General features: G+C 39.5%; 1 protein-coding gene across 3 annotated transcripts; it reads left to right on the forward strand.

Annotated features, from left to right (window-relative positions):
• Positions 1 to 11522: 11522 nt before the first annotated feature.
• On the forward strand, positions 11523 to 95926 carry CNOT6 (CCR4-NOT transcription complex subunit 6). Of its 3 annotated transcripts, none has more exons than XM_025293982.3 (12): positions 11523 to 11943; positions 32281 to 32394; positions 69559 to 69745; positions 71651 to 71736; positions 83356 to 83460; positions 83542 to 83610; positions 84863 to 85020; positions 85805 to 85959; positions 86680 to 86834; positions 87726 to 87956; positions 89708 to 89910; positions 91890 to 95926. In XM_025293982.3, the coding sequence occupies exons 2-12, from the start codon at positions 32283 to 32285 to the stop codon at positions 92100 to 92102; spliced, it is 1674 nt and encodes a 557-aa protein (XP_025149767.1). In that variant the 5' UTR covers positions 11523 to 11943; positions 32281 to 32282; the 3' UTR covers positions 92103 to 95926. The 3 variants fall into 3 exon arrangements, with proteins under 3 accessions (XP_025149767.1, XP_006080811.1, XP_044804450.1); XM_006080749.4 differs by having other exon boundaries at positions 83356 to 83445; XM_044948515.2 differs by lacking the exon at positions 32281 to 32394.
• Positions 95927 to 144179: the final 48253 nt, after the last annotated feature.

Consider the following 144179-nt stretch of genomic DNA (forward strand, 5'->3'; position numbering starts at 1 on the left):
AAAATGAAATAAGAAACAAAAACAGCCCCAATAAATACATATTTTTGTAGCCCGCCAAGTTCCTCTGTCCTAGGGATTTTCCAGGCAAGAATACTGGAGCAGGTTACCATTTCCTACTCCAGGGGATCTTCCTGACCCAGGGATCAAACCTGAGTCTCTTGTGTCTCCTGCATTGGCAGGTGGGTTCTTTACCACTAGCACCACCTGGGAAGAGAGGTAAAGAAACCCACAAAACAAAAATGCAGAGAAGAGAGGGGAAAACTTTCTGTTTTGGAGTACTTCCATGGTGGTCCAGTGGCTAAGACTCTGCACTCCCGATGCAGGGGGCCCAGGTTCGTTCCCTGGCCAGGGAACTAAATCCCACATACCACAACTAAGACATGGCACAGCCACATAAATAAATATATTAAAAAGTTTGGAAGCTAGAAAGCAGATATTGACACATAACTGACTTAGACCCCAGATAATCCACACAATAAGCCAATGAGGAAAGCTGAGAAACTCAGTTAAAACCTTGGATTAAACCCCTGAACCACAAACTGAACCACGTGATCCACCACCAGCCACAGAGCAGTGAAGTCCCTGGCTACCACAGCTCTCACTCCACAAACAGTGCACGGGTGATGGTGGTATCTGCCTGCAGCAGCAGCCAAGTCTCGGAGTGTCCCAGATCACACACTATAATCAGGGACTAGCAGGCCCTGCAATGGCACCAGCAGGAAAAAAGCTATGCCTCCCTGACCTTCACCAGTGGCCAAAGGAGACCCAGCCCCAGTATCTTCTGCTGTAGACATCAGTTCAGTTCAGTTTAGTCACTCAGTCGTGTCCAACTCTTTGCAACCCCATGAATTGCAGCACGCCAGGCCTCCCTGTCCATCACCAACTCCCGGAGTTCACTCAATCTCACGTCCATCAAGTCAGTGATGCCATCCATCCATCTCATCCTCTGCCGTCCCCTTTTCCTCCTGCCTCCAATCCCTCCCAGCATCAGAGTCTTTTCCAATGAGTCAGCTCCTCGCATGAGGTGGCCAAAGTACTGGAGTTTCAGCTTTAGCATCATTCCTTCCAAAGAACACCTTGATCTGATCTCCTTTAGAATGGACTGGTTGGATCTCCTTGGACTGTGAAGAAAGCTGAGTGCCGAAGAATTGATGCTTTTGAGCTGTGGTGTTGGAGAAGACTCTTGAGAGTCCCTTGACCCTTGGGACTCTCAAGAGTCTTCTCCAACACCACAGTTCAAAAGCATCAATCCTTCAGTGCTCAGCTTTCTTCACAGTCCAACTCTCACATCCATACATGACCACTGGAAAAACCATAGCCTTGACTAGACGGGCCTTTGTTGGCAAAATAATGTCTCTACATTTCAATATGCTATCTAGGTTGGTCATAACTTTCCTTCCAAGGAGTAAACATCTTTTAATTTCATGGCTGCAATCACCATCTGCAGTGATTTTGGAGCCCAGAAAAATAAAGTCTGACACTCTTTCCGCTGTTTCCCCATCTATTTGCCACATGAAGTGATGGGACCAGATGCCATGATCTTCATTTTCTGAATGTTGAGCTTTAAGCCAACTTTTTCACTCTCCTCTTTCACTTTCATCAAGGGGCTTTTTAGTTCCTCTTCACTTTCTGCCATAAGGGTGGTGTCATCTGCATATCTGAGGTTATTGATATTTCTCCCGGCAATCTTGATTCCAGCTTGTGTTTCTTCCAGTCCAGCATTTCTCATGGTGTACTCTGCATCTAAGTTAAATAATCAGGGTGACAGTATACAGCCTTGACGTACTCCTTTTCCTATTTGTAACCAGTCTGTTGTTCCATGTCCAGTTCTAACTGTTGCTTTCTGACCTGCATATAGGTTTCTCAAGAGGCAGGTCAGGTGGTCTGGTATTCCCATCTCTTTCAGAATTTTCCACAGTTTATTGTGATCCACACAGTCAAAGGCTTAGGCATAGTCAATAAATCAGAAATAGATGTTTTTCTGGAACTCTCTTGCTTTTTTGATGATCCAGCAGATGTTGGCAATTTGATCTCTGTAGACATCAAGCAGCAGGAAACGCAAGAAGTACATCCTGCCCCAACAAATGGCACCAGTCAGCATTGAGCAGGAGCTGATCAATACTAGAAGGACAAAGCTGACCACAATGCATGACAAGGACACAGAAAACTAAACTGTCTTTGGAACTGAATCTACAAAAGTAGATAGAAACCACTGACTAACGTGGTGACTGCCTGATAACATTGAAGATTAAGTGGGACTGAGAGTGCCCTCAGAAAATAATAAAAATGGAAGAGTACCATAGAAAATCACTTGTCATACAAAGATGCAGGAAGACCACTATCCAAATGAGAAAAGATAGTCAAGTGAGGCCAATATGGAGATGAATCAGATGTTGGAATTATCTGACAATGATTTGAAAGCAGCTGGCATAAAAACCCAGATGGTCAATACTGAAATCAGATTGATTATATTCTTTGCAGTTGAATATGAAGATCTATACAGTCAGCAAAAACAAGACTAGAGTAGACTGTGGCTCAGATCATGAACTCCTTATTGCCAAATTCAGACTTCAGTTGAAGAAAGTAGGGAAAACCACTAGGCCATTCAGGTATGACCTAAACCAAATCCCTTATGATTATACAATAGAAGTGACAAATAGATTCAAGGGATTAGATATAATAGAATGCCTGAAGAACTACGGACAGAGATTTGTAACACTGTACAGGAGGCAGTGAACAAAACCATCCCCAAGAAGAAGAAATACAACAAGGAAAAATGGTTGTCTGAGGAGGCCTTACAAATAGCTGAGAAAAGAAGAGAAGCAAAAAGCAAAGAAAAGGAAAGATATATCCATCTGAATGCAGAGTTCCAAAGAATAGCAAGGAGCGATAAGAAAGCCTTCCTCAGTGATTAGTGCAAAGAAATAGAGGAAAACAATAGAATGGGAAAGACCAGAGATCTCTTCCGGAGAAGGCAATGGAAACCCACTCCAGTAGTCTTGCCTGGAAAATCCCATGGACAGAGGAGCCTGGTAGGCTGCAGTACATGGGGTCACTAAGAGTTGGACACAACTGAGTGACTTCACTTTCACTTTTCCCTTTCATGCATTGGAGAAGGAAATGGCAACCCATTCCAGTGTTCTTGCCTGGAGAATCCCAGGAATGGGGGAGCCTGGTGGGCTGCAGTCTATGGGGCCGCACAGAGTAGGAAATGACTGAAGCGACTTAGTAGCAGCAGCAGCAGCAGCAGCAGCAGCAGCAGCAGAGATCTCTTCAAGAAAATCAGAGATACCAAGGGAGTATTTCATGCAAAGATGGGCACAATAAAGGACGGAAATGGTATGGACCTAACAGAAGCAGAAGATATTAAGAAAAGGTGGCAAGAATACACAGAAAAACTACACACTAAAGATCTTAATGATCCAGTTAACCATGATGGTTATGATGGATAACCATGATCACTCATCTAGAGCCAGACATCCTGGAGTGTCAAATGGGCCTTAGGAAGCATCACAATGAACAAAGCTAGTGCATGTGATGCAATTCCAGTTGAGCAATTTCAAATCCTAAAAGATGATCCTGTGAAAGTGCTGCACTCAATATGCCAGCAAATTTGGAAAACTCAGCAGTGGCCACAGAACTGGAAAAGACAGTTTGCATTCCAATCCCAAAGAAAGGCAATGTCAAAGAATGTTCAAAATATTGCACAATGCACTCATCTCACACGCTAGTATAGTAATGCTCAAAATTGTCCAAGCCAGGCTTCAACAGTTCAACCATGAACTTCCAGATGTTCAAGCTGGACTTAGAAAAGACAGAGGAACCAGAGATCAAATTGCCAACATCCATTGGATCATCAATAAAGCAAGAGAGTTCCAGGAAAACATCTACTTCTGCTTTATTGACTACACCAAAGCCTTTGACTGTGTGGATCACAACAAACTGTGGAAGATTCTCCAAGCGATGGGAATACCAGACCACCTTACCTGCCTCCTGAGAAATCTGTATGCAGGTCAAAAAGCAACAGTTAGAACTGGACATGGAACAATGGACTGGTTCCAAATTGAGAAAGGAGTACATCAAGGCTGTATATTGTCACCTTGCTTATTTAACTTACATGCAGAGTACATCATATGAAATGCCAAACAGGATAAAGGACAAGCTAGAATTAAGATTATAGGGAGAAATATCAATAACCTCAGATATGCAGATGACACCACCCTTATGGCAGAAAGTGAAGAGGAAGTAAAGAGCCTCTTGATGAAAGTGAAAGAGGAGAGTGAAAAAACTGGCTTAAAACTCAACATTCAAAAAACTAAGATCATGGAATCTGGTCCCACCACTTCATGGAAAATAGATAGGGAAACAATGGAAACAGTGACAGACTTCATTTTCTTGGGCTCCAAAATCACTGCAGATGGTGACTGCAGCCATGAAATTAAAAGACGTTTACTCCTTGGAAGAAAAGCTATGACAAACTTAGACAGCATATTAAAAAGCAGAGACATTACCCACAAAGGTCTGTATAGTCAAACTATGGTTTTTCCAGTAGTTATGTATGGATGTGAGAGTTGGACCATAAAGAAAAGTTGAACACCAAAGGACTGATGCTTTTGAACACTGTTGTTGGGTTAGACTCTTGAGAGCCTTTTGGACTGCAAGGAGAGCAAACCAGCCCATCCTAAAGGAAATCAATCCTGAATATTCATTGGATCGACTGATGCTGAAGCTGAAGCTCTAATACTTTGGCCACTGATGTGAAGAGCTGACTCACTGGAAAAGACCCTGATGCTGGGAAAGATAGAAGACAGGAGGAGAAGAGGACAACAGAGGATGAGATGGTTGGATAGCATCGCCAACTTGATGGACATGAGTTTGCGCAAGCTCCCGGATTTGGTGATGGACAGGGAATCCTGCCGTGCTACAGTCCATGGGGGTCACAAGAGTCAGACACTAATGAGTGACTGAACTGAACTGGCATAAAAACACTTCAACAATCAATTACGAATTATCTGGAAACACATGAAAAAAGTTTCAGCAAAGAAAAACATTTGTAAAAAAAGAATCAAATGAAAACTGTAGAATTGAAAAATACAACATCCAAAATTTAAAACCTCACTGAATAAACACAACAGTAGGTTGGAGACGACAGAAGATAGAATCATTGAACTTGAAGACAATCTGAACTACAGAGAATAGACTGAAAAATAATAAACAGAGACTCAGGGACCTGTGGGTCTATAATAAAGGATCCATATAATTAGGGTTAGAGGAGCAGAGGAAGGTGTGGGACCAAAAAGATAATCAAAGAAATAATGGTTGAAAATCTCCCAACCTTGGTAAAAGACATAAACCTACAGTTTCAAGATTCAGAGAGAATCCCAAACATGAGAAACACGAATAAATCCACATCAGGACACATCACAATTCAATGGCACCCCAATCCCATGGATGGAGGAGCCTAATAGGCTGCAGTCCATGGGGTTGCTAAGAGTCAGACACGACTGAGCGACTTCACTTTCACTTTTCACTTTCATGCATTGGAGAAGGAAATGGCAACCTACTCCAGTGTTCTTGCCTGGAGAATCCCAGGGACAGGGGAGCCTGGTGGGCTGCCGTCTATGGGGTCGCACAGAGTTGGACACGACTGAAGTGACTTAGCAGTAGTAGCAGCAGCAAACTAAAAACAAAGGGAAAAAACTGAAAAAGCTAGAGAGAAATAATGTACTATTTACAAAGCAACAGCAATTTAAATAACAGTGGATTTCTGATTTCTCTTCTGAAACCATGGGGCCAGAAGCAAGTGGCATAACATTTTTCAAATGCTGAATGAAAAACTGTAAACTCTGAAGTGTAAATCTGTTGAAACTATCCTTCATAAAAGAGAAGGCAATAAAAAAATTCTCAGATAAAGGACTTCTAAGAGAATGTATTGCCAGCAGATCTATTCTTAAAGAATGGCTAAAGGGAATTCACTAGAAAGAAAGGAACTCATGACAGAAGAGACTGGGCCTTCAGAAAAGAAAGAAGAATGATACAATTAGTAAACAGAAGTAAACACAATAGATTATCCATTACCACATGAGTTTAATTATATTTTATGGATGAAGACAAAAGGTGCTATAACATTTAATGTATTGACAGTATAACTTTAATGGGGGTGCTTTCCTGGTGGCTCAGCTGGTAAAGAACCCACCTGCCAATGCAGGATATGCAAGAGATGTGAGTTTGATCCTTAGGTTGGGAAGATTACCTGGAGAAGGAAATGGCAATCTTCTCAAGTATTCTTGCCTGGAAAATTCCATGGACAGAGGAGCCTGGCAGGCTACAGTCCAGGAGGTCAAAAAGAGTTGACTCATTGGAAAAGACTCTGATGCTGGGAGGGATTGGGGGCAGGAGGAGAAGAGGTCAACAGAGGATGAGACAGCTGGATGGCATCACCAACTCGATGGACATGAGTTTGAGTGAACTCCTGGAGTTGGTGATGGACAGGGAGGCCTGGCGTGCTGCGATTCATGGGGTCGCAAAGAGTCAGACACGACTGAGTGACTGAACTGAACTGAACTGAACTAGGCTGGTCATAACTTTTCTTCCAAGGAGCAAGCATCTTTTAATTTCATGGCTGCAGTCACCATCTGCAGTGATTTTGGAGCCCCCCAAAATAAAGTCTGACACTGTTTCCACTGTTTCCCCATCTGTTTGCCATGAAGTGATGGGACCAGATGCCATGACCTTAGTTTTCTGAATGTTAAGCTATAAGCCAACATTTTCACTCTCCTCTTTCACTTTCATCAAGAGGCTCTTTAGTTCTTCACCACTTTCTGTCGTAAGGGTGGTGTCATCTGCATATCTGAGGTTATTGATATTTCTCCTGGCAATCTTGATTCCAGCTTATGCTTCATCCAGCCCAGGGTTTCTCATGTTGTACTGTGCATATAAGTTAAATAAGCAGGGTGACAATATACAGCCTTGACGTGAAAGTGAAGTCACTCAGTCGGGTCTGACTCTTTGTGACCGCGTGGACTGTAGCCCACCATGCTCCTTTGTCCATGGGATTTTCCAGGCAGGAGTACTGGAGTTGCCATTTCCTTCTCCAGAGGATCTTCCCGACCCAGGGATCGAACCTAGGTCTCCCACATTGTAAGCAAGATGCTTTACCGTTTGAGCCACCAGCGAAGTCCTCCTTTTCCTATTTGGAACCAGTCTGTTGTTCCATATTCCATGTCCAGTTCTCACTGTTGCTTCCTGACCTGCATACAGATTTCTCAAGAGGCAGGTCAGGCGGTCTGGTATTCCCATATTTTAAGAATTTTCCACAAACTGTGGAAGAGTGGATTAAAAACTAATAACTCAACTCTATGTTCTTTATAAGAACCAATACAATATTGTAAAGTTAAAAAAAAAAAAAGAAAAAAAAAAAAAAGAAATTCACTTCAAACATGATGACAGAGGTAGCTTCAAAGTAAAAAGATGGAAAAAATATCTCCAAACCCAGATGGCATCACTGGAGTATTTTACCAAACATTCAAAGAATTAATAAATGATTTTAATCTATTTCAGAAAATAAGAGAGGAAGGACGCCTTCCAACTAATTTTATGAGCCTATACTATTCTGATCCCCAAATCAGACAAAAATAGCACAACAAAGAAAAACACAGACCATTATCCCTCATAAATTTAGATGCAAAAATCCTCAGAAAAATTTAGCAAATTAAAGAACATATAAAAAGATGATATACCACAACCAAGTGGGGTTTATCTTTCCAGTTATAAAGGTTGGTTACGTATTTCACAACCAAGAGTGAAGGTCATATGAACATTTCAAATTACACAGGAGAAACATTTGACTAAATTCAACAAGTTCATCATTCATGATAAAAATTCTATGGAATAAAAAGGGACTTAATCTCATAAAGAACATTTACAAAGCCAATAGAGAACATCATACTTGATGGTGTGACTTTCCCCATGAGACTGAGAAAAGAAGGCAACAATATCTGCTTTCACCACTCCTACTCAACATAATACTGGAATTTCTAAACACTGTCACAAGTCAGTTCAGTTCAGTTCAGCTGCTCAGTCGTGACTCTTTGCGGCCCCAGGAATCACAGCACGCCAGGCCTCCCTGTCCATCACCAACTCCCGGAGTTCACTCAAACTCACGTCCATCGAGTCGGTGATGCCATCCAGCCATCTCATCCCCTGTTGTCCCTTTCTCCTCCTGCCCCCAATCCCTCCCAGCATCAGAGTCTTTTCCAATGAGTCAACTCTTCGCATGAGGTGGCCAAGGTACTGGAGTTTCAGCTTTAGCATCATTCAGACAAGGAAATGCAAAAAAAAAAAAAAAAAATAGAAGATATCCAGATTGGAAAGAAAGAAATAAAACTTTCTCTACTTGCAGACAGCACGCTTGTTTATGTTGTAAATACCAAGGAATGTATAAAAATCATCTAGAATTAATAAGTGAGTTCAGAAAGATGGCAGGATACAAAGTTACTGTGCAAATGTATTTCTATATGCTGATGACATTCAAGTGGAAACCAAAACTAAAGATACCACATAGAATTGCTCCAAAGAAATGAAACAGGTATAAATCTAACACAACATGCCCAAGATCAATGTGGTAAAATTTATGAAATGCTGATAAAGAGACATAACTTGTTCAAGATTTGAAAGATTCAACATAGCAAAGATGCTAATTCTTCTCAAACTCATTCACAGATTTACCACAATCCTCAACGAAATCTCAACAAGATCTCTTTTTATAAATATAGAAAGGCTTATTCAAAATTTTAGATGGAAAGGCCCTAAAACAGCCAAAACAAATCAAAAAAAGAAAAGTGGGAGTCATCATTCTTTTAAATGTGAAGTCTTTGCTACTAGCTACAATAATATTAATAATATCATATTAGCAGATGGATAGTCATATAGATTAATGGAACAGATAGAAAATGAAGAAATAGATCTATACAAATTTGTTCATCTACTTTTAACAAAGGAAAAAAATCATTCCAATGAGAGAGAGTTTTCAGTAAATGGTGCTAAGTAGGTACCTATAGCAAAAACAAAAAACCTTAAACTAATCCTTCAACTTTATACAAATTTTAACTCAAAATGGTGAGTTTTTACAAGTATGTAAAATGTAAAACTTCTAAAAAAAATATGATAAAATATTCAAGACCTATTAGGCAAAGAGTTCCTAACCAAAAGTATGATTCATAAAAGGAAAACTTGATTAATCGAAACTTATACATTCTAAAACTTTTGCTCAGCAATTGACCCCATTAATGAATATGAAAAGACAAATTACGGACTAGGAAATATTTGCAAATCACATATTTGACAGAGGATTTGTGTGTGGAATTTACAAAGAACATCTCAAACTCAAGATTTAAAAAGACAATCTAACTTTTAAAACAGGCAAAAAATATGCATAGATGTTTTATGAAATAAGATATGCATATGGAAAATAAGCACATGAAAAGACATTCAACATCATTAGGAAAATGCCAAATAAAACTGCATACCAAATAGAACTACATACCATTCATAATTACAGAAATAAATACAGTAATAACACAAATGATGGTGAGGATGTGGAGAAACTGGATCCATGATAAATTGCTGCTGGGACTGTAAAATAATACAGAGTCATATAATTTTTGTAAATGATATCTTGACCCCTTTTTGATGCCCTGGCTAGAGGTTGGTCAGTTTTCCTTCTTGAGCACCCAATTAAGCCCAAACTCCCAACTATTGATTTACTGGGCTCTCATACTCCTAGCCATTATTTGTTGTTTTTGATGTCAGTCACTAAGTCATGTCCGACTCTTTGAGACCCCATAAACTGCAGCACGCTAGGCTCCCCTGTTCTTCACTATCTCCCAGAGTTTGCTCAAATTCATGTCCACCGAGTTGGTGATGCTCCTTCTCCTTATGCCTTTAATCTTCCCCAGTATCAAGGTCTTTTCCATGAGTTGGCTCTTCACATCAGGTGGCCAAAGTATTGGAGGTTCAGCATCAGTCCTTCCAAGGAATATTCAGTCTTGCTTTCCTTTTAGGATTGACTGGTTTGATCTCCTTGCAGTCCAAGGGACTCTCAACTGTCTTCTCCAGCAGCACAATTGGAAAGCAGCAATTTTTCAGTGCTCAACGTTCTTTATGTTCCAACTCTCACATCTGTACACAACTGGGAAAAAACCACAGCTTTGACTACAGGGATCTTTGTCAGCAAAGTGATGGCTCTGCCTTTTAATATGCTCTCTAGTTTTGTCATAGCTTTTCTTCCAAGGAGCAGGTATCTTTTAATTTCATGGCTACAGTCACCATCCACAGTGATTTCGAAGTCCAAGAAAATAAAATCTGTTCCTGCAGCCACTTTTACCCCTTCTGTTTGCCATGAAGTGATGGGACCAGACGCCATGATCTTCGTTTACTGAAGGTTGAGTTTTAAGCCAGCTTTTTCACTCTATTCTTTCACCCTCATCAAGAGGCTCTTTAGTTCCTCTTCACTTTGTGCCATTAGAAGGGTATCATTTGCATATCTGAGGTTGTTGATATAGCTCCAGCAACCTTGATTCCAGTTTGGGAGTCATCCAGCCCAGCATTTCACATGATATATACTCTGCGAATAAGTTAAAGAAGAAGGGTGACAATACACAGCCTTGTCCTACGCCTTTCCCAATTTTGACCCAGTCCGTTGCTCCATTCATCTTTATTGGATTTTAACAGTCTGCAGGGCGAGCCTCTCGCCCCTATGCTGTGACCTTACTCCTGGCAGGCTGGAGCCTGATTCTTCTCTCTGCCCTGGTTGGACCACAGGACCTTGACCACTAGTTAACTAATGCACCTTCATGCAAACATCATCTATCAGCTCAGTCCTTTCTCTGCTCATTTTCAACCACCACCTTAATAGAATATCTTTATCTTTGAACACAGCTCAGGACAGTTACATCCGGCTAGGATCCCACCACCAGAATTATCCTTGAATTTACTGGACTGAACGACAATTTATGGACTGAAACGGGCCATTAACTATTATTTTCTGTATATCTGAGGCCAGAAGAATCATTCACGACTAAATGTCTTGTCTTTAGAGAGATCAACATACTGGCTAAGCTGGAAAAGTCTGAAAGCCTGTCCTGTTTCCAAGTAACTGACAGGCCAAATGAAAGGGAGGAAGATCAAGGAAAAAAGAAAAGAGAGGGACAAAAATGAACAGCCTGAGACAAAAAAAGAAGAAGAAGAAAAAAGAGTTAGTTGGCAAGAGTAGGAGCGTCAAAAAGATGATGAAGTAGAAACAACAGGCAGTAACAAGCGAAGAGTGCAAGAAGAGAACTCAGACCCTGAGAGGCGGGCACTGGTCACTGCGCCCCAGAGCCCGGGATAGGGAAGAGAAAGGGCGGGGCCTGCGGAAGCTGAGGGCGGAGAGCGACCGCCCCGGATGCTGAGTGGTTGCGCCCTGCGGCGGTGGCCAATGGGCGCCCGGGATGTTGGAGCGGCAGCGTCAGTCGCGGCGCTCTCTCGCTAGCTCGCCGCAGAGGGGGTGAGCTGGGGGAGGGGGACGGCGGCCGCCGCCATGATGCTTGTTTGCTTTCAATGAAAACAAGGGGGACGCGGAGGAGGAGGAGGCGGCGGCGTCGGTGGCGGCGGCGTCGGCTGCGCGGAGGCCAAGGCAGCGGTGGGTGCAGCGAAAAGGGAGAGGCCGGAGGCCGAGAGGCCGAGAGGGCGTAGTGGCGGCCCGTCGAGGAGGCTGAAGCGGGCGGCTGACGCGGTGGATCTCGGAGGGGGAACAAAGAGCGGCGGCTAAGGCGGCAGAGGAGCGGCGACGGCGGCGCTGCAGCTGCGGGCGGGACTGGTATGGTGGTTCCACAGGTCAGACCGCGCTGCACTCACAGGGAGGAGGCGGCGGCAGCGGCGGAGGAAGGCGGCGCACCCCAAGAGGTGAGCGAGACCGGCCCGAGGCCCAGCCGGGCGCTGCTCCTCGCACTGGCGGCGCACGGGCCGCTCTCAGTCGTGTCCCGGGGACCGTAGCGCGGGGCACTCGAGCGAGAGCACCTTAAGTTTTGTGGGCGGCGGGCCTGCAGCTTGGAGGAGATGGCGGCTATTGAGGGGTCCCTAGATGCGCATCTGTCGCGACCCCGCTGATTTCGGGACCGCGCCCCCGAGCAGAGTCCGGGGCTGAGGGGTGTTGATTGACGGCGGGGGTGGGGGCGCGCAGCGGGGCGCCGGGGTTAGGGGGAATGTCCTGGCTCTCGACTCTGGCTCTGGTCACTCGCAGGAGGAGAGTTGGTTTCTGGGACTCTCGGCCAGGATGGGTGGCAACTTTGGAGAAGTGGCAGTGTGGGATTGCGCGAAGTGTAGTATGGAACTTCGTAGTTACCGCAGAGCGGGAAACTGTTTGCCCCAAATGTGTTTAAAATTAAGTTTTAGGCAATTATTTTTGGAGGGGGGGCGGGGAATGGATTGGGAGGATGGGAATGGCATGGTTAAAGAAGCCCTTAGCGGCAGATGGAGAGATTAGGATATTGCTGAGGACTCAAGTGATACAGTTACTTGAAGCTTTTATGTTTAATAACCCAAATTTTATCTTTCCTCCTTTTTTCTAACTACCAGTAATTATTTTCTGCGGAAACTTTTTTTCTTTTAACTCTTCTCCTTCTATCCCTTTCTTGAAGAGCTTGCTAAGCAATACCTGTAATCGTTTCTTGAACTGTTAACTGTAAAATACCGCGTTGTGAATGGTCATTTTGCTTGTCCTTTTTGGATGTGTTATTGTGCTAAACTGACTTTTAAATAATCTCTGAATATGAGTTAACATACTTTTTTCCAGGTGGATTGCCCCATTAGTGGTAGTGCAGAATCTTCTTGCCTCTTTGTATCTGGGGATTTTAATTTTGGGGAGGAAGAGAGTGAATATGAACAAGTGAAAAATAAAATGGCATATAATTACACTTTGTGTTTTTCTGAATACACTAGAGTTTATCATCCCAAAACAGTTTTGTAGGCTGTAGGAGCTATGTCCATTGATCAAAAGGGTTTGAAGGCTTGTTTTGTAATTGCTATCTGAGTAATTATTACAGTCTTTAGAATATGATGACTTTTAGAATAAAAATTGCTTAATATTTTTAGACCAGTGATCTGGTCCAGTCGACTTGCTTTAAACAAAAATTCTTTTGAATAGCTACTAATGAGGAAACAAACTTAGGTTAAAGCGACTTGCCCAAGATATTACAGTTAAGAGGGAAAGGATTAGGTTTTGTGTAAGTGTGAGAGCACATGAGAGTGATGTACTTGCCAAAGATTAGTTCTTTGGGGAGGGCAGAGTGTGTTTTAATAAATGGAAGTTATTTGAGGTAGTTGAGTCTGATCAGTTTCAGTAGGTGAAAAAGATACTTAATGAAATGGTCAAAAAGGGAGGATGTGACAAAAGACAACGTTTCTTGTGAAGCTAAGAAGATTTTGCATAGTTTCAGAAGTGTCTTCATCAGTGGTAATGTGTTAATAGATGAAGAAGCTCTTCTGAATGCTTGTTTGTACGGATTTTCAGTTTTCTTAGACCTTGGTGGCAAAGTAGAACTTTTCAGACTCTTGAATAGACACGAATTTGGTTATAGAACTTAGTCCTGACTACAGATATTGGCATTTGCTTCTGTACTTGTGGTTTATAAATAATGTATTTTGGTTAATGCTTAGGCATTCCACTGTGTCCACATTAGCCTTTTTTTAATGTTCTTTAAAGCATAAACCTTTTTCATGTTGTAGTGCAGCAGAAAGGGGTAATGTGAAAGGCATACTGGAATAAATGGTTAAGGCTGCTCACAACTTGTAGCTTTTGGGTCATAAAGCATGAAGACTCTTTAGCACCCTTGTAACTTTCTCAAACTTAAGGTGCACTGGTTGAAAAACTGCTTTTAAAGTGTTTATTTGCATATAAGGTGGAGGCTCATTTAGGCTGCCTTAATCTTACCCTTCTCTGGGCTTTACCTCTCCCTCATCCATTTTAATTTTCTTGGTTACTAATGTGCAAGGAATAGTATATGCTGGACATAGTGTTGGGCCCTGAGAATTAAAAAGTGAATAATAGTTGCTGTCTTCTTGTTGCTGTAGTCTTAGTAGGTGTACAGAGCTGTGGGAGAACAGGAGAGAATGATTAAATTTGTAGAAGGTGTGGGAGCAGTTTACAGAAAATAACATGGAATTAGTTTTGTCAAACTGGGAAGACGGGTCTTTTCAAACATAAGGAACTCTGGGTGCACTGAAGCGCCAAATGTTGGGGTAAGGCCAGTGGTGACATGTTACTGAAAAGGAGAGTGATGAGATGAGCCTGCAAAGGTATGTCCATCTTAGATTTTGAAGAACCATGCTTATTAAGCTAAAAGTGAGGTTTATATCTTTATCCTATAGGAAAGGAAAGAGCAAAATATTTTTCAGAGGGGAGCAATGTGATTTAGAGATCATTTAGGCATCAGTGTGGATAACTAAGTGGAGGCCTTACATATAAGAAAGTCACATTTGAGATAGTGTGAAGTTAGTGAATCTGAATCTGTTTTAAACTTGGATATATAGAGTATTTTGTTTCTGTGATCCCTTTTGTAGTGGGCTTGAGGACTCGGTTCAGTTGCTCTGTAATAACAGGGTAATTTAAAATGTTTTGAAGATGAAGAGCCATGAAAACAATGAAACCCATATAGTGGTACTGTAGGTAGGCATTCAGGCTTTCAGAACTTGTCTTCTCAGTTAGGCTGAGGCAGATTGTAGTAGTTAAGCTGGAAAAATCAACTCTTTGCTCACCAGAAGTGAGAGCCACCAAGCTCAAAGGTTATGGCTATCCTGATGGTCTGTGAGGATATGGACTGTAAACATTTTGTGAAATTGGGTGGAGGACAGAATTTTCCCTTCTGTATGGTGGTGGTGGTTTAGTTTCTAAGTTGTGTCTGACTCTTGAGACCCCATGGACTGGGGTTCCTGCCAGGTTCCTCTGTCCATGGGATTTTCCCAAGCAAGAATACCTGAGTGGGTTGGCATTCCTTTCTCCAGGGAATCTTCCCAACCCAGGGTTTGAATCCAAGTCTCCTGCATTGGCAAGTGGATTCTGAGCCACCAGGAAAGCCCAGAGCAACATATAGGTTCCTAAAAGTCACCATGGTAGGCAGAATTGTGCAGTAAAAACTATAGGCCTTTTGGGAAAAATGGTGCTGGGACACAACAGTCAGAACATTGTCAGTGACTTTATTTTTTTAAAAAGGAACCTGATAAAAATGGTACCATAGTTTTAATCCTAAATGATTAAGGAATACATAAATACCACAGGTGCTGGAGAAGACTCTTCAGAGTCCTTTGGACAGCAAGGAGATCAAACCAGTCATTCCTAAAGGAAATCAACTCTGAATATAGATGGGAAGGACTGATGCTGAAGCTGAAGCTCCAATGTGAAGCTGATGTGAAGAGCTGACTCATTGTGAAAAGACCCTGATGCTGGGAAAGATTGAGGGCAGGAGGAGAAGGGGACGACAGAGGAGATGGTTGGATGTCATCACCGACTCGATGGACATGAGTTTGACCAAACTCCTGGAGATAATGAAGGACAGGGAAGCCTGGGGTGCTGCAGTCCATGGGGTTGCAAAGAGTTGGACACAGCAGCTTGAACAAATACCATGATAAATGTGACACTTTACCTTGAAAAAGACCTGGTTTGCTTGTGGAAATGGGCATCAGAGGGGTTGCTGCTTGTGAGTTATTGTAAGGTGATGGAAAGAGGGTAACCTGAAATCAAATGGAATGTTATAACACCAAATGTGGATGGGTGTGGCTCAGCATATGTGTACACACAGACTGAACTGATGGAGCTGATAGATGTTTTCAGGTGTGTGTATTTTGTAAATTTCTATGTAGCTCTGTTCAGCCAGGGGCAGGTTTCCACCTTTTTCAAGTGTTTTTCTCAGACAAAATCATATGTAAGCAAATGGGAATTTTGTGTTATGCTCAAATTTTCTAATATATCAGTCACGTTGGAACAGATTATTTTCAAAATAAAGGATACAGCAGAACTAATTACGCTTCAACATAGCATTTTAAAGTAGTGCTAAAACTCAGTTCCAAAAATACCTGAAACACGCTATTTTAGACTTGCTACTGTAATTGGGATGGTTGGAAAGTGTCACCGACTCTGGACATGAATTTGAGCCAACTCTGGGAGATAGTAGAGACTGGAGGAGCCTGGTGTGCTGCAGTTTATGGGGTCAAAAAGAGTCAAGACTTAGCGACTGAACAACAACAACAGTAGTAGGGCTTATGCTCTTTTATTTCAAGTGGGCTTATAATTGTGCAGAGAGAAAAACAAATGAACCAATAAAGCGCTCATCAGGTTACATGAGGAATACACAAAGTATTTGGGGGATGCTAAAGAAGGAGCAGAGGCTTCCCTGGTGGCTCAGATGGTAAAGAATCTGCCTGAAATGCAGGAGACCTGGGTTCAGTCCCTGGGTTGGGAAGATTCCCCTGGAGAAGGGAATGGCTACCCACTCCAGTATTCTTACATGGAGAATTTCATGGACAGAGGAACCTGGCCAGCCGCAGTCCATGGGGTCGCAAGAGCTGGACATGACTTAGCAACTAAATCACCACCGCCAAAGAAGGAGCATCTAATTCTGCTTTGGAAACGGGGGAATTCATCTCAGAGGTCTTTGGGCTGAATTTTGAAAGTTGAATAGAGGTTTGTTAGACTGAGTGGGGGCATTTCAGTGGGAAGAAAGAGCATGTGCAAAGACAAGTTACATACAACTTGGACTGTGAAACAGGTTGCAAAGATGTAAGGGACAGGAGGAGTTGCCAGAAATAGTCTGTGAATGGTCTTAGGCTCTTAAAGTGTTAGGATGTAAGTTTGTATATAATAGGGATTCATTGAGAGTTTAGGTGGATGGGGTGGGGAGATTGTGTGTGTGACATACTTTTTCAGGAGACGTAGTAAAAATGTGAAGGCTTGATGAAGAGGGTCAAGAAACTGGGGTCACAAAGTCCTTAGGACTTCACTTAAGTCCTTATAAGAGAAATACTCTAGAATTGTTAAAGCCTTCATGATTTATGTGGTCAGCATTTTGTGAATAATTTTCTGTCTTAGTTTTCAGGGGGAAAAAGGACTAGAGGGTCAAAATTGATTTCTAGTATACTAGAACTTCCCAAAATGATTGTATGTATGACTTAACAGCTAGAATAAATGTTGAATGTCTCAAAAGGCCAAAATTGCAATGAGATGTGGTGTGGTCACTCACGTAGAGCCTGACATCCTGGAGTCTGAAATCAAGTGGGCCTTAGGAAGCATTACTACAAACAAGGTTAGTGGAGGTGATGGAATTCCAGATGAGCTATTTCAAATCCTAAAAGATGCTGTGAAAGTGCTGCACTCAATAAGCCAGCTAATTTGGAAAACTCAGCAGTGCTCATGGGCCTGGAAGAGGTCAGTTTTCATTCCAATCCCAAAGAAGGACAGTGCCAAAGAATGTTCAGACTACTGTACAATTGAGCTCATTTCACAATGCTAGTAAGATGTTGCTCTATATCCTTCAAGCAGGAACTTCCAGATGGACAAGCTGGATTTAGAAAAGGCAGCGGAACTAGATATCAAGTTGCGGACATTTGTTGGATCATAGGGAAAGGAAGGGAATTCCAGAAAAACATCTACTTCTTCTTCATTGACTGTGCTAAAGCTTTTGACTGTGTGGATCACAGCAACTGTGGAAAATTCTGAAAGAGATGGGAATACTAGACCCCCTTACCTGCCTCCTGAGAAACCTGTATGCAGGTCAAAAAGCAACAGAACCTTACATGGAACAACTGACTGGTTCCAAATTGGGAAAGGAGTATGACAAGTCTGTATATTTGTCACCCTGCTTATTTAACTTATATGCAGAGTACATCATGCAAAATGCCAGGCTGGATGAATCCCAAGCTGGAATCAAGATTACAGGGAGAAATATCAACAACCTCAGATACACGGATGATACCACTCTAATGGCAGAAAGTGAAGAGGGCTATAGAGCCTCTTGATGAGGGTAAGAAGAGAGTGAGAAAGCTGGCTTAACACTCAGCATTCAATAAACAAAGATCTTGGCATCTGGTCCCATCACTTCATGGCAAATAGAAGGGAAAAAAGTGGAAGCAGTGACAGGTTTTATTTTCTTGGGCTCCAGAATCACTGTGGATGGTGACTGCAGACATGAAATTAAAAGATACTTGCTCCTTGGAATGAAAACTATGACAAACTTAGACAGCATTTTAAAAAGCAAAAATATGTTGCCAACTAAAGTCCATATAGTTAAAGCTTTGGTTTTTCCAGTAGCCATGTATGAATGTGAGAGTTGGACCATAAAGAAGGCTGAGTGCTGAAGAATTGATGCCTTCGAATTATGGTGCTGGAGAGTCCCTTGGACCACAAGCAGTTCAAACCAGTCAGTCCTAAAGGAAATGAACCCTGAGTATTCACTAGAAGGACTGATGCTGAAGCTGAAGCTCTATCTTCAGCTAGAGCTTTGGCCTCCTCATTCAAAGAGCGGACTCATTGGAAAAGAGCCTGATGCTGGGAGAGACTGAAGGCAAAAAGAGAAAAGGGCAGCAGAATAGATGGATAGAGAGCATCACTGAGTCAGTGGACATGAATTTGAGCAAACTTTGGGAAATAGGGAAGTATAGGGAAGTCTGGTGTGCTGCAGTCCATGGGGTCACAAAGAGTTGGTTGCGACTTAGTGAATAAAAGACAACAAAAGGGGGTAGCTATAATAATGTGATCGTAAGAGAGGAAAGAGCAATTCGATGATTGAAAATCTGGCAAAAAATAAGAGATGAAAAGGTTTCTGTTGGCAGCCATCATTGTTGGATTGGTTGTTGCTTGTCTCATGCTAAGAGAAAAGATTTAGATTTAGTACTGGTGGTTGGCTCTCCTTACCTTTTTGATCTCAGTGATGTTTCACCACACAAATTTTGACTCAGCACCCCTCATATTAGTTGGCATTCAGCTTTGTTGATTAGATCATAAATCATGATTGTCTTAATATATTCTTTTGCTCTGTACTTCATATTTGACTTAAAATATAGAAATTAAGATTTCTACACTGAGAAGTATTTGTATTTTAAATTGAAATTTGTGGATGATCTGTATTTAGTGTACCTTTGTAGTTATATTTTGAATTGATTTATTGAGTTGAATTTGATAGTATTTGACCATTTTTGACCTTCAAAATTGGTAGTTTCCTGTGGTGTTGCAGTACACTCTCACTTCTCTCTGTATTTTATATTCAATCATGTTATTAGGCACAGGCACATGGTTAGAACTGCATTTTATCAGCAGTCTGTTGTGGTGGTTGGTGGTTTAGTTGCTAAGTTGTGTCCGACTCTTGAGACCCCATGGATTGTAGCCTCCCAGGCTCCTCTGTCCATGGAATTTTCCAGGCAAGAATGCTGTAGTGGGTTGCCATTTCCTTCTCCAGGGGATCTTCCCAACCCAGGGATCAAACCTACATCTTCAGCATTGCAGGCAGATTCTTTACTGCTGAGCCACCAGGGAATACCCCTTAATAGCAGTCTAGTAAACTCTTATACACGGTTGGTTATTGACTGGGCACTGCAGATACAGATGGGTATGCCAGTCTTCTCCTTTGAGAAATTAGACTACTACATCTGCTGTTTGACTCTGTATTTGGAGGATTATTTTATCATCATTTAAAAATCTTTTTTGCAGAGGTTTTACTGGTTGTAAGTTTTAGTTAAAACAATATGAGAAGTGAGAAGTGTTAGATGGTCTGTCATGTCTGACTCTTTGCAACCCAATGGACTGTAGCCTGCCGAACTTCTCTATCCATGGAATTTCCCAGGCAAGAATACTGATGTGGATTTCCATTCCCTCCTTAAATTTATTTTTATTCTCTGTGAGAAAAGGATTTAAGGAATTCAGATTTTGGGACACAGGAGAAGGTAGCTACTGAAACCTTAATTTTTTAGAAATACCACTGCAATGTTCTTTGCCTTTTTCATTCTCATCCTCTTATGAGTATACTGCGCAGTTTTTCATAGACCAACAAATGTGTGTGATATCTGATTAATTGAATTCAGAGTAGACAGGCTGTCTTCGAGTATGTTAGACTTTAAAGATTTTCAAAAATGTAAGACAGTGTCACTCTTCTTGCAAAATGTTGCTTTGTTTTTGAAAGTAGTTACTTTTCATTAAAATGCTGTGGTTAACATGTGCTAGGTTTATTATATTTAGTGAGTTAATACATGCCGGAGTCTAGCTCCAGCAGCCAGGAAATCAGCCTGAAGAGATGAGTGGTGTCGGCGGAAAATGATGCAGCCTCCAACCCACTCCAGTGTTCTTGCCTGGAGTATCCCAGGGACGGGGGAGCCTGGTGGGCTGCCATCTATGGGGTCGCACAGAGTCGGACACGACTGAAGTGACTTAGCAGCAGCAGCAGCTGACTCAAGGTGCGGGACTGCATGTTTATTTCAAGCTTCAGGTTTTCTTTTATACGTTGACAAAAGCATTAGGTCAGAGGTTTGACATTTTCAGTTCCCCCTCACCCAGATTATTGTCTCATTGTTGCCCTTCAAACAGAGTTCCTGATTACATTGTAACTCATGCTTATGTCTGGGCCGCATACCACATTCCTCAGTTTATTTCTTATCTTTCTAAATCCTGCTTGCCCCTAGTCTTAAGCTCACTATCTCCTAAAAAGGCTTATAGCTATCTCTAAAATTCCTAATTGTATAAGCTGTAGTAAAATATGCTAACACTACAGTATTCCTTAAACTTTTAGCTTCTAACTATTCTTAATTATTCCTAAACCCTAAACTCGGCAAACTTCCTTTGCTATTAACATTCCCCTCACAAACAGGTCTTAACAATCCATCCCATGGCCTCGAACTGCAGCCTACGTGCTCATCCTGGAACATTCTTTGTAAAGATCCTTGAACAAATGTCAATAGTTACTGTATACATTATTTTCTGGGCACAACTGCAGAAGGCTTTGTGCTTTCTCATGCTTCTTTTAAGAACAATAAGCACCTTAACATTCTTTCCAGCCAACTCAACCGAAGAAAGGAAAAAACAAGTCAGAATCACAAGACCTAACTCCTTCATCCCGGGACCGTGCCTGTGGGACAAGGAGAGGGGGTTGGGGCCGTGCCTCCACTTTGTCAGTAATGCCTAACGCGGCTCCCGACAAATACACTTTTAAATTCCTTAGTTCTTATTTCTAATACAGTAAATATTGATAGATAGAACTCACATACAAAAGGTCTTTGAGATACTGGAGTATAAGGATCCTGAGATGATAGCATTTGAGATCTGCTGGAGAAGGCAATGGCACTCCACTCCAGTACTCTTGCCTGGAAAATTGCATGGACAGAGGAGCCCGGTAGGCTGTAGTCCATGGGGTTGCTAAGAGTCAGACACGACTGAGCAACCTCACTTTCACTTTTCACTTTCATGCACTGGAGAAGGAAATGGCAACCCACTCCAGTATTCTTGCCTGGAGAATCCCAGGGATGGGGGAGCCTAGTGGGCTACCATCTATGGGGTCGCACAGGGTCGGACATGACTGAAGCAACTTAGCAGCAGCAGCAGTCTTAAGTATTAGGCAGAGTTTGGGAGTAGAGAATCTGAGTGAAGAGTAGTTTGTAAAGATAATATATCTGAGAAGGCAACTCAAGGACTCATGGTCTTATCAACATAATATTTGAAGAATGAACCCAGAAGATCTTGGTTTCATCAGTGACAGAATTTTAGAGTTGTATGAGGCATTGGTGTACAGCTTGCAACTATATTGTCCTAGTTTCAAATCCTAGCTCTACTATTAGGTTGGTGCAGACACAATTGCGGTTTCAGACTGTGAATCATTATAACTAGGCTGAAACACAAATCTTTATTAATCAAAATAGGAACCATTACAATCCACACATTTTTGCCAATGAAAAAAAAGGTTTTGTTTATTCCTGTAGTATAAAAATCCATGCTTTGGGTTTTGAAAAACTCTTAGAAAGCATTTTCTGCATCCTGCTGGTTGTGGAAGTGTTTTCCTGGGGAAAAAGTTGAGATGCTTGAAGAAGTGGTAGTTGGTTTATGAGGACAGGTGAGTATGGCAGATGAGGCAAGCCTTTGTAGCCCAATTAATTCTTCAGCTTTTGAAGCATTGGCTGTGAGATATGCAGTCAGGCCTTGTCATGGAGAATTGGGCCCTTTCTGTTGACCAGTTCTGGCTGCAGGCCTTGCAGTTTTTGGTGCATCTCATTGATTTGTTGAACATACTTCTCAGAGGTAATGGTTTTGCCCTGATTCAGAAAGCTGTAGTGGATCAGACTGGCAGCAGACCACCAAGTTTGGCTTTGGGAGAAGCTTTGGAGCTTTTTGGTTCAACCACTGTTGCCAGTTGTATAAAATCCACGTTTCGTTGCATGTTACAATCTGATTGAGAAATGGTTCATTGTTGTGTAGAATAAGAGAAGATGACACTTCAAAACAGTGATTTTTTTTTTTTTTCTAATTTTTGGTCAGCTCATGACCCACTTAACCGAGCTTTTTCACCTTTCCAATTGCATCACACGCTGAATGACTGTAGAAAGCTGGAAATTGAAGTCTTCGGCAACTTCTTGTGTAGTTGTAAGAGGATCAGCTTTGATGATGGCTTTCAGTTGGTTGCTGTCAACTTCTGATGGCTGCCCACCATGCTCCTCATCTTCAAGGCTCTCGTCTCCTTTGCAAAACTTCTTGAACCACCAATGCACTGTATGTTCATTAGCAGGTCCCCAGGCCAAATGTGTTTTTGATGTTGAGAGTTGTCTCCCCTGCTTTACAACCCATTTGAACTTGAATAAGAAAATTGCTCAAATTTGCTTTTTGTCTAACATCTTTTCCATAATCGAAAATAAATATAAAATACATAGAAAGTAATGTCAAGAGCTGGGGGAAAAAGGCAAAAACATGTATTAAAATGATGTATAGCATAATCACATTTATTTAAGAATGTATTCCAATATCAAACAGCAAATTTCAACAGTGCTAAAACTGCGGTTACTTTTGCACCAACCAAAGAAAGGCAATGCCAAAGAATGCTCAAACTACCGCACAATTGCACTCATCTCACACGCTAGTAAAGTAATGCTCAAAATTCTCCAAGCCAGGCTTCAGCAGTATGTGAACCCTGAACTTCCTGATGTTCAAGCTGGTTTTAGAAAAGGCAGAGGAACCAGAGATCAAATTGCCAACATCTGCTGGATCATGGAAAAAGCAAGAGAGTTCCAGAAAAGCATCTATTTCTGCTTTATTGACTATGCCAAAGCCTTTGACTGTGTGGATCACAAGAAACTGTGGAAAATTCTGAAAGAGATGGGAATACCAGACCACCTGATCTGCCTCTTGAGAAATTTGTATGCAGGTCAGGAAGCAATAGTTAGAACTGGACATAGAACAACAGACTGGTTCCAAATAGGAAAAGGAGTTCATCAAGGCTGTATATTGTCACCCTGTTTATTTAACTTATATGCAGAGTACATCGTGAGAAACTCTGGACTGGAAGAAACACAAACTGGAATCAAGATTGCCAGGAGAAATATCAGTAACCTCAGATATGCAGATGACACCACCCTTATGGCAGAAAGTGAAGAGGAACTCAAAAGCCTCTTGATGAAAGTGAAAGAGGAGAGTGAAAAAGTTGGCTTAAAGCTCAACATTCAGAAAATGAAGATCATGGCATCCGGTCCCATCACTTCATGGGAAATAGATGGGGAAACAGTGGAAACAGTGTCAGACTTTATTTTTGGGGGCTCCAAAATCACTGCAGATGGTGATTGCAGGCACGAAATTAAAAGACGCTTACTCCTTGGAAGGAAAGTTATGACCAACCTAGATAGCATATTCAAAAGCAGAGACATTACTTTGCCAACAAAGGTTCGTCTAGTCAAGGCTATGGTTTTTCCCATGGTCATGTATGGATGTGAGAGTTGGACTGTGAAGAAAGCTGAGTGCCAAAGAATTGATGCTTTTGAACTGTGGTGTTGGAGAAGACTTGAGAGTCCCTTGGACTGCAAGGAGATCCAACCAGTCCATTCTGAAGGAGATCAGCCCTGGGATTTCTTTGGAAGGACTGATGCTGAAGCTGAAACTCCAGTACTTTGGCCACCTCATGCGAAGAGTTGACTCATTGGAAAAGACTCTGATGCTGGGAGGGATTGGGGGCAAGAGGAGAAGGGGACGACAGAGGATGAGATGGCTGGATGGCATCACCGACTCGATGGACATGAGTCTGAGTGAACTCCGGGAGTTGGTGATGGACAGGGAGGCCTGGCGTGCTGCGATTCATGGGGTCGGAAAGAGTTGGACACGACTGAGCGACTGATCTGATCTGAATACTAACCAAGCGTGTGTGACTTTGGGCAAGTTAGTTAAATGTAAGAGCCTCAGTTTCCTCATCAAAAGTAAAAAGAGGGTAGTGTCTACTTCATGGGCTGCTATGAGAATTAAATTGAGATAATACAAGGAAATAATTGCATAATGGTTGAAAGCCAGACTTTGGATCAGATTTGAGTTAGTCTCAGTTGTGCCACTGGTACCTGTGATCTAGGCAAGTGACTCTCTGACCCTTCCTTTCTTTATGTATGAAGAATAGTAGTATTTATTTCTAGGAGTTGTGAGGATTAAAGGACATAATGTATGTGAAGGGGCAACCAGTTGGTGAGTGCTCAGAATGTGTTAGCTGTTATATGCCCTGTGTAGAGTGTGGCAGACAGGCACCCAGCAGTTTTGTCATTACTGCCGCCTGTTTGAGGTTTGCTCTCATATGTCACTAAGATTATACAGTTTTTACCTTTAAGTTTGGGCTTTCCTGGTGGCTCAGTGGTAAAGAATCTTCTTGCCAATTTAGGAGATGTGGGTTTGATCCCTGGGTTGGAAAGTCTCCTGGAGAAGGAAATGGCAGCCTACTCCAGGACTGTAGCCTGTTCCCATGGACAGAGGAACCTGGCAGGCTACAGTCCATGGGATCGCAAAAGAATAGGACAGGACTTAGCAACTAAACAACAACATTCACTGAGCACCTACTATTTGCCAGGCTCTGAAAATATAAAACTATTTAAAATGTAAGTGCAAGGATCCTATAGTAGAGTAGGTGAATGAGATGTAAAAAAAAATTAAGGTGGGGTTAAAGAGGCAACATAAGAAATACCTTCAAGGTTCAGAATAGCTCAAAGCAGGAAATTATAGACTCCTGTGTTGGTGAGGGATAGGGAAGGAGTCCTAAATTAATGTTTGTAAAAAGAAAGGTTTGTAGTGTGATTACACTGTTGTAAGGTTTTTGTTTGCAACCCCCTCCCCCCACCCCGTAGATTAAGATCCAAGATCATGTACATGCTTCTTGCTTATTCTTTTTCCCCAGCACCTGACAGAGTGCTTGAAACAGAAGCAGAAGGTGCTTAGTAAATATTTGTTGAATGAATGATTCTGTAAAGAAAGCTTTCTTAAGGAAGCATGATTCAGTTGTATTGAATTACCTTTATTATTATTACTATTTTTAGTTTTCTTTGAAAACCTGATTTTGAGTTTGAAGGAAAGAAGGTTTAGACCACTTTATTAGTGTAACATGCTAGGTCTGACACAGGACGCTGGGAGATAACAATTGGACTGATAAATGCTGAGTAAACATGTGGTGTGCAGAGGAAAGAGGAGTGGATTTGTGCCTTTCTTGGGAAGGGCTTACAGGGGCTCTGATGTTAACTTGAGTTGCTGTGAAGGGGATGAGTAGGAGTTTCGAGTGAAGGTTGTCTGGTGAAAGGATTAGGATGTATCATTGAAAGATTGTCTTCGAAGTAGGTATGCTTTGATCAACTTCGGACTTGATAGAATGATGCACGTGTAAGTGTCTGAAGATGAGTGAGAAAATAGTGCCCTAAATCCAGGTCTTAAAGGACTTTGATGTTAGGGTTTTAACTAACTAGGTAGGCAGAAAGGGCCATGTTAGATTTTTAAGCAGGAGAGTTACATGGGCAGGCATCAATCAGGAAGATATAGAGAAGGTTGTTTAAAAGTTGTAGCTGATAAATGAGGGTGTGAATTAACTTTAATAGCTGTAAAAATGGAAAAGACAGGTTTAGAAGTCCTGAAGAGGTAAAAATCAGTTGGATTTAGTAAAAGATTTGTTAACATCTAGTGAAAATTTGGATTGGAAAAAGTAAATGGGCACCAAGGCTAGTGGCACTTGACCTTTCGTATGTTCCCTAACTTATAGTTCTTTGAGGAGCCTGATCAATAAAAAAAGGGTGTTTTTTTGAGAAATGAGTCTATTTCTCCTTTTTTCCCTTGCCTGCCTTTCCTCTGCCCCACTCACTCTTTTTCTTGGTGTTTCTGAAAGAAGTAAAACACCAAGAATGGAGGAGACAATGTAACAAACAAGAAAAGGAAAAGAACTTACCTTTTTGTCTTGTCAGTTAAGATTGGCTGTACTTTGAAATTGGTCTTTTGTAGTGATATGGATGAACCTAGAGTATGTCATACAGAGTGAAGTAGATCAGAAAGAGAAAAATATATATTAACACGTATATATATGTGGAATCTAGAAAAATGGTACTGATGAACGTATTTGCAGGACAGGAATAGAAACACAGACCTAGGCAAGGGACTTGTGGATGTGGGGAAGCAGATAGTGGGACACGTTGAGAGAGCAGCACTCACATACATACACGGCCGTGTGTGAAATAGGTGCTGATGGGAGCTGCTGTGGAGCACAGGAAGCTACGCTCCATGTTCTGTGATGACCTAGGGAGTGGGTCTGGGGGTTGCGATGGAGGCTCAAGAGGGACGGGATCTATGTATGCTTACATCTGATTCATGTTGCTGTACAGCAGAAACTGATGCATTATAAAGCAATCATACTCTAATTAAAAAACAATTGGCTATGACTCAACCTTATTTCCCTTGGGAAAAAAAATCTGGCCATTACAATTAAATTATTTAACTTCAGAGTGTCTTTTAACAAGTTTTTATACATTGCTGCAATAAAATCTCATAATAATTTATTAATATTTCAGAATATGAACTAGGTATTGTTTCTCCAGCTGTCTGCAGAATGTTGTTTGTTGTGGATTTGTGGATCATTCATTACATCTCATTATATACATCTCTTCATTCTCTTCAAATCTATAATAGTTCTGACCCCAGTTTGTTGAAGGTAGCAGACCAGTTATCCTGGAGAAAGTCCTTCATTGCAGTTGCTGCTTTGGTGTCATCTAGCCAGTTGCTCTGGGCTTCCCTGGTAGCTCTGCTGGTCAAGAATCCACCTGCAATGCAGGAGACGCCAGTTTGATTCCTGGGTTAGAAGTTCCCCTGGACAAGGGATAGGCTGTCTACTCCAGTGTTCTTGGGCTTCCCTGGGGACTGAGACTGTAAAGAATCCACCTGCATTGCAGGAGACCTGGGTTCGATCCCTGGGTTGGGAAGATCCCTTGGAGGAGGAAATGGCAACCCACTCCAGTATTCTTGCCTGGAAATCCCCATGGACAGAGGTGCCTGGTGGGGAACAGTCCATGGGGTTGCAAAGAGTCAGACGTAACTAAGCACAGCACAGCACAGCCAGTTCCTCTAGTTCTGAAAAGGGTAAACATTATTGGTGTATTTCATATTCTGTCAGATCAAAAGACCCACAGTATCTGGTTCTGCCCCTTACTAGTGTTGAGAAGATTGATGAAGAGGTAATAGTTTATTCCTCTGTTGAACATTTTCTACCTTATAATCAAAAAACAACCTGGGTGGTGGTGTTACCTTAGCATTATGCCAGTGCCAGTGATTCATCCCAAGGTTTTAACTCAGTTTATAAGTCTTTGTTTTAGAAAGGCTCATTGGGAATTATGAAATGATATTGTTTTTATTTTTTCATACTTCATTTATTGTCTTTCTTTTGTAAAATAGGACTTTTTTTCACCTAGGCCATTTGATGACTGAAATAGAGTACCCATTGAAAGGATAGACGCTTAAATCTTTTTCTTTAGTACTAAATGTCTTAGTTTGGAAGCTGCCTCAAATGGTGTTTGACTTGCAGTTAGGGTCCCCCACGGGACCCCTTCCTCTCTCCTCCTCCCTCCACTTCTCTGTTACCCTTTCTCCTGTGTATTTTTAAGCCATTTCATAAAGTCTTTAATAACATAAGCATATCTTTCTGTCTGGTAAATAATGTCAAGTATTTCTTTAAGGTAAATAATTATTTTATTCTAAGATAATGAAAAACCATTTCTCTGAGGTCTAGATCAGGGACAGATTTTATGCTGCCAGGATCAGTAATGATGTTTGGCATTGGATTGGGGGAGTTGAAGATTGACTAGTCTGGGGTTATATACATGCTGACTCTGGCCTAGCTATTTTTTTAAAAGTCTTGTAATTTTCCTTGGCAGTTTTCCAGTCAGTTTTGGAAACCTTTTACTCTTTTCAGATAGTAATCTGCAGCGATATACTGTATATTTTAGAGAGCAAGAGCTGCTTGTTGATTTCAAGGCCTGGGGAAAAATCCTGAATTGTTTGTGTTCTTATGTCCTTTTTACTACCTAGTTTCCAATACTATGTTCTGTTGGACTCCAAGAAAAATGGGTGGAATTGCTTAGTGGGCAGATATGCTTCTCAGAAGGGCTTGATTGTCCAGTTTGCCATCATTTCTTTTATTCTGTCATGTTCTTTTCGCACTCTCGGGGATTTGGAAAATAAAGATTGTGCCTCTTTCAAGTTTAGAGTGATGTGCTGTCTCTTAAATTTTAAGACAACCCATCACATGTCTTGAAAACTCAGAAAGGGAGTGGCTGGCTGCCTAGGCAGAAATCATGACTCTTGATGGAATGACCCCAGGTCTAGGACCTGGATTTCAGTTCGGTAATACTTTTATTTATTCTCTGAAGCATGAACTCTGGACATTGATTCACACTAACTAAGCTTGCATGAGATTGGTAAATCAGACTTCTGAACTTTCACTAAGAAGTCAAATGATTTAATAACTCAAAGGGAACCCTCTTACACTGTTGGTGGGAATGCAAACTGGTATAGCCACTGTGGAGAACAGTGTGGAGACTCCTTAAAAAACTGAGAATAGAACTGTCATACGAACCAACAATCTCACTGCTGGGCATACACACTGAGGAAACCAGAATTAAGAGACACATGTACCCAAGTGTTCATTGCAGCGCTGTTTACAATAGCTGGGACATGGAAGCAACCTTGATGTCCATTGACAGATGAATGAATAAGGAAGATATGGTACATATACACAATGGAATATTGCTCAGCTATAAAAAGGGACACATTGAGTTAGTTCTAATGAGGTGGATGAAATTGGAGCCTATTATATGAAGTGGAGTAAGAAAGAGAAACACCAATACTGTATATTAATACATACATATGGAATTTAAAAAGACGGTAATGATGATCCTGTATGCAAGGCAGCAAAAGAGACAGATGTAAAGAACAGACTTTTAGACTATGGGAGAAGGGGAGGGTGGGATGAATTGAGAGAATAGTATTGAAACATGTATATTACCATATGTGAAATAGATGACCAGTGGAAGTTCAGTGCATGAAGCAGGGCACCCAAAGCCAGTGCTCTGGGACAACCCAGAGGGATGGGTTGGGGAGGGAGAGGGAGTGGTTCAAGATGGGGGGGACACATGTGCACCCATGGCTGATTCATATCAATGTATGGCAGAAACCATCATAATATGTAAAATAATTATTCTCCAATTACAGTATATTAGTTTAAAAAAATAGCTCATAGGACCAAAATACTAACCTTAGCTGAACACAGCAGCTTATCATTAAATTCTGTTTGGAAAGCCAGTGAAGATCAGATGGTTGCTTTGTAAGTAAAATCTAGTCAGAACAGTGGCATTTGAGTGATCTTAAGGACTCTTAAGGGATGTTGTCATTAAGCTCTGGTCGCCTTACACAGTGTTTTGTTATTACTGGTATATTCATATGATTCACAGTAGGCACTTGCTTTGCCAGCTTGTCCTCTAGATGGAATAGGAACAGTTCTTGACAGTATAGCTCTTTGTTAGGTATGTTTTGTATTAGTCTAAAAACTTCAGTCATTTCTATTCTGGAGAAATCAACGTGTAGGAGAACAGTTTTATTAACAATATTTAACAAAACAAAAACTAGATATTCTGTTTCTTGTGCAGGTGGTTAGTCTCACCATTTACCTACCTTTTTCAAAAAGGGATTACTTACCTCTTCCTGTGTTTTGACTACATAGTCAAAACCATCTTTGTGTTTGAAAAATAGCTCTAGTTCTCATCAGTACAGAAGCGGCATAACATAATGAAAGTAGCTTTAGCCGTTTTCCAATTTTTTTACTGTGTAAAATATACATAACATAAAGTTTACCATGTTAACCATTTTTAAGTGTAGCATTCAGTGTTATTAGATACATTGATGATGTTGTGCAGCCATCACGGTCATCCTTCTTTGTAACTCTTTTCTTTTTGTAAAACTAAAACCTCAAACCCATTTAGCAGTAATTCCATTTGAGGTAAGTAATTGCTGACTGGCTCACTTTAACTTCATATGATAGTGGGTTTTTCTCCAGCTTTGTTTAGCTGTGTAGGTATCCAGAGTAGGTGTTCAATTCAGTTGCTCAGTTGTGTCTGACTCTTTGCTACCCCATGAACTGGAGCACGCCAGGCTTTCCGATCTATCACCATCTCCTGGAGCTTGCTCAAACTTTTGTCCATCGAGTCGGAGATGCCATCCAACCATCTCATCCTCTTTCATCCCCTTCTCCTCCTGCCTTCAATCTTTTTTGCAGCATCAGAGTCTTTCCCAATGAGTCAGTTCTTCGCATCAGGTGACCAAAGTATTAGAGCTTCAGCGTCAATCCTTCCAATGAATATTCAGGATTGATTTCCTTTAGGATTGACTGGTTTGATGTCCTTGCAGTCCAAGGGACTCTCAAGAGTCTTCTCCAACAACACAGTTCAAAAGCATCAATTCTCTGGTGCTCAGCTTTCTTTATGGTCCAACTCTCACATCCATACATGACTACTGGAAAGACCGTAGCTTTGATTAGACGGATCCTTGTTGGCAAAGTAATGTCTCTGCTTTTTAATATGAATTTTAAAATAACCACAAGTAAAATGAACAGTAGTCCCAGTATCAGCTTAGATATAATTCCAGTTTGTCTGATTCTCAGAAATGTTTTTTACACTTAATTTGGTTACATTAGACCCAGATGAGGTTTATACATTGCATCTGATTGCTGTGCCTCATAAGTCATTTAATATCAGTTTCCTTTTCATATCATTCATTTGTTGAGGAAATTGGGCCTTCTGTCATGTAGAACTTTCTGTTGTCTGCATCTGGCTGGCTGTATTCTTGTGGCATTATTTTAAGAGTTAAGAAAAAATTTTTTTACTCATAGTAAAATATACATAGCAAAATATGCTATCTTAATAATCATTTTAAGTGTGCAGTTCCGTAGTGTTAAGTATATTCACATTATTATGTCTTATGTTACTTTTACCATATTCCTCTGTCTCCTTACTTGGTGTAAACTGGTTCCAGATCTAGAGAGGCTTATTTGATTCAAGTTCAGTCTTGTAATTTTTTTTTGGATGAAGGGGCAAGAGTGTACATAGTATTGACATATAAGTCTAGTTGTCCTAATACTGAGATTGATCCTTGGGTTGAGGTCTTACAGCCTAATCTATTTAAATTTTTTCCACTGGACATTTTTCACCTGATTCCTTTATTAGCCATTAATGGTCATCCGTTTTTTTTATTAGAGGTTGTGAAATAGTGGTTTCTCTAATTATGTAACTTACTGCATTTATTAGCTAGAATTCTGTTAAGAACATTTCCTCAACTAGTTTCTGCCAGAAATGCTGGATAAATACTTGATTCTTTCCCTTTATTTTCCAACTTCAGGTGACAGGTTTTTTTTTTTTCCCATCAGAGTTTTGGATTCATACAGTTTAAAATTGATTCATGGTCTTCCTTTTGTTGTTCAGATTGTCTTATCTTGGCCAGTGGGACCTCTTCAAGCTAACTCCTATGCCCTTCACAGCTAGAGCATCTTTCTTAGTGTCCAGGCTTGTTTATATTTTTCCAATCCCATTCTTGAAATCTTCCATTTCTTTTAGGAGTTCCTGGTTTGTTTTGGTGGGAAATTGTGTTTAGAGATCATAATATGGATGTCTGCTTTTTAAAAAGATGTTATTTTCAGCTATTTGACTCTTTCAAATATTGATTGGTTTCTTTTCTTGATTCAACAGGCATGCCCAAAGAAAAATACGAGCCCCCTGACCCTCGGAGGATGTACACAATTATGTCCTCTGAGGAAGCAGCAAATGGAAAGAAATCTCATTGGGTGGAGCTTGAAATAAGTGGTAAGCCATACAGGGCTAAATTTATGGTTTGGGAGTTAAGATCTAGTAATGCCAATACACAAGGGAAGCAATGCTATATTTTACCAATGCTGATTTGTCTTAGAAGCTGAAATGTTCAGTAGAAAGAACATGGTTTGAGTCAAAGTTCAGAACCCATTCATTGCTTATTTTCTCACTGTCAGTGTCCTTTTATAAAAAGAAGAAGATAATATCAAAGATAAAATGAAAATAGCATATGTAGCGACTAGTATATAAAGGTTTGTTCTGTTCCTTAATTCTCTGATGACGTAGGGTAGGGATTTTTGTGTTATCCAGTTACAGGTTTCCAGTGAGGTGGGGAATGCCTGTTCTGCTGTAGATTCTGAGATAGATTTGTTTCTCCTTATTTTCTGAATTTGTGTTTCAGTCTGAGTCTTTGGGGACAGCCTTGTTCAGAAACACAAAATCTTGAAAGAGTTTGAAGCAGCTCTCAGGATTCCCTTCTGCCTTTAATGCAAGTCTTCAAAAATATGGCCAAGGGGCGTGATTGCTTCTTAAGGCAACCAGGGCTAAAGAAATTTTGTGTTCATGTTGGCCTAACATGCCTCCTCATGCTTTCCTTCTAGTTTTTCTTGACTCTTGCTTTCTGAAATAATATTGACCAAATTTTCTTTTCTTTCACCTGGCTGCCCTTGATATTTTTAAAAGTTTAATGCAACAAACATACTGAGTATATGCTATGTGTAAAACATTTTTCCAGGTGCTGTACTAGGCATATGTAAGATATATAGATGGGGGAAAAAAAAGGTCTGTTTCATTCTGACGCTTTTGGCATATTACTGAGTGAGAGGAAGGGACTATGCCAGTGTAAGTAACTAATAGACAAAATATAGCTGTGAAGTCTAAGTAGAAAAGTGCTGTACAGAAAGCAAAAGGAAGTAGTGATAGTAGCATCTCTCCCTTGTCAGCTCAAAGTTCTGATTAATTATTGAGTGAACCTAAGCACCTTCATGCAGCCATGGTAGAGGTTGGTACCTACATGGGTCTCTCCTGTTTTCCCTCTTCCAGTTTCTGGAGTGCTGGTGTAGAGTGGTGGGAGAGTGAAATTTCTCTCTTCTTTTGGCTGTCGTGTCGAATTTGATTTTCTCTCTCAGAGAGCCTTTGAAGCATAGGCAATTACCGTTCCAACTTCCCCTTTTAATTTCTGCAGGATTGGTATTTAACTATATTTTTCTTTTTTCAGTCTGTATTAGCAGTTTTTGAATTACAAGTCATTTGCTTCTAGGAAATTTGGATAATCTAGAAAGTGTTCACTTAGGTCAGTGAGGTTATATCTCTGAGGTGAAGGAGATTTTTCTCTGTCTGCTCACTCTACCTCATGTTTGGAACTCATTGGCAATTTTGAGTCATTGTTCTCTGCTTACTCTGAACTTTGGGAAGAGATCTGTGTAGAAGATAGGAATGAAAACGAGAGATTTTTCCTTTAAAATAGCATCTTAACAGTTTTATCTTTACCAAGTGTTGTGGAGGATAAGCTGTTGATTGAATAGGTCTGGTGGAACAGGACCTTGTAATTAACAAAACCGCTATCAGGAAGGTCACTTTATTATCTTAATACATGAATATAAACTCCAGTGTGTAGAAATTTTCAAGACTGAATTCATTTCATGCTAAGATGAGAGTTATTTCAAGGCTAGAGTTATCATGTATATTATATACTCTAGCATTCCTTAAGATCTGTGATACAAAATTCTAGGGATCTGAGGTCACTGAATTCTGGACCTGAAGTAATCTCATATATTCTTCTGGTTCTAGGGAGATGGGTGGTTAGATCCTTGTGCCATTTGGAGGTAGCCAGATAATCCAAATGACTGTTAGTCATTTACTTTTTTAAAGAAGGCCATTTTTTTAATGGTAAAATGAAACACAGATAAAGAAAACCCCAGAAGCATATTAGTGAATTATTTTAAGGCCAGAAGCCTAGTAATACCCAGGTCAAGAATTAGAGGTTTTCTGATCAGTCCAATAGGCATGAAACGCATGTGGCTACTGAGCATTTGAAATGTACTTAGATTAGTCCAGGGCTTCCCTCAGTGGCTCAGTGGCAAAGAATCCTCCTGCCAGTGCAGGGGCCATGGTTTCCATCCTTGGTTTGGGAAGATCTCACATGCCTTGGAACACCTAAGCCCATACGCCACAACTAGTGGGCCTGTGCTCTAGAACGCATGCTCTGCAGCAGGAGAAGCCACCGCAATGAAAAGCCTCTGCCTGCAGCAACTAGAGAAAGCCCATGTGCAGCAACGAAGATCTAGCACAACCAAAAATAAATAAATAAATCTGAAAAAGAAATGTCCTTAGTCCAAACTAGGATGTAGTCTAAGTATAAAACATATGCCTGATTTCAGAGACTTATAAAAAAGAGATGTAAAAGCCTTTGTTAATAACTTGATATTAATGAAATAAATGTTTTAGATATAGAGGATTAAATAAAATATTATATTACAGTTTAAAAAAAAGGAATTAGAAGTTTTTCACTTGTCCCAGAACCCCTTCCACACCACAGCCAAACACAATCCCTTCCCCACTCCCCAAAAGTAACTGTTACCCTAACTTTTATAGTAATCACTTCTTTTGTTTCCTTAGGGCTTGCCTGGTAGCTCAGATGGTAAAGAATCCGCCTGCAATGTGGGAGACCTAGGTTTGATCCCTGTGTTGGGAAGATTTCCTGGAGGAGGGCATGGCAGTATGGCAATACATCTCCAGTATTCTTGCCTGGAGAATCCCCATGGATGAGGAGCCTGGCGGGGTTGCACAGAGTTGGACACGACTGATGACTAAACACAAGTGTTACGAGTTTAGTGCTCAATTTACATGTTCCCCGTCCATCCTTTTCTTTACAATTTATCTGTTGAACTTCTTATTACCCTACAGTATGTATTCTCCTGCATGCAGTTCAACATGTTTTCCATCCATATTTGCAAGTAGGATGCAGAGACTTGATCAAGAGTTGGATTTAAGACCCTTGACAGGATTGAAGACTGCGTTATGTGTGTGGTATTATTCTTTTTCTTTAGGAGGCACATAAGATACAAAAGCCTTCTTTTCTACTGATGTTCAGTGCCTAGAGCCATTAATTCTTTGAAGGTTGCAAAATAGTGATACTCTTTTTTTTTTTTTTTTTTTTTAATTAGATGAGCTGTATCTGTTAAGAGATACTTTCCCTCATCTTAAAATTTTATTTTATCTTGGGCTTCCCAGGTGGTGCTAGTGGTAAAGAACCCTCCTGCCAATGCAGGAGACACAAGCGATGCTTGATCCTGGGTTGGGAAGATCCCCTGGAGGAGGGCATGGCGACCCACTCCAGTATTCTTGCCTGGAGAATCCCATGGACAGAGGAGCCTGGCGGGCTGCAGTCCACAGGCTCGCAAAGAGTCAGACACGACTGAGTGACCTATGGTGCACACAGTTGATTTATTCCCTCATTTATTAATTGATTGCTCAAGGTATAAATTTGTATAGGAGAGGTAGAAAAGAATGCTTCTTTCTTTCCTTTTATTTACGAGTTTTCAGGATAACCTGTTGTCCTTTGAAGGTGACCAATCAGATTTTTAAAGTTTCATTTTTAAAGTATCCAGTGGTTTAAGAATCTGACTTCCAATTCAGGGAATTCAGGGTTGATCCTTGCTCCAGGAACTAGGATCTCACATGCTGCAGGGCGACTAAGGCCTTGCGCCACAACTACTGAGCCGATGTGCCACAACTGGAGAGGCCCCCATGCCACAAGGAACAATCCCACGCCGCAGCTGAGGCCCTGCCCAGCCAAAAATAATTAAAGAAATAAAGTATATTACTGTTATATTTGGGTTTCAAACATATGCTGTGAGTTGTCATTATTCCTCTTTATTTTATTGCTTAAAATTGTCCTGTTTTGCCATAGGCTTGATGGCAGTCAGATTTTTTTTCATTATTCAGTTCAGTTCCGTTTCCCAGTCGTGTCCTACTCTTTGTGGCCCCATGGACTGCAGCATGCCAGGCTTCCCCATCCATCACTAACTCCTGGAGCTTGCTCAGACACGTCCATCGAGTTGGTGATGCCATCCAACCATCTCGTCGTCCTTCGTCCCTTTCTCCTTCTGCCTTCAATCTTTCCCAGCAGCAGGGTCCTTTCTAATGAGTTGGTTCTTTGTATCAGGTGGCCTGAGTATTGGAACTTCATCTTCAGCATCAGTCCTTCCAATGAATATTCAGGACTGATTTCCTTTAGGATTGACTGGTTTGATCTTGCAGTCCAAGGGACTCTCGAGAGTCTTCTCCACCCTCACAGTTCAAAAGCATCAATTCTTCGGTGCTCAGCTTTCTTTATAGTTCATTATTATTTTCTCTTTTTTGCTTAGATGCCCAAAGAATTTTTTCCCCTTAAAGTCAGTAATTTTTACTTGAATATATTTTGGTATTGGTTGTTCTACTTTGATATTCTTAGGTATAGTATGCTCTTTCAATGTGTAGTTTGAGTTTTTTCTCTTTTAATTTCAGGGAAGTTTGCTTGAAATTAAAATAGCTTGAATAGCTTTAGTGTTTGTTCTGAGTCCTTTCTTCACTTTTTCTTTCAGAGAGATTTATTCTCTGAATTTGAATATTTACATATTTGTCTCAGAATCACTTTTAAAGACCAAGTACAGTAAGTTCACTCCCTTACTGTTGTGATTCTTTTACATGTACAGTCAGACAGGCGTTCAGCCACCATCACAGTTACAATATGGAATGATTTCATCACTGCAGAAAACTTCACCCTGCTCCATTTTAGGCAGACTGTCCCCCCACTTTCGGCCCCTGGAAACTACTGAGTTTTAATTTTTTTTTTTTTTTTTTTTTGACTAAACTGTTTTAGGTTCATAGCACCTTTGATGTAAAGTACAGTGTACGATCCTTCCACTGTCAACATCCCCCACCAGAGTGGTGCATTTGTTACATCCATGAATCTGCTTTCGCACCCCAAGGTCATAGTTTATGTTAGAGTTCACTCTTGATATTGTAGATTTTTGGGTTTAGACAAACATATAATGACATGTATCCACCACTGTCATATCATACAGAGTAGTTTAACTGCCCCGAGAGTCCTCTGTGCTCTCCCTGTTCATTCCTGCTTCACTCTGCCTGAACCCCTGATCTTTTTACTCTCGCCATTGTTTTGCCTTTTCTATCCTTGGGATCAAACAGTGTGTAGACTTCTTAGATTGGGTTCTTTGACTTAGTAATATGCATTTAAGTTCCTCCATGTGTTTTCATGGCTTGATACTTCATATATTTTTAGTGCTAAGTGATATTCCATTGTCTAGATACATCACAGTTTATCCATTCACTTACTGAAGAACATCTTGATTATTTCCAAGTTTTGGCAATTATGAATAAAGCTGCTACAGATGTCTACATGCAGGTTTTTGTGTGTTTGATGTAGGTTTTCAACTCCTGGGTAAATGGCAAGGCGCGTGATGGTGAGAATGTTTAATTTTGTAAAAAAAAAAAAAAAAAGCCAGACTATTCCAAAATGGCTATTATTTGGCATTTCCACTAGCAGTGAATGAGAGTTCCTTTTGCTCTATATCCTCTCCAGCATTTGACATTGTTCTGGGTTTTGCCCATTATAATGGGTATGTATAGTGGTATCTCATTGTTGTTTTAATTTTCATTTCCCTGATGATGAAGGATTAAGAGGATCTTTTCATATACTTATTTACTATGGACATATCTTCATTGGCAAGGTGGTGTCTGTTCAGGTCCCATCCCCCCCTGCCCCCCCAGTTTTTTTTTTTTTAGATGTTTTTAAAAATTATTTTTAATTGGAGGATAATTGCTTTACAGTATTGTGTTGTTCTCTGCCATACATCAACATGAATCAGCCATAGGTATACATACATCCTCTCTCTCTTGAACCTCCCTCCCTCCTCCCACCCCATCCTGCCCCTGCATCATACAGCAAATTTTCATTGGCTGTCTGTTTTACATTATGGTAATATATGTGTTTTCATACTACACTTTCAATTCATCCCACCCTCTCCTTCCTCCACTGAGTTCATAAGTCTTTTCTCTTTCTGCAGTTCTTTGCTGCCCTGCAAATAGGTTCATCAGTACCAGACTTAGCAGCAGTAGCAGCATATATACACATTAATGTACAATACTCTTTCTGTCTTCATTCTATATAAAAAGTTCTAGATTCAGTCATTAGGACTGATTCAAATGTGTTCTTTTCTGTGGCTGAGTGAAATGTCATTTAATTTAGATGACCATTACATTACTACTGTAGGCAAGAATCCCTTAGAAGAAATGGAGTAGCCCTCATTGTCAACAAAAGAGTCTGAAATGCAGTTTTTGGGTACAGTCTCAAAAATGACAGAATGATCCTGTTCATTTACAAGGCAAACCATTCAATACCATAGTAATCTAAGTCTATCCCCCAACCACTAATGCTGAAGAAGCTGGAGTTGAACGGATCTGTGAAGAACTAAAAGACCTCCTAGAACTAACACCAAAAAAAAGATGTCCTTTTCATCACAGGGGACTAGAATGCAAAAGTAGGAAGTCAAGAGATACCTGGACTAACTGGCAAATTTGGCCTTTGAGTACAAAATGAGGCAGGCAAGGGCTCACCGTTTTGCCAAGAGAACAGACTGTTAATAGCAGACACCCTCTTGCAACAATACAAGAAACAACTCTATGCATAGACATCACCAGATGGTCCATACCAAAATCAGATTGCTTGTACATTTTGCAGCTGAAGATGGAGAAGCTCTATACAGTCAGCAAAAACAAGACCTGGAACTGACTGTGGCTCAGATCATGAACTCCTTATTGCCAAATTCAGACTTAAGTGGAAGAAAGTAGGGAAAACCATAAGACCATTCAGGTATGACCTAAATCAAGTCACTTGTGATTATACAGTGGAAGTGACAAATAAATTCAAGGGATTAGATCTGATAGAGGGCCTGAAGAAATACAGATGGAGGTTCATAACATTGTGTAGGAGGTGGTGATTAAGACCATCCTCAAGAAAAAGAACTGCAAACAGGCAAAATGGTTCCCTGAGGAGGGCTTACAAATAGAAGAGAAGCGAAAGGCAAAGGAGAAAAGGAAAGATATATCCATCTGAATGCAGAGTTCCGAAGAATAGCAAGGAGAGAGAAGAAAGCCTTCCTCAGTGATCAGTGCAAAGAAATAGAGGAAAACAATAGAATGGGAAAGACTAGAGATTGCTACAAGAAAATTAGAAATACCAAGGGAATATTTCATGTGAAGATGGGCTCGATAAAGGACAGAAATGGTATGGATCTAACAGAAGCAGAAGATATTAAGACGTGGCAAGAATACACAGAAGAATTGTACAAAAATATGAGTGATGCGGATAACCATGATGGTGTGATGACTCATGTAGAGCCAGACATCCTGGAGTGCAAAGTCAAATGGGCTTTAGGAAGCATCACTGTGAACAAAGCTAGTGGAGGTGATGGAATTTCAGCAGAGATATTTCAAATCCTAAAGGATGATGCTGTGAAAGTGTTGCACTCAATATGCCAGCAAATTTGGAAAAATTTGGAAGTGGCCACAGGACTGGGAAAGGTCAGGTTTCATTCTAGTCCCAAAGAAAGGCAATGCCAGAGAATGTTCAAACTACCACATAATTGCACTCATCTTATGTGCTAGCAAAGTAATGCTGAAAATTCTCCAAGCCAGGCTTCAACAGTACATGAACTGAGAACTTACAGGTGTTTAAACTGGATTTACAAAAGACAGAGGAACCAGAGATCAAATTGCCAACATCCATTGGATGATAGAAAAAATCAGAGAATTCCAGCAAAATGTCTGCTTCATTGACTACACTAAAGCCTTTGACTGTGGGGATCACAACAAACTGTGGAAAATTCTTCAAAAGATGGGAATACCAGACCACCTTACTTGCCTCCTGAGATACCTGTATGCAGGTCAGGAAGCAACAGTTAGAACTGTACATGAAACAGTGGACTGGTTCCAAATTGGGAAAGCAATATGTCAAGGCTGTATATTGTCACCCTACTTATTTAACTTATATGCAGAGTACATTGTGCAAAATGCCGGGCTGAATGAAGCTCAAGCTGGAATCAAGATTTCTGGGAGAAATATCAATAACCTCAGATATGTACATGACACCATCCTTACGGCAGAAAGTGAAGAGGAACTAAAGAGCCTCTTAGTGAAAGAGGAGAGTGAAAAAACGGACTTAAAACTCAACATTCAAAAACAAAGATCATGGCCTCTGGTCTCATCACTTCATGGCAGATAGATGGGGAAACAATGGAAACAGTGACAGACTTTATTTTTGGGGGCTCCAAAATCAGTGGATCTGGTGAGTGCAGTCATGAGATTAAAACATGCTTGCTCCTTAGAAGGAAAGCTATGACCAACCTAAACAGCATATTAAAAAGCAGAGAGATTACTTTGCTGACAAAGGTTCGTATAGTTGAAACTATGGTTTTTCCAGTAGTCATGTACAGATGGGGAACTGGACCATAATGCTGAGTGCTGAAGAATTGATACTTTTGAACTGTGGTATTGGAGAAGACTCTTGAGAGTTCCTTGGAACACAGGCAGATCCAACCAGTCCATCCAAAAGGAAATCAGTCCTGAATATTCATTTGAAGGACTGATGCTAAAGCTGAACCTCCAGTACTTTGGCTACATGCGAAGTAGTGAAGTGAAATCTCTCAGTCATGTCCAACTGTTTGCGACCCCATGGACAGTAGCCTGCACCAGGCTCCTCCGTCCATGGGATTTTCTAGGTAGGAGTACTGGAGTGGGTTGCCATTTCTTTCTCCAAGGAAGAACTGTCTGATTGGAAAAGACTCTGATACTGGGAATGATTGAAGGCAGGAGGAGAAGGGGATGACAGAGGATGAGATGGCTGGATGGCATCACTGACTCGATGGACATGAACTTGAGTAAGCTCCGGGAGTTGGTGATGGACAGGGAGGCCTGGCGTGCTGTGATTCATGGGGTCGCAGAGTCAGACACGACTGAGCGACTGAACTGAACTGAAAATGTCATTGTGTATATGTACCACAACAACTTCTTTATCCATTCATCTGTTGATGAACGTCTAGGTTGCTTCTATGTTCATGTTGTTGTTTTTCAGTCACTAAGTTATGTCTGACTCTTTGTGATCCCATGGACTGCAGCATGCCAGGCTTCCCTGTCCTTCAGTATCTCCTGGAGTTTGCTCAAACTCATGTTCATTGAGTCAGTGATGCCATCCAACCATTTCATCCTCTGTCTCCCCCTTCTCCTCCTGCCCTCAATCTTTCCCAGGATCAGAGTCTTTTCCAATGAGTCAGGTGTTCGCATCAGGTCACCAGAGAATGGGAGCTTTAACTTAAGGTTTGCATGGGTCCTTCTAATGAATATTCAGGGTTGATTTCCTTTAGGATTGAGTGGTTTGATCTCCTTGCTGTCCAAGGGACTCTCAAGAGTCTTCTCCAACACCACAGTTAGAAAGCATGAGTTCTTTGGCACTCAGCCTTCTTTTTGGTCCTGCTACCGAGTCCAGGCTAAATCTGTTCATAGCAAGTCAGTGAAAATCAGATGAGGTGTTGGGACCAGGAAGATGGGTGCCTTGTGCCTCAAAAAAAACTATCATGTTGGGGCCTGGATGTCAGATTCTTCTATGAATCAGGGATGAGGGGAAGTGAGGAAACAAAGTAAAAAGATCATTTCATTCCTGCAAATATCTCTTAGAATGGCAATACTCAGGTAGGGGGATATATTAGTTTCACTTTTTCACAGTCATTTCATGGGTAGTATGAAATGGAATATTGCCTGTCATACAACAAAGATGCCACATTTATCTGTGATTCCAGCCTCTCGAATTGTGAATTTCTGGGGCGAGCCTGTGAGCAGAAAATGAAGGATGCCTCACATGCCGTGCCTCATGCTGAGCCATTTGCCACACAAATGATTTAAGTTGTCACAGTCCTTCACAGGTGGGCTGGGTCAGGTTATCTTCCTGAGGCACACCATTATGTATGCTTAATAACAAAAAGGGTTAAAGTCACAGAAGCTGTTCTGGTGTAAATTCAAAATTAACCCTTCTTGGTTACAGTCCAACTCTAGTATCATTACGTGACTGCTGGTTTGACGATCCAGACCTTGTCAACAAAGTAGTGTCTCTCCTTTTTTAATATGCTGTCTAGGTATGTAACAGTTTTCCTTCCAAGGGCCAAGTGTTTTTAATTTCATGGTTGCAGTGATTTTGGAGCCCAAGAAAATAGTCTGTCATTGTGTCTGTTTTTCTTCCTGTCTATTTTCTGTGAAGTGATGGGACTGGATGCCATGATCTTAGTTTTTTGAATGTTGAGTTTTAAGCCAGCTTTTTCACTGTCCTCTTTCACCTTCACAAGAGGGTCTTTAGTTTCTCTTCCATGTCCTAGCTATATACAATAGTGCTGCAGCAAACATTGGGATACATGCGTCTCTTTCATTTATGAAAGAGTATATGCCCAGTAGAGGGATTGTTGGGTCATATGGTGTGTTTTACTCCTAGTTTTTTTAAAGGAATCTCCCTATACTGTTCTCCATAGTGGCTGTATAAGTTTATATTCCCACCAACAGTGCGAGAGAGTTTCCTTTTCTCCACTCCCTCTCGAGTATTGTAGATTTTTTGATGATGGCCATTCTGACCAGTGTGAGGTGGTCAGTGTAGTTTTGATTTGCATTTCTGAAGGAGATCAGCCCTGGGATTTCTTTGAAAGGAATAATGCTAAAGCTGAAACTCCAGTACTTTGGCCACCTCATGCGAAGAGTTGACTCATTGGAAAAGACTCTGATGCTGGAAGGGATTGGGGGCAGGAGGAGAAGGGGATGACAGAGGATGAGATGGCTGGATGGCATCACTGACTCGATGGACGTGAGTCTGAGTGAACTCCGGGAGTTGGTGATGGACAGGGAGGCCTGGCCTGCTGTGATTCATGGGGTCGCAGAGTCGGACACAACTGCGACTGAACTGAACTGAACTGAATACTGTGTGATGTTGAGCATCTTTTCATGTGTCTGTATGTCTTCTTTGCAGAAATGTCTGTTTAGGTCTTCTGCCCATTTTTTGATTGGGTTGTTGGTTTTCCTGATGTTGAGCTGTATGAGCTTTTTACATATTCTGGAGATTAATGATTTGTCAGTTGTTACTTTTGAAATTATTTTCCCCCATTCTGATCTTTTAATTTTGTTTATTGTTTCCTTTGCTCTGCAGAAACTTTTAAGTTTAATTAATTCCCATTTGTTTATTTTTGTTTTTATTTCCATTACTCTAGGAGGTGGGTCAAAGAGGATCTTGCTGTGATGTATGTCAGAGAATGTATTGCCTGTGTTTTCCTCTAAGAGGTTTATAGTTTCTGGTTTTACATCTAGGTCTTTAATCCATTTTGAGTTTATTTTTCTGTATGGTGTTAGGAAGTGTTCTTGTTTCATTCTTTTACACGTAGCTGTCCAGTTTTCCCAGCACCTCTTATTGAAGAGACTTTGCCCATTTTTTAATTGAGTTGTTTTCCTGTTGAGTTTTAAGAGTTCTTTGTATAAATAACAGTCCCTTATCAGCTATATCTTTGCAAGTGTTTTCTCCCGGTCTGGCTTGTCTTTTCATTCTCCTAACAGTCTTCCATTGAGCAGAAGTTATTTTAATGAAGTCCAGTTTATTATTTCTTTCACAGATTGTGCTTTTGGTATTATATGTAGTCATTGGAGAAGAGTGAAACAGAGACCAGAAACAGACCCCCATAAATACCAATAGACCCACATAAATATGTAGTCATTGCAAACTCAAAATCATGTAGGTTTTCTCCTATGTTGTTTTCCAGGAGTTTTATGGTTTTGTGTTTTATGTTTATTTCTATGATCCATTTTGAGTCCGTTTTTATGAAGAGTGTGAGGCTAGATTTTTTTTTTACTCGTGGATGTTCCAGCACCTTTCATTGAAATGACTTTTCTCTATAGTATTGCCCTTGCTCCTTTGTCAGAGATCAGTTGACTGTATTTATGTGCATCTGTTTCTGGTTTCTTGTTCATTCTTTTGCCAATACCACAGTCTTGATTACTGTAACTTTGTAGTATTGAAGTCAGGTAGCATCCAATTTTTATTCTTCAGTTTTGTGTTGGCTATTCTGTATCTTTTCCTCCTCTATATAAACTTTAGAATTAGTTTGTCAGTATCCACAGAGTAACTTATTTGGCATTTAGAAGTCTTATGTTCTTTTATCATTTCTTAATACCTTTCAGCTCATTTTGAAATTGTAGGTGATAGTTTTGGGGTGTGTTTGGTATGTTTTTGTTGTCTGTAGGGAGTTTTTCCTGCTCCTTATATATATGTTTTCCTGTTATTTATATATGTTTTTCTTATATAATTTTTAGAACTATATGACAACTTTTATAGGATTTGACCTTATAACTTCTGTTCATTTTTATTTAAATTTAATTTTTATGAACTTTTAGGTGTGATTCAGGATAGTTTTTCTAACTTTAGAGCTCCTTCTCCTTTGTTTTTTGTTTGCAGAGCATTCACAGTTGTGGTAATGTATTTTATTTTCTGAAACTTTCTGGTTCTGTTCCCTTCTTTCATTTTTATCTGGACTTTTCCCCCCTTTATCTCTTTTATACCTGTCGTACATTATTTTATTTCCTATTTTTTTGAGTTTTTTTTCTTGTTTCTCAGTGTGGGGCCTTGGCTGGTCAGTTTGGAGAAATTCTGGGACCCAGGCTACTGTGAAATGTACTATCTCCTGCCATATCAATAAACAAGAAATGTCACAGCCATCAGCAGTTTCGGGCCTCCAGATGTGAGTGAGGGCTCTCAAAACGGAACACAGGGCAATCCAGCACAAGTTGCCACCTTCCCCTGCCCCGTGTGGTGATTGCTGAGGCGCTGAGGGGAATGGAGGCAGCAGCCAGCCCCACTCCTTAGGGTGAAGGTGAACAAGGCATTAAGGATGTAAGCAATCAGGAAACTGGATTTGGCTCCAGATAGCTGAGATGCATATGACAGGAATGAATTCAGTGAGCCCAGAAGCTTGCATCTTCCCTTACAGAGAGGAATACCAAATTCCTTAACTCAGTATCTGAGTTTCCTTACCTCGCGGTAATCTTTGATGTTCAGACTGCCTGCTCTCTTTGTTGCAGACTTTGTTGCAAACTGACTCCCCCTTTAGTGTCCTCTTCAGATCTCCAGAGCTTTCAGTCTGTGTAGTCTCTCCTCTTTGGTGCTTTTGCCCTGTCACCTATAGCCACCTTGGCATCTTTGGACTCCCAGCATCATCTCTTCAGTTTACATAATGTTGCCAGACTCCATTTGGCAATGTACTACTCCTTGTACTACTTTGGAAACTGTAGCAGTAAAGTGGAACAGACTTAAGGGCTCACCTTGTTTTCCGTCTCATCAGTGATCACTGTTCTGTGTTGCCTATTGTCTGTCCAATGCCTTAAACTCAATATTTCATATATTTGTCTGGTTTTTTAGTTGCTTTAGGTGGGAGGGTAAATCCAGATCATGTTACTCTATCTTGCTTAAAATTAAGTCTGTCAGTTTTTTTTTTTTTTCTCTTTAATATTGTGTTTGGTAACTCCAGTATCTAAATCTCCTGGGCGTTCTGTTTTGCTGTTTCTCTTTTTTCTTCTGTTTTTCATTTGTTTGGTCTGGTAATGTTTATTAAATAATAGGAATTATATGTTAAATGGTAGAATAATTTGATGGTCTGGATGGTATTCTTTTTCTTAGGAGTGAATTTTCTTTTTTGTTTGTCAGACAGTTCTGTAAGGAGTGACCTTAATCTAATCAGGGATTCATTCATCTCATTTAAACTTGGTGTTGGCATTGGTTTTAAGAGTTGACTTACTGCAGAGTCACCCCTATTCCATTTATAGATGCCAGCTGGAATCTTGATGGTTGACAGAATCAAATTCCTTAGTGGTTCAATTCCTGTTTTGCATTCCCAGCTGTGTAAGAGGACTTAATGTTGTGCTCAACACTTCACCCTCTCGGCCCCAACTTTCATTTCATCTGCTTGCTTCTGCTGCTTGTGATTCAATTCATTCTTTCAGAAATAATGTGGTGGGATGTGTCTCACTCATTACTTCTATATTTGCTTCCCTTTTCTCCAGGTTCTTTGTCTCTCATGTCTTGCTGCCTCTATAGTCCTCCATTTCTTTTGAACCACTCAAAAGTGGTGGTTTTCCTCTTTTTTAACTTAGTTTTTCTTTTGCTCAGTGGGATTATTGGTCAGCAACAAATGGCTCTCATTATAGTGTTGGAAATGCTCTCAAACGGTGTTGCAGGAATAAAACAGACAATTGAAAATGGCTCTGCAAGGTAGTCTTTACTTCTTCAGAAGGGTGTGCTACAGACTCAGGTCTGGGAGCAAGCACACCAAATGGGAAGTCTGTTTGGTCTATTCCTAAGATGCAGATTCCCTCCCCTGGCTCCTCATAGATTGAGGACCACAGAGTTTTACAGTCTTTCCCAGACATTGCCTAAGTTTTTTATTGGACAATTGATAACTGTTTTCCCCACTCTTTTAGTTCTTTGCACATGTCCAGGATAAAGCCCACAAACTTAGCCTGCCAAAATGTTCTTACGAGGAAGGAGAATCAGGACGTGAAGAGCAAAGGATTGATACCGAGCCACCATTTAGAAATCTTATTCACAAGCTGGCTATAGACCTTTCTGTTCAACTATTCTAAGAATGAATCACTTCTTTATTTCTTATACCTTCTCCTTTGATAGAAAAGACCATAAAGTGAAAAGTGAAGTCGCTCAGTTGTGTCTGACTCTTTGCGACCCCATGGACTGTAGCCTCCTCCATCCGTGGAATTTTCTAGGCAAGAGTACTGGAGTGGGTTGCCATTTCCTTCTCCAGGGAATCTTCCCGACACAGGCATCAAACCCAGGTCTCCCTCATTGTGGGTGAAGGCTTTACCATCTGAGCCACCAGGGAATCCCAGAAAAGACCATATCTTTCTTAAATAATTGGAAACAAATACAGATGTGTACTAATTTGAAAATTCTGCTTAAAGAATCTGCAGATACCAAACTTCTTTCCTGTTCCTCATTTGGTGGTGGTCTTACTGTTTTTTCATTGTGTGGGGTAACACTGGTTACCTGTTTTTAGGTACATCTGTAGCCCAGAATAACTGCTTATTCCCAGGCTCTTGAGGTAGCAGTGTAGGGCAAGGACAATATACTGATCAGAGCTGCTCCCAGGAATCTTGCTCCCAGGAATCTTCCAGTAAGTAGAGCCTTAAATCTGCACTCCTTGGTAGTCATTAAATGATCTTCGAACTAGGTGACCTGGCTGTAGGTTACATATCAGTCTTAACTACTTTGTGACATTTTCTAGCATTTTGAAAGCTTGAGTTTATCACGAAGTTAATCTCTATTCAGACTTAACTGTTTTCCACTGGAAAGTGATAGACCATGTCTCCCAAATTCTGAATCAAATACTTCTGATTAAAAAAAATTTTTTTTTTAATATTGTTTTTGGTTCTTTGATAATGTGGTAAGTAACTTCAGAGTCAGTTAGCTTTCATTATGTTATCAGCTTGTCCATGCCCACCCTCTGGACAACCCTGGTGTCTGCTGTATGGAAGTTCATAGTGGGGATGGGTAAACAGGAGAGGAGGGAGACCCAAGGAGATAACAGCAGATACTGAATGGTGGCTCTGAGGCCATCATTAGAATCACTTATATGTCACTCATTCATTTATTGAAACTTTGGTGGGACAGAAGATTTCAGTAATCCAGCAGACTGTAGGAAGAAATTCCTTCAAGAAGGTACTTAATCAAACCTTGATAAATACAGGGGAGAAAGCTTGAACTGTTTGTCATTTTTAAGATTGTCTTAACCAGGAATCACAGAAAGCATCCTTAAAATAGCTGACTTTTGAGTTAATGATATTAGGAGAGGGTGGAGTTAACAACATCTTAGGAAGAGGGGACATGGAGAATATAAAGTACAATGGAAGTCTCTCATCCCCTTGTTACACTTCCTAGCAATCACAGGCACATGACCATTCACATACAGCTTTATTAATTTCTTTTGCATGCTTTTAGAGTCCCTCTATGTATATATAAAATAAATTCTTGTTCCATCCCTTATTTTTAACTCAAAAGGTGTTGTACATTATATACAAATTTGCACTGGGCTCTTTCTTTAAACGTAACGTGTTTTAGAGAGATTTCTTAACATGTATATTGATATGTTTTAAACTCCATATATTCTGTCACATGTATACTGTAATTTCAGTGGTACAGTACTGATGTCTGACAAGCAGTGCTGTAGTAAATAAACTTGTAGGTGATTTTGTATTTCTGCTAATAAATCTATAAGTCAGAGGGTATATGCATTTATAGTTTTGACAGATGTAACGTAATGATTGGATGGGAAGAATAAAACAATGATTTCTTACTCTTTTACTATAGGGAGTCAAGTGTAAAAGTGAAGCATGCAGTTAAAACTGTAAAGAATCAGCTTTAATGTTTTTTAGAACTTAGCTTAACCATAGAGGGATTTTAGAAAATCTTCTGTAGCAAAAGAAAACAAAGTTTGAAGGTCTGTATTTCCATTATTTTTTCATTTTTTTCTTTTATTAAATCAAATTTAAAGAAGCTTTCAGTCCATTTTCATTGCTTTTTATATTAACATATTAATGTGATACAATGGTAGTCATGCTAGGTGATAGAATTTTGGTTTTTTTAAAAATGATGCTGTGTTACCACGTGGTAGAGCTACTTAGTGTTAGTTCAGTTCAGTCACTCTGTTGTGTCTGCCTCTTTGCAACACCATGGACTGTAGCTCTTAGTGTTAGAGCCAGACTAGAACGTAAGTCCCCTGACTTGAATGCATCATTCTTTTCTGCATCACACTGTGATGGTCATTTTATTTTCAACTAACATTTTCACCTTTCTCTCAATTTTTGTGTTTTTCCTAATAACTTAGTTTTAGTCTTCCCATTCTCAAGTTCTAGGCTTTTTGCTTTGAGCTATAATCTTTTGCTTAAATCAGATCTGTTTAGTTTGAACAAGCTGCATCTTTTTGTTGCTATTAGGACATGAAAATGGCAACTCACTCTGGTGTTCTTGCCTGGAGAATCCCAGGGACGGCGGAGCCTGGTGGGCTGCTGTCTATGGGGTCGCACAGAGTCAGACACGACTGAAGTGACTTAGCAGCAGCAGGACATGAATTCCTTCCCACAAGAGTTCAGCAATGTGTATATATACCTTTGTGATTGCGTTTTCCTTTATGAATTGAAATTTTTGTTAACTCAAATGCTTGGTGCATTAAGTTCATTTTCTCCCTCGCCAATCCTACTATTTTTAAACTAAGCGTTATTACTGTATTTAATCTGCCAAGTGTTTTCCTTAGCACCCTTTGTGTATTTTAATCTGGTCTCTTTCCTTCCTTTTAATCCAATTTGCAAATCTTAAAATTGAATCTTCCTTTTGTAAGCTTGCAGATTCCCTTGCTAGAAGCCTGAAATCCTAGTCTTGAACTTCAACAGGAGTTTAGACTGGAGAAAAATTTAAATTACCACCGTTTCCAATTATAGTTGATTCTCATTATTCACTGTAGTCATGTTCTATATAACTACCTGAATTAGCAAATACTGAACTGTTACTCTCAGATGAAATCGTGAGGTTCCTAGCAACCTCTGGTGGTAATATTTCTGTCAGCTGATGATACATAAGCTGTTTGACGTGTGTTTCTATTTAAAGACAACTTATTTAATGTATGTTGTCACTCATTAAACTCATGACCAGCAACACTGTAACTTGTGCCTGAAGGAAGCTTATCTAAGGCATATCACACAGCCTTGTGTTTAGCACTACACTTAGGGGCTGTAATCACTCATAAAGCAAAACAATGCAAAAACTGGCAGCAAATAGTGAAAAAGATAACTTGTTTACATTGTGAGAGCAGCAACAAGAAAGAGTATTACCTGTTGGACCTCAGCTGGAACCTTGGGCAACTCCAGTTTTTACTACTCTGTGCTTATTTGTGAATGACTATGAAATTGTAAGAATTGATTTGGCAATTAGAAATAAATTTGAAGTGAAGTGAAGTGAAAGTTGCTCAGTTGTGTCCATCTCTTTGCAACTCCGTGGAGTGGGTAGCCTTTCCCTTCTCCAGGGGATCTTCCCAACCCACGGTTTGAACCTAGGTCTCCCACACTGCAGGTGGATTCTTTACCAGCTGAGCCACCAGGGAAGCCCGAGAATACTGGAGTGGGTAGCTTATCCCTTCTCCAGTGGATCTTCCTAACCCAGGAATCGAATCAGGGTCGTCTCCATTGCAGGCAGATTCTTTATCACCTGAGCTATCAGGGAAGCCCAGGGAATAGGCAGATTTGCAAATACAGAATCCAGGAGTAATGAAGATCAGCTGTAATTCCTGATATTTCATTAGAGTTTCAGAGATTTAGTCAAGATTTCTTCCTTGTTTTATCTCAATCTGCAAGTGGGAGATAGTGATTTCTCTATAGATAATCCTAATTATAACACCCCAAAAAGATGTCCTTTTCATTATAGGGGACTGGACTGCAAAAGTAGGAAGTCAAGAAACACCTGGAGTAACAGGCAAATTTGGCCTTGGAGTACGGAATGAAGCAGGGCAAAGGCTAATAGAGTTTTGCCAAGAGAACGCACTAGTCATAGCAAACACTCTCTTCCAACAACACAAGAGAAGACTCTACACATGGACATCACCAGATGGTCAACACCAAAGATGGAGAAGCTCTCTACAGTCAGCAAAAACAAGACCAGGAGATGACTGTGGCTCAGATCATGAACTCCTTATTGCCAAATTCAGACTGACATTGAAGAAAGTAGGGAAAACAACTAGACCATTCAGGTATGACCAGAATCAAATCCCTTATGATTATACAGTGGAAGTGAGAAATAGATTTAAGGGGCTAGATATGATAGAGTGCCTGGTGAACTATGGATGGAGGTTTGTGACATTGTACAGGAGACAGGGATCAAGACCATCTCCATGGAAAGAAATGCAAAAAAGCAAAATGGCTCTCTGGGGAGGCCTTACAAATAGCTGTGAAAAGAAGAGAAGCGAAAAGCAAAGGAGAAAGGAAAGATATAAGCATCTGAATGCAGAGTTCCAAAGAATAGCAAGGAGAGATAAGAAAGCCTTCCTCAGCGATCAATGCAAAGAAATAGAGGAAAACAACAGAATGGGAAAGACTAGAGATCTCTTCAAAAAAATTAGAAATACCAAGGGAACATTTCATGCAAAGATGGGCTTGATAAAGGACAGAAATGGTATGGACCTAACAGAAGCAGAAGATATTAAGAAGAGGTAGCAAGAATACATAGGAGAACTGTACCAAAAAGAGCTTCATGACCCAGATAATCATGAGGATGTGATCACTGACCTAGAGCCAGAAATCCTGGAATGTGAAGTCAAGTGGGCCTTAGAAAGCATCACTACGAACAAAGCTAGTGGATGTGATGGAATTCCAGTTGAGCTGTTTCAAATCCTGAAAGATGATGTCGTGAAAGTACTGCACTCAATATGCCAGCAAATTTGGAAAACTCAGCAGTGGCCACAGGACTGGAAAAGGTCAGTTTTCATTCCAATCCCAAAGAAAGGCAATGCCAAGAATGCTCAAACTACCACACAATTGCACTCATCTCACACGCTAGTAAAGAAATGCTTAAAATTCTCCAAGCCAGGCTTCAGCAATATGTGAGCCATGAACTTCCAGATGTTCAAGCTGGTTTTAGAAAAGGCAGAGGAACCAGAGATCAAATTGCCAACATCCACTGGATCATGGAAAAAGCAAGAGAGTTCCTGAAAAACATCTATTTCTGCTTTATTGACTATGCCTTTGACAGTGTGGATCACAAGACACTGTGGAGAATTCTGAAAGAGATGGGAATACCAGACCACCTGACCTGCCTCTTGAGAAACCTATATGCAGGTCAGAAAGCAACAGTTAGAACTGGACATGGAACAACAGACTGGTTCCAAATAGGAAAAGGAGTACATCAAGGCTGTATACTGTCACCCTGCTTATTTAACTTATATGCATAGTACAACATGAGAAACGCTGGGCTGGAAGAAGCGCAAGCTGGAATCAAGATTGCCAGGAAAAATATCAATAACCTCAGATATGTAGATAACACCACCCTTATGGCAGAAAGTGAAGAGGAACTAAAGAGCCTCTTGATGAAAGTGAAAGAGGAGAGTGAAAAAGTTGGCTTAAAGCTCAACATTGAGAAAACGAAGATCATGGCATCTGGTCCCATCACTTCATGGGAAATAGATGGGGAAACAGTGGAAACAGTGTCAGACTTTATTTTTTTGGGCTCCAAAGTCACTGCAGATGGTGACTGCAGCTATGAAATTAAAAGATGCTTATTCCTTGGAAGGAAAGTTATGTCCAACCTAGATAGCATATTGAAAAGCAGAGACATTACTTTGCCAACAAAGGTCCGTCTAGTCAAGGCTATGGTTTTTCCAGTGGTCATGTATGGATGTGAGAGTTGGACTGTGAAGAAAGCTGAGCGCTGAAGGATTGATGCTTTTGAACTGTGGTGTTGGAGAAGACTCTTGAGAGTCCGCTGGACTGCAAGGAGATCCAGCCAGTCCATTCTGAAGGAGATTATCCCTGGGATTTCTTTGGAAGGACTGATGTTGAAGCTGAAACTCCCAATACTTTGGCCACCTCATGTGAAGAGTTGACTCATTGGAAAAGACCCTGATGCTGGGAGGTATTGGGGGCAGGAGGAAAAGGGGATGACAGAGGATGAGACGGCTGGATGGCATCACCGACTCGATGGACATGAGTTTGGGTAAACTCTGGGAGTTGGTGATGGACAGGGAGGCCTGGTGTGCTGCAGTTCTTGGGGTTGCAAAGAGTTAGACACGACTGAGCAACTGAACTGAACTGAATTATACCTAATCTGTTTGCTAATCATCCCTTTGATTTCAGGGAGCACCAATGAGATTCTTTCTGTTTCTTGGTATTTAGCAATTAAGAATTCTGGGCACTTTAGAATGAATTTGCCTATCAAAACAGGGCTCTTAACTTAGACCAGGATAATCCCAGCGTTTCTGAAGTCACTATAAACTGCTTAAAATGGAATTCAAATTTTTGAGTGCTCATGAATATGTTTAGTTTTTATAGAAAAATAAATAGATATCATCAGAACCTCAGAAAGTCTGTATTCTTCTTTGACCTCTATCAGAAAATTAGGAACTTTAGTTTCTTGAATAGCCTAGTTCCCTCAGTAGAGATTTATCTTTCTCTACAGTATGTTATATTCTTTTGCTTTTATAACTGTTGATCTTTTAAACCAACATCTTTTCCCAAATGGAGTACTGTAATGTTTTGAAATTTGCTTTTTTCCTCTTTTTTTGTTGACCATCTTTCCATATCATTGTATATAGCTCTACTACATTCTCTTTAATAGCTGCAGAATATCATTGTGTATATGAGTCATAATTTAAGTATACTCTATTAATGATCATTGGTTATTTCACATTTTTCCCTACTACCAATAGTATATATTTCTTGGCATTCTTGAATATATTTTTATAAAATAAACCTCTAATTGTAGAATTGTGATAGGGCAAAGAATATTCAAAGTTAAATTTTAGTAGCTATTATTCCAAGATTGGTTTAAAATATGGTTGTATGTTTCCCATAATGAATGTGTTTTTCCCTCTTAGCCTTGCCAGTACTGGGTATTAATCTTCTTACTTTGCTATTTGCATTGGTAGAAATGTTTTATTTAGATTTGAATCTCTTTTATTACTGAAATGAACTTTGTAAAATGACTGACCCTTTGTTTTTTATTGATTAAGTTACTTGGTCTTATCTGTTGTTCATTTTCCTATTGCTGATTGCTATTTTGATTATGGAGCTCACATAAAAAATCCTGAAGTTGGGAACTTTGTCTTATTACCATTCTGTTGCCACGCCACACTAGTCACTAAATGTTGGCTGAATTAATGGATGTTGTCTCTTTAGCTGCCAGACACGTTGGCAACTCCACCATAAACAGTTGAGCCTTGAACTTGCCTGTTTGAACTGCGTAGGCCCACTTAGGTGCAGATTTTTTTCAATAATGTGTACTATAGTACTACACCATCTAAGATTGGTTGAATCTGAACAGAACTGCATATTAAGAGGACTGGCTGTAAGTTATGTGTGGGGAACTCCGCATTGTTCAAAGGTCAACTGTAGAGGTTATCTCTTCACTTACTTAGGACTCCTTTCATTTTTTTTAGCATTCTTTTGTAGTTCTTAGTACACTTGGATTCTGCACTTTTTTTTTTTGTCAAATTTGTCCCTAAGTGTTAACCTAAGTTTGATAGATAATAATATATAACTGTGGATAATTCTTTAAGAGAAAGGAATACCAGACCACGTTACCTGAGAAACCTGTATGCAGGTCAAGAAGCAACAGTTAGAACCGGACAACAGACTGGTTCCAAATTGGGAAAGGAGTTGTATATTGTCACCCTCCTTATTTAACTTATATGCAGAGATCATCATGCGAAATGCCAGGCTGAATGAATCACAAGCTAGAATCAAGAGTGCCAGGAGAAATATCAAAAAAACTCAGATATGCAGATGACACCACCCTCCCTTATGGCAGAAAGTGAAGAAGAACTAAAGAGCATCTTGATGAAGGTGAAAGAGGAGAGTGAAAAAGCTGGCTTACAACTCAGCATTCAAAAAACTAAGATCATGGCATCCGGTCTCATCACTTCATGGCAAATAGATGGGGAAACAATGGAAGTGATGGACTTTCTTTTCTTGGGCTTCAAAATCACTGCAGATGGTGGCTGCAGCCATGAAATTAAAAGAGGCTTGTTCCCTGGAAGAAAAGCTATGACCAACTTAGTAGCATATTAAAAAGCAGAGACATTACTTCGCTGAGAAAGGTCTGTCTAATCAGAGCTGTGGTTTTTCCAGTAGTCATGTATGGATGGGAGAGTTGGACCATAAAGAAAGCTGAGCGCTGAAGAATTGATACTGTTGAACTGTGGTGTTGGAGGAGACTCTTGAGAGTCCATTGGACAGCAAGGAGATCAAACCAGTCATTCCTAAAGGAAATCAATCCTGAATATTCATTGGAAGGGCTGATGACTGAAATTGAAGCCCCAGTCCTTTGGCCACCTGATGCAAAGAGCTGACTCATTAGAAAAGACCCTGATGCTGGGAAAGATTGAAGGCAGGAGGAAAAAGGGATGACAGAGGATGAGATGGTTGGATGGCATCACTGACTCAATGGACATGAGTTTGAGCAAACTCTGGGAGTTGGTAATGGACAGGGAAGCGTTGCCGTGCTGCAGGCTGCCGTGGGGTCGCAAAAAGTTGGACACGACCTAGCGACTGAACTGAACTGAATTGTAAATGCTACAATTTTAAAATTTCAGTTCCTCATTGTTCATTGCTAGCATACAGATATACAGTAGATATTTTTGTATATTGATCTTTGTTGTACAACTTTGCTAAACTCACTACTAGTAGCATTTTCATAGATTCCATAGGATTTTTTTTTACATAGATGATTTGATATTTGCAAATAAAGATTTTTATATCTGCCTTTTTAATTTCTCTTGTCTTGGAATAGCTAGAACCTACAATATAATGTTGAATGATAGTGGTGAGAGTAGATATATTTGCTTTGTTTCTGACCTTAGGGAAAGAATTTATTTCTTTATCACTACGCTTTTTGTAGATGCCCTTCATCAAGATTGAGGAAGTTCTTAGCTTACTGAGCATTTACATTTTTTTTTTCGTGTATAAGGGGATTTATTTTTATTAAAATTTAAAAAAATTCATATATTTATAGAGGTTACATGCTGTTTACAGTTATTGTATGATATTGGCTGTAATCTGTGTTGTGCAGTCCATCCTTGTGGCCTTTCACACAGAACCCCAGTATTGCCCTCCCTTCCCACTGGTAGCTGCTAGCTTGTTCTCTGAATCTGTGAATGTACCACCTTTTTGTTATTACACTAGTTACATTTTTTTAGATTCCACATATAAATGATACTGTACAGTATTTGTTTTTCTCTGTCTGACTTAGCTCACTTAGCTCAATACCCTCAAAGTCCATCCATGTTGCTGCAAATGGCAGAATTTCATTAATGGCCAAGTGGTATTTTACTATATATATATGTATATATATATTCATTCATCAATTGATGGACACTTAAGTTTCTTCTGTATCTTAGCAGTTGTAAATAATGCTGCTATAAAGATTGGAAAGCATGTATCTTTTGGAATTCGTGTTTTTGTTTCTTTTGGATATATATCCAGGAATGGAATTCTGGGTCCTATGGCAGTTCTATATTTAATTTTTTGAGAAACCTCATACGCGTGTCCACAGTGGCTATATCAGTTTACATTCATACAGCATTGTAGAAGGGTACCTTTTGTTCCTCATCCTCGCCAACATTTCTTATTTGTGTTCTTTTCAGGGATAGCCATTCTGACAGGTGTACGGTGTTATTTCATTGTGGTTTCAAGAAGAAATAAATGAATTATTCTGAAGATAGTTATCGCATTTGCTGAAACATGACATGATGGGGAATTCATAATTCAATAGTCAGTCATTTTTAAAAGGTAATGAATACAGCTGACCATGACAGTATGCCCCTTCATCTTTTAAATTTGGCTGACTTTTCTCATTTCACACTATCTGTCCCTTACTAATCAGATAATTTAGTTAATTTTCAAATATATCCACTTAAACCTATCTTATTTTTCCTTTTATGCTCAGTCTTTGCCCCATTAGAAATATTTGAGGGACTTCCCTGGTGGTCCACTGGTTAAGACTCCATGTTTCCAATACATGGAACTCAGGTTCAGTCCCTGGTTGGGAAACTAAGCTCCAACATGCAATGCAGTGCAGCCAAAAGAAAACGAGAGAAGGAGCGAAATATTTGAAATGAATATTAAAGAAGGTAAAATGTAAGACTGTAAGACATGGGAAAGTTGAGACTAGTCTTATTGGACAGCTTCCTTTTAAATACCCAATCAAATCCTACTAAAATGTGCTTCCAACTGCTCTGGTCTGAATATGTATTTCTCTAAATTCATATATTTATCCAACCAGTCCATTCTAAAGGAGATCAATCCTGGGTGTTCTTTGCAAGGAATGATGCTAAAGCTGAAACTCCAGTACTTTGGCCACCTCATGTGAAGAGTTGACTCATTGGAAAAGACTCTGATGCTGGGAGGGATTGGGGGCAGGAGGAGAAGGGGATGACAGAGGATGAGATGGCTGGATGGCATCACCGACTCGATGGACATGAGTCTGAGTGAACTCTGGGAGTTGGTGATGGACAGGGAGGCCTGGCGTGCTGCAATTCATGGGGTCGCAAAGAGTCGGACACAACTGAGCGACTGAACTAAACTGAATGATAAGTGATGTTGAGCTTCTTTTCATGTGCCTGTTGGCCATCTGTATTTCCTCTTTTGAAAACTGTCTATTCAGTTCTGCCCATTTTTTAATCAGGTTGGATTTTTTTTTTTTTTGGCTGCACTGGGTCTTTGCTGCTACTCATGAGCTTCCTCTAGTTGTAGTGGGTGGGGGCCGTTCTCCACTTGGTGCGTGGGCTTCTTGTTGTGGTGGCTTCCTATGTTGCAGAGCACAGTCTCTAGTGCACACAGACTTTAGTAGTAGTGGTGTGTGGGCTTAATTGCCCCGAGGCACGTGGACTCGTCTCAGACTAGGGATCAAACCCAAGTCTCCTGCACCGGCAGGTGGATTTTTCAACCACTCGACCATCAGGGAAGTCCCGGTTGGTTGTTTTTTTGATACTGAGTTGTATGAGCTGTTGAATATGTTGATATTAATGTTAATATTATGTTGATAGGTCATAACATTTGCAAATATTTCCTCCCATCGAGTAGGTTTTTTGTTTGGTCAGTGGTTTCCTTTGCTGTGCAAAAGCTACTTAAGTTTAATTAGATTGCATTTGTTTATTTTTACTTTTATTTACTTTGAGACAAATCCAAAATAAAAATTATTGTTGTGATTTATGTCAAAGAGTGTTCTGCCTGTATTTTCCTCTGGGAGTTTTTCAGTATGTGGTCTTAAATTTATTTATTTATTTTTTTAAATTTTATTTTATTTTTTAACTTTACAATATTGTATTGGTTTTGCCATATATTGAAATGAATCCGCCACAGGTATACATGTGTTCCCCATCCTGAACCCTCCTTCCTCCTCCCTCCCCATACCATCCCTCTGGGTCATCCCAGTGCACCAGCCCCAAGCATCCAGTATTGTGCATTGAACCTGGATTGGCAACTTGTTTCATATGATATTATACATATTTCAATGCCATTCTCCCAAATCATCCCACCCTCTCCCTCTCCCACAGAGTCCAAAAGATTGTTCTATACATCAGTGTCTCTTTTGCTGTCTCGTATACAGGGTTATTGTTAACCATCTTTCTAAATTCCATATATATGCGTTAGTATAAGATCATGGCATCTGGTCCCACCACTTCATGGGAAATAGATGGGGAAACAGTGGAAACAGTGTCAGACTTTATTTTTTTGGGCTCCAAAATCACTACAGATGGTGACTGCAGCCATGAAATTAAAAGACGCTTACTCCTTGGAAGGAAAGTTATGACCAACCTAGACAGCATATTCAAAAGCAGAGACATTACTTTGCCAACAAAGGTTCGTCTAGTCAAGGCTATGGTTTTTCCCATGGTCATGTATGGATGTGAGAGTTGGACTGTGAAGAAGGCTGAGTGCCGAAGAATTGATGCTTTTGAACTGTGGTGTTGGAGAAGACTCTTGAGAGTCCCTTGGACTGCAAGGAGATCCAACCAATCCATTCTGAAGGAGATCAGCTCTGGGATTTCTTTGTAAGGAATGATGCTAAAGCTGAGACTCCAGTACTTTGGCCACCTCATGTGAAGAGTTGACTCATTGGAAAAGACTCTGATGCTGGGAAGGATTGGGGGCAGGAGGAGAAGGGGACGACAGAGGATGAGATGGCTGGATGGCATCACTGACTTGATGGACGTGAGTCTGAGTGAACTCCGGGAGTTGGTGATGGACAGGGAGGCCTGGCGTGTTGCGATTCATGGGGTCGCAAGGAGTCGGACACGACTGAGCAACTGATCTGATCTGATCTGATACTGTATTGGTGTTTTTCTTTCTGGCTTACTTCACTCTGTATAATAGGCTCCAGTTGCATCCACCTAATTAGAACTGATTCAAATGTATTCTTTTTAATGGCTGAGTAATACTCCATTGTGTATATGTACCATAGCTTTCTTATCCAAATCTATTTTGAGTTTATTTTTGTACATGGTGTTAAAGAATGTTCTAACTTCACTTATTTACATGTAGCTCTCTAGTTTCCCCAGCACCATTTATTGAAGAGGTTGTCTGTTCTCTGTTGTATACTCTTGACAGAGAAGGCCTCCTTTGTCATAGGTTGACCATGAGTGTCATAGATTGACATAGATTGTCATGAGTGTCATAGATTGTCATGAGTGACATAGATTGTCATGAGTGTTATAAATTGTCATGAGTGTCATAGATTGACAGATTATCATGTGAGTGTCATAGCTTGTCATGAGTGTCATAGATCATCATGAGTGTCATAGGTTGACATAGCTTGTCATGAGTGTCAGATTGACAAAGATTGTCATGAGTGTCAGACTGACATAGCTTGTCATGAGTGTCATAAATTGACATAGTCATGAGTGTCATAGATTAGCATAGCTTGTCATGAATGTCATAGCTTGTCATGAGTGTCATAGATTGACATAGATTGTCATGAGTGTCAGATTGACATAGATTGTCATGAATGTGCCGCTTTATTTCTGGACTTTCTGTCCTGTCCTGTTTTTGTGCTGCTACCATACTGTTTTGAGTCCTGTGCAGTATAGACTAAAGTCAGGGAGTATAATTCCTCCTGCTTTGTTTTTCTTTCTCAAGATTGTTTTGGCTATTTGGGAGTCTTTTTGGTTTTGATACAAATGAAAATTTCTTTGTTCCACTTCTGTGAAAAATGCCATTGGTAATTTGGTAGGGATTGCATTCAATCTGTTGATTGCCTTGGATAGTATCATTTTAGCAATATTGATTCTTCTAATCCAAGAACATAATATACATTTCTATCTACTTGTATCTTCAATTTCTTTCATCTTTAATTCAAGATTATTTAATTATAAAGCTGGATAACTGGAAAAGAATTTTCCATTAAAAATAGTTTCAGAGCTAGAAAGTAATAAACTGGTTAACAGGTTATGACTTTAGTACAGTAACATGATTGAATAGAAATGGCTTGAATCTTCTGGATGCATTAATCTACATTTGCTGTTGGTTCAGATATTTACAAATAAATTTCAAAATAAATTATAATTCATCTTGATTTTTCTTTCCAAATCCATAAAATAAAGGTTTTCCTGATCACCAGTTTATCATGCAAGAGACAAGTAAATCTCATGACACTACCCAGAAATGTGTACACCTTAGGAACTTCACAGCAACTGGCTTCTTAACAGGAAGACAGTGAGGATCTGATAGTTTCTGGAGTAGTCTTTTGCCTCCTTAGATAGGTTTACTCCTAGGTATTTTATTCTTTCTGAATAAAAATAAATGGGATTCTTTCTTTAATTTCTTTCTGATAGTTTGCTTTTAGTGTATAGAAATGCAGCAGATTTCTGTATATTAACTTTATATCCTGCAAGTTTACTGAATTCATGAATGAACTCTAGTAGTTTTCTGGTGGCATCCTTAGGATTTTCTGTGTATAGTTATGTCATCTGCAAAATAGTGACAATTTATTTCTTCTTTCCTAATTTGGTTCCTTGTATTTCTTTTTCTTGTCTGATTGGTGTGGCTAGGACCTCCAACAAGACTATGTTGAATGAAAGTGGGAAGAATGGGCATCCTTGTCTTGTTCCTGATCTTAGAGCCATACTCCCCTACCTTTTTGGCGCCAGGGTTGGTTTGATGGAAGATAATTTTTCCCAGACCAGGAGATTGAGGGAGATGGTTTCAGGGGGATTCAGGTGCATTGCATTAACTTTGCATTTTATGTCTATTATTATTACATTATGATGCACAGTGAAAAAATTACGCAGCTTGCCATAATGCAGAATCAGTGGGAGTACTGAGCTTGTTTTCCTGCAACTAGATGGTGCCATCTGGAATGATGGGAGACAGTGATGCCCACCGTGTGTCGCTTGTGTCCAGTCTACTCTAATCTCGTTTCAGTTGCTGTCACTGCAGAAAACCCCTTTTCACAAAGATAGGATGTTGGAAATGGAAGCAGGCTTTTCAGTACTTTTGTGGCCATCTCAGGCTATTCCACTTTGATTTTAACCCAGAATGTATGGAGATTTGAAGGTGTCTCAAACATACTTTAAAGGCCAAATCATTTGCTGTCTCAAGCAGTTGATCCTTTTCTAGCAAGGACAAAGTCGTTTCACCTGTCTTATTCACAGATGGGTTGTGGATCTATTCCTTCCCAGTTCAGGGTCTTTTGTGGTTGGGAAGTAATTCTCAAACTTATTTGAAAGCTGAGATAGGTGATCATGCACCAGCTGGGAGAAAGAAGGCCCTGGCTCAGTCTCTTTCAAAATCTCTGCCAATGTTTGAAACATGTCAGAAATCCCCATGTTCACTTGTCATCCCCATCATTCCAGTTTGGCGTTGAATGCAACCACTTTTTGCCATTTCATACTGTTCGTGGGGTTCTCAAGGCAAGAATACTGAAGTGGTTTGCCATTCCCTTCTCCATTGGACCATATTTTGTCAGAATTCTCCACCCTGACCTATCTGTCTTGGTTGGCCCTATGTGGCATGGCTCATTCATTGAGTTCGACAAGGCTGTGATCCATGTGATCAGTTTGGTTAGTTTTCTGTGATTGTGGTTTTCATTCTTTCTGCCCTCTAATGGATAAGGATAAGAGGCTTGTGGAAGCTTCCTAATGGGAGAGACTGATGTGGGATAAACTGGGTCTTGTTCTGGTGGGCAAGGCCATGCCCAGTAAATGTTTAATCCAATTTTCTGTTGATAGGTGGGGGTGTATTCCCTCCCTATTGTTTGGACTGAGGCCAAACTATGGTGGGGTTAATGGTGACCTCCTGCAAAAGGACTTAGGCCAGCACTGTAGTATTCAGTGCCCCTGACCCCATAGCAGGCCACTGTCAACCCACGCCTCCACCGGAGACTCCTGGACACTCACAGATAAGTCGGCTCAGTCTCTTGTGGGGACACTGCTCCTTTCTTCTGGGTCCTGGTGCGCACCAGGTTTTGTTTGTGCCCTCCAAGAGTCTGTTTCCCCAGTCCTGTGGAAGTTCTGTAATCAAATCCCACTGGTCTCCAAAGTCAGATTCCCTGGGGATTTTCAGTCCCTTTGCTGGATCCCCAGGTTGGGAACTCTGTTGTTGGTCCTGGAACTTTCTTAACACTGCAAGGATTTCTTTGGTGTAATTGTTCTGCAGTTTGTGGGTCATCTGCTCGGTGGCTCTATGGTGGGGCTAATGGCGACCTCCTCCAAGAGGGCTTATGCCACATGCCATGTGCCCCAGGTCTGCTGCAGCCAGAGCCCCTGTCCCTGCGGCAGGCCACTGCTGACTTGTGCCTCTGCAGGAGACACTCAAACACTCAAAAGAAGATCTGGCTCAGTCTCACTGGGGTCTCTGGGTCCTGGTGCACACAAGGTTTAGTTTGAGCCCTCCAAGAGTCTCTGGTGGGTTTGGGGTTTGATTCTAAATGCAGTTTCACCCCTCCTACCATCTTGTTGGGGCTTCTCCTTTGCCCTTGGACCTGGAGTATCTTTTTTTGGTAGGATCCAATGTTCTCCTGTTGAAAGGCAGAAGAACCAGAGATCAAATTGCCAATATCCATTGGATCATAGGAAAAGCAAGAGAGTTCAGAAAAACATCTGCTTTATCGACTATGCCAAAGCCTTTGATTGTGTGGATCACAACAAACTGTGGAAAAAGAGATGGGAATACCAAACCATCTTATCTGTCCCCTGAGAAATCTCTATGCAGGTCAAGAAGCAATAGTCAGAACTGGACATGAACAACAGACTGGTTCCAAATTGGGAAAGAAGTAGGTCAAGACTGTGTATTGTCACCCTCCTTATTTAACTTATATGCAGAGAACGTCATGCGAAATGCTGGGCTGGATGAAGCATAAGCTGGAATCAAGATTGCCAGGAGAAATATCAATAACCTCAGACATGCAGATGACTCCACACTTATGGGAAAAAAAGAAAGCAAAGAGGAACTAAATAAAGAGCCTCTTGCTGAAGGTGAAATAGAGTGAAAAAGCTGGCTTAAAGTTCAACATTCAGAAAATTAAGATCATGGCATCCAGTCCCATCACTTCATGGCAAATAGATGGGGAAACAGTGACAGACTTTATTCTTTTTGGGTTCCAAAATCACTGCAGATGGTGACTTCAGCATGAAATTAAAAGATGCTTTCTCCTTGGAAGAAAAGCTACAACAAACCTAGTCAGCATATTAAAAAGCAGAGACATTACTTTGCTGACAAAGGTCCATCTAATAAAAGCTATAGTTTTTCTAGTAGTCAGGTACAGATATGAGAGTTGGACCAAAAAGAAGGCTGAGTGCCGAAGAATTGATGCTTTTGAAGTGTAGTGTTGGAGAAGACCGTTGAGAGTCCCTTGGACCTCAAGGAGATCAAAGCAGTCAATTGTAAAGGAAATCAGTCCTGAATATTCATTGGAAGGACTGATGCTGAAGCTGAAGCTCCAGTACTTTGGCCAACTCATGTGAAGAACTGACTGATTGGAAAAGACCCTGATGCTGGGGAAGATTGAAGGCAGGAAGAGAAGGGGATGACAGAGGATGAGATGGTTGGATGGCATCATGGACCTAATGGACATGAGTTTGAGCAAGTTCCAGGAGTTGGTGATGGACAGGGAAGCCTAGAGTGCTGCAGTCCATGGGGTCACAAGAAGTTGGACATGACTGAGCATCTGAACTGAACTGAAAGAAACCAACAAGCCATCTAGTCATGGCAGCCACTCTATCCATGCATATACAGACACAAAATGACCAATTCTGTTTCTCTGATGTGTAATCATTTTTGAATAGTTCTGCAGCTGTGATGTTGTTGCCACAAAAGTGCATATAACATATCCTCATGCACATGTCACACAGAGACAAGCACCTTTGTCCTTTTGTCAACATCATAGACTTTCAACCTGGGTTGCGTGCAACAGTGACTTATTGATCCTTTCTAATAATTGTGCCGTTTCATCCATTCGTCTACTTACGGTGTTAGCCTAAAGAGGAACTCGTGTCACCTTTTGAACTGCAGCATCTCCTAAAAGTTCATTATAAGTGAACTTTAGCAGCAGTTAGGATCAACTCTTCACCAATAGTAAAGGGCTTTTAGTTTTAGCAATGCAGTTAGCCACTAAGAATGATGCTCTCAGTGCAGACACATTTGATGACATGGTGGCCTTCAGTAATTGCTTCTGTTTTTCATATTTGCATGTTTATTTTTTAACTCTAAAGCCTTGTTTTTTAATGAAATATGCTTGGTCTCCATATGGTGAAGCAGTTCTCATGGCTTCATGGCTTCTTGGATAACTGGTTGCCACATATTACATAAAGTGGCCTTGGAGAATGTGAATCACTTGTTGCAATGAACCCCTAATTTAAATAGGACTCTGGTATTTAAAATACAGCTTTCTTTTTGTTAGTAGTCTTGGAGTCTTCTGCTGTCTCATCATTGGGTCTTTCGCTCTGTTCAAAGACACTCTCCAGCAACGTTTGTGTTTTACTCATTTTGGCTGGGATTACCTTGTGGGCTTACCAAAGCTGATTAAGACAGTATGCAGTGCAGGAAAGAGGCACAGATGGAAGTGGTAAAGAAGATAATGGGTGGGCCACTCATGGACTAAAATAGTGTCGAATTCTGACTTAAAGCCTGCCACCAGATGCAGCTGTACAGTTGAAGTATGTCAACTTACTTGCAGCTGTAAACCCTAACACCAGATGCTGCTTAACTGTCTCTTGCCACTCACTGATAGGGATTTGATAGGAGTCTGCAAGCAATTGATTTATTATAGTCTCTGTGCAGTCAAACCTCTCTGCTGATGATAATGTGTATTTGCAGCTGCTCTTCAGTGCCAGCATCAGTGCCTCAGCTCCACCTCAGACTCTCATAAGGAGCTCAGAGTGTAGATCCCTTGCATGTAGTTAACAGTAGGGTTCATGCTGCTATGAGAGTCTAATGCCACTGCTGATCTAATAGGAGGTGGAACTCAGATGGTGTTGTCAGCAATGGGGAGAGGTTGTAAATACAGATGAAGCTTTCCTTGCTACCCCAGCCATTCATCTGTGCAACCCAGTTCCTAACAGGCCATGGACCAGTGTGAGGATTGGGGATCCCTATCTTAGAGGGAATGCTTGCAGCTTTTCATAGTTAAGTATGATGCTAGCTGGAGAGAACCCACAATCTCTGGAGAGATTTTTTGTCATAAATGGATTTGAATTTTATCAAAAGTGTTTTTGCATCTGTTGAGATAATCCGATGACTTTGTAAAAGATTCATTCATTCATTCATTCATTTTTGGCTGTGCTGGGTCTTCATTGCTGCATACGGGATTTCTCCAGTTAACTGTGAGTGGGGTCTGCTCTTCATTGTGCTCGGCTTCTCATTGCGGTAGCTTCTTCTGTTGCACAGGCTCTGGGGTGTGCGGGCTTCGTCGGTTGCTGTTCTCAGGCTCTAGAGCACAGGCTCTGCAGTTGTAGCACACGGGCTCTTTTGCTCTGAGGTATGTGGGGTCTTCCAGGACCAGGGAATATTCCTGTACTCTTGAATGTTTATTCTACTGCTTTCAGATGGAATGTTCTGTATGTTTATCAACTAAGTCAGTTTGTCTAATGTGTCATTCAAAGTCTTTGTTTCCTTACTGATTTTCTCTCTGATGCCTTGTCAGTTGTTACTGTTGGTTTCTCCTTTTATGTCTGTTGACACATTATCGACCACGGGAATTTGTACACAAACTAACGCCTGTGGCTGGTGATTTGTTATGTAAGTGAATGTTGACATGCTCATGTTTGAGTAAATACTAACAAGTTTTTTTTTTGCACTTAATGTATTTATTTGAAACTTTGTACATGTGTTTCTAAAGCCTTCTAATATTTTGTTAGCATGCGATAGACAGTACATCAGGCATCTCTGTGCAGAGGAACAGAACATCTGTTACAAATATACTGTTTCACTGTGCTTTCCCTGGGAAGCACAGACTCTCCACTTTCTGGCAGGATTCTTTTTTAGTCCTGTGGGTATTATTTCCTCTAGAACATGTTCTTTTATTTTACCTGATAATTAACAAGGTGGATCTCTGAAGGGGGCTCTTTTTCAAATGAGAAATTTTGTGATATGTCGTTTCTGATGGTTTTACAGCAATAAACTTGTGTTTATAATATTTAGAAGGTTGAAACAAAATCTTAACGGAGCAAAATGTGAATGATAATGACAACCACAAGTTGTATAATGAACCCTTGATAAGTTTTAAGTTGTAACAACTTCGCACAGTGATGTTAATTGTACCACTCTCTAAAACTATTGATCTCCCTGGTCAATAACGCACAGGTAACAAAAGACATATTAATGTGTCATTGGTCAGTACTGTGTTAGTATTTGTATTATGTATTGAGGTGCTCCTATGTTGGGTGCATATATGTTTACAATTGTTATAAACATTCCTGGATTGATATTTTAATCATTATGTGGTGTCCTTTTTTGTCTTTTCTAACAGCCTGTATTTTAAAGGTGATTTTTTTTTTTTTTTTGGTATGATAAAAGTATTACTACTCTGGCTTTCTTTTGGTTTCCATTTTGCATACACTTCCTTTTTTCATTCAGTCACTTTGTGTGTATCATTAGTTCTGAAATGAGTGTCTTGTAGGTAGTATATTTATGGGTATTGTTTTTGCTTCCATTCATCCACTCTTATCTTTTGGTTGGAACATTTAGTCCATTTACATTTAAGGTAATTATTGATTTATATATAATCAGTATTACCATTTTGCTCATGGTTTTGTTGTTTTTTAGGTCTTTTTGCCCTGCTTTTATTCTTTGTGATTTGATGACTGTCTTTAGTGTTGTTTCAATTACTTCCTTTTTTTGTGTATATCTATTTATACTTGGTTTGCAGTTAACCACGAGGTTTTTGTATAACAGTCTACATTTGGCCCCAGTAGCTCAGCGGTAAAGAATCTGTTGGAGATGCAGGAGACACAGGTTTGATCCCTGGATCCGGCAGATCCCCTAGAAAAGGGAATGACAATCCACTTCAATATTCTTGCTGGGAAAATCCCAAAGACAGAGGAGCCTGGCAGTCTATGGGTTTGCTGTAATTTTTTTAAATTATTTTTAAAATAAAAATGAAAATTTTCAGTTTCTGCTGAAAAATCAACTGATAGGAGAGGTTTTTAAAAGTCAGAAATGGATACTGATTTTGTCAAATGCTTTCTTTTCTGAGAAAACATTTTTTAAATTATATTTTTAAAATGTTCAACAAACCTAGCATTTTCTGGCACACATCTTACTTGCTCATTATCCCTTTTAATGTATTTTTGGATTTGTTTTTGTTAAATTCACATTTATGTTCATGAGGATGTTGTTTTGTAGTTTTCTTGTCCTAGTGTTGTGTGGTTTTGGTATCAGGATGGGGTTGACCTCATAATGAGTAGGAAAGTATCCTTTTCAGTTATCTGGATGAATTTGTATAGAATTGTTTTTAATTCTTCTTTGAATGTTTGGTAATATTCACCAGTGAACCCATCTGGTTCCAAAATACTCTTTATGGAAAAGCTTTTTAGATACATTCATAATGTGCATTTGTCACTACCATCCATCTCCTTAGCTCTTTTCATCTTGTAGTTTGCCTTCACTTTTGAAAATATCTGTCTTGGTTGCTAGATCATTGCATTAATGTGGGAATTTTTCTGCCTATGTGTTTGTGTGTCTGTCTCTCTTTTGGTGGCAGCTATAATTGGTAACAGTATAATTCACACAGTTCACTCACTTAAAGTACAAATTCGGTAGTTTGTATATATTTTGTTGTGCACCCCTTACCATAGTTAATCTGAGAACATTTTCATGGTTCCCAGAAGAAACCCTGAATACATTAGCAGCCATTCTCCATTTCCTCTTAACCATGGTGTTTAACTTGAGAAGTTCAATATGAGCGTCTGTGCTGTCTTGTTCAGTTATCTAGCTTTTGGCAGTATGGAATATAATTAAAGTAACTTTTAATATCTCTACTAGTTGTATCATTGTTATCTCTTGTGGACTGGTCTTAATTGACTGATTTACAGTCTCTTTGTGTACCTAGTAATTTTTAAGTAGGTGCCAGATATTGTGGATTTTACCTTAGTGAGTGCTGTGTGAACCTGAGTGATGTGTGAACCTAGGGATTATTACCTCTGCTCCTTTTGGGTGTTTTTTTCCTCTGGCTCAGGCAGTTTCTCACATGCATCTGCTGATCAGTTGATAACTTGAGGGGGAAAGTAAATCTCTAAACCTCTCTCTTCATCTCTCTCCTCTCTGGTACTCTGCCTTTATAAATTCTAGTCATCCTGGCTTCCCTGGACATATGCTCTGTATCCTGTACTTGGGGGAGATCTGTGTTCCTCCCCTGGAATCCCCTAACTGTGCTGAACTGTTCAAGAAGTAAGCTCAGATAATAGTAGACCTGACTTGTTTGTTTCCCTTCCTTAACGGGTCACTCTCCTGCCTTGATTGGTGTCTGATCTCTGAAATTGGTTGATTCATGTATATTAGACTTATTACTATAAATTACTCATACTTCTTCTTTTCATAGCTGAGGCTAATTAAAGGATAAAGTCTTTCAACTATTGTGCTCTTAAAAATAACAATGCAATCTAAACACTGATATATTTCCTTAAATGAGTTGTGGTTAGTTTGCTAAGTGGAGAGTTTATAACTTAATCCTAGCAGTGAATTGTTCTAGAATCAATAAGGTGTTGACCCCTTTCTCACAATTTTTTGTATGATAAGTTATTACTCAATAAAACATCTAAATGTTACTTAATCCGGAGACCAAATTGTAGAGTTAATTCTTGTCCCATTTTTTTTCTTTTACAGGAAAAGTAAGAAGCTTAAGCTCATCTTTGTGGTCACTAACTCACTTGACAGCTTTGTATCTAAGTGACAATTCCCTGTCCCGCATTCCTTCAGACATTGCCAAGCTTCACAATCTGGTGTATCTGGACCTGTCCTCTAATAAAATCCGAAGTTTACCGGCAGAACTCGGAAACATGGTATCACTCAGGTACACAGATTCAACTCAGTGCATAGTTGTATACCCTTAAAAGAAAATATTATTATATTGTTAGGAAACACCACTTTGTTAGGAAACAACATTGTCAATTTAATGTTATTTGAACAAAATTAAACATGAGGTAAAGTTTTCTGGGAAAATTGAATGTCAGCTAATAAATCATAAGTCACGTAGATCCATTGCCTAACATTTATTTCATTGCTGTTTTGTGTAATATACTTCATATTTGAAACAAAATTTTAAGACAAAGTGGAGCAAACAAATAGAAAGTGCTTGTGTTATTCCATATATGCACGCACTTGTGACACAGTTGAGGTGCTTTTTCTCCACTAAATTCTGGGGCCCCTTATCCTTAATACAGGATCTAGGAAGTCATTGCCAATTAGTGATACCTTTTTGACTGTCTCAGGGCTTCTGTGCATGATAGTAACAAAGATGGGACTTGAAAGAAGCTAGAATTAGTGATTGAATGTGGGGGACTGTAGTGTGGAGTATAGGAGGCAGATAGAATGTGGAGTCATACAGAGTTCAGATTAGAAACTTTGTCGTTTATAAATTGTGTGATTTGGGGCAAGCTTCTTATAACCTTGCTGAGTGTTCCTTTATCTGTGAAGTTGCTGTAATAAGGACCCAGCTGAGATCAGCAATATTTGGGATACTGACTAAAAAGCTATTAGCAACCCTGTTTGGCAAATACTGTATTAGTAAATGGTGATGCCTGTAACCTCTGTTTTCTAAGATAGATGAGATTTACTTAAGTTGAATATAAAGCCAATTTCTAGCTATTATGTTAATCCTAATGGAAAATCTTGTACCATTTCATATTACCTGCCTTTAAAAAAAAAATTACACTGACTTTTTCTGCTGCTTTCTATCATTTCCTGCATAATAAAAAAAGGTATAAGGACCTTGTGAGAGGTGTTTTTTTTTTTTAACCTCTGTTGTTTCCAGACAGCCCTTTGACAATTTCAGGCTTAATGAGTATATACCATGACTTTTAATCCTCTGAACCAAATTTACTCAAAGGACCTCCTTTCCAATATGATAGATGTGGAAATAACAGGTATTCAGAACAAGTTTTTCTTGTTCATTTTATGGCCTCACCAACCTCTGGTTTTACTCAGTAGTAACCAAGCTTCTTTTAAATTCTAAGAACCAAGGATTTCATAAGTAGTTCTCATTCACCTGTAAAAATTGACAAAACTTACTATTATAGGATATTACCAGTATCTTCATATTGGATCTTTCTTTTTTCCTACTGAAGGTGTCTTTCATAGTTAAATTTTCTATGCAAAACAAATCATTAAAATAATCAGTGGTTATTAATATAGCTGCCATTATTTATAAAGTGAAACAGTAAATTTGGAAAAATATTAATCATAAACTTATTATGCAGCTACCATAAAGTATTTTGTTTCGGCATGATATGATCATTTAAATTCTATTTTCACAGTTTACATGTTAGGCGGGGTTTTCATTTCCACTTTCTGGAATGTGTGGGAGGCATCCGTCTGTGCTGGCCCGGGCAGTCTCTGGACTGTGCCAATTCAGAGTGTGTCACCAGCTTGCAGTGAGATACACAGCATGTATCTGTTGAATCTCATGCTCTTAAAAAATGGGCTTATATTTTGTTGGTCTTTTTCTTTCTCACTTTTACAATAATTGATTTCCCCCCCCCCATGTGTTTTATAAATGTATGTCTTTGGCAGTTTGTGATCTTTTTTGTTGTGTCTTTTTTTTTTTTTAACCACATGAGAAGCACTGTACTAGACATTAGCTTATAATACTAAATTTGTATTAAGTATTTATATCTTTATATTCCTAGAAATCATATTGTCGATTTTAGCTGTTAAAGTTAATATATCTTTTGACTTCCTGGAATTTTTACATCTACAGGGAACTCCATTTAAATAACAACCTGTTACGAGTTCTACCTTTTGAGCTGGGAAAACTGTTTCAGTTGCAGACCTTAGGCCTGAAAGGTATGACTTCCCATATTTGTGCTGCTTATGGTTTATCTGTATGTCTTTGAGTCTGAAGAAGGCGTAAGGGAATCTTTGCCGGGATCTGCAGGTTCATTCTTCCCCAGAGTTCATCCGTTTGTTAGATGTAGCCCACTAGTTTTTTCTCTTTTTCACTGATAGATTGTCTGCTAGTCTTTTTATTGTTTTTTCCTCCTAGCCTAGCATTGCTTTTCTTGCCCTTATTTCAGTCACCTCTATGTTTTGGTTATACATTCTTGATATCAGACTTTATTTCATCATGCTGTAAAACAGCTTATTTCTTTTTTTAATGTTCAGGTCTCAAAAAATGGAGATTCTGACAAAGTGCAGAAAACAGTTAGAAAATTTTGATCCATTTGAATCCTCTAATATAAAGACCAGTATTAAAGTATTTTTTAAAAAATCAAAAAAATCAAAAATAAAATTGATTAATAAGGACTTCATTAATATGTTAGAACTTGGGGACATAATTGACGTAGTAAGAAGTATTAAGAAATATTTTTTTAAACCAGCAAGGTTAAAAGTTATATTTTAAGTATACGTTAATGCCTGTAATTTTTTTTTTAATCACATTATGATTCTTCACTAGTCTTGTAGACGTGGCCAGCTTACTCAATAATTGATTCCTAAATAGAGAGCACGGGGAGACTTCCTTCTCCATCAAGTGGCTGTGGCTCTGCCCTTGCACTGCAAGGGGCCTGCATTCGGTCTCTGGTTGGAGAACTAAGATCCCACATGCTGTGTGTTGTGCCGCCCCTTCCACCCCAAAATCACATGGTTAGGTCTTCAAGAATTTTACTTCTTAAAAATAGTTATAGAATGAGGTTTTGTTTATATAAATCCATGTCATATTATAAAATTAATGTTATTGTTCACAAAAGCAATTGGAAGAATATAAATAATACCTTTACAAATATATGTAAAACCATGTTCAACAGACATCACCTTTATAAATGGTTCTTTGGAAAGGTTTTATCTATGTGGTTACACTGGGTGAGGCCTCTTAAAATGGATGTCAGGGAAATGTGAGTTGCAAAAGCCTTTTTCTGTTCTATTTCCCTATGGTAAGTCTGATTTATTCTTATTTTCCTGTTTTTAAATTTGAAAAACAGAAAAAATATAAAATGTAGCCAAGTGTAATCCATATAAGGACTACCAGAATTAGCAATATTTTGTCACTTTTGTGTCTGTTCTTTTAATGTAAAAGAAATAAAACGTTACAGAATGTTAAGGCCCTCTTCTTTGTTCCTCTTCTAGTCTTTTTCTCCTCCCAGGGGCAGCTACTGTTGTATGTCCTTCTGGTTTAAGGTTTTTTTGTAATCTTATAGTATACATATATTTACAAACCTTAGCCTATATTCATTTCTCTAAAGATTTTGCTGCTGTTGTTCAGTCACTAAGTCATGTCCGACTCTTTGCGACCCCATGGACTGCAGCACGCCACGCTTCCCTATCCTTCACTGTCTCCTGGAGTTTGCTCAAACGCATGTCCATTGAGTCTATAATACTATCCAACCATCTCATCGTCTAAAGATTACAAACTTTATTTGAGGTTAGGGTCATTGGTCACAGGTTTTACACTGATTTAATGTATGTAAAAGCCTGTGAAAGTAAATGCTGGGGATGGGTAGAAAAGTCTTTATGGCACCTTCAGTTTTGATTCCTTGGTCTTCCATTTCAGAAAGATCCTTTACCATTTGACATTTGTGCTGTATGTTTCTCTCTTGGAAGTATAGTTTCACTGAGATGTTTGTATAGCTCAGCAATTCTGTTCGACATTGTTACATATCTGTCTATAACAGTAGTCTTTTCACTTAATTTTACCGTTTTAAGACAGATCTCTGTTATTTTCCTGAGCTTTGCAACTTTGTATTGTAATGTTGTGCTAGCTACTAAAAAACAGTTACATTACCCTTTCTCTCTGAAAACTTTCATAATTTCTCATATCACTGTTCATTATTTGAAAGAGAAAATGTATCACCTTGTTCAAAAATCAAGTCTATTTGCTATATCATCCATTCGTACAGAGCCAGAGTATTTCTGCCATGTAATTCAGTTCATAGCATTTTCTTTAAAGTTGTTTGCCTAAGGCTAGCATGTGTCTTTTTTTTTTTAAGTTTTTCCATGTTCTTCAAAATTGTTCTACTGTGAAAGATAGGACTATAACCTTAGATGCACATTCATTTTTTAAAACAAATTTTGGGGTACTTAAAAGATTCACATGAACCTGTAAGAAATAATGCAGAGAACAATTCATATGCCTTTACCAATTTCCCTCCAGTGATAACATCTTTCAAACCTATAGTACAGCTTCACAACCAGGGTATTGGTTGGGAAGCTCCCCTGGAGAAGGGAATGGCTCCCCACTCCAGTATTCTTGCCTGGAGAATTCCATGGACAGAGGAGCCTGGCGGGCTACAGTCCATGGGGTCACCAAGAGTTGGACACGACTGAGCAACTACACACATACGCACAGTCAAGGTACAGAACGGTTCCATCACCAAAGGATCCCTCCTATTGCACTTTAATAGCTACACTTGCTTCTTCTTGCCCCAGTTCACTCCTTAATTTCTTAAAACCACGGAAAAAACTTTCTGTAATTTTGTTATTTCAAAAATAATATGTAGAACTTGCTGGTGGCTCAGTGGTACAGAATCTGCCTGCCAGTGCAGGAGACAACAGGTTCAATACCTGATCTGGGAAGATCCCACATGCCTCAGAGCAGTTAAGCCCATGTGCCACAGCTTTTGAGCCTGTTTTCTAGAGCCTGCAAGCCTCAGCTCCTGAGCACAAGTGCAACAACTGCTGAAGCTCAAGCACCCTAGAGGCACTGCTCTACAACAGGAGAAGCCACCGCAATGAGAAACCCGTGCTCCGCAGCTGGGGAACAGCCCCTGCTTTTTACACCTACAGAAAAGCCCACACAGCAGTGAAGACCCAGTACAGCCATTAAATTAATTAATTAATTAAACTATTTTTTAAAATACTATGTAAATAGAATTATGCTGTGTCTAACCTTTTGAGATTTTTTTTTTTAATTCAGGTTAATTCTTTGGAAAGTCGCCCAGGTTGTTGGGTGTTTGCTTGTTTATATTGATGAGTAATATTCCATAGATATATATCTTCATGGGTTGTTTAACCATCTTACTGGGTTTTTATGGAGGCTCCATTTTGTAGGTCTAGTTGATTAGATCATTGGCTCTTGGTGTTTTGTCCCTTCTGGGGGTGGGACTGAAAGTTCCAACCTTCTAGTCACATAATAGTTCTCTTAGCAATCAGCCCTGTCTTTCAGAGAAATCTAAATACCACCTCATTAACATAAAGCATCTTTATCAATCTCATCACTTAGGAAATTTCAGAAGTTTTAGGATCTATGTACCAGGAATACCAGACAGAAAGTAAATATATATTTCTTATTGTAAATCATACTATCACACAGGGTATTTTATTGTAAATCATACTATCACACAGGTATATATATAGCAAAAGTCTTAAATTTTGATAAAGTCCAGTTTATCAGTATTTTTGTTTCTGGAGCTTACTTTTGGTGTCAAGTCTAAGAACTCTTTAAAATAGCTCTACATGCCCAGTTGCTCTAGCACCATTTGTTGAAAAATTTATCCTCCATTAAATTGCTTTTGCACTGTTTTCATAAATCAGTTGAACATATCTATGTGGATTCTCTTCTTTTCATCAGTCCCTGTGTCTGGCCTTCTGCCAATATCACATAGGTTTTGGAACTTGAAATAGAGTAATAAGTCTTAATAGATAGATTGATTCTTCCTCTGTAGTCTTCTTAAAAATGATTTTAGCTATTCTAGTTCTTTGGCCTTTCCATATACATTTTAGAATAATTTTGTCTGTGGTTATAAAAAAATATTGCTGGGATTTTGATAACTTGTATCAAATTGGGGAGAACTGACATCTTTACTATGTAGTGTCTTCCAATCAAGGAATGTGCTATATCTTTCCATATATTTAGATCTTCTTTGATCTTTTTCATCAGTGTTGTATAGTTTTTGGTATATAAGTCCTGTAAATATTTTGTTAGACTTAATACTTGTCTTTTTGTTTGAGTGAATATAAATCATAATGTATTTAAATTTTGCTGTCTTTGTGTTCATTCCAATATTTGTGTGGTTGTTAAGTGGCTTCAGTTGTGTCTGACTCTTTATGACCCTATGGACTGTGGCCCAGCAGGTTCCTCTGTCCATGGGATTCTCCAGACGAGAATGCTGGAGTGGGTTGTTGCAGTGCCCTCCTCATGTTCATTCCCTGTATATAGAAATATAATGGATTTTTAAAGTTTTATTTTATATCCTTCTACATCATAGAACCCTATTTTAGTTTTAGGGGTTGGTTTTTCTTTTTTTTTTTAATAGGTTATTTGGTAATTACAAAATTTTTTTCTATGTAGAAAATTAGTTACTTGCAAACAGGAACAAGTTTATTTTATTTTTTCTAATATGTATGCTTTCCCCCCCTTTCTCTTGCCTTATGGCACTGACTAGAACTTCCAGCGCTATGTTGAGTAAAAGCTGTGAAAGCAGATATCTCTCCTTTTACTTGATCTTAGAAAGTATTGTTTTCATTTATGAGTATAATGTTAGCAGTAGGTATTTTGTAGATTCTCTTTATCAATTTGAGGAAATTTCCTTCTGTCCTTTTTCTGAGCATTTAAAATCATGAATGGGTATTAAATTTTGTCAAATATTTGTTTTATATCAGTTGATATGATGTAAAATGTAATTTTTCTTTAGCTTGGTAACTAATTTTTGAATATTGAACCATGCTTGCATTCCTGGAATAAAATCTGCTTGATCATGATGAATAGTTTATTTATTGCCCATGTGTGTATCCTAATATTTTCATAAGGATTTTTGACTCTCTATTCATGAGAGATGTTTGTATTTTTGTTTTTTGTTTGCTTTATACTCACCTTGCCTGGTTTTGGTATCAAGGTGATATTCAGTTCAGTTCAGTTGCTCAATTGTTGTGTCCAACACTTTGTGACCCCATGGACTGCAGCACACCAGGCTTCCTGGTCCATTACCAACTCCCAGAACTTGCTCAAACTCACGCCCATTGAATCAGTGATGGCATCCAACCATCTCATCCTCTGTCGTCCCCTTCTCTTCCTGCCTTCAGTCTTTCCCAGCATCAGGGTCTTTTCCAATGAGTCAGTTCTTGGTATCAGGTGGGCAAAGTATTGGAGCTTCAGCTTCGCATCAGTCCTGATGAATATTCAGGACTGATTTCCTTTAGGATTGACTAGTTAGATCTCCTTGCAGTCCAGGGGACTCTCAAGAGTCTTCTCTAACACTACAGTTCAAAAGCATCAATTCTTTGGCACTCAGCTTTCTTTATGGTCCAACTCTCACATTCATACATGACTACTGGAAAAACCATAGCTTTGACTGGATGGACCTTTGTTGGCAAAGCAATGTTTTTGCTTTTTAATATGCTGTCTAGGTTGGTCATTAACTTTTTTTCCAAGAAGCAGGCATCTTTTAATTTCATGGCTGCAGTCACCATCTGCAGTGATTTTGGAGCCCAAGAAAATAAAGTCTGTCACTGTTTCCATTGTGGCCCCATCTGTTTGCCATGAAATGATGGGACTGGATGCCATGATCTTAGTTTTATGAGTGTTGAGTGGTAAGCCAGATTTTTCAGTCTCTTCTTTCACTTTCATCAAGAGGCTCTTTATTTAGTTCCTCTTTGCTTTCTGTCATAAGGATGGTGTCATTGGCATATCTGAAGTTATTGATATTTCTCTCGGCAGTCTTTATTCTAGCTTGTGCTTCATCCAGTCCAGCGTTTCACATGATGTAATCTGCATATTAGTTAAATAAACAGGGTGAAAATACTCAGTCTTGACATACTAAAATTACACTTGGAGACATTAATACCCCTCTCTCAAAAATTGATAGAACCAGACAAAAGTCCACAAATGCCATCAGTCCAAGAGGTATTAGACAGATATACTGGATATAACTGATATTTATAGACCACCTACCCAATAATAGCAGAATACAACTCCTGTTCAGTGCCCAAGGGACAAAAAGGTTCATGCCTGGGCCATAAAACCAAACATCCACAAATTTAAAAGAAAGGACAATAGGAAAATGTAAAATTACACTTGAAAGGACAATAGAGAAATCTAAAATTACACTTGGAGATATCAATACCCCTCTCTCAAAAACATTTTGAGTTTTGTTACTTAATGAGTACACATTCAGAATTGCCAGTTCTTCTTGAGGATTGGCCCTTTGTCATTACACAAGACCACTCATGCTGTGGTAATTTTCTCTGAAATTTACTGTATTTGATATTGGTATAATCACTTCGGCTTTTATTTGATTAATATTTGCATGATTTTTTTCCCCCATCCTTTTCCTTTCAACCTGCTTAGACTGGTATATTTGAAGTGAGTTTCTTGTTTATAGCATATAGTTGGGTCATGTTTTTAAATCCATTCTGCCAATCTCTATCTTTTAATTGGTATATTTAGACCATTTACACTCACTGTAATTATTGATTTATTGGGGCTACAGCTGCCTCTTCATTTTTTGTTTTCTATTTTTTCTCCTTGCTTGGTTTTTTGTTTTCTTTTTCTTGCTTTTCTATGGTTATTTGAGCATCTTTTTATATTACCATTTTAATTTGTCTAAGTACATTTGAATGATCTATTTGTATATCTTTAGTAGTTGCTCTTTATTTCTTTGGTGTTTAGCTGGAATAAAGATGCTGCTATCTATGAGTTTTGTTTTGTTAGGTTGCCGTTTCCTGGTCCTTCCGCTTTTGTTGGATTTTTTTTTTCCCTTGTTCCCATTTATATGTTCAAGTTGCTGGCTTTTTCAGTTCTGTATCTGGCGTATGTTAGGCAAATAGTGAATTCAAGGAGTTCTCTACTGTGTTCCTCAGGCCTTGATCATTCTGCCTTCTTACCCACATTTCATTCAGTCTTATGTTTCTTTACAGAGGCTTTAGTTGTTTTTGGTGGGAAGAATAGGGAAAAGTATGTTTACTTCATCTCTTCAGAAGTAGCTTCTCTCACTCACTTTTCTTCCTTAGTTTTGAGGGCTCAACATCATGTTTTAATTGCAGAATTGTGTTGTACTTTTTAAGTTTACCCTATGTATATTATTTTTCCAGGCAATGAAAAGCCAGATTAATTATAAATTTAAAGGAATTTCAAAAAAGTGCACGTATGTTGTGGAAAATATACCATTTGACTTCATCCATTTATTGTTATTCAGCCACTCATTGATGTCTGATCTTTTGCAACCCCATGGACTGCAGCACACCATGCTTCCCTGTCCTTTACCATTTCCCAGAGTTCGCTCAAACTCATGTCCATTGAGTCAGTGATGCTATCCCACTATCTTGTCCTCTGTTGTCCCCTTCTCCTCCTGCCTTCACTCTTTCCCAGCATCAGGGTCTTCTCCAGTGAACTGGCTCTCTGCATCAGGTGGCCAAAGAAATGGAGCATCAGCTTCAGCATCAGTCCTTTCAATGAATATTCATGGTTGATTACCTTTAGGATTGACTAGTTTGATCTCCTTGCTGTCCAAGGGATTCTCAAGAGTCCTCTCCAGCACCACAGTTTGAAAGCATCAATTCTTTGGTGCTCAGCCTTCTTTATGGTCCAACTCTCACATCCATACATGACTACTTGAAAAACCATAGCTTTGACTAGTCGGACCTTTGTTGGCAAAGTAATGTCTCTGGTTTTTAATGGGCTGTCTAGGTTTGTCATAGGTTTCAAACCTTCCAAGAATCAAGCGTCTTTAAATTTCATGGCTGCAGTCACTGTCTGCAGTGATTTTGGGGCCCAGAGAAAGAAAGTTTGTCAACGTTTCCATTGTTTCCCCATCTATTTGCCATAAGATGATGGGACTGGATGCCATGATCTTAGCTTTTCTGAATGTTGAGTTGTAAGCCAGCTTTTTCACTCTCCCCTTTCACCTTCGTCAAGAGGCTCTTTAGTTCCTCTTCCCTTTCTGCCATAAGGGTAGTGTTATGCATATCTGAGGTTATTGGTATTTCTCCTGGCAATCTTGATTCCAGCTTGTGCTACATCCAGCCCAACATTTTGCATGATGTACTCTGCATATAAATTAAATAAGCAGAGTGACAGTATACAGCCTTGACATACTCTTTCCCAGTTTGAAACCAGTTCATTGTTCCATGTCTGGTTCTGATTGTTGCTTCTTGACCTGCATACAGGTTTCACAGGAGACTGGTGAGGTGGTCTGGTATTCACAACTCTTTCAGAATTTTCCACAGTTTGTGTGACCCACATAGCTAAAGGCTTTAGTGTAGTCAGTGAAGCAGAAGTAGATGTTTTTCTGCAATTCTCTTGCTTTTTCTGTGATCCAGTGGATGTTGGCAATGTGATCTCTGGTTCCCCTGTCTTTTCTAATCCAGCTTATACATGTCGAAATTCTTATTTCACGTACTGTTGAAACCTAGCTTGGAGGATTTTGAGAATAACCTTGCTAGCATGTGAAATGAGTGCAATTGTGCTGTGGTTGGAACATTCTTTGGCATTGCCCTTCTTTGGGATTTGAATGAAAACTAACCTTTTCCAGTCCTGTGGCCACTGCTGAGTCTTCCAACTCTGCTGGCATATTAAGTGAAGCACTTAAATAGCATCATCTTTTAAGATTTGAAATAGCTCAGCTGGAATACCATCACTTCCACTAGCTTTGTTCATAGTGATGCTTCCTAAGGCCCACTTGACTTCACACTCCAGGATGTCTGTCTCCAGGTGACTGATCACACCATTGTGCTTATCTGGGTCATTAAGATCTTTTTGTATAGTTCTTCTGTGTATTCTTGCCACCTCATCTTAATATCTTAGAAAGTCAGATCCCTGTCCTTCACCATCTCCTGTATTTTGCTCAGATTTATGTCTGTTGTGTCGATATCATCCAACCACGTCATCCTCTGTCACCCCCTTCTCCTCTTGCCCTGGATCTTTCCCAGTGTCAGAATGTTTTCCAGTGAGTCAGCTCTTCACTACAGGTGGCCAAAGTATTGGAGCTTCAGCATCAGTCCTTTCAATGAATATTCAGGGTTGGAGTTGATTTCTTTAGGATTGACTGATTTGATCTCCTTGCAATCCAAGAGACTCTCAAGAGTCTTCTCCAGCGCCACAGTTTGAAAGCATCAATTCTTCAGTACTCTGCCTTCTTGATGATCCAACTCTCTCATCCATACGTGACTCCTAGAGAAACAATAGCTTTGACTATAGGGACCTTTGTTGGCAAAGTGATGTCTCTGCTTTTTAATATGCTGTCCAGGTTTGTCATAGCTTTCCTTTCATTGAGTAAGTGTCTTTAAGTTTCACGACTGCAGTCACTGTCTTCAGTGATTTTTAGAGCCCACGAAAATAAAATCTGTCACTGTTTCCACTTTTCCCCCTTCTGTTTGCCATGAAGTGCTCGGACCTAATGCCATGGTCTTAGTTTTTGAATGTTGAGTTTTAAGCCAGCCTTTTCACTCTAGTCTTTCACCCTCATCAAGCATCTCTTTAGTTCCTCTTGCTTTCTACTATTAGAGTGGTAACATCTGCAAATCTGAGGTTGTTGATGTTTCTCCTGGCAATCTTGATTTTAGTTTGTGATTCATCCAGCCTGGCATTTCACATGGTGTATTCTGTATATAAGTTAAATAAGTAGGGTGACAGTATTTAGCTTTGACCACGTCCTTTCTCAATTTTGAACCAGTCCATTGTTCCATGTCTGGTTCTGTTACTTCTTGTTGACCTACATGTAGGTTTCTCAGGAGATAGCTAAGGTGGTCTGGTATTCCCATCTCTTTCAGAATTTTCTAGTTTGTTGTGAGCCAGGCTCTAGCATAGTCAATGAAGCAAAAGTAGGTATTTTTTCTGGAATTCTCTTGCTTTCTCTGTGATCCATTGGATGTTGGCAATTTGTTCTCTGGTTCCTCTGCCTTTCCTTTTTTATATCCAGCTTTTACATCTGGAAGTTCTTGTTTAACGTACTGCTGAAACCTAGCTTGAAGGATTTTGAGCATAACCTTGCTATCATGTGGTATGAGTGCAGTTGTACAGTAATGGGAACTTTCTTTGGCATTGCCTTTCTTTTGATTTGGAATAAAAATAGACCTTTTCCAGTCCTGTGGCCACTACTGAGTTTTCTGTATTTGCTGACATAGTGAGTTCAGCACTTTCTCAGCATCATCTTTTAGGATTTTAATTAGCTCAGCTGGAATTCTGTAACCTCAGTGATTGCCTTTAAATATTTTTTACGCTAGAAAGTAGTAAAAAAGACAGTGTTAAGTGTAATCTGGTTAGAATAGGATGCTTACCTTGTACTGAGAAATTTTTAGTTGACTTCATTTTCTCAACACACCCATAGGGTCCTGGTAACTTTCAAGTTATAGCTACTTGTTTCATAGGATTGTGACTAAATGAAAATTTCAGGACTCTGGTATCTGTAAAGAACTGTACACATATGTTGTAACTTGTTTTCCTGTAATTAATACTTTGCATTTATAGGAGCACATTTTTACCTTTACAGTTATTAAAGTTGTAGAGATCTTAAAAGCCAACTAATTTAGCTGTTCTTCCCACCCATGTAATCTGGCTTTTTATGAAGGATATTCCACTATCTCACAGGTGAGCTGGCTTTCTATTAGATCCTGTCCCTTGTCCTCATTCTGCTTTTTGTGTCTGTTCTTTCACAAGAGAAAAGAATAAATGCAGATTGCTTTTTTTCTCTGTTTGGTGATGATTCTTAAATTCCATACTTAAAAAAAATTTCAAATTAAAATGTCTTATTATTTTAACTGTCTTCAGTCTATAGAATTTACTAGTCTTTCTTAAAATGGAACATGGATAAGAACTTTGGTTTTAAACAGTGTACTGTGTTGTTCCTTCTCATATGTAAGAAACCCTTCTGAGAGATTTCAGACTCTTAACAGTACATGTAAACCATTGCATTTGCTTTCATTTTTGGCACTTATGAAACAGTGATTGAATTTGCTGTTGGAATACTGCTCTGGGGTTTTCCCCCTTCATTAGTGAGTTAATCTTAAACCAAATCTGTCTCATTTTGCTATTTCATTCTTTAGAATTTTGAAAAATCTAAGTGCTAGACTGCATTTCTCAGTAGGATATTTCCTTATTAACTCTGTAGCATTCTTAAATTATGATTCTCAGGTTGATTATATTGGCTCTCACCTTTCCTTCTCCTAGTCCTTCTTCCCACTCTTCCCCAATCCCGTTTTGCTTGCTTTTGATCATTATGAAAGTGTTGAAGAGGCAGGGTCAAATGCAGAGCACTATTAGATATCTTCTAGATTGACATCAGTCCATTAGTAATCATTTTTGGATACTTCTATGTAATGTGGTATGAATTATTTTTACTCTTCACATAAAAAACTGAAAAAAATATTTTTTCTAGTTTGATATATTGAGTTAATATATATATATTTATATATGTGGTTAATATATACAATTACATAGTTAATACACAAATGATCTGATAGTTTTGGTATATTTTTAAGTTTTGAAATATTTTAATATTTGTCTTTGTTTCATTTTACCTATTTTAAAAATATTTCCAGGAAATCCACTTACCCAGGACATATTGAACCTCTATCTGGAGCCAGATGGAACAAGAAGGCTACTGAACTATTTGCTTGATAATTTGGCAGGTACTGCAAAAAGAAGTAAGTGGTCATTTGATTAAACCGTTTTTTTAGAAAGACGTCTAAGAATATTGTTTAATTTTGTGTTTTATGTTCAACTAGTTTCAACAGAACAGCCACCTCCAAGATCTTGGATTATGTTACAAGAACCAGACAGAACACGGCCAACTGGTTGGTAACCTGATTTTTTTTTTTAATCTTATTTTTACTTTGTCTTTATAAACCTAATAGTATTGTTGGTATGCTTTAGATTATGGGCAGTATTACAGTAGAACGCTTAAGGTTGATTTGATTTGAAGATAATAATAATAATAAAGGCTTGTGTGAGTGAAGTGGAAGTCGCTCAGTCGTGTCTGACTCTGTTCTCCTGGACTGTTGCCTGCCAGGCTCCTCTGTCCATGGGGATTCTCCAGGCCAGAATGCTGGAGTGGGTGGCTGTTCCCTCCTCCAGGGGATCTTCCCAATCCAAGGATCGAACCCAAGTCTCCCACATTGCAGGCAGAATCTTTACTGTCTGAGCCACTAGGGAAACCCTGGTGTAACTGGCCTTTATATAATCATTGTCGAGGAAAGTTTGGTATAAGGCAGTACTTCTCAGCCAGGGGCGGTTTTATCCCCCAGAAGACATTCAGCAGCATCTGGAGATATTTTTTCATTGTCAACAAGTGGTAGATGTGCTCTTGGCATCTTGTGGCTAGAGATCAGAGATGCGGCTGTGCATAGCACAGCCCTCAACAACAAAGAATTACCTACTCATGATGTCCATGGTGTTGCTTTTGAGAAACTCTGCTCTAAAGTATTGATCAAATTCAGTTATAATAAACACACCCAAATCTTTCTATATTGTAATTTCCCAAATTCTACAGTATTCCAGATGTATGATAATACAAAATTATAAGATAGCGAAAACACCTACTTGAGAGAGAAATCAGGCTAATGACCTCTAATCTTTTAAAATTGTATGAAAATAGTTTGGGCACTTCTGTCAGGGGTGCAATGGTGTTCTTCTTTCATGTGAATTAATAGTTGCTTTGTAGAAGAAAAGCAGAGATGACTGTTAAGAAAAAACTTATGTTTTCTTAGATAAATGTCAGAGTACATTCTACATTAATAATTGATGAATTGGTGGAGGGAGCATAGAAATGAGGAGTCTTGGTCTTAGAAGCTGAAGGACTCAAGATCTTAGTCTGTTTCCTTTTGAACCTTCTGTCTGTACTTGTGTAGTGGGAAACACAATTGTTATTTATATTTGTTCATATATCTGTTCTTCCTTTATTATCTGACTTATGCCATGTCTGGCATATGGTAGCTTTTCTGTGAATATATTATTGAATGAATAAAATCAAACTTAGTTTTAAGTGAAACAAAATTAATTTTTTTTTTCTGCCACGTGCATGAATAAGTAAAGTTATCTTTCCTACAGCCTTATTTTCTGTCATGTGCTATAATGTTCTTTGTGATAAATATGCGACCCGGCAGTTATATGGCTACTGTCCATCATGGGCACTAAATTGGGACTACAGGAAAAAGGCCATTATTCAAGAAATCTTGAGTTGCAATGCTGATATCATAAGTCTTCAGGTAAGTCATCAGAAGAATACTTGTTTAAATTGCAGAAATGCCCCTTGATCAAGCAACGAATAGCTTGAGTATGTATTACATTAACACAGTTGAAGTCCTGGCTTTAGCGGTTCTTAAAATACGGACTTTTCCTGTATTGACTGAATTCCGGGAACATTTACTGCATCCTGTGCTTTTAGTACTGTGCTGCCAAGTTAAGCAAATGGGTTAAGCTGGTGTTTGCTATTACAGCTAAATGTTTACCTGCTCCTCCCTTATGTCCCTCCACACTATTTTTAATTGAGTGGCAATGTTCTGAAACTGTGGCACTGTCAAGGTATAATTTTGTTTTACTACCAGTGGTAATTGAATAATTAGGGCCAAGTGGAAAGAACATTGAATCTGGTAGATAGTAACTGGGTTCTCAGTCCAACCCTCATAATAACACATGACCTTCGGCAAGTGACTTTCTCCTTGTGGTCTGAAACTTGATCTGTGGAGTTCCTTCTACTGCTCTGATTTTTGTTTACCCCAGTTTTAAAATATAAGGAAATACATATGCATAGGGGTATATGGCTTTCCATTCTTTACTCCTAAACAGCAAAAAGGTACTTTATCAACTGGTACCTGTAAAATGACAAGTAGGTGTTATGATTGATTTCAGATAAATTACATTGAAAAGATGTAATTCTTCATTCTTCAGATCAGTCCTTTGAATTTATTTTAAGGTCTCAAACTACATATAAAGATAGTGCATATGACTGGTTTTTGTCTTATGAAATAACTGCTGTTTACAATTTTTCAGGAAGTTGAAACAGAACAGTATTACAGTTTTTTTCTGGTAGAACTGAAAGAACGTGGCTACAATGGATTCTTTAGTCCTAAATCTAGAGCTAGGACAATGTCAGAACAAGAAAGAAAACATGTTGATGGCTGTGCAATATTCTTTAAAACAGAAAAGTAAGTCATCTTCTTTCTTTCTTCTTTTTTTTGGGGGGGGATCCATGCCATGTGGGGATCTTAGTTCCTTGAGCAGTGATTGAACCTGTTCCCCTGCAGTGGAAGTCAGAGTCCTAACTACTGGACCACCAGGGAATTCCCCAGTCATCTTACTCTTAAAATATTCTCTGTATTTGCAGGATGAGGGTCAAGGGAATGGAAATTAGTTGGCAACTAAGAGAATGAGGCACCATATTATTTCTCAAGAAAACAGTACTATGATTTAAAGGGTTTTGTTTTGATTCATCAGAAAAAATGTTTTTGGAAGACATGTTGAAAGTTCTGCTGTTTTTTCAGGTGTCTTCTAGGGTTTAACTCCAGTTGTTAATTGAAACACTTTGTGATTGCATTCCCTCTGGGATGGTAGAGAGATTCTTAAGCCCATACTTTGGAAGAAAATTATTTCAAAATTGTAAGATGAAATATTCCAACATGAAACCTAAATAGAAAATGACTGCATTATCTTAAGTTGTAAAAGTTTTTCAAGATGTTATTTGTATCTGTGGCAGACTGAGAGCAACTGAAATGGACATGGGAAGCTTAGTGCTAAGTGTGGAGGATTTTCTGTAATGTAATTTACATGTCATCATATCTGTTAAGGAAGTTGGGGGGAAATTGCATTTACCACAAAACGAATGTCTTGGTATTCCCAATTTTATATTTGTGTATGTTTTGTTTTAGATTTACTTTGGTTCAGAAACACACTGTTGAATTTAATCAACTAGCCATGGCAAATTCAGAAGGGTCTGAAGCCATGCTGAACAGAGTCATGACAAAAGATAACATAGGAGTTGCCGTACTGCTAGAGCTTCGAAAGGAATTGATTGAAATATCATGTGAGTGACCTTTCCACTTCCTGTAAAATTTGGCCTCCAAAATGGAATAAAAGACAGAAAATGTTTCATATTAATACTCTTGTGTAATGCCTGAAGAAATGCAGAATTTAAATCTTTTCTAAAATCTCATATCCATTTTTCTCTACCACAAAGCTCAAGAAGAGGAAGCATTGCCTAGAAAAGTATTTCAAATCTTAAAAGGCATAAAACAAGGTTTTTTCTGCTCGAGAATTTTTCACATAAAATGCTGAAGTAAATATTAGTTAAAATAACTGCTCAGAGAGAAGAATTCTGTACACTTAATACAATTTCTTGGCAACAGGGATATTTCTGTGTTGACTTCTCTTCCTGACCTGCTTTTAGTCATTATTTTAAAGGTCTTAAGTCTTGGAGAAATGGACCACTTATTTCAAATTAAATGTATATTTAGAGAGCGATCATCATGCTAAGAACTGAGACTTCCGTCACTTGAGGAGCAGTTGGAAATGGGGATATTTAATCTGAGGGACAGAAAAGATGAAAGATGGAACTTAGTGACTGTTTTAAATGTTTTTTAAGAAAAGATGTCTGTTTAATTTTGTGATGCTCAGTTTAGGATATCTAGAAGATCAGAAGTTTTAAGGAGCTGGAACTATTTAAAAACCAAGCTATCCCAAATAGAATGGGCTCTCTTTGTTCAAAGAGTGAATACCCTGTGCTGGAAGTACTCATCCCAGAGGCCAGATGTCTGTTTCTCAGGTTTGTTACAGAGGGTAGATCAGTTTTCAGATGGGAGATTTTCAACCAGATTTTAGCGTTCTTTTTTTTATTCCCAGGACTCTGAGATATTACTTGCTTTCAGACCATGTGAGAATATATGGGCTTTGTTTCTTTTCTTTTTATCTAATATAGCTGGAAAGCCACATCTTGGAACAGAAAAACAGCTTATTCTTGTGGCTAATGCTCATATGCATTGGGACCCTGAATACTCTGATGTGAAGTTGGTTCAAACGATGATGTTCCTCTCAGAAGTGAAGAATATTATTGATAAAGCCTCGAGAAGTCTCCAGTCCAGTGTATTAGGAGAATTTGGAACTATTCCACTAGTGTTATGTGCAGATCTTAATTCTTTGCCGGACTCTGGTAAACAAAACAAGACTATTTTACATAGAACACTTGCTGACTTAAAATGCTTTTGTAATGTGTTGTTTCTGATAATTCCAAATCTAGTCAAAATGAAAATTCAGTTTATAGTGGCCGCTATCAATCAGGTTAAAAAAATTTTTTTTATGTGGAGTAGGGAGACCATTTTGAAAATGAAATGGTATTATTACCACTTCATTATAAAATGAAATAGTAAATGGTAATGGTATTATCCTCTGGTACCTCCAGAGGAAGGATATTAATCATCTTCAGAAAACACATGGGCATATTTTATTATCCCCATGTTATATGTATTGCAGACTCTGAAAAGGTTATTAAGACAGACTCTGGGATTCCAGCATGTGGTAATATAATCCAGTTTAAATTTGACCATATATCATACAATCTCAAATTTTGGTAGACGTGATTAGAAACATTGTGCATCTCAGGTGGAATTTGAGATTTTTCTATTTACAGAGGTCAGACAGTGGTTTTAACAAAAAAAGATCAAGAATGTTGATATTTAGTCACAGAGTGGAAGAATACAGAAAGCCTTATTCTTAAACTTTTCCATAGATAATACAGTGAGTAACAACCATACTTTCTTGGATACTCAAGAGAACTTTTCCTTGAACTTACTTGCATGCATGAATGCATGCATTCACACACATATGCACTTGGAGTAGTTAAATTCAGTGGCATATTGCTGCTATCACAATAGATGAAAGAAAAGATAATGAAATAAAATTTATATTAAAATCTGATTTCGGGGAAATAAAGGTGCCTAAGATCCATAATTCTTTAGTCCGTCTCATCAAAGCCATCTGGGGATTACTGGAAAGTTCTTTATTTGCTTTTCATCCTCTTTAGCTACAAAATATGTGAGGGGCAAAAAGAGACTCTTGTCACATGATACAGATCTTAAGACTCATTTCTATGTTGCATGGTAATAACAAAACACATGGGAAAATGTCTAGTTTTGCTAAGTGATTAAATGAAAGTTAAATATTTGCAGAGCCCACCTTATGCCTCTGTGTGTGCTAAGTTACTTCTGTCATTCTGACTCTGCGATCCCATGGACTGTATCTGTCCAGGCTCCTCTGTCCATGGGATTCTCCAGGCAAGAATACTGGAGTGGGTTGCCACACACTCCTCCAAGGCATCTTCCCAACCCAGGGATTGAACTCAGGTCTCCTGCAATGCAGGTGGATTTTTTACCATCTGAGCCACCAGGGAAGCCCCACCTTATGCTTAGCACACTGGAAAAATAGTGTCCAGAGATGGTGAGATGGCTCTGTCATTCTTTCATAATTCATGTATTCATAAGCACAATGAAGCCTAATCTTGGTATTTCATACTAACCCTGAGCAGAAGCCTACATACCAAGATGCTGATTGTGGTGGTAATTTAAAAAAAAAAAAATAGGAATAACATGAATTTTTTTTAAGAAATAGGAAACTGGTTTAACAAATACTATTTGTCAGCCCTGTTGTATTACACAATTATTAAAAAAAATAATTGAGATGATGTAAGTTCATATGGTACAGTAAAGTGTAAAATATTCACTATGATTAAAACCATGGAAAAATGTGTTTATACAAGTTTTGGCAAAGGTGGAAAATAGTGAAACATTTTAAAAAGTGAGAATATGTGTGATTTAAAACTTTACTATTGAATTATCTGTTTAGTTATGTATTGCACATCGTATATTATACTTAACAATGCAGAAAGTACATTTATATTCTTTATAGGTGTTGTAGAATATTTGAGCACTGGTGGAGTAGAAACAAATCATAAAGACTTTAAGGAACTGAGATACAATGAAAGTCTTACAAACTTCAGCTGTAATGGGAAAAATGGGACAACCAATGGAAGGATCACTCATGGCTTCAAGTTAAAGAGTGCCTATGAGAGTGGCCTGATGCCTTACACCAATTACACATTTGATTTTAAGGTGAGTTTTGAGATGAATAAACATTTAAAACTCCATTTTTTTTTTTTAAGAGCATTTTTTAATTTTGTGATGGCTTTAAATGTTAACACTCAGAATGGAATTAAGCCATCTCGAATTAGCTGACAGCAGTATTCTTACGTAGAATTCCGTGTGATTAGAATTCCACCCCTACTTTATAGATATTATTAGAATCATTTCCAGGGTTAGAAATCAGATGAAATAATGATATTAAATCCTGAGTTACCTGTCATCTCTTTAGGACTTTTTTTTTTAAATGGGCTCATTACTAACAGCTGGATATGCAGGACCATTGTATTTTATTTGATGTTAGTTTGATGTTCCATTTCTTTTATTTCAGTTTAACTGAAACAGTACTATTTGAGAACCAAAATATAGTTTACTATTAGCTGTTGTAAATTTTCTAATACACATATTGTTTATATGCCTTCTTATACAATTAATGTATTATTACAATATGGGGTTTTTTTCCTTAGTAATTCTCCTCATTTTTATGATCTGTGGTTGTTTAGGACTTGTGTTCAACTGTCCTTTTTTGCCATCTTTTGCATTTTTGCTCTCTTAAATCCTAGTTTTCCATTTCTAACCTAATAATCATTTATTATAATCAAAATAATAATCAAAAATAATCATTCAAAAAAAATAATCATTCAGGTTAGATTGTCTAGTGGAATAGTGTAAATACTTGTGTTAACTGTTGCTTAATTTTAGAGGGGAGGGTTATTTAGACTCCTTTGAGAAACTGTTGAAAACTAAAAAAATGTTTTATTTGACTTTTGAGGATCTACAGAACTGTAGATAATGATTTAACACTGGGAGGAGATGAGTATGTATAGTTAAAGAGAGACTAGAGTAGACTGGGCAAAACTAACATGTAAATGATGTTAGTAACCAAAGAGGTGGAAAACCATGACAGTATAAGGAACTTAAATGCCAAGGAAAGAAAGCCTTTCTAGGGAAAGAGGAGTGAGTGTTAAGCTTCAGAAAGATTTGCTCAGAGTCGTCTGTAGAGATGGTCAGAGAAACTAGACTACAATGAGTTGAAGAGTAACTGAGCAATGAGAGAGAAAACCAGCTACAGATTTTCGTTTCAAGGAGGTTGATGGCAGAAGAGGGGAGGATGATAACCAAAAGGTGGGCGAGATTAGAGGTGTTTCCCTTCTGACTGCTGTTACTGGTAGAAAGTTGGGAAGAATTTAGAATGTGCTTAAATACTTTGGCCAAGAGCATGTAAAGCACAGACTGTTACAGTTACTGGACAGAGAGGAGCAAACTAAGAGTATCCTAGCTGTGTGCCGGATGCTGTGCCTGAGTGCTGTTGAAGGTGTGAAAGGCAGAGATGTGCTTGGCCTTTGTGACATCATGGTCTGGTGGGAATGTAGATCTCAGCCACACAAATGAGTATATAGTTGCACTTTAGGGTATGCATTAGCAAGGGAAAAAATCAGGTGGTAGCTTTAAGTGGATGAGGGTAGGATTCCAGAAGGCCTTGCGAAAGTAATTAAACTTGGCACTTGAAGGTTAAGAACGACTTAGCCAGGTGACAAGTAGAAGAAAGTGTTCCAGACATGTGCGGAGGACCTGGAGGAGGATGGAGCTTATCACCTACAGGAATTGTACCTCAGTTCACACCCTGCTTCCCCAAAAAGGGCTAGTGTGGCAGTGGAGTAGTGAGCAAGGAAAAGTGTCACAAATTAAGTTAGGAAATGAAGGATTCTTTAGGTCTCGTTAAAGATTTTGAAACAATCTATATAAGAGGAAGAATGATTACCATCCCTAAGGTTTCTTCATTTTCAATTTGGGGATGCTATTTGATCTGTGTAATAACTGCCCTTTTCTACAGGCCAGTAAGTTTCTTTGTTTACCAAACATGACTGGGAATATGTCTTGAAAGTTCTCAGTATTTCAGTGTCATTTTATGTGCCATTTTCTTATTTTTCTTTTTGCCTTCTCTTTTTCAGGGTATAATTGACTACATCTTCTATTCTAAACCTCAGCTGAACACTTTAGGCATCCTGGGACCTCTGGACCACCATTGGCTAGTTGAGAACAATATCAGCGGCTGCCCACACCCACTCATCCCCTCTGACCACTTCTCACTTTTTGCACAACTGGAGCTCTTACTGCCTTTCCTGCCCCAGGTTAATGGCATTCACCTTCCTGGCAGGAGGTAGTCAAGTACCTTCAGAGGATGACCTCAGTTTTACTCGTAAACTTGTAAAAATTCTGAATATAGGGGAGTGAGGTATGGCCACTTAGATTTATTTGTTTGTTTTTTCTTAATGATGATTTGAGTTTTCAGTCTGATCATTTGATAAGGATATAGTATGAAAGCCAGGTGCTAGCAAACAAATTCTGAGCCCAGTATGCTTTATATACTGTTAGACAGGGATTGGTGTGTTTGCACCTATCTTTAATTTGTTGCAAATAATTTTCCTGTTTCTTCTATCCAATTTAATATTTTCATGCCTTGAAATAGGAAACTGAACAGCATATTCTCTTTGCACAGAAATCTGTAGCACTACTTTTTTGAGGCCAGTAATAACATCCAGAGATCATTCTTCCATACTTTACTCCCTCCTTTTTCAGACTTGTTTGTAAAATATAGAATTTGAATTTAGCCTTTATGATTGTATATGATCCACAGAAGACCTGATTTATGAAATTTTGTACTAAAAAAATCAGATTTGGAAATGATTGTATTGTAATCTAAGGCTAAGGTTTTTTTTACCTGTTTCATGTGTTATAAAGCTTGTAAAAGAAGTTGCAACAGACTTTCTCTGCTGATGATTTGCACTGTTAGGGTTTTGTTAGCCCTTTTGTACTACTTTGTTTTTAAATTGAGAACATTGCTCTTTAAATTTAACTCTGTTTAAAGTTTAGGACATTTGCTTGGACTAGAGACAACTTACTGATGAATTCCTGGATTTTTGCAAAAAACTATTTACCAGGACAGATAATCTGAGTAGTGAATGATCTGAAGGCATTTATGGACTGAATGTGTAATGGTTGATGTATGTACATTCTGATATTTTTAAATCCTTAACTTTTTTAAGTTAAAAAATTATGGCTGCTTAGGTACAGCTTCTTAACTCCTTTTTGAGACACTTCTTGTCCTATCTCCACTGTGCCTGCCTGAATTTGTTCCCACCAAGCACTGCCTGTGCATGCAGAGAAAATCTGTGCATCCTCTTTTGTATTTTTTAAATACTGTTTAACATTTGTGAGAGTTTTATGAAAATCCTTTTGTATGAGCTGTGGGTTTTTCCATTGTGAAGCATTGAATATCACATTTTGGAATGTGTTCATAGGGTGGGGAGCCCTGGGTCTTTGTTTGCCAGACCCAAGCACTGCTTCTTGGCGTCATTGCACAGTGCTGTTCGTCACCCAGAGTACTACTATCATGTGAATTCTTTTTGTTTTCCATGTATTCCTTAGTTTCCATGTTTTTAAAAAATCATTCCCTTTTTTTAAAAAAGAAAAAAAGTAATTTTCCGTTTATGAAGCAGTATAAAATAAATGAGATGTATTTTCAAAACAGGTCCCTAAGACAATACTTCAGATCATTTTTAAAGTGACCAAGTCATTTTAATATGTCAACCAAGATAAAAGATATTATACCTTGTATTTTGCCTGTAGTGCCATTAGTAGAATAGAGATTAAAGCCAGCTTTAACTTTGCAAAGTTAACTCCTTTATGTTCTGTTTTCATTCATTCATTCTCTCAAAAAACAAATGAATTCAGAGGGAACTTGGTCTAACTGCTTTTGTTTCAGCTGCAGGCAGGGAAGCAAAAGGACACCATGTACCCAGTGAGCATTAAGAGAAATTGTTGAATGTTAATAACAGTTTTTATACAGAGAATGAGTCATTTTGGATAATGACTTAAAATTTTATGAAAAATGTTCAGCACTTAAATGTGCTTATTCTAAGAGAAAATAAAATTACATACTGTTTAAGTAAAAGATTCTTTTTTTTTTTCCTTTAAAAAAAAAATTCTACAAAAGGTTTTGATCTTGAATCTTTGTCTGGGACCTGGTTTTTCCTTTGAGGTTTGCTTTTTCTTTCTTTCTTTCTTTTTTTTTTTTTTTAAAGATTTTGTTGTGATAGTTTTTTATTTTTTGCCTTCTGTTTTAAGTTGTGCTGACACCAAACACATCTGGTTTATAATCAGTACATTGGAAAGCTGGTATTATTGATATAGAACCAATGCATAGCTTTCTTTAGGGTTTCTTTTTGGGTTTTTGTAAAGTGTGAATAAAAGGTGTGTTTACTCATTTTTCCTAAACACTGTGTTGGTAGTGTGCATCATGACAGTTTCCAGCAAAGGCAAGCTGGAGCTGGCTGGACTGATGAGATGAAGGAAACTGCTTGAGCTTTATGGAAGAAGGGGAGAAGCACTTACTCTGTTTTTAATGGAGGATGTATTCTTTTCATAGATGCTGGAACTAGAGTGCACTTGTTAGATGCTAAAGGTTTGAGCTTTACACAAAATATTTTCATCTGTATTTGTTATTGTCTACAAAATATTTTAATTTGGAACCAGCATACTAAGATATAATGGCTGGTTATGTCTTGAAAATATTTGTTCTTGCCTCTTCTGGGCATACTGCATTCTGTGGGTCAGTTTGAACAGCTTCTCCACCTTATTAGATAGTGATAAATTGAACCAGAAGTATAGATTTACAACCATAAGCTTCAAAAGAGAAAAAATATTTTCAGTCTATAGTGAATAAATGATCACACCAAAATAGACCAAAACTTTGGTTAAGCAAGGTTTGTGTTTTAAATACTTTCTGTGTTCTGGATAATTTCCAGTAATCCATACTCCCTAAAATGCAGTTAAAAAAAAAAAGAAAGAAAGAAAAACTAGTAAGTTTTCACAGTATAGGTTTTCTTCAAAAATTCTGTAACAAACATATTTAATGTGGTGTTGCCATAATGTAATTTCAGTGTTCTTACAGGATAAATCCATCTTATGAATATTTTGCAGAAAATTTGGGGTATATTTTCTTTTTAATGATCAGAAATTCAGAGGTGCTCAATTCCTTGTAAAATCTCTTGACATACAGTTTACTGTATTAGTGGCTGATTATTTATGCTTTATGAACTTAAATAATGTTCATCAAAATTAACTTACGGCATAATTTTAAGTTGTAGAAATAAATTGTTGATTGCAACTTAACAGTCCTAGAAGATAAGCAGGGAACAACTCCAAGAAATGTTTTCTATTTTACTTGATTTAGTGACAACCAGGAAAACTTGAGTTAGCACTTTGAAACCTAAGGACATGATTAAATTGGGTGGAATGCACTTCTAAATGTTGAAATTAAAATTTCAAAGCTCTTCTAAGATGTCAAGTTTTCAATAATAAGTTTTAAGTTTTTGTATTCGACTTTTTACTACTTAAACTTACAGAATTTCCATAGTAACTTTTAAGGTTTGGGGGTTATGCTATATAAGTACAAGATCCATCCTGGGCAAAACAACAATTTACAGCAGATTTGTTCTTTTAATGAAACAATAAGAATACCCAGCAGAGATGCTGCAGAGAATTCAAAGAACCTTTATAGCAAGTGTTTATCCCCCACTTGTAAACAGTGTTTTAAGATGTTCACTTTGCTCTCTTTGGTTACATAAATTTTAGTAACCGTTCTATTGAAATAGTGTCTAAAATAGAGTATCTAGTCTTTATTCACAGTACATTATATTATGTAATGCACTGGACTAACTTTTGTTTACCATTCATGTAACAAAACCCAGCACGTTATCTGCACTAAACTCAAGGAATGTCCCATTTGCCTAGGCAGCTCTTTAATAAGGGTAATGGGAAACTGAATATGACCTATGGACTGATGGTAACAAGGGCTTTTACTGTTCTTTTCAGTGGAACCTTCATTGTAACTAGCTAGTATTATATTTATATACAGGGTCTCTTTTCTTTACTGATGTATTTTCCTACTCATAGCCAACCAATAAATTCAATTATCTGTTTCAAATATTTTTAAAGTGTAATTTGTATAGCTGTAGTACTGAGGTTTGAGGAGATACACGTTAATCAGCAGACCACCTGTTTAAAATTCTGAGTTCTCTGGAACAGAGTTGAACTCTTTGAAAGGGAAGAGTGAACAGGGCCCGTGATGTGAGGAGATGGTGTGAAATTAAGGATCTCCTTATTGCTGTGTTATCCTGTGTAACACATCTTTGCCAAAGATCAGTTTTATATTTAGGCAACTGATGGTCCTTTTGCATTTAGGTTTTTTGTTGTTGTTACCATATACCTCATAGCATAAAAAATGGGCTCATGTGTCTTTCATCCTTTGGAATGAGCTTGACATATTTTGAATAAATGCTTTTAAATACAGTAGCAAACATTGTATTGGTGGGGGTTATACTAATTAATTAAATGTTTTAATTGTTACATGTATATTTTGTTGTATATATAAACTTTTAAAATGTCTGATTTCTCAACTCTTCAGAGCATTACGTCTATTTACTTTTTAGAAACTACTTCTTTAATAAATAAATGTAAATTTTTATGTAGACGCTGGGAAAAAAATCCTTTAAAAATACAGCACAATTTAGATAAAATGTTTGCTGAGATGTCCAGTTTTTAAAGCAGGCATTTTCTACATAATCCTTAATATATAATTTTACCTCTATAACAGAAGAATTTTGCTAGATATAAAGAAAGATCTCTGGGATTACAAGGTGACTGAAGACCAGTTTCTACAGTTACTTTAGGAACATTAACATTTTAAATCAAATGAGTATGGAGATGTCCATTTTCTCACTTTCTTTGAACTGCACACTTCAAATAACTTGAATCTGTTCAAAAACTACTGAATTATTTTGGGCCTGTCATGAGAAACTTTGTTCACTATACCAACATGACTGTTAAGTGATCCCAAGAGCTCTTACTGCCAGACACTTTTCAAGCTTACCAGTAAAGTGAATTTAAGCTGTGGGATCTCAGAGCCTGCTTAATTAATTAATTAATTAAAGACTTTTGACTCTCATCCCTGTAAGCCCTGGTGATTTTGGTATCTCCCCTTCATGGCAATCCTGCTAGTAACTTTTTTCCCCAAGCTTTGTGTAATTCTTGAAAGGATGGTCCTTGAAAGACTTTGAAAAGGGATGCTGGTGTGATCAAATTCAGGCAGAAGAAATCTGCAAAATTGTAGGACTTGCTTTCCTTTTAATATTCATAGTGATGAAGATGTGAGGGGTATGTGCTCACATTCTGAGCTTTATATGGGAAATAACTTTCTCCTCTCTCCATTAACATGATGCTTCCTAGTGGTGACTTTGAATAGACCTGACGAGTGGGAGAACTGTGTGTACTTGGTCCCTTTTGATTAATCAATTTTCATTAATCTACTTTTCCTACTATACTGATCAGCGTTACTAGTACTATACTGATCAGTGGGCTTCCCTGGTAGCTAAACGGTGAAGAATCTGCCTGCAACTCAAGAGACCTGGGTTTGATCCCTGGGTCAGGAAGATCCCCTGGAGAAGGGAATGGCAACCCACTCCAGTATTCTTGCCTGGAGAATCCCATGGACAGAAGAGCCTTGCGGGCTATAGTCCATGGGGTCGCAAAGAGTCCGACACGACTGAGCGACTAACACATACATAAATACTGATCAATACTCATTTAGAATTTCTTCTTTTCAACCCCATGTTTAGATTAGAAATAGAGATTTATGAGACATGTCCTCTGACTTTAAGTTGTTCATGGGTCATTATAATCTAGTGTAATATGTGCTAAAGATATACCAGGTATGAAGGGAGCAAGTCTGTCTACGTGGGTCTATAAAGTCTTCAGAGGTGACTATAAAGCTGGTTTTAAAGGACTAAGAGCTTGTTTACTGTATGACTAATGGGAGCTGTATTAATTAACATGGTGTATTCATATAGTAGGAGCTGTATTAATTAACTGTATTATATTAACATGGTGAGGATCTTTCAGTTGAAAGTGCCCTAGTGTATTGTCTGGAACACAGTGGGCATCTTTGAACTTTGAAGCATGTACTAAAGTTTGAATTTCATCCTGTAGGTGGTGGTAAAGAGCCACAAAGGGTGTTCAGTGGGAGTAGCATTAGCCAGTTTGTGTTCTGGAAAGGTCCTAGCAGTACTGTGGAGGGTGGATTAAAACAATTACTGTTAGCTGGTTTTCTTGTGGTCCATTTGTCAGATGATAAACTGAGAAGAAATTGCAGGGCAGTAAGAGTAGAAGGGAGATTTGACATATTTAGGAAATAGAATCAGTGAGAAACTTGATCCCTGCCTTGTGGGAGAAAAGACAGGTAAGTGAATTTTGCTCATTCATTATTTCCATTAGAAAAACCCTGACTCAACATCTCATGTCTTTACCACCAAGGCCCTTGTTTTTCAGGCCCTTTACTGGCCTGACAACATTTAGTCAAACATTTTTTTCTCACGTTTCATTTTACTTCATTTCCCAGCATAATTCATTCAGATTTTAGTCTGCAGAAGAGATCCAGTGTGCCTCTACTAGACAGTTAAGTAATTCTGGAAAATAAAAGAAGATAACATTTGATGCTAATTTGATTGTTTTAGCTTGTTTCTTCTAGGCTCTTTATGTCCTTGAAAATGCCGTATGTATAAAAAGAGTTTTTTAAATCTAGATTACTAGGTAAGATTATTCTTTAGAAGATGTTTCAATAGAGGAACCCTTAAATGGGAGGAATCCAGCCATTCTAAACCCACTTGTTTCCCTTCATGCAATGAATTAGACTGTTCAATATGATGCCCTCTAACCACATGGTGTTGGAGCACTTGAAATACGGCTAGTGTGATTGGAGCTGTAAAATGCTTTCTGTTAAGTGAAACTTAATTTTGATAGGACCACATTTCCCTTTATCTCTTGCACCGTGCTTGTTCATACTACACATAAAACATCACCAGTTGATGTCAAAAAACTGGTTCTGTTGTAATTGTGATTTACTAACCAAAGTAATACGTGTTCATCCAAATGCTTTATGCAAGCAGCACAAGCCATTGTGCCTATGTGAATCACAATTAGTAATTGAGATACCTATATTCATTTTGATATCATTAAATTATTTTTTCTAGTTCAAAAATAAATATGAACAAATTGCTAAATTTAAAATCAGTTCTACTAATATAGAACTGAGCTAGTACCACAACTGGAAGAGACTGGGAGATGAATTTTACAGTGAAATAATAATTTGTTCACAGAGCATAAGAAAAACTTTTTATGCGAAAGTAATAAAATGAACAATATTAAGATATATTTTGTTCAAATGCATATTGGGTTTATTGTTTTAACAGTCAAAAAAGTATGGATGAAATTAATCACCTGAAATCAGAATTAAAACTCCAACAGAGTAAGAGGATAAGAACTTACATACTTGGCTAGCTAAAGAAGATCTTGTACTCAGGCAGAGAAAAAATTTTTTTGATGGATTTATGGTTTATAGTATGGAAATCTTGTTGGAAGTTGTGGAAAAGACAGTGTTTTACAAAGATGAAATATATTCAGTTAAGCAAGCAGATTACCTATAGACTGTAAGACCTTTCTGATAGTACTAAAGATTAGTTAATTCAAAATTGAAGTATTGGGTTGCCCCAAATGTTTGGGTTTTTCCTTAAGTAATATGTTACAGAAAAACCTGAATGAACTTTTGGGCCAACCCAATGTTTTTTTTAGCTTTAGATGAGCTATGATGTAAAAGACACTGCTCAGTTAACAGTTTGTATACTTTGTTTTAAAGGAGTTCCAAATGTACCCGAAAAAGGTGAATTCTCAGCCTAAAAAAAAATCACTTGTGGCATGTTTTTGCAACTTTGACATCTGCTGAAGAATTTTGCTAAATATGAAGATAGAGGTTTCTATCACTACAGAAAGTGTTTCTGCTATGTCAGGTCAAAAATCTGGATTTCTTATGACTTTTTAAATAAGCCTGGATTTCTCTTACTGTTTTGTTTCATCTAGTGATGCTTATTGCAGATAAGTTTTCTGAAATAGACTCTTTGAAGAGCGTCACAGTTGTCAAACCTTGATCAGTATATAGGTTCAAATCCAACCGCCATAACCATTTTGTAATAAAAGACAATTTAATGATCTTGTCTACCGTAATGCTCATTGGTTGAATTGTTAATTTCTAACAATGATTTATTGTTCTGTTAATCCCAGTTTTGGATTTTCTTGCCAGATATCCAGTAATCAAAAGCAAAACATGTCAGTATAATACACATTTTCTTGCCTGTATCACAGAGTGTATTAGTAAACCAATACTGAAACTCCAAGGAAAGGAAAAACCTGTCACATTCACAGCCAGGTGTAGAAATCTGTGTTGAAGCATGATGATACAGATCAAGAAATGGTGATTGTACATATTTTCTGACATTATTTAAAAATTTTCATTGTAATCAGGCAAATTGGCAACAAAAGCAACCAGAAAAATTTGAAGAACACTGTTGATATTAAATAAGTTTAGAGTTTCTTTACAAATTATGCAAATACCTTTTAAAATTTGATTTAATCTAGAGTTGACAAGGATTGATACTTGAATAGAAAAGTTACTAATTTGGAGAAAAATTGATAACCTTTTGCTAAAAAGTTAAATAGGTTCTTCTACAAAATATTTGTTGCTGTGGATCCAAAAAGAAGGTCTTAATGACTTTCAAGTAGTTGATTCAGTTGTGGGAAAATAAGTACATTTCGAGCAATTTGGATTTATGAGTCTACTTAACTATGAACTCAATTATGAAATGGAGAGCAAAATTTATAAAAATTAAACTGTTACACTGGAAAATACTTTACACAAAAAGGAATAAATGAATAGCAACCCAAAAAAGCATGAGATGCTGAAAAAAGTAAAATGGTAGACCTAAGTCCAATAATGTTAAATGTGAATGGATTGCTTCTATCAAAACACAGAAGATCAGACTGGATAAAGATAAACATGATCCAACTATTTGCTGTGTATAGGAGACATACTTTAGATTTAAAGATACAAATAGTGAAAGTAAAAGGATGGGAAAAGGTGTCAGGCAAACAGACTATCAGAAAGTTGGAGTGGCTATACTAACATAATAGGCTTAAAAACAAAATATGCTATTAGAAATAAGAGGAGGCATTTTATAACTGCGCAGCACCAATGATAAGCAACCTCAAACTACAGAAAACAAACTGACAAAATGGAAGGGAATAATGGACAATTCAACAGTGATAATTGGACACTTTAATTATTGTTGCTGTTTAATCACTAAGTTTTGTCACATTCTTTGCAACCCAATGGACTGTGCCCCATCAAGTTCTGTCCATGGGGTTTTCCAGGCAAGAATTCTGGAATGGATTGCCATTTTCTTCTCCAGGGATTCACAGGGAGATTCTTTACCCCTGAGCTACCAGGGAGGCCCAAACACTTTTAATACCCCACTCCCCAGTGGCTCAGATGGTAAAGGATCTGCCTGCAATGTAGGAGACCTCGGTTTGATCCCTGGATTGGGAAGATCCCCTGGAGAAGGGAATGGCTACCCACCCACTCAAGTATTCTTGCCTAGAGCATTGCCTAGATCACAAAGAGATACGACTGAGCAACTAACACACTGTCAATGGATAAACCAGGGAGACCAACAAACAGCAGACTCTAAACTGCAAGGCAACTCCACACCAGAATGCATGTTGTTCTCAAGTGCACGTGGGACTTCAGTATTCCATAGGCTACATCAAAAACAAGCTTCAAAATTTTAAAAGAACTAAAATGAAAAGTATATTCTCCAATCATAATGAAGTTAGATACTTCGGAAATGTATGGAACTTTGGAAATATATGGAAATTAATCAATACACTCCTAAAAACCAAAGGGTCAAATGAAGAAAGAGAAATTAGCAACACTTTGAAATAAATGAAAAAGGATAACATACCAAACCTGATGGGATGCAGTCAAAGCTTCATAAAGGGAAATTTATAGGTATAAAAGTCTAGATTAAAGAAAAAATAAGAACCCTAACCTTTCAGTTTAAGACACTGGAAAACAAACAGCAAAGTAAACCCGAAGCAAGCATAAGAAACTAATGATTAGAGCAGAAAATAATGAAATAGAGAATAAGAAGACAAATGAGAAAGGAACAAAAAATTTGGTTCTTTGGAAAGATCGGCAAAATTGATCAAAGAACACTCAAATTAGTGAAATCAATAAGGGGGAGCATTACTACCAAATTTACAGAATAAAGATTATTATGGAATACTATTGTAAATGAATCAAATAACAGACAAATTCCTAGAAAGACACACTATCAAAACCGATTCAAGAAGAAATAGAAAAAGTTGAATAAACTTCAGGGAAGAGATTGAGTTAATAATGAAAAAAAGCCATGAAAAGAAAATCCCAGACACAGATGGCTTCACTGGTGAATTTTAAGAAAAGTAACAATTCTTCACAAAGTCTTCCAAAATTTGAAGAAGGAACACTTAACTCATGTGAGGGCAATATTATCCTAATACCAAAACCAGACAAAACTATCACAAGGAAAGAAAACCACATGCTAACATCACATAGGAATATAGATAACAAAATTCTTAATCTAGCAAAACAATCCAGCAAAATGTTAAAAGATCATACACTATGACAAAGTAATATTTATCCAGGGATGCAAAGTTGGCTTATGATCCCCAATTAATGTAACAGACTGTAATGCATGCGAAAATGATTACTACAACAAAGCTAATGGAGGTGATGGAATTCCAGCTGAGCTATTTCAAATCCTAAAAGATGATGCTGTGAAAGTGCTGTGTTCAACATGCCAGCAAATTTTGTAAAAGAGCAGTGGCCATAGGACTGGAAAGGGTCACTTTTCATTCCAATCCCAAACAAAGGCAATACCAGCTGCACTTATTACACATGCTAGCAAGATAATGCTCAAAATCCTTCAAGATAGGCTTCAGCAGTATGTGAACAAAGAACTGCCAGATGTACAAGCTGGATTTAGAAAAGGCAGAGGAACCAGAGATCAAATTGCCAACATCTGTTGGATCATAGAAAAATCAAGGGAATCCGCCCCCCCCCCCCAATCTGCTTCCTTAACTATGATAAAGCCTTTGTGTGGATCAAAACAAACTGTGGGAAGTTCTTAAAAGAGATGGAAATATCAGGCCACCATGGCTATCTGCCTCCTGAGAAATGTGTATGCATGTCAAAAAACAACAGTTAGAATCAGACATGGAATGGTGGACTGATTCAAAATTTGGAAAGGAGTACGTTGAGGCCATATATTGTCACCCTGCTTGTTAACTTCTATGCAGAGTACATCATGTGAAGTGCTGAGCTGAATGAATCATAAGCTGGAATCAAGATTGCCAGGAGAAATACCAATTGCAGATGACACCACTCTAATGACAGCGAAGAGGAACTAAGGAGCTTCTTCTTGAAGGTGAAAAGGATAGTGAAAAAGCTGGCTTAAAACTCATTCAAAAAACAAAGATCATGGTATCTGGTCCCATCACTTCATGGCAAATAGATGGGGAAACAATGGAAACAGTGACAGACTTTATTTTCTTGGGCTCCAAAAATCACTGCAGATGGTGACTGCAGCCATGAAATTAAAAGATGCTTGCTCCTCAGAAGAAAAGCTATGACAAACTTAGGCAGCATATTAAAAAGCAGAGACATTACTTTGCCAACAAAGGTCCTTCTAGTCAAGGCTGGTTTTTCCAGTGGTCATGTATGGATGTGAGAGTTGGACCATAAAGAAGGGTGAGTGTCAAAGGAGTGATGCTTTTGAACTGTGGTGTTGGAGAAGACTCTGGAGAGTCTCTTGGACAACATGGAGATCAAACTAGTCAATCCTAAAGGAAATCGATCCTGAATATTCATTAAAAGGACTGATGCTGAAGCTGAAGCTCCAGTACTTTGGCCACCTGATGCAAAGAGCTAAATCACTGGAAAAGACCTTGATGCTGGTAAAGATTGAGGGTAGGAAGAGAAGGGGGCAATAGAGGTTGAGATAGTTGGATGACCTCACTGACTCAATGGACATGAGTTTGAGCAAACTCTTGGAGATAGTGAAAAACAGGGAAACCTAGTCTGCTACCGTTAATGGGTTTGCAAACAATTGGACATAACTGAATAACGATAACAAAATCAAAAGGCAAAGGAAAAAATGGCAGGAATAGAATAGGCACAGAAAAATTATTTGACAAAATTTAGACTCTTTCATTGAAAATAACAACAGCAAAAACCGACTCGCCAAACTAGAAATGGAAGAGAACTTCCTCAACCTGATTAAAAGCACTTACAAAGAACCCACAGCTAACATTCTACTTAATGGTGAATGATTGAAGACTTCCTCCTGAAGATCAGGAAAAAAAGAAAAGTCCACTCGTAACACTTCTATTCAGTGTTTTATTAGATGTTCTAGCCCAGGGAAATTAGGTAAGAAAATGAAATAAAAGACATTTTTTATTGTTTGTAATACCATATGGCATGTGTTATTCTTTGGAAAGATTAACAAAATTGATGGGCCTTTAACTATACTGTTCAGAAAAAATAACACTCAAATTACAAAAACCAGAAATGAAATGGCTAGATTACTACCAACCCTACAGAATAAGAAGGATTATTATGGAATCCCATGAACACTGGTATGCTGATGAATCTGGTAATATAAGTGGAATTGATTGGAGAGGAAGAAGTAAAACTATATTTGCAGTAACATAATCTTGTGCATAGAAAATATTAAAACCTGTTAGGATTAACAGATAAGTTCTGCAAGATTACACAATAACAATATCAATATACAAAAATCAATTGTATTTCTACTCACTAGCCATGAACTATTCCAAGTATAAACAGTTTTATTTACAGTACTTTAAGCAGTAAAATACTTAGGAATAAATGTAACAAATGCACAACTTGCACACTGAAAACTAAAGCATTGAAAAGAGACGTAATTAAATGGAAAGTCTTGTCACACGTTGGCTGTGGTGCTTCGTTTTTCATATTCATCCTTAGTTTGCTGCGGAATTTTAGAGGTAACTTTCCTACTGCTTGCCAGTGCCCTCTCGCCTTATAACCTTTAGGGTTTTGAATGACGTGTTTTGAAAATCTTAATACTGTTAGGATGACAGTATCCCCCAAATTGATCTACAGAGCCATTTCCATCCCTAACAAAATCTTACTGGCTTCTGTTTGTTGCAGAAGTTGACAAACTGCTCTTGGAAATTTCTACCAAAACCTAAGAGACCCCAACAGCCAATCTTGAACAAATTTGGAAGACTCAAATTTCTTGATGTCAAAACTTATTACAAAGCTACAGTAATCAACACACTGTGGTATTGGCATAAGGAACGCATATAGATCAGTGGAATTGAATTGAGAGTCTAGAAATAAACTCTTCCATTTATGGTCAGTTGATTTCAAACAGAGATACCAAGATACCTCAATAGGGAAAAGAATATTGTCTCCAACAAATGATGCTAGACACCTGAACATCTACAAGTAAAAGAATGACGTTAGACTTATAACATACACCATATATTTACAATTAAGACAAATATATAACATTAAATGTAAAGGCTGAAACTACAAAAACTGTTAGGAAAACACATAGGTATAAATCTTCATGACATTGGACTAAGGTAGTAAATAACTTAGATAAGACAACTTTTAAAGCACAAGTAACCAAAGACAAAAATAGATAAGCTGAACTTAAAAACTTTTGTGCTTAAAGGGAAAAAGTAAGACAACCCATAGAAAGGGAGAAAATATTAGCAAATCATGTATTTGATGGGTCTAGTCCCCAGAATATATAAAGAACACTTACCGCTCAACAGTGAAAAGACAGCCCAATCTAAAAATGGTTGAAGGATTTGAATAAACATTTCTCCAATGTAGAGTGACTTCTAAGGGGTATAGTTTCTTTAGGGGCTGATATAAATGTCCTGAGATTCAGTAGTGGTGATAATTGCACTACTCTGAATATTCTAAAACCTCTGAATTTACTTTAAAAGGGTAAATGTTATGGTATATGAATTATCTCAAAAATAATACATGTGTGTCAACTTAAAAAATTAAACAGCATGAGAGTTGTGACTTAAGTTTTATTTGGGCCAAAATGCAAACTATAACCCAGAGAGAGAACCTCAGAGAGCTCTGAGAAACTACTCCAAAGAAGCAGGGGGAAGACCAGTATATATGTTGTCTTTTTTTGCTTTTTGCTTTTTTTTTTTTTGAAGAAGGAGTACATGTAATCAGTCACATTTTTTTGGGGGGGGGGGCGGGGGGAAGGTTTCTGCTAGTTACCATGAAGGATTTTAGTGCTTTTCTAGATGTGAGTATAAACAAGAATTGGGTTCATAAAATCAGCTCTTGAAAGTATCTGTCTGAAAACCTGTTCTGCCTGTTTTCCCAGACCACAGAGTGCCTCACTTCTGCTCCTTACTGTGGGGTGTTTGAAAATCAGCAGCTGCAGCAGCTCATGATTTAATCCTTGTAGATGACAAGTGCCAGTTTATAGTTGACAGGGTCCCCTCTTGGTCATAAATTATACCATAATTTGTGAGGCATTTCATGACCATTTTGTCCCACAGTGCTAGGAAGGCTCATTTCTAGGTCTGGCAAAGATTTCACTAACTCAGTGTGCTGTTACTGAGCAAGGTCTTATCAAAAGTAACCAAAGGACTCAAGACTGTTACTAATCTCTTATAGTCCAGGAAAAATTCCCTCTTGTTGTGTCTTCCCATAGCTAGAGTTACACTATTGCAATCATTGATCTCATATAAAACTACATATTTCTGTCAGGAGCTCAGTCACACATTTGGTAATGCAAGAAACAACAATTTAATAAAACAGGCAAAGTACAAATAACATCACTAGCAGTATTATTAAAGTCATAAGTAATAATTAAGTGAAGAACTTCCATTAGGTGCTGCCCAGTATATTCTCAGGTTGTCTAAATTAGTCTATTTTATACCAGTCTTTTTCTTTAGAGGAAATTACATATTGGTCCTGTCCATCCGCTTTCAAGGTGGCACAGTGGTAAAGAATCCACCTCCCGGTGCAGGAGGTGCAAGAGATGTGGGTTCAACCTATGGGTCAGGAAGATCCCCTGGACTAGGAAATGGCAACTGTCTTCAGTATTCTTGCCTGGAAAATTCCATGAACAGGAGAGTCTGTGGCTTACAGTCCATGGGGTCACAAAGAGTTGGACGTGACTGAGCACGCACGCACACACTGTCCATATGGCTCCCAGTCTTGTTTCCTAGTGTTATTGAACTGGTTATCCTTAGCACAATTTCATTATTCCCAAGATAAAGGGGGAGTCTTAAAACTTAAGTGAACACAGCTTGATTTTAACCACATAAATCCATCCCATAATTTTGGGAGGTTTTATTCCTTGGCTGAACTTTTGCTTGCTGTTCAATCAGCTTGAGTAACTAGAAGAAAATTCACATCTATAGCCACGGTCAGAGCAGGTATTATTAATTGGCCAGGTAAGAGGATCCCAATCAGTAATACCAAGAATGGTCTGAATAGGACTGAGCTTTGTTTCTTTTAAAACAATTTCCTAAGGGCTATCCAATCAGAGCCTTGGAGGGGAAAAATCCACCAAAATAACCCCAAAGTATTAAACATAGGTAATTGACCACAAACACAATAATTGAATTGATTTTTAAAATTAGATAGGGTTTTGTCCATGACAGAAAACATTTAATTTATATGGAAAGGTCTAAGAAGTCAAGAAAACATTAGAAATGATCATGCAAGTCATGTCCAGCATCTTGGGTAAGATGTCTACTTCTGACATCTCATTTCGGGTGGAAGTACAGTTTCTTCAGTTTGAGCATTGTTTTAAGGTGAGTTTGAGGTTATCAGTCCTTCCGATAGACCAGTCCAGTGCAGGAATCCTGTTGAGGATCTTTGCATCTGGGTTGTAGTGAGTCTATTAAATGATGCCTTTTCCAATATACATAATTTCCTGGTTGAATGTTGTAGAGCATCTGATCTTCATCCAAAAATTACTAAGATAAGCTTCAGAAGTATTTTTTAATGAATCAGTTAAACTTTACATTAATGGAGCATAACAACAAGGAATTATCCAGAAAGTGAATCTTAGTAATACAGACCTCCATTAAATTGGAAATAAGTATTCATTGAAACATCTTTTTCTCTCTAAAATCACCTGCATTTCTACCAAATATATCCAAATTAAAGACTAATATGTTTGTAAAATATGTCTCGTGTGAAAAAACTTGGCCTGATAATTTATATAACTATAATTGATCATACAGGCCTTTTGCTTTCCTGAAACTTTTATGAGGAGTCTCAGACTGAACTTTTAAAATATCACTCAGAGCTAGGAAGGTCACGCCAATGGCTTATCACAGATCCCACCTAACAGATTTAGATGAATTCCTTCCTTTTCAAGGTCCCCAAAATACCTTGAGGGACTTCCCTCATGTCTCAGTGGTAAAGAATCTGCTTGCCAAGTGGGAGATATGGATTCGATATCTGGATCAGGAATATGCCCTGGAGAAAGAAATGGCAACCCACTCCAGTATCTTTCCTGGGAAATCTCGTGGACAGGCAGGCAGGTTACAGTCCATAGGGTCGCAAAAAAAGTTGGACATGACTTTAGCGACTAAATAGCAACAATAACAAAATACCTTGAGGTTGCTGTACCTGCTAGTGAGGTAGCCTTCATAATTTATCTGATAAACCTGCTGGGCCTAAGAGTTTAAGAATCTCTGGAGGGAACAGATAGAGAAAAAACATTTCAATTCTGCTTACAAATGTATAATTTACCAAGTTACTGTGAATCATAATTAGTTTGAGGGTAAAGTTTCCTTATACATAGAAAAAATGTAAACCAAATAGAAACCGTAAAAATTATGACCATATTCACCAGTTCACTCAGTCTTATGTAACTAACTCTTTTTGCTAACAGTTTATGAAGCCATCAGGTTTCTCATTAGGATTTTTAATTTTCTTAACTAGTTCAGCATTATGGTCTAAAAGTCAGAAACTTGTATTTATCCAAAAGTTCTTTCTGTTAATCTTGAAGGGGAAACATTTTCCCAAAGGCATAATAAAATCACAACTGCCTATAATGACAAAAAGACTTAAGACATATATAAAATCTGATCATGATGCAATTGACAAAGAGACTTGATTAGTGCTGTGACATATAGCACTTTAATAACTAGAATTATGACTTATAGCATTTACAAGGATATGTCAGATCTTTAGAAATTCCATATAACTTCTAGCATGTCTATATTAGTAAGCATTTATCCTCAATATAACCTGAGAAGATTTATTACTCATTTAACAATACTTCCCAGGTAATTTAACATATCAAATACAACTAATTAATATCTCTTTGGGATGTTTCAGGGGCCCTTTGAAGCATCCTAAAGTTAGCAAGAGGGCAAAGGACTTCATTAAATTTTGATTTAGAAAGTTTTGTCAGTAAATATCAAAGGGGTTTAGAATACTCAGGCAGATAGGATTATATGTCACTGTGAAAAATAGTTGTTCACTTAGCAAAGTAACAATAAAAGATTTCAAAGCAAGTACAGAATAGATCACTTAAAGGGCAAACAACTTAAAATCAGTTATCAAAGGCAGTTTAGCATCTTAGTAAAACTTATCCTCTTAACAGAGAGAAAAGTGAAGTTCAAGTTTTATATAGCTTACTTTAATTTTTTTAACCTATCAATAATTATTTTTTTGCATTTTTTAAACAATTATTTAATTTAATTGGAGGATAATTACTTTACAGTATTGTGAGGGGTTTTGTGATACATCAATATGAATTGGCCATAGGCATACATTTGTCCCCTGCATCCTGTACCATCCTCCCAACTCCCTCCCTACCCCATCCCTCTAGGTTGTTACAGAGCAATGGCTTTGTTTGCCCTGTGTCATACGTCAGACTCCCAATAGTTGTCTATTTTGCATATGGTAATATATATGTTTTGGTGCTATTCTCTCAAATCATCCCACCTTCTCCTCACACTAAGTCCAAAAGTCTGTTCTTTACATCTGTGTCTCCTTTGCTGGCCTTGCACATAGGGTTGTGAGTATGATCTTTCTAGATTCCATATATATGCATTAATACATGATATTTGTCTTTCTCTTTCGGACTTACTTCACTTTGTATAATAGGCTCTAGTTTCATGTACCTCATTAGAACTGACTCAAGTGCATACCTTTTTATAGCTGAGTAATATTCCACTGTGTATATGTACCACAACTTACTTATCCATTCATCTGCTGATGGACATCTAGGTTACTTCCATGTCCTAACTACTGTAAATAGTACCACAATGAATACTGGGGGACATGTGTCTTTTTCAATCTTGGTTTCCTTAGGGCGTATGCCCAGTAGTGGAATTGCTAGGTCATTTGGTATTTTTATTCCTAGTTTTCAAAGGAATCTCCATAGTAGTTGTATAAGTTTGCATTCCCACCAACAGTTTAAGAGGATTCCATTTTCTCCAGCATTTACTGTTTGTAGGCTATTTGATGATGACCATTCTGACCAGTGTGCGATGATACCTCATTGTGGTTTTGATATGCATTTCTCAAATAATGAGTGATGTTGAGCATCTCTTCATGTGTTTATTAGTCATCTGTATGCCTTCTTTGGAGAAATACCTGTTTAGGTCTTCTGTCCACTTTTTGATTGCATTTTGTTTTTCTGGTTTTCAGCCACATGAACTACTTATATATTTTGGAGATTAATCCTATATCAGTTGTTTTACTTACTATTATTTTCTCCCCTCCTGAGGTTTGTCTTTTCACCTTGTTTATAGTTTCCCTTGCTCTGCAAAAGCTTGTAAGTTTAACTGGGTCCTACCTATTTAGTTTTGCTTTTATTTCCATTTCTCTAGGAGATTTGTCATAGAGGATCTTGCTGTGATTTATGTCAGAGAGTGTTCTGCCTATGTTTTCCTCTAAGAATTTTATTGTTTCTTGGCTTATATTTAGCTCTTTAATCCATTTTGTTTGTTTTTGTGTATGGTGTTAGAAGTGTTCTAATTTTATTCTCTTACATGTAGTTGTCCAGTTTTCCTAGCACCACTTGCTAAAGAGACTGTCTTTTCTCCATTGTATATTTTTGATCCTTTGTCAAAGGTGTCCAAAGGTGTGTGGATTTATCTCTGGACTTTCTGTCTTGTTCCATTGGCCTATATTTCTATTTTTGTGCCAGTACCATACTGTCTTGATGACTGTTTTTCTGCAGTATAGTTTGAAGTTGGGAGGGTTGATTCCTCCAGTTCCTTTCTTCTTTCTCAAGACTGCTTTGGCTATTCAGGGTCTTTTGTGTTTCCAAACAAATTGTGAAATTATCTATTCTAGTTCTGTGAAAAATACTGTTGGTAGTTTGATAGGGATTGTGTTGAATCTATAGATTGCTTTGGGTAGTGTAGTCATTTTCACTATATCGATTCTTCCAACCCAATGCTGGCCAGAAGGGAATGGTGGGATATACTTAAAGTGATGAAAAACCTACAATCAAGATTTCTGTACCTAGCAAGGATCTCATTCAGATTCGATGGAGAAATCAAAAGTTTTGCAGGTGAGCAAAAGCTAAGAGATTTCAGCACCACCAATCCAGCTCTTCAATAAATAGTAAAAGAGCTTCTCTAGACAGAAAACCAGAGAAGGCAATGGCACCCCACTCCAGTACTCTTTCCTGGAAAATCCCATGGACGGAGGAGCCCGGTAGGCTGCGGTCCATGAGGTCGCTAAGAGTTGGACATGGCTGAATGACTTCACTTTCACTTTTCACTTTCATGCATTGGAGAAGGACATGACAACCCACTCCAGTGTTCTTGCCTGGAGAATCCCAGGGACAGAGGAGCCTGGTAGAAGGCTGTCTATGGGGTCGCACAGAGTCAGACACGACTGAAGTGACTTAGCAGCAGCAGCAGCAGACAGAAAACACAGAAAAAACCCTTAAGCAAACCCCAAACAATAAAGTAAATGGTAAGGGGATCATACTTATCAATAATTACTTTAAACATAAATGGGTTAAATGCTCCAACCAAAAGACATAGACTGGCTGAATGGATACAAAAATAAGACCCCTATATATGCTATCTACAAGAGACCCACCTCAAACCTAGGGACCCATACAGACTGAAAGTGAGGGGCTGGAAAAAGATATTCCATGCAAAAAGAGACCAAAAGAAAGTAGGAGTAGCAATACTCTTATCAGATAAAATAAACTTTAAAATAAAGACTGCTATAAGAGACAAAGGACATTACATAATGATCAAGGGATCAATCCAAGAAGAAGGCATAACAAAGCACCTCAGCACATAAGGCAAATGCTAACAACTATTAAAGGGGAAATCAATAGTAATACAATAATAGTAGGGGATTATAATACTCCACTCACACCAATGGACAGATCATCCAGACAGAAAATTAACAAGGAAACAGAAGTTTAAATGATACATTGGACCAGTTGGACCTAACTGACATCTATAGGGCATTTCACCACAAAACAGTGGAGTTCACTTTTTTCTCAAGTGTACATGGAACGTTCTCCAGGATAGATCACATCCTGGCCCACAAATCAAGCCTTGGTGAATTTTAAAACACTGAAATCAGTTCAAGCATCTTTTCTGATCACACACTGTAAGATTAGGTATCAACTACAGAAAAAAAAAATTATAAAAACACGAACACATGGAGGCTAAACAACATGCTTCTGAATAACCAACAGATCACTGCAGAAATAAAAAAGGAAATCAAACTATGCCTAGAAACACGACAATGGAAACACAACAACCCAAAGCCTATGGGATTCAGTAAAAGCAGTGCTAAGAGGGAAGTTCATACCAATACAAGCCTGCCCCAAGAAACAAGAGAGACATCAAATATAAACCTAACCTTACACCTAAAGCACGTAGAAAAAGAAGAACAAAAACCCACAGTTAGTAGAAGGAAAGAAATCGTAAAGATTAGAGCAAAAATAAAGGAAAAAGAAATGAAGGAAACTAAAGCAAAGATCAGTAAAAACCAATAGCTGGTTCTTTGAGAAGATAAATGAAATAGACAAACCATTAGCCAGACTCATCCAAAAAAAAAAAAAAAAATGAGAAGACTCAAATCAATAAAATTAAAAATGAAAAAGGAGAAGTTACAACAGACAACACAGAAATACAAAGGATCATAAGAGACTACTATGAGCAACCATATGCCAATAAAATGTGCACTTAATTGGCATAACTGAAGGTTCATAACTGTTGTAGGTACCCCATTTTTTCTTAATGATTGTGAAAAGTTGCTCAGCCAGTGTAAAAAGGACATTTTTATATAAATCTGACCAACTTAGACTGTCTTTTGACTAGAGTAGCCAAATACTCATCTAGGTCCAAATCCTCCATCTAAGAGGTGTAGTTAGGCAAAGGATCATTTTGGTGGTTAGAAAATGATTTAAATGTCAAGTCAGACTATTGCTTTAAAGTTTTTTCAAGCATTTCACCATAGTTCAGAATTGATTCATCTGATCTTTTCTTGCACTGTTGAATCTGTCCAGTCTACATTTTTTGAAAAAGCTCTGGGATAAGTTTGAGTAATTTCTGTGCTCAGTTCAGTTCAGTTCAGTCTCTCAGTCATGTCTGACTCTTTGTGACCCCATGAATTGCAGCACGCCAGGCCTCCCTGTCCATCACCAACTCCTGGAGTTCACTCAGACTTACATCCATCGAGTTGGTGATGCCATCCATCCATCTCATTCTCTGTCATCCCCTTATCCTCCTGCCCCCAATCCCTCCCAGCATCAGAATCTTTTCCAATGAGTCAACTCTTTGCATGAGGTGGCCAAAGTACTGGAGTTTCAGCTTTAGCATCATTCCTTCCAATGAACACCCAAGACTGATCTCCTTCAGAATGGACTGGTTGGATCTCCTTGCAGTCCAAGGGACTCTCAAGAGTCTTCTCCAACACCACAGTTCAAAAGCATCAATTCTTCGGTGCTCAGCTTTCTTCACAGTCCAACTCTCACATCCATACATGACCACTGGAAAAACCATAACCTTGACTAGACGGACCTTTTTTGGCAAAGTAATGTCTCTGCTTTTGAATATGCTATCTAGGTTGGTCATAACTTTCCTTCCAAGGAGTAAGCTTCTTCTAATTTCATGGCTACAGTCACCATCTGCTGTGATTTTGGAGCCCCCCAAAATAAAGTCTGACACTGTTTCCCCATCTATTTGCCATGAAGTGATGGGACCAGATGCCATGTGTCCTTAGCTTTAAGCCAACTTTTTCACTCTCCTCTTTCACTTTCATCAAGAGGCTTTTGAGTTCCTCTTCACTTTCTGCCATAAGGGTGGTGTCATCTGCATATCTGAGGTTATTGATATTTCTCCTGGCAATCTTGATTCCAGCTTGTGCTTCTTCCAGCCCAGCGTTTCTCATGATGTACTCTACATATAAGTTAAATAAACAGGGTGACAGTATACAGCCTTGATGTACTCCTTTTCCTATTTGGAACCAGTCTGCTGTTCCATGTCGAGTTCTAACTGTTGCTTCCTGACCTGCATATAGGTTTCTCAAGAGGCAGGTCAGGTGGTCTGGTATTCCCATCTCTTTCAGAATTTTCCACAGTTTATTGTGATCCACACAGTCAAAGGCTAATTCCTTGCATTTAGTGCAAGCCTGTTGTTCAAAATACATTAAGGCATTGTCTCCTCCTGCTTTCTTTATTCATTTCCTTGCTTTGTTTTCGTATTAGTTGATATATTAATAGATTTGAATACCCAGGGTCATAGGACTGGGTGGTTAACTCAAATTCCTTAGAAAATTCCAATGCATCCTGACTTAGCTAAGGCTAAGCTCTAGGTTCTGTTTGGGTCCAGGGTGTGTACGTAAGGACTAAGGACAGGTCACCTCTTCCTATGATAGGCTTCTCCTTAAAGGGAGAAATCACTTCTGATTTTTTAAATCCTCCTTTGCTGGAGAAAGGGGAGCAGCAGGAGGCTGAAGAGTTGGAGGAGAAAAAAAAAGATAGTGTCTGGGCCAGGCAATTCAAATAGAAGAAGATACATGGGAGAAACAGACAGAGAGTACTTCTAGTGACCTTTTAAAATTCTGATATAGTTTCAAGCAATCTTGTTGGTTTTCTACATAGAAGTTACTCCGTCATTTCCTCTTTTAGAAACTTCTAAATATAAATAAAAATACCAATCCATTCAGTATGTTGATCTTATGGCCAGAATTATCTAATGTATGTGTAAAAATATCAATTTTGGAATATCAAAAGAACCTCAATTTGACCATTTTAGGTTGACATCTTCTTTAGTATAATTTTCCCAATTAACTAGGTACTTGCAAGTATGAGTTTTGTATGTTCACAATCCTGGCCAAGGTGTGTTTTAGAGGTTGACTTTCTGATGGCCCTTATTTCTGTGTTTGAGAGGTGCTATTTCCCATTTTAAAGTTGGATTTGTCAGGGATAAAATTTACTAGTGAAATTCTGTGGTGGACCAGCTTGTGAGCTTATCTCCTCTAGTCATCACTCTCTATAGAGTCATTTCAGCCCTCTTACATGTCTTGGTTTTTTTCCTCGGCAGCTTAAGACCAGCATGGGTGATTGGATCATTGAATGCAATTATTAGTTGTGATCCCTGATGAGCAAGTGTTTAGTTAATGAGTGGGTTTCCCTGTGGGACCACTGCACAGTGTGAGGACTCTGCCTCCACCACTCCTGTAAATTTTTCAGTTGCCTGAGAAAGCCCACTTTTCTTCAGAGCAAAGTTCTCATATCTTCCCAAATCTTGACAAATTCTATTAAGGCAGCTGAACTGAGGAGAAGGAAATGACAACCCACTCCAGTGTTCTTGCCTGGAGAATCCCAGGGACGGGGAACCTGGTGGGCTGAAGTCTATGGGGTCGCACAGAGTAGGACACGACTGAAGCGACTTAGCAGCAGCAGCCAAATCAGCCTCTTACCTAACCACTCAGACAAGACTGTCTCCTACAACTTAGAAAACTCTGAAGTCTTTCAATCAAGCCTGTCCCCCCAGTATCTTTCACCTGGGTGGGTATTCCCTGGTAACTTTCAACCAGCACCGCCCCCCACACCCCGCCCCCCCCCCCCCGCAGTTTCCACTGGAAAGATTGACCAGTATCTTTCAACGGGCTCCCTCCCGCCAGTATCTTTCAACTGGGAGGGGGCAGATATCTGCTATACAACACCAAATAAAGCTCAGGATCATCAACCAGTATGGGAGATCCAAGAACCAGGACAGACTTACCCAAGTTTCTCTGGACTTTCTGAGGAGGCAGATGGGCACAAGGGCCTCTGCTACTACAAAGGCTCCAGTTCAGTTCAGGTGAAGGAGAGATGTCCACTGTGGGTCCCTTTATGGTCACTGTAAAACTTTCAATTAAAAAAAAAAGGCAGCACAATGTAAAGGCTGTGAGTTAAATTTTATTTGAGGGCAAAATGAGGTCTGTAGCCCTCAGACAGCACCCCAGATAGCTTTGAGAAACTGCTCCAAAGAGGCAGGGCGGGGGCAGGGAAGATCATTTTGGTGAAGAGGGAGCACATGCAATCAAGCACAAATTTTTTTTTTTTTTACATATTTAATTTAATTTAATTTAATTTTTTTTTTATTTTTAAACTTTACATAACTGTATTAGTTTTGCCAAATATCAAAATGAATCCACCACAGGTATACATGTGTTCCCCATCCTGAACCCTCCTCCCTCCTCCCTCCCCATTCCATCCCTCTGGGTCATCCCAGTGCACCAGACCCAAGCATCCAGTATCGTGCATCGAACCTGGACTGGCAAATTTTTTTTCGCAGAAGGTTTCTGCTATTCACGAGAAGGAGGTGTCACCATGAAGGATTTTAATGCTTTTCTAGATATGATTATATACAAGAATTGGGTTCATAATGTTGCTCCTGAAAGTGTCTAACTATCTGAAAACCTGTTCTGCCAGTTTTCCCAGAGCACAGAGTGCCTCATTTCTGCTCTCCATCTTGAGCTCCTTACAGTGGGGTGTTGAAAATCAGCAGCTGAAGCAGTACATATTTCAATAATCTTTGTAGATGTCAATAACGAGTGCCTACTTGTAGTTGACAAATAAAATCATTTTGTATGATTTCTTCTGGGACTTGAATTCTTTGGTCACTGCATTTCTGACATTCATTCATGTTAATACATGCACTTGTAGTAGCAAATGTGTTTTCACTGTATATGATACTGTATTTTGTGAATATTCCAAAATATATTTATTCATTCTTCTCTGCAAGTGTCTTTGAATTGTTGTTTCTAGTTTGCTTCCTCCTTACCCCTGCTCTTAAAAATCATTCTGCTCTGAACATTCTGGTAGGTGTTGGAGTACAAGAGCTTCTCTGAAGTATTAACTTGAGGGTTGGAATTGCTAGGTGGTGATGGAATTCCAGTTGAGCTATTTCAAATCCTGAAAGATGATGCTGTGAAAGTGCTGCACTCAATATGCCAGCAAATTTGGAAAACTCAGCAGTGGCCACAGGACTGGAAAAGGTCAGTTTTCATTCCAATCCCAAAGAAAGGCAATGCCAAAGAATGCTCAAACTACTGCACAATTGCACTCATCTCACACGCTAGTAAAGTAATGCTCAAAATTCTCCAAGCCAGGCTTCAGCAATATGTGAACCGTGAACTTCCTGATGTTCAATCTGGTTTTAGAAAAGGCAGAGGAACCAGAAATCAAATTGCCAACATCCGCTGGATCATGGAAAAAGCAAGAGAGTTCCAGAAAAACATCTATTTCTGCTTCATTGACTATGCCAAAGCCTTTGACTGTGTGGATCACAATAAACTGTGGAAAATTCTGAAAGAGATGGGAATACCAGACCACCTGATCTGCCTCTTGAGAAATTTGTATGCAGGTCAGGAAGCAACAGTTAGAACTGGACATGGAACAACAGACTGGTTCCAAATAGGAAAAGGAGTATGTCAAGGCTGTATATTGTCACCCTGCTTATTTAACTTATATGCAGAGTACATCATGAGAAACGCTGGGCTGGAAGAAGCACAAGCTGGAATCAAGATTGCTGGGAGAAATATCAATAACCTCAGATATGTAGATAACACCACCCTTATGGCAGAAAGTGAAGAGGAACTCAAAAGCCTCTTGATGAAAGTGAAAGTGGAGAGTGAAAAAGTTGGCTTAAAGCTCAACATTCAGAAAATGAAGATCATGGCAGCCGGTCCCATCACTTCATGGGAAATAGATGGGGAAACAGTGGAAACAGTGTCAGACTTTATTTTTCGGGGCTCCAAAATCACTGCAGATGGTGACTGCAGCCATGAAATTAAAAGATGCTTACTCCTTGGAAGGAAAGTTAGGACCAACCTAGATAGCATATTCCAAAGCAGAGACATTACTTTGCCAACAAAGGTCCGTCTAGTCAAGGCTATGGTTTTTCCAGTGGTCATGTATGGATGTGAGAGTTGGACTGTGAAGAAGGCTGAGCACCGAAGAATTGATGCTTTTGAACTGTGGTGTTGGAGAAGACTCTTGAGAGTCCCTTGGGCTGCAAGAAGATCCAACCAGTCCATTCTGAAGGAGATCAGCCCTGGGTTTTCTTTGGAAGGAATGATGCTAAAGCTGAAACTTCAGTACTCTGGCCACCTCATGCAAAGAGTTGACTCATTGGAAAAGACTCTGATGCTGGGAGGGATTGGGGGCAGGAGGAGAAGGGGACGACAGAGGATGAGATGGCTGGATGGCATCACTGACTCGATGGGCCTAAGTCTGGGTGAACTCCGGGAGTTGGTGATGGACAGGGAGGCCTGGCGTGCTGCGATTCAAGGGATCGCAGAGTCTGACACGACTGAGCGACTGAACTGAATAAACTGAAATCAAGCACATGTTTGACTTACTAGATATGCTTAAATTTGTTCAAAGACTTTGTTCCCATTTACTCTCCCATTAGCAGTATGTGAGGCTTTTTTCATCATTCCACAACTTGCTGTTGTTCAGTCGCTAAGTTGTGTCCAACTATTTGGGAGCCCATGTGGTGAAGGTCTTCACTACAACTTAGTCAATGCTTGTTTTTGTCTGATTTTTAATTTTTGGTAGTCTGGTAGGTATAATGATATTTCATTGTGGTTTCAATTATATTTCAGGTTCCTCTTATGATTTTATGCCTATTGAGTGTTTTGTCCTTTTCTGGTTGATGCGTAATTCTCTGCATACTCAGGATACTTATCTTTTATCAATTATATGTGCTGCATATATTCTCTCACTTTCAATCTTTTTATTTTTTTGACTTTGTGTTTTGAAATATTTCCAACACATGCAGTAGTGTAGAGAACAACTGGAAGAAGGCAATGGCACCCCACTCCAGTATTCTTGCCTGGTAAGTCCCATGGACAGAGGAGCCTGGTGGGCTATAGTCCATGAGGTCGTGAAGAGTCAGACACAACTGAGCAACTTCACTTTCACTTTTCACTTTCATGCATTGGAGAAGGAAATGGCAACCAACTCCAGTATTCTTGCCTGGAGAATCCCAGGGACGGGAGCCTGGTGGGCTGCCATCTATGGGGTCACACAGAGTCAGACATGACCGATGTGACTTAACAGCAGCAGTAGAGAACAACTGAATGAACTTGATTCACCCATCATCAAGCTTCAATTACCACTATGTAACTAATCTTGTTTCAACTAGCCTATCTGTTGTGTACACCCTGGGTTATTTCAAAGCCAAGTCCAGACATCGTATCATTTAATCTGTAAATATTTCAGTACATATTTCAAAGTGATAAGCATTTAAAAAAAATGTTTATCAATTTTCAGAACACTGAGTTGATTTCCTTGTATCTCTGTTACCACACAAACTATTTCCCCCATATCAAAATCATATGGATTTGAACAAGCTGAATCATGGAAAAAGGAAGACAGTTCCAGAAAAATATCTATTTCTGCTTTATTGACTATGCCAAAGCCTTTGACTGTGTGGATCACAATAAACTGTGGAAAATTCTGAAAGAGATGGGAATACCAGACCACCTGACCTGCCTCTTGAGAAACCTATATGCAGGTCAGGAAGCAACAGTTAGAACTGGACATGAAACAGCAGACTGGTTCCAAAAGCCCCTTGATGAAAGTGAAAGAGGATAGTGAAAAGGTTGGCTTAAAGCTCAACATTCAGAAAACGAAGATCATGGCATCTGGTCCCATCATTTCATGGCAAATAGATGGGGAAACAGTGTCAGACTTTATTTTTGGGGGTTCCAAAATCAATGCAGATGGTGATTGCAGCCATGAAATTAAAAGACGCTTACTCCTTGGAAGGAAAGTTATGACCATCCTAGATAGCATATTGAAAAGCAGAGACATTACTTTGCCAACAGAGGTCTGTCTAGTCAAGGCTATGATTTTTCCGGTGGTCATGTAAGGATGTGAGAGTTGGACTGTGAAGAAAGCTGAGCGCCAAAGAATTGATGCTTTTGAACTGTGGTGTTGGAGAAGACTCTTGAGAGTCCCTTGGACTGCAAGGAGATCCAACCAGTCCATTCTAAAGGAGATCAGTCCTGGGTGTTCCTCGGAAGGACTGATGCTAAAGCTGAAACTCCAATACTTTGACCACCTGATGTGAAGAGTTGACTCATTGGAAAAGACTCTGATGCTGGGAGGGATTGGGGGCAGGAGGAGAAGGGGATGACAGAGGATGAGATGGCTGGATGGCATCACTGACTCGATGGATGTAAGTTTGAATGCACTCCGGGAATTGGTGATGGACAGGGAGGCCTGGCATGCTGCAATTCATGGGGTTGCAAAGAGTCGGACATGACTGAGTGACTGAACTGAACTGAACCGAGTGAATTTCATCTACTCCACTTATTACCATTACTGATGTTCAAGTTACCCCAACTTTGGCTGGTGGGAGCTTTATTCAAACTGTTCTCTGTGTCTTTTTGGCACAATCTCAATAGTCTTCAGTAACTTCCTTTTGTTCTATATGGAAAGATGTTTCAGGTTCATCTTTCACATTTCCTGCTACAAACCTGCAACCAGCCATTCCTCCAAAGATCCCTGGTTTCTTTAGTGAGAAATGTTATCTAGAGGCCACAATTCTCATTAGTTAAGTTATAGGGTTAGTCTGTTCCTGGGTCCTTTTTGGAGACAGAGATAAGAGGTTTTCCCTTCTAAGGAAAAATACACCAGACAATTATAATTATACTTCCAGTTCAAATCTTGGGGTATAAGGTTTTTACTTTGATCATCTCATACCAGTATCAACTTTGCCAGAAATCTCAGGCTTCAGTGAAAGTGAAAGTTGCTCAGTTGTGTCTGACTCTTTGAGACCCCATACAGTCGTATAGTCCACGGAATTCTCCGGGCCAGAATACTGAAGTGGGTAGCCGTTACCTTCTCCAAAGGATCTTCCCAACCCATGGATCAAACCCAGGTCTCTCGCATTGCAAGCGGATTCTTTACCATTTGAGCCACCAGGGAAGCCCAAGAATACTGGAGTGGGTAGCCTATCCCTTCTCCAGCAGATCTTCCTGACCGGGAATCAAACTGGGGTTTCCTGCGTTGCAGGCAGATTCTTTACCAGCTGAGCCACCAGGGAATCCCCAGGTTTCAATGACATTAACATAATTACTCATTTGGCTTAGAATATGCAAAGAATAGCCTCAGTATAGCAATGCTACCAACCAGAAAATTTCATTGTTTTTACAGTTCTTGTCCTTGGGGTGCAGGATGTAGAATCCCAAATTACTGCATTTTCATGTTACTTGAAATAGTTTCTCTCTGCTGATTATACCATCACTGGAAACAAGATTTGGTTTATATGTTTCTTTAAATTTTTTTTTAATTGAAGTATAGTTGATTTTACTATATTAGTTTCAATTGTACACAACAGTGATGCAAATTTTTATAGATCATAGTCCTTTTACAATTATTATAGGAAATTCCCTGGCAGTCCTGTGGTTAGGACTTGATGCTTTCACTATAGGGGCCTGGATTCAATTCCTGATTAGGGAAATATGATCCTGTAAGCCATGCAGTGTAGCCAAAAAGTAAATAAAATAAAGTTATTACAAAATAGTGGCTATATTTCTATGTGCTGCACAATATATTGTTGTTGCTTATTTATTCTGTAAGTAATAGTTTGTATCTCTTAATTGCCTACCCCTATCTTGCTCCTTCCCACTCCTTTCCCCACTGGTAACTGCTAGTTTCCTCTCTCTCTCTATATGAGTCTATTTCTGTTTTGTTATATTCATTCATTTTATTTTTTTAGGTTACACATATAAATGACAGCATACAATATTTGTCTTTCTCTGTCTGACTTATTTCACTAAGGATAATACCCTCTAGGTCCATCCACATTCTCCCAAATGGCAGAAGTTCGTTCTTTTCTGTATGGTTGAGTAATGCCCCCTTGTGTGTGTATCTATCATATCTTTATTTATTCATCCATTGATGGACACTTAAGTTGCCACCTTTCATGTCTTGGCTATTGTAAAATAATGCTGCTCTGAATATTGGGGTGTATATGTCTTTTGAATTAGTGTTTTCATTCTCTTCAGATATACCCAGGAGCAGAATTACTAGATCATATCGTAGTTCTAGTTTGACTTTTTGGAGAAATCTCCATTCTGTTTTCCACTTCCATTGATTAACATTCTTACCAACCGTGTATGAAGGTTCCCTTTTGTCTACATCCTCACCAAAATTATTATTTGTGGTCTTTCTGACAGACGTGAGGTGGTATCTCACTGTGACTTTTCATTTGCATTTCTTTGATGACTATCAATGCTAAGCTTCTTTTCATGTGTGCCACCTTGTTTCATTTACTTATATTGAGGTATAGTTGATGTACAACATTACATAAGCTTTAGGTGTACAACATAGTGGTTCACAATTTTTAAAGGTTACGTTTCACTTACAGCATTACAACATACTGGCTATATTCCCTGTCACTAGTTTGTGCGGTGATATTTCAGATGTGAAGTGGTATTTCATTGTATTTTTAATTTGTATTTCTCTGTTGATTAACCATATTGAGCATCTTTTCATATGCCTATGGATATTCTTGTTTCTTTTTTTTAATTTAATTTTTTGATGTTGCTTTAATTATTTTTAGTCTTGTAAAATACTTACATGGTTACAAACTCAAATTGGCAAAATAAGATATAAAAGAGATCTAGCTTTCTCGCCACCATATTCCATCTTCCCCAGGAATCTACAGAAAGAAAGAATCTAGCTATTGCAGCTAGCCTTTGGACTTCAAGTGATACTCATGGTCTTCCTTTTTAGACACTTTGATTTCCCCTTTACGTCAAGGCTGTATATTGTCACCCTGCTTATTTAACTTATATGCAGAGTACATCATGAGAAATGCTGGGCTGGAGGAAGCGCAAGCTGGAATCAAGATTGCTGGGAGAAATATCAATAACCTCAGATATGCAGATGACACCACCCTTATGGCAGAAAGTGAAGAAGAACTAAAGAGCCTCTTGATGAAAGTGAAAGTGGAGAGTGAAAAAGTTGGCTTAAAGCTCAACATTGAGAAAACTAAGATCATGGCATCTGGTCCCATCACTTCATGGGAAATAGATGTGGAAACAGTGTCAGACTTTATTTTTCTGGGCTCCAAAATCACTGCTGATGGTGATTGCAGCCATGAAATTAAAAGACGCTTACTCCTTGGAAGGAAAGTTATGACCAACCTAGACAGCATATTCAAAAGCAGAGACATTACTTTGCCAACAAAAGTCCGTCTAGTCAAGGCTATGGTTTTTCCAGTGGTCATGTATGGATGTGAGAGTTGAACTGTGAAGAAAGCTGAGTGCTGAAGAAATGATTCTTTTGAACTATGGTGTTGGAGAAGACTCTTGAGAGTCCCTTGAAGTGCAAGGAAATTCAACCAGTCCATCCTAAAGGAGATCAGTCCTGGGTGTTCATTGGTAGGACTGATGTTGAAGCTGAAACTCCAATACTTTGGCAACCTGATGCAAAGAGCTGACTCATTTGAAAAGACCGTGATGCTGGGAAAGATTGAGGGCAGGAGAAGGGGATGACAGAGGATGAGATGGCTGGATAGCATCACTGACTCGATGAACATGGGTTTGGGTAAACTCTGGGAGTTGGTGATGGACAGGGGGCCCTGGTGTGCTGCAGTTCATGGAGTTGCAAAGATTCGGACATGACTGAGTGAATGAACTGAACTGAACTGAACTGATATTCCTGAGAAGTTTCCAGTTCAGTTTCCCGAACTGATTTTCCCAGGTGGAATGTAGCAGGGCCATGTCATGATGGAATCCTTGGTCTAGTTCCCAAGCCAACCGTCAGTTCCAACAAGGTTTTGTGCGTACAGGGTTCTCTCAGAGATCCCCTTGAATGTTTTAATCCAGTGCATTAACTGAGGAACCATTACCAGACCACCTGCAAGGAGCCTGGATACGTGTATAATGCTGGAAGAGATTGGCCTGGGATCAGGTCATGGCCCTCCTGCCTTCTTTGCCAGAGATAATAATTCCTTTCATTACTGGTTAGTTTTTTCCAGACCAGAGCTTTACACAAAGATTTAGAACCCTTGAGAACCTTGTGGTCAATGTGTTGACAGTGAAATTTAAATTTAATCTGGATCCAAGTGGCCTCCTCCCTACCCTAATTTGACTGTGAATGCATCAAAATGATCCCCACACAAATTTTAACTCACTGCATGTACTTGCCAAAAATAGGAAAAGAAAAAGGTCAGGTCTATTGAAACTGTGGGTAATCGTTGGTTAAATTCATTGCATCTGAAACCCAGCTTCACTAATCAAGGTTATTTTAATTGTTGCTAAGAAATACTCTTGTATATCCTCCAAGCATTGCATGGCTTAAACAATAAGATATTTCCCTGTGTTATTCTCCCAATGTTGGAGTCAGTTGTGTTTAATTCGAGCCAGTTAAGTCTGGATTAGTTCAGTTCAGCTCAGTTGCTCAGTCGTGTCTGACTCTTTGTGACCCCATGGACTGCAGCAGGCCAGGCTTCCCTGTCCATCACCAACTCCCAGAGCCTGCTCAAACGCTTGTCCATCGAGTCAGTGATGCCATCCAACCATCTCATCCTCTGTCATCCCCTTCTCCTCCTGCCTTCAATCTTTCCCAACTTCAGGGTCTTTTCCAATGAGTTGGTTCTTTGCATCAGATGGCCAAAATATTGGAGTTTCAGCTTCAATGTCAGTCCTTCCAATGACTATTCGGGACTGATTTCCTTTAGGATTGACTGGGAAATGAGGTTTCAGTGACATGAGACCCAGATGTGTCTTGTAGGATTTTGAGGAGTGGAGTATTTCCACTTTGCTGGAGGATGGCTGGAGAGGACTGCCTCCACAGGGAAGGCGCGCAAATTACCAATAGAACCTTCAGGACCCCCGTGGCCTCAGGGCCCAGCTCAGCCACACACTTCCTGGAGCTGGGATTCCCAGGCTGGATGGCATGAACTTCAGAGGGTTGACGTCTTTGAGAAGTGGATTGGCCTCTGTGGCAGGGGGAAGGGCAGCTGCCAGTGGAATCACACACTTGACCACTGAGTTCATGAAGAAAGCAGCGGCTGTGAACATAGGTAGAGACGAGCCACTCACTTGGACCTGGGGGTCCTGAGGAGGCTTGCTGAAGGCTGGTCTCCTCCAGGAGGTGCCTAGGGAGACTTTCCAGCTGACCAGCACCCCTGACCACCTACTCCATCCTCACTGATGTCTGCCCTGTGCTGAGTCCAGGCAGGCCTGGCCAGTGGGGAGAGGTGGCTATGTAAGCAGAGAGCTGGGGCCCAGCAAGGGTCTGGCTGGACGGAAGGACATAGGAGGCAGCTTGGGAGTGGAAGGAGGGAAAGTGAGCTCTGTGGGAGCAAGGGTAGGTTTCCCAGAGGTGACGATGCCTGGCCTGTGCTGTCAAGATTGAAGCAGAGATCAAGTCAACGTTTCCAGACTAGGGCCTGCACTTTCACTAGACTGAGGGTGGGAAAGCCTGGTGTTGGTGAGTCAACAAGAGAGTCTGGAATGGGCAGGAGGCCTGAGGGCTCAGGGGACAGATCCCAGAGGACTGGAAGACTTTAGGGAGGAGCAAGACTTCCTGCCCTGAGGGATGGGGAGCCTTGGAGGCGGTAAGCAGAGGAATGACCTGGTTCATCCAGGCCACTGGCAGGATGGGCATGAGGAGCCTGGTGCCCAAGGTGCAGAAGCAGCAGGGGCAAGAACAGCTGGCACGGAAGAGGGGGGACAAGGAGCCCATGTCAGGAGCCCATGGTGCAGCCAAGAGCCAAGGCCAGACAGCACTCACAAGAGTGGCTGAGCAGGGCCACACACAGCTCCAGGAAGATGGTGGCAAGCTTTATGGCAGGCTGGGCTCTGTGGATGCTCCTAGGACCAAAGTTGCTCTTCCTAGAGCCTGGCCCTGGGCTTCATATACCCCGTCCTCACCCTTCTCCAGAACCAGGGCCTCATTCCATCCTCCTGAGAAATGCACTGTTTGCTCAGATAACAGGAAGAGCCTTGACCAACTTCCTGCTCAGGCCAGTGGGTCCTAGGAGACCTGTACCCCGACCCCACCCCAGGTCTCAGGGACTTCCTCTTGGCAGAGTCTCCTGGGCCAGAGGGCTGGACCCTCCTGTGAGTGCAGGAACAGAGGTTGTGCTTTGTCTGCACAAGGCTCACCTAGGCCTTCACCTGTCTGGAGAGCTCTCTAGCCTGACACCATCTGACCTTCAGTAGTACTGTGGGTGTGAAAGGGACAGGTATGTGACCCTAGTCCTTTCCTCTGCTCTCAGACGTTAAAATGCTGTGCAGTGGGGGTCCTTGTGGCTCCTTCTGGTCCTGGGGAGGCTAGTGAGGTTGACCAGGGGGAAACTCGGGGTAGCCTTCAGGTGTCCAGTTCTCAGTCCTGGCCACCTTCCCCGTTAGTAAGGCCACAGAATGCTACTAAAGCAAACAGAAGGATGCCAGACATTTTTCCATCTTTGAAATCAGTCTACATACTGAGGGGTTCCTCCTGGAGTCCTCACACATCTGTGACTGCAGAGAGAATGAACAAAACATTTAGCCCCATGACACTGGTGCATCAGAGGGACAATGACTTTTCAGGGAATGTCTTAGAATACCCGCATTGTGGTTATAAGCAGGTCTTGACCTTTGCAGCCTGGAGGGGTCTCCGGCCCCTTTCTCCATAGTCGCCTCTGCAAGGTGCTTCATATTCTTCCTCCTGCAGGCACTGCATGACTTGGTCATAGCCCAGATGAGTGTGTGCACATTCACATGGTCTCACACTCCTTTCTCCCATTCTTCCTTCACTGTTTTGTTTGGGTATTTTTTTCGCAGCAGTGTGGGAAAGGCAGATGGCCACGGCCACCTCCAGAGCCTGAGCCTCATCTTCTTAAGCGGATGCCTCCTGAAAAGGTGAGGTTACCTTTTTCTACTAGCCAGGGTAACCATCTCCCCAGCAGGCAGAGGGTGCCAGTGGTGGGGTAAAACCAGAGGAGTTTCTCTATGAAACTCAAGGCCTAAGGGTTTTCCAAATTGGATACTGGTTCCCGGGTGAGTGGGAACAATAGCACAAGTTGGGTAAGGAAAACACAGACACAGTTGAGAGATTTCTCCCAGTTTCAAACCAAGGAGATTCTGTCTTTGCCCACCTTCCTCTTCCTCATATCAGCGTGTCTCCTGCCATTTTCTCAGGCCTAAGGACAGGGACATGGTGTCCCCTGCACTGTGTCCTTTCCCAGGAGCACCACCTCTGCTAGGAATGGAGAATATGTGCCCTGAGGAGAATCTGCTGGGGCAGAATTGTCAGTAAAGTTTCTTCAATGTGTGTGTGTGTGTGTGTGTGTGTGTGTGTGTATGTGTTGGGAACATGGTGCTGGTTGGTGCTGGAATGTTCTTATATGCCCTTTTGTCCCTTTGAGACTTAGGGACATGGGTCTTGCAAGAGCATGTATGGTTCATGCCAACTTGGGGTTGGGGAGAAATGTCAGTGGTTCCCAGGGGTCCCAGATGGCCCAGGTCCACCCACAGCCAAAGTGTCCTGACCTGCTGTGGGCCAGCAGTGGTGGGCATAAGGGGTGTCTAGCCTGGGAGAGCCACATGGAAAGGCTGAGGAGAGCTGAGGTCAGACTGCCATTGGCTGTGCGGACTTGAGTCACAGCTTCGTCAGTTGATATTTGGTTGTGGGAATTTTGGAAGGGACTGCACTCCTACAGATGGCTAACTGCAGGTCATGGGGTTGTTGACTTCACCCAGATCCCTTTGTCATCTGCTGGTCAAAGAGCAGCCCTACCTGTAGAGCTTGGAGAGTACAACTCAGCATGATTCCCAATTGGAAATGGAACATGGCAGAATTTGGCATTAGTGGGTCCTCAGAGTCAACATAATTCCTGAACCACTTCACAGTTCTGGATCTGCATCTAGGCAGTGTCCTTTAAGATACACGAGCTACAGCCAAGTCCCTGAAGACCAGAGTCAGGAAGTTCTGACTCCTTAGGAGGCCACACCTTTAGCTTCAAGAAACAGTTGAAACCCTGAAAACAGGGTTTCCAGAAGGAAGAAAAAGATGTACCAAGTTCCCTACCAGGGAAGGAGAACTCAGCTTCTCTAGTTCTCACTCCAGCCTCTCCTAAAAGAGAGCTCCTGCCAGCTAGTTCTATGCTTTGGATAGTTTGATGGTGGGTCCCTGCATGGTTGGCCCACTGCTCTTCCTCTTTTTCCTGGTGCCTATTTTTTACCCAATGCTGACCTACTCTGCCCCTTGGCTCTTCTTTCTCGCAGATATAGGACTGGGAAGCAAGCCCTTAGGTCTGTGATCTAGGCTCTTGGCTCCAATCCAACATAACAGACCTATAAGTTCAGGACTCAAAGTACTCTGGCATTTTGTTTTTCTTTGCCATTGCTTCTCATTGAAACAAGGCAGAATTCCTTGGGTTCTTGGCCAAAACCCATCTAATGGCACCCAAGGGGCAGATAACTTTTTCTAGTACTTTATCTGATCTTCTGGATCAAATTAATTAATGAGGACTAGGGCCTAGCCTAGACCATTCAGGTATGACCTAAATCAAATCCCTTATGATTATACAGTGGAAATGACAAATAGATTCAATGGATTAGATCTGATAGAGTGCCTGAAGAACTATGGACAGAGGTTTGTGACACTGAAAGGAGGCAGTGACCAAGACCATCCCCAAGAAAAAGAAATGCAAAAAGGCAAAATGGTTGTCTGAAGAGACCTTACAAATAGCTGTGAAAAGAAGAGAAGTGAAAGGCAAAGGAGAAAAGGAAAGATATACCCATTTGAGTGCAGAGTCCCAAAGAATAGCAAGGAGGGATAAGAAAGCCTTCCTTAGTGATCAGTGCAAAGAAATAAAGAAAAAAAAAAAAAAACAGAATGGGAAAGACTAGAGATCTCTTCAAGAAAATTAGAGATACCAAGGGAACATTTCATGCAAAGATGGGCACAATAAGGAACAGAAATTGTATCCTAACAGAAACTGAAGGCAAGAATACACAGAAGAACTATACAAAAAAATCTTCATGACCCAGATAATCACAATGGTGTGATCACTCACCTAGGGCCAGATATCTGGAATGTGAAGTCAAGTGGGCATTAGGAAGCATCACTATGAACAAAGTTAGTGGAGGTGATGGAATTTCAGTTGCGCTATCTCAAATCCTAAAAGATGATGCTGTGAAAGTACTGCATTCAATATGCCAGCAAATTTGGAAAATTCAGCAGTGGCCACAGGACTGGAAAAGGTCAGTTTTCATTTCAATCCCAAAGAAAGCCAATGACAAAGAATATTCAAACTACTGCACAATTGCACTCATCTCACACACTAATAAAGTAATGCTCAAAATTCTCCAAGCCAGGCTTCAACAGCACATGAACTGTGAATTTCCAGATGTTCAAGCTGATTTTAGAAAAGAGAGAGGAACCAGAGATCAAATTGCCAACATCTGTTGCGTCATTGAAAAAACAAAAGAGTTCCAGAAAAACATCTGCTTTATTGACTACGTCAAAGCCTTTGACTGTGTAGATCACAACAAACTGTGGAAAATTCTTCAAGAGATGGGAGTACCAGAGCACCTTACCTGCCTCCTGATAAATCTGTATGCAGGTCAAGAAGCAACAGTTAGAACTGGACATGGAAAAACAGACTGGTTCCAAATTGGGAAAGGACTACGTTAAGGCTGTATATTGTCACCCTTCTTATTTAACTTATATGCTGAGTATAAGCTGAAATCAAGATTGCCAGGAAATTATCAATAACCTCAGATATGTAGATGACACCACCCTTATTGCAGAAAGCCCAAGAAGAACTCAAGAGCCTCTTGATGAAAGTGAAAGAGGAGAGTGAAAAAGTTGGCTTAAACCTCACCATTCAGAAAACTAAGATCGTGGCATCTTGTCCCATCATTTCATGGCAAATAGATGGGGAAACAATGAAAACAGTGACAGACTTTATTTTGGGGGGCTCCAAAATCACTGCAGATGGTGATTGCAGCCATGAAATTAAAAGATGCTTACTCCTTGGAAGGAAAGTTATGATCAACCTAGACAGCATATTAAAAAGCAGAGACATTACTTTGCCAAAAAATGTCAGTCTAGTCAAAGCTATAGTTTTTCCAGGAGTCATGTATGCATATGAGAGTTGGACCATAAAGAAAGCTGAATGCTGAAGAAATAATGCTTTTGAACTGTGATGCTGAAGAAGAGTCTTGAGAGTCCCTTGGACTGCAAGGAGATCCAACTAGTCCATCCTAAAGAGATCAGTCCTGGTTATTCACTGGAAGGACTGATGCTGAAGCTGAAACTCCAATACTTTGGCCACCTCATGGGAAGAGTTGACTCATTGGAAAAGACCCTATGCTGGGAAAGATTGAAGGCAGGAGGAGAAGGGGATGACAGAGGATGAGATGGTTGGATGGCATCACTGACTTGATGCACATGAGTTTGAGCAGGCTCTGGGAGTTGGTGATGGACAGGGAAGCCTGGCATGCTGCAGTCCATGGAATCTGACACAACTGAACAAATGTAAAGAGTCGGACACAACTGAGGAAATGAACTGAACTGACTGAGGGCCCAGCCTGGGGCTTCCCTAGTAGCTCAGATGGTAAAGAATCTGCCTGCAATGCAGGAATCTTGGGTTTATTTCCTGGGTTGGAAAGATCCCCTGAAGAAGGAAATGGCAACCCACTCCAGTATTCTTGCCTGGAAAATCCCATGGAAAGAGGAGCCTGGCAGGCTACAGTCCATAGGCTCACAAAGAGTTGGACATGACTGAAGAGACTTAGCACAAGTGTGCACAGGGCCCAGGCAGGGAAGATTGTCAAAGAGTTGATCAGGAATTACAGAGCCAGGGTGCACTGAGATCTATGACCTTTACCTCTGTGACCTTTACCAGAGCCATACCACAGTCACTGTGCCCCCAACTGGCTCTTACCTTTGCTTCTGGTGCCAGGGCAGCAAATATTTGTTGCATTTGAGATTGAAAGGGTAATAAAATTATTTAATGAGGTTACATTAAGAACAGGGTTTTTTAAAATAAATTTTTGTTTCTGATATTAAGCACAAGTTCCTCATGCTTTTATTCATGGAATTTTGCCTGCTGCTAATTGCTGATTTCTTCCCACACTCTACAATGGAAAGCTTCACCACGCTCCTCTATGGGATGTAGATATTTTTTATGGAGACACATTTGTCAAAACTTCAGTCTTTCTGCTCCATCCTGGTAGAGGAGTCCTCATGGCTGCTCCATGCTGGGAATTCCCTTTGCTTTATCCTGCACTGTGTGTGTCCCATTATTCTCCATTCCGCCAGAAAGTCATCTGCAAGCTCCAGCCAAGATGGATCATTCGTGGTCATCTGGTTGTGTGGGGTGGGGAAGAAGCACAGTCCTTCACCTGCTCCCCCATCATAGGATCATCAACCAATCATCCCACTTCCGGGCCTTATATGGCCTCCCCGAGCTGTGCATGGGGTAACCCCTGTGTAGACTGTGGGCTTCCCCTTCCTTGGTGCTACCAATCCCTCCACCTTCCAACCCCCAGGAAATAGTTGTTCTTTTGTATGTCTAATAAAGCTTTTGATAAATTATTATTGAGATGAGATTCACCTAAGATAAAATTAACCATTTCATAGCAAACCTATTCATTGGCACAATATTGTGCAACCATATCTTTATTGAGCTCCAGAACATTTCATCAGTGCACAAAGAAACTTCATACCCACTAAGTAATCCCTTCCTTGTTCTGCATCCTTCCTGGCCCCTGGCAACCATCAACTGGTTATGTCTATCTCTATGAATTAGCTTATTTTGGATATCTCATGTAAATGGAATCACACATTATATGACTTTTGTACATTGGTCAGCTTTTTTCACTTAGCATAATATTTTTGAGGTTTGTTCATGCTGAAGCAAGCATGTGTCAGGGTTTCATTTCTTTTTATAGCTGAATAATTCTATTGTAAGTATACACTGCAATTTGTTTATCCACTTATCCATTAAAGGGGGCTGTTTTCATCTTTTAACTATTATGACTAGTGCTGCTATAAACAGATATGTACAAGTATTTAAGTACCTGTTTTAACTTCATTGGGATATATACTCAGGAGCAGAATAGCTGGGTTATATGATTATTCTATGTTTAATTTATTGAGAAACTTCCAACCTGTTTTTCCAAAGTGCCTGGACTGTTTTATATATGAATATAGCAGTTCCAACCCTCAAATATGAGGGTTCCAATTTTTCCACACCTTTACCAACACTTGTTATTTCCTTTCCTTTTTTTTTTTTTTCTATTACAACCATCCAGAGAAGGCAATGGCAAGCCACTCCAGTACTCTTGCCTGGAAAATCCCATGGACGGAGGAGCCTGGTGGGCTGCAGTCCATGGGGTCGCTAGGAGTCGGACACGACTGAGCGACTTCCCTTTCGCTTTTCACTTTCACACATTAGAGAAGGAAATGGCAAGCCACTCCAGTGTTCTTGCCTGGAGAATCCCAGGGACAGGGAAGCCTGGTGGGCTGCCGTCTTTGGGGTCGCATAGAGTCGGACACGACTGAAGCGACTTAGCAGTAGCAGCAGTTAGTAGAAATGGTATTTTATTGTAGCTTTGATTTTCATTTCCCTAATGTCTGCTGATTTTTGTGTTCTTATTGCCAATTTCTATGTCTTCTTTGGATAAATTTCTGTTTATGTCCTTTACATATTGGATTGTTTGTCTTTTTGTTGTGAGTTGTAAGAGTTCTTTATATTGATAAATTTTAACTTGTCACTGATCAATTTTGAGTTAATTTTTGTATATGTCCAACTTCATTCTTTTGCATGTCTATAATCCAGCAAATTTGGAAAACTCAGCAGTGGCCACAGGACTGGAAAAGGTCAGTTTTCATTCCAATCCCAAAGAAAGGCAATGTCAAAGAATGCTCAAACTACTGCACAATTGCACTCATCCCACATACTAGTAAAGTAATGGATAAAATTCTCCAAACCAGGCTTCACCAATACGTGAACCATGAACTTCCTGATGTTCAAGATGCTTTTAGAAAAGGCAGAGGAACCAGAGATCAAATTGCCAACATCTGCTGGATCATTGAAAAAGCAAGAGAGCTCCAGAAAAACATCTATTTCTGCTTTATTGACTATGCCAAAGCCTTTGACTGTGTGGATCACCACAAACTGTGGAAAATTCTGAAAGAGATGGGAATACCAGACCACCTGACATGTCTCTTGAGAAATCTGTATGCAGGTTGGGAAGCAACAGTTAGAACTGGACATGGAACAATAGACTGGTTCCAAATAAGAAAAGGAGTACATCAAGGCTGTATATTGTCACCCTGCTTATTTAAGTTATATGCAGAGTACATCATGAGAAACGCTGGGCTGGAGGAAGCACAAGCTGGAATCAAGATTGCAGGGAGAAATATCAATAACCTCAGATATGCAGATGACACCACCCTTATGGCAGAAAGTTAAGAAGAACTAAAGTGCCTCATGATGAAAGTGAAAGAGGAGAGTGAAAAAGTTGGCTTAAAGCTCGACATTCAGAAAACGAAGATCATGGCATCTGGTCCCATCACTTTATGGCAAATAGATATGGAAGCAGTGTCAGTCTTTATTTTTTGGGGCTCCAAAATCACTGCAGATGGTGACTGCAGCCATGAAATTGTGATGTGAGATGTGAGATGTGGATGTGAGAGTTGGACTATAAAGAAAGCTGAGCGCCGAAGAATTGATGCTTTTGAACTGGTGTTAGAGAAGACTCTTGAGAGTCCCTTGGACTGCAAGGAGATCCAACCAGTCCATCCTAAAGGAGATCAGTCCTGGGTGTTCATTGGAAGGACTGATATTGAAGCTGAAATCCCCAATACTTTGGCCACCTGATGTGAAGAGCTGACTCATTGGAAAAGACCCTGGTGCTGGGAAAGATTGAAGGCGGGGGGAGAAGGGGATGACAGAGATGGTTGGATGGCATCACTGACTCAATGGACATGGGTTTGGGTGAACTCCGGGAGTTGGTGATGGACAGGGAGGCCTGGTGTGCTGTGGTTCATGGGGTTGCAAAGAGTCAGACACGACTGAGTGACTGAACTGAACTGAACTGCATCAGTTCATTGAAGAGACTGCTACCCTAGTTGTTCCGATGATAAGGTATCTCCCAGCAATGCAGGAGACCTGGGTTCAGTTCCTGGGTAGGGAAGATCTCTTGGAGAAGGGAATGGCTACCCACTCCAGTATTCTTGCCTGGAGAATTCCATGGACAGAGGAGCCTGGTGGATATAGTCTATGGGGTCACAAAAAAGTTGGACATGACTGAGTGACTACCACTTTTCAAATTTCAAGAATCTGTTGGCATGTTTTGTCACTGTTTTAGCTGTGATTTTCTTCGTCCTTGTGGGTTTACAACTTAAAACAGTTATTATTAAGTCCATTTTCAGAAGAAATTTTTGATAGAGTGAAGTGAATATCTGTGTTGAATCTACTATGCTTAATGGGAAATGACAAGAATTAAATTTGAAAAGGTCTCTGGTGTCTTCCTAGCAACTCCATTCTCCTGCTCTCCTCTCACTGATGAGAGCAAAGCTTTTCATCTCTAATGACCAACGTGCATTGCTCTTCATCCTGTTCACAGTGCTGATTTTCTTGCTGTTCACACTGTGCACACTGTTCACTGAACCCAGGGTAGGCAAGGTGCGAGCTCAGAGGCCAGAAGAAGATGCGAGGAGCCATAGGAAATGCAGACACGTTTATTCTGTTCTGGCTGGCACAGCAGCCATAAACATAACTGCACACAACCTCTCTCCTGGCTGACACAGCAGCCATAACAGTATTATCTCCTTGCTGATGCAGCAACTGTAGCAGTATTCACGCTATAGTCTCTCCTCTTATGGCTGACCCAAGGGACACACCCATGATACAGCAGTAATTCCTGCCACTACGGGTGGAGCTCACATATGCATTACTGCATACAACCCATGACCAAGTGAGTACCTTATGACACGCATGTGCAGTGCTATAAGCAATTTGAGCTGTTACATAGTCATTATATACAAAACATGGGGTGAGAGAGCCTGAGCATGCCATCTTGGCTGATTTGCTCTCTCCTTACAGCACTGTAAAATCAAGCACAAAGAAAGCAAACCCCATGTTTTCCCAAACAAGTAATGACTAAAGTTGTTACAAAATTTTCAATGATTTATGGGTAGGAGACAAAAGAAGACTTTAGGGGAGAAAATTGCCAGTGTTTACAAAGTCCTGAAAACAACAGGAATCCCTTGAGGGACCTCCGGAGTCTAAATTCCTCAAATCCCAACCTTGTTAGTCTCCCTCTGTGCAAATCTAATTTAACAAATTAGTCCTACAAAGATAGCCAGACATGCCAAAAAAAATGTGCTATGGGAATGTCCGTGACAGTTATTAATAAGGGGAGGGAGGGAATGTCTGTGATAGTTATTAATAAGGGGAGGGAGGGAATGTCTGTGACAGTTATTAATAAGGGGAAGGAGGGAATGTCTGTGACAGTTATTAATAAGGGGAGGGAGGAGTGTATTGTCCCTTTTGTGGGTCCTGGGCACCTTTGCCTTAGTGGGTGGATGTCTTCATACAAACTGTTTAAAATGTATAATTTATGACTGCATTAGCATAATGATAAAATATAATCCAGGTTGATTGTGGAAAGAAAGCAGTAGGGAGGTTCCTCAGAAAATTAAATATAGAGATACCATATGACCCAGCTATCCTACTGCTGGGCATATATTGTAATTATGGACACATTATAATCTAGACAAAGTTATAATTCAAAAAGATACATGTGTATCTTGTTAATATCTTGTTCCTATCCCTATGTTCATAGCAGCACTATTCACAATAGCCAAGACATGGAAACAACCTAAATGCCCATCAACAGATTAGTGGATAAAGATGTGCTACACACACACACACACACTGTAATATTACTCCGCCATAAAAAAATAAAATAATGCCATTTGCAACAACATGAATGCAAACAGAGATTATCATACTAAGTAAAGTCAAATAAAAAGACAAATACCACATGATATCACTTACTAATATATATGAAATCTAAAATATAAAAACAAGACCCATACATATGCTGTCAGCAAGAGACCCACTTCAGACCTAGAGACACATATAGGCTGAAAGTAAAAGGATGGAAAAAAATATTCAATGCAAATGGAAATCAAAAGAGCCAGAGTGGCAATTCTCATTTCAAGCAAAATAGACTTTAAAATAAAGAATATTACAAGAGATAAAGAAGGACATTACATAATGATCAAGGGATCAATCCAAAAAAAAGACATAATGTTTGTAAATATTTATGCACCCAACATAAGAGCACATCAATATATAAGGCAAGTATTAACAGACATAAAAGAGGAAATTGACAGCAACACAATAACAGTAGGGGACTTTAACACCCCACTTAACACCAGTGGACAGATTATCACAACAGAAGATTAATGTGTGTGTGCTAAATAGCTTCAGTTGTGTCCGACTCTGTGCAACCCTGCGGACTGTAGCCTGCTAGGCTCCTCTGTCCATGGGATTCTCCAGGCAAGAATACTGGAGTGGGTTTCCATGCCCTCCTCCAGGGGATCTTCTCAAACCAGGGATCGAACCCATGTGTCTTACGTCTCCTGCATTAGCAGGCAGAATCTTTACCACTAGCACCACCTGGGAAACACAAACCTTAAGTGAAACAGTAGACCAAATGGGCCTAATTGATATTTTCAGGACCTTCCACCCAGATGCAGAAGAATACACATTCTTCTCAAGTGCTCATGAAACATTCTCCAGGATAGACCACATCTTGGGTCACAAATCAAAGTCAGTAAATTTTAAAAAGTTGAAATTGTATCAGGCATCTTTTCTGACCACAATGCCATGAGACTAGATATAAATTATAGGAAAAAACTGAAAAACACAAACACACGGAGATTAAATGATACATTTCTAAATAACAAACAGGTTACTGAAGAAATCAAAAGGAAAATAAAAAATTTCTAGAAACAAATGACAAATGAAAACACAATGAGTTAAAACCTATGGGATGTACCAAAAGCGGTTCTAAAGAGGGAAGTTTATAGCAATACAATCCTACCTCAAGAAACACATTGAATAGACAACCTAACTTTACACCTAAAACAACTGGAAAAAGAAGAACAAAAACCCCCCAAAGATAGCAGAAGGAAAGAAATAATAAAGATCAGAGCAGAAATAAATGAAAAACAAATGACGGAAACAATAGTAAAGATTAATAAAACTAAAAGCTGGTTCTTTGAGAAGATAAAATTGACAAACCATTAGCCAGATCATCGTGAAAAAAAGGGAGAAGAATCAAATCAATGAAATTAGAAGCAAAAAGGGAGAGGTTACAATAGACAATGCAGAAATACAAAGGATTGTAAGAGACTTCTGCAAGCAACGATATGCCAATAAAATGGACAACCTGGAAGAAACAGACAGATTCTTAGAAAAGTTAAGTCTTCCAAGACTGAACCAGAAAGAAATAGAAATTATGAACAAGACAATTACAAGCCCTGAAATGAAACTGTGATTAAAAATCTCCCCAAACACAAAAGCCCAGGGCCAGATGACTTCACGGGTGAATTCTATCAAACATTTAGAGAAGGGCTAATCCTTATCCTTCTAAAACTCTTCCAAAAAATTGCAGAAGAAGGAACATTTCCAAACTCATTCTATGAGCCCACCATCACCTTACCACCAAAACCAGACAAAGACAACATATACAAGAAAATTACAGGCCTATATCACTGATGAACATAGATGCAAAAGTCCTCAACAAAATTCTAGCAAATAGAATTTAACAATACATTAAAAAAATCACACAACATTATCAAGTTGGATTTATCCCAGGGATGCAAGGATTATTCAATATATGCAAATCAATTAATATGATACAAACTGAAAGATGAAAACCATAGATAATCTCAATAGATGCAGAAAAAGTTTTCAACAAAATTCAACATCCATTTATGATAGAAAACTCTTTAAAAATGGGCATAAAGGGAACCTACCTTAACATAATAAAGGCCATATATGATAAACCCACAGTAAACATTATTCACAATAGTGGAAAACTGAAGGCATTCCCTCTAAGATCAGGAATAAGACAAGGGTGCCCAGTCTCACCACTGTTATTCAACATAGTTTTGGAAGTCCTAGCTATGGTAATCAGAGAAGAAAAAGAAATAAAAGGAATCCAGATAGGAAAAAAAAAGAAGTAAAATGCTCAATGTTTGCAGGTCACATAATACTATACACAGAAAATCCTAAAGATACCATTAGAAAATTACTAGAGCTAATTAGTGAATTTAGCAAAGTGGCAGGATACAAAAACGGTACATACAAATCATCTTCATTCCTACACACTAACAATGAAATACCAGAAAGAGAATTTAAGGGATCAATTCCATTTACCATTGAAACAAAAGGAACAAAATACTAGGAATAAAGCTACCTATGGAGAAAAAAGAGCTGTATACAGAAAACTGTAAGATACTGATGAAAGAAATCAAAGACAACATAAACAGATGGAGAGATATCCCATGTTCCTGGCTTGGAAGAATCAATATTGTTAAAATGGCTACATTACCAAATGTAATCTATAGATTCAATGCAATCCCTATCAGATCATCAAATGCCTTTTTTTTTTTTTTTTACAGAACTAGAACAGAAAGTCTCACAATTCATATGGAAACAGAAAAGACCCTGAATAGCCAAAGCAATCTTGAGTAAGAAGAATGGAGCTTGAGGAATCAACTTTCCTGACTTCAGACTACACTACAAAGAAATAGTCATCAAAACAGTATGGTACTAGCACAAAAACAGAAATATAGAACAATGGATCAAGATAGAAAACCCAGAGATAAATGAACACACCTATAGATACCTTATTTTTGACAAAGGAGGCAATAATATACAATGGAGGCAAAGATAATCTATTCAATAAGGGCTGCTGAGAAAACTGGACAGTTACATGTAAAAGAATGAAATTAAAACACTTCCTAACACCATTCACAAAGATAAACTCAAAATGGATTAAAGACCTAAATGTAAAACCAGCAACTATAAATCTCTTAGAGGAAAGCATAGGCAGACACTCCATGACATAAATCACAGCAAGATCCTCTATGACCCACCTCTTAGAGTATTGGAAATAAAAACAAAAATAAAATAAGTGGAACCTAATTAAACTTAAAAGCTTTTGCGCAGCAAAGGAAACTATAAACAAGTTGAAATGACAACCCTAAGAATGGGAAAAAATAAGAGCAAATGAAAAAACTGACAAAGAATTAATATAAAAAACATACAAGCAGCTCATAAAAATCAATACCAGAAAAACAAACAACCCAATCAAAAAGTGGGAAAAAGACCTAAACAGTTATCTCTCCAAAGAAGACATACAGATGGCTAATAAACACATGAAAAGATGCTCAACATCACTCATCATTCAGTTCAGTTCAGTCACTCAGTCATGTCTGACTCTTTGCAACCCAGTGAACTGCAGCATGTCAGGCTTCCCTGTCTATTACCAACTCCTGGAGCTTGCTCAAACTTGTGTCCATTGAATTGGTGATGCCGTCCAACCACCTCATCCTCTGTCATCCCCTTCTCTTCCTGCCTTCATCTTTTCCAGCTTCAGGGTCTTTTCCAATGAGTCAGTTCTTTGCATCAGGTGGCCAAAGTATTGGAGTTTAACCTTCAACATCAATCCTTCCAATGAACATTCAGGATTGAATTCCTTTAGGATTGACTGGTTTCATCTCTGTGCAGTCCAAGGAACTCTCAAGAGTCTTCTCCAGCACCACAGTTCAAAAGCATCAATTCTTTGATGCTCAGCTTTCTTTATGGCCCAACTCTCACATCCATACATGACTACTGAAAAACCATAGCTTTGACTAGATGGACCTTTGTCAGTACTCACTCATTATTAGAGAAATGCAGATCAAAACTACAATGAGATATCACCTCACACTGGTCAGAATGGCCATCATCAAAAAATATATAAACAATAAATGCTGGAAAGGGTGTGAAGAAAAGAGTCCTCTTGCACTGTTGGTGGGAATGTAAACTGATACAGACACTATGGAGAACAACATGGAGATTCTTAAAAATACTAGGAATAAAAGCACCATATCACCTAGCAATCCCACTACCAGTCATATACCCTGAGGAAACAAAAATTGAAAGACATTCCAATGTTCATTGAAGCTCTGTTTACAATAGTTAGGACATGGAAGCAACCTAGATGTCCATTGACAGATGAATGGATAAAGAAGGTGTGGTACATATACACAATGGAATATTAGCCATAAAAAAGAATGCATTTAAGTCAGTCCTAATGAGGTGGATGGACCTAGAACCTATTACACAGAGTGAAGTAAGTCAGAAAGAGAAAAACTAATATCATATACTAAAGCATATATATGGAATTGAGAGAGTCAATTCCTAGGCAGGTTGATAAGAAGTCCGGGGGAAGCCGAGAAGAGAGGGGTCTGGAGTTCTCAAGAAGGAGGAAAGGACAAAAAATTATTTTTTTCCTCCACATTCCTTAGGATTATACAATAGTAATGTATCCTGCTTGAGGACAGTTTCTGGAAAAAACCTTCTGGCTAATCTTGTTATCTTAAAATGTAAATTATGGGAGTGGGTCTAGTAAGGTCTTTACAACCACCAGACATTCTTTTGATTCATTGTAATAACTAATTGGAGAATATACTACTCCCTTGCTAACACTAGCAAGCAGGCACTCTCTGTCCCCCTTCTGAGGTCTGTGTCAGAAGCTTTCTCTATCTCTTTTATACTTTAATAAAACTTAATTACACAAAAGCTCTGAGCAGTCAAGCCTCGTCTCTGGCCCTGGATTGAATTCTTCTCCTCCGGAGGCCAAGAATCCCAGCGTCTTTCATGGTTCAGCAACAACCTTTCATATTGGGGGCTCATCTGGGATTCTTTAGGGCAAGGTAAGGATGCTTGGAGCTCTAGTTCTTTGTTCTTCTAGCGAACATGTTTTCTGCTGTACTTTACTAACTCCACGGTGTGCTTGTGTGAATGAATGACACACCCTGTGCGAAGCAAGTGAGGAGCCCTGCTCTGCGGTTCCACGATGACCTCATACAGCTTATGGCAGAAACCTGTTGGGGGTTTATACCAACCTGCCAATGCCAAGAGGCATCCAACGTCTCCTTCAGGGACCAACCAGAAATGGGCAAAGTGTGTGGACTGAACTCTCCTTTCTCGGTAAAACTTTTCGGTCTCTTTGACCATTTCATAACTGCTTGGGAATTAGAACTACTAATCTATCTGTTGGATCATAGACTTTCAAGGGACTTGTGATCTATGCTATTACTGTATACTGTTATTTAGGTCCCAAACTTGGACTGGTAGTCAGGAAACTTCTAGCCTTGCTAGGAGTTGAAAGTTCGGAAGTTAGATGGAGCTCTAGCTCCAAGAGTATCTTTGAGGTTAAAGGTTACTCAGATTGGAAGTGCAATGGGTTTCTTTCTTTGGTAAGAAAGGAAGAAAATAACCCATTATTTACAAAATGTGGGGTGAGAGATCCTGAACATGCCATGTTGGTCAATTGGCTGCCAGCATTCCTCAGCTTGTGGCCACACCACTCCAGTATCTGAGTGATCACACATGATCACACTGCCCCTTCCTTTTATATGTGTATGTGTGTGAGAGAGAGAGATAAATCTCTGCCTCCCTCTTAGAAGACTTATCTGTGATTTCATTCATGGCTCATTGTATAATCCAAGATAATCTCCTTATTTCAAGGTAATTAACTTCATCACATATGCTGAGAGTCTTTTTCCACATAAAGTAACATTCAGAGGTTCAGGAATTAGAAGCTGGATATTTTGGGGATACTTCTAAGGCCACCTCATCCTGCAGGCTCGGCATGACATCCCCATCAAGTCTGTAGAGGGTGCTCAGAGGGATATTGGAAGCCCACCTGGCTCAGGGCGGGGGTGCAGAGGTGAGCAGAAGACATCAGTATCCACCTGGGCGTCCCAGATCTGGATCCTGCATGCCTTCCTCCTGCTGGCAGAGGGCTGGGGTGACACAGAGATGCCCTTCCTGCAGGTGACATGACCAGCCTGTCCTGGGCAGCTCTGGCAGCCCCAGGTGCAGTTCAAACACCAAATTTGGGGGCTGAGGCAGACCATGGGGCTAACCAGACCTGGGAGTCAGGCACTCAGACAGAGTGCTTCCACAGGGAGCCGAGGGGCACGTGCAGCCACCTCTGCCTGGGCCTCCTCTGCAGCTCTGACTTCAGCAAACCCCTGGAAAGGGCATCTGGCAGTGGTCCCTGTGTTGTGACAGGGGCCAGTGGCTCCTTCACACTGGGCTGAGGCTACCTTGCAAGCCACTCCCTGCCCCTGAGGTCCCAAGAGATCCCTCAGTCTCTTCTCATTCTCTTTCTGTTAGACCAGCACCTGTGTTTCTGAGCCCTGTCTGAGAATCTGGCTAAGTAAATTATTAAGCAAACTGGAACAGATTCTGGACACAAATTCCACTTCTCACTAAGGGTTAGGGTTAGGGTCAGCCCTAACCCAACTTTGCCTTTCACACCAGTGGGCAGCTGGAGCCTTGGTTACTGTACATCATTGGAGGGTTCTTGATGCCCACAGTTTTTTTTTTTTTTTTTTTTTTTTTCACAATAACTCACTATGGTGTAGTCTCCTCATATCTGTGATGTTCCTCAAGTATGAACTCCTGCATCAATCTCTGAAGCCAGTGCACATACAAGCCTGGAAACAGCCCCCACGGTGCCTTGCCTCAATCCTTGGTGCTCCTTTCCCAAGGAAGGTGGGGATGGAAGGGCAGTCTTGAGTTGGTTCCCAGGGTCTTGAGGCCCCCTTGCCATAGCCTGGTCTCAGAGACTTCCCCTGCCCTTATGGCTCCCCTCTCCCCTCCCAGGGATGTCCTCGTGGGCCAGGATTTGCCACACCAACCAACCAGGAGAAGATCCCTCCCTCTCCTGTCCTGAGTAGTCACCATGACTCGGGCATTCATGCCCAGGGCCCTCCTGGGAGCCCAGATGAGGCCATCCCAGCAAGGCTTCAGGGTTCTCCCTTGTACAGGTCGGAGCAGCTGATGGTAAGCCGGTGGGGGAGGGCCAGAGCAGAAAGCTTGCTGGGCTCGGAGCAGCTTGGTCCTGCCCACGGTAACACCATGAATCTCTGTCAACACCTGCTTTTGGCTCTTCCCTCTTCCTCCTAGCTCATTCATTTGGGCCCTGGGCTCTGGACTATGTCACCAGCACGTCTATTCCTGCCTCCATGGGCACCTTCCCTTGGGTCAATATTTATCTGGCTCCCTCAGCTACTTCCTTCTTCCCCTCCCCTGTGCAGGGCTCTCCTTCTCTCAGAGCCCTGCTGTGGGGAGGGTGGACAGGGTCAGCTGCCATCCACATGGTTTTGCTGTGTGAAAGGGGTGTACTGCACTGGTAAAAGTGATGGGCTATGGCTTAAGCAAAGAATGAAATTCTGCCTTTTCAGCTAGGTGTCTGGCAGCCAGCAGTACCAAACCTCAGACACTATTTCAGGCTAGGGGGACAAGCTGCTATCCTCAGGCCCAGTGTTGCACTGCTCCAAGTGGCCAACCTGTGTCCTGCATAATTAAGTCCAGTTTGCCTGTTTCAGCCTGAGCTAGAGTGGGGTCCTACAATTCGTGGACTGAAGATATGGTCAGCAGTGGTT

This window comes from Bubalus bubalis, chromosome 9 (assembly GCF_019923935.1).
Source record: "Bubalus bubalis isolate 160015118507 breed Murrah chromosome 9, NDDB_SH_1, whole genome shotgun sequence".
Lineage (NCBI taxonomy): Eukaryota > Metazoa > Chordata > Mammalia > Artiodactyla > Bovidae > Bubalus > Bubalus bubalis.

Excerpts from the sequence above, each read along its gene's own strand:
- CNOT6 (XM_025293982.3), top strand. The coding sequence starts at position 32,283 with ATGCCCAAAGAAAAATACGAGCCCCCTGACCCTCGGAGGATGTACACA. Across the intron at positions 85,021-85,804 it reads CTGATATCATAAGTCTTCAG|GAAGTTGAAACAGAACAGTA; the intron begins GTAAGTCATCAG and ends ACAATTTTTCAG. Across the intron at positions 86,835-87,725 it reads GGAATTGATTGAAATATCAT|CTGGAAAGCCACATCTTGGA; the intron begins GTGAGTGACCTT and ends TATCTAATATAG.